General features: G+C 46.1%; 2 protein-coding genes across 3 annotated transcripts in view; one reads left to right on the plus strand and one right to left on the minus strand.

The window, feature by feature from the left end:
• Positions 1–52630: 52630 nt before the first annotated feature.
• On the minus strand, positions 52631–114208 carry ASB4 (ankyrin repeat and SOCS box containing 4). Of its 2 annotated transcripts, XM_082257785.1 has the most exons (6): positions 113798–114208; positions 105793–106092; positions 101214–101704; positions 96050–96164; positions 73715–73739; positions 52631–52822 (listed from the first exon to the last, which is right to left on the minus strand). In XM_082257785.1, exons 1-6 carry the CDS (start codon positions 113985–113987, stop codon positions 52636–52638), a joined length of 1308 nt encoding a protein of 435 aa, XP_082113911.1. In that variant the 5' UTR covers positions 113988–114208; the 3' UTR covers positions 52631–52635. The 2 variants fall into 2 exon arrangements, with proteins under 2 accessions (XP_082113911.1, XP_082113912.1); XM_082257786.1 differs by lacking the exon at positions 73715–73739 and having other exon boundaries at positions 52631–52824; positions 96051–96164.
• A 29786-nt stretch (positions 114209–143994) lies between these two features.
• The window catches only part of LOC309556420 (uncharacterized protein), a 126327-nt gene continuing 126142 nt past the window's right edge, over positions 143995–144179 (plus strand). Inside the window, exon 1 of the mRNA XM_082258886.1 lies at positions 143995–144108. Within this exon, the coding sequence (XP_082115012.1) occupies positions 144035–144108 (74 nt within the window). The 5' untranslated portion in view covers positions 143995–144034. The remainder of the gene's footprint in view (positions 144109–144179) is intronic.

A 144179-nucleotide genomic window follows, 5' to 3' on the forward strand; every position in this document is an offset into this window, starting at 1 on the left:
TGCTAGTCACTACTAACGGGTCTCATATGGAAACCACTACCTTCGATCTAATACCTTCACCCCACTTTCCCATTGTTTTTGGGACTTCCCTGGTTGCACACACATCAACCAACCATAGATTGGAAGGAACAGACCCTGACCTTCCTCTCTTGCTATTGCGAGGGTACGTGTAACCTCCCGTCTTTCGGGAAGATCCTGTCTGTGGTGACAGATGAGATTGCACCACTATGTTATCAGGATCTCTCTGAGGTTTTTCTTGAGAAAAATGCTCAAGCACTACCTCCCCATCGAGACTATGATTGTAGCATTGATCTACTCCCAAATAGCAAATTGCCGTTCGGTCATGTTTATCCTCTTTCACAGGATGAACTTTCCCATCTCAAAGACTATTTGGATGAGAATTTGGAAAAAGGTTTTATTAGACCTTCCACTTCTTCCACAGCAGCAGGACTCTTTTTTGTCCGCAATAAGGACTCAAGTCTCAGGCCTATCATCGACTATAGGCAATTGAATGCTATTACAATAAAAGATCGCTATCCTCTACCGCTTATCCCTGAGCTCATTGAGCAGGTGCGTGGAGCTACCTATTTTTCAAAATTGAACCTGAAAGGAGCATACAATCTCATTCGAATCCGTGATGGACACGAGTGGAAGACTGCATTCAGAACCAGATACGGATTGTTCGAATATCTTGTAATGCCATTCGGGCTATGCAACGCCCCTGCAGTTTTTCAACGATTTATAAACGATATTTTCAGAGACTTACTAGATGTCTGTGTTGTGGTATATCTGGACGATATACTTATATATTCACGATCCCTGTCTGAACACATAAGACATGTAAGACTAGTATTATCGAGATTGCTTGCACACAACCTTTATGTGAAACTGAAAAAATGCTTGTTTCATAAAGAAGAGGTACTGTTTCTAGGCTACATCATATCCAAAACAGGAATCGAGATGGACATGAGTAAGATATCCTGCATTCAGGATTGGCCTACACCAACCACACGCAAGGCGCTACAGCGATTCCTTGGATTTTCGAATTTCTACAGGAAGTTCATTAGAAACTTCTCTGCCATTGTGAGACCCCTCACACAGCTCACTAGCATTAAAAAAACATTCAAATGGTCAGATGAAGCAAATAAAGCTTTTCACCTGTTAAAGACAAGGTTTACTTCTGCTCCCATACTACGCCATCCAGACCCATCCCTCCAATACATTCTGGAAGTAGATGCGTCAAACATGGCAGTAGGAGCAATACTCTCCCAACGACCAACTCACACTTCACCACTTCATCCAGTCGCCTTTTTTTCTAAATCCCTAAGCAGTCCAGAGGTAAATTACCCCGTGGGTGAAAAGGAACTGCTTGCTATAAAATTGGCTCTGGAGAATTGGCGACATCTACTCGAAGGCACCCAATTACCAATACTTATATACACGGACCATAAAAATCTCCAATATCTTCAGACTAACAAAACTCTCTCGCACCGACAGGTACGATGGTCACTATTCTTTGTAAGGTTTAACTTCCTAGTGACCTACACACCTGCAGATAAGAACAAAAAGGCGGATGCACTATCACGACTAACTGAAGAAAACTACTTCGAAATCCCTTCCGTTCCTATAATACCTCACAAACGCATTATTGGAGTTGTCCGTTCCTTGAAGGAAGAGGTTTTGCATGGTATAAGTTTGGATTCACCCCCACCACAACTAAATACTGATGCAGAAGGCTTCCTCTACTACAACGACAAACTTTACATACCACCTACCATACGCACCAAGATCTTGGAATTATTGCATGATGTGCCTATGGCAGGACATATGGGTATGACAAAGACTCTTAATCTGATTACCAGGCAATTCTGGTGGCCTGACATGAAAACATCTATACAAAAATTCGTCTCTTCATGCAATGTCTGTGCCAGGTCCAAAATTGACACTACGAGACCATCCGGTCTACTATGCAGTCTACCAATACCCCAAACTCCATGGGAAGTTGTGTCCTTGGACTTTATAGTGGAATTGCCAACTTCCAAAGGATTTAATACCATCTTAGTGTCAGTGGACCATCTGACAAAAATGGCACATTTCATTGCTATTCGCAGACTACCTTCGTCCAAACAAACGGCAGAACTCCTGATGAAACATGTCTTTAAGTTACATGGTATCCCAAAAACTCTTCTGTCTGACCGTGGATCACAATTTATTTCCAAGTTCTGGCAAGAACTATGTCACATACTACGGATCGAGCGGAAGCTCACTTCTCCTTACCATCCGCAGACCAACGGACAGACTGAAAGAGTCAACCAATGCATCGAGCAATATTTACGTTGTTACACTTCTTACCAACAGGATGATTGGGTGGATCTTCTCCCTCTGGCAGAATTTGCCTACAACAACGCAACCCACAGTACGACCAAGCAGAGTCCGTTCTACTTGAACTATGGGTTTCATCCCTCTATTCTTCCACCACGCATCTTTCCTTCAAATAACCCAGTAGCTTCAGACTATCTTACCCAAATAAAGGACTCTCTGGGTTTGCTTAATACTACCATTGCACACGCTCATAGTCAACAAAAGAAGTACTATGATCTTCGCAGAAGACCTTCTCCTCAGTACGCTATCGGGGACCTCGTTTGGCTCTCAACAAAAAATTTAAGACTGAAAATCCCTAGCAAAAAGCTTGGACCTCTGTTCTTGGGACCTTTCCCAATCAAGAAACTTATTGGAAAAGCTGCAGTACAGCTTACATTGCCAATAGACCTCAAAATACATCCCATTTTCCATGTGTCGCTACTGAAGCCCCATGTTCCTGACCAAGGAATAAGGCCTACTATCCCACCTCCTCCTCCTGTACAAGTTGAAGGTGGAGAAGAATACGAGATAAAAGAGATTCTGGATTCTCGTATCCACAGAGGAAGACTTCAGTACTTGGTTCGATGGAAGAACTATGGGCCCCAAGACGACACCTGGCTAAACACCTCTGACATACATGCCTCTAGATTAATCCGCAATTTTCATGCGAAGTACCCAGACAAACCAGCTCCAGAGGCCTTCAGGAGCCGGCCTTAAGGGGGGGGGGTACTGTAATGTTCTGGTACCTTTGGGTACCCTAATTACTCTTTCATAAGTGTATGCGCCCCACCATTCTCTTTTGGTAAGGTGCGCATACACCTTTAAGACTGATGCTGTCATCACTGAGCGCCGGACTGGATGGCTATTTAGATCGCCGGCTCTCACTCACGTGTTTGTTCAAACTGCTTTGTGCCTTGATGCTAACCTGTCTTGAAGCTCTCATGCTTGCAAGCATACCTCGCTGTCGGAACCACGCTGCGCTGATCCCTGTATCCCGCTACCGGATCATCCGCTCTTGCCGAACCTCTCCTCTGCTACATTGCTATTAGTGATAAGTACCCCACAGGGGAAACCTCTATAACCTTTATACTAAAGCTTACACTATCTAGCTCTGCATACTAAGGACTATTACTACATCTGCATTATCTAAGATTGCTAGCTCTTGAGCCTACTACCACCTGTTCTTGCACTGGGTTGATCTCTCTTGTATGTCCACCTGCTACTCTGTCATCTGCTACCATACATGATTGCTAAACCTATCTGCATCCCATCTGCTACTATCTTACTTTCAAGAACATTTCCTTTCAAGTGTCTGTCATCTACCATCTCTACCCAACCTGTCTCTTCAGCCTATCATCACTGTGTTACTATATACATAAGTCACTCTAGGAAACATCTTATTGAGTGTGTGTATTTACTTGAATTGAGATCCTCCACACATGATGAGTCATTGGGATTTGGGATTGGTGTCTCAGCGTTTCTCTACATGACTACTGAAGTGGAATATTTCTGCAGCTGAAAATCCACATCATACGTAAAACGCAGGAGCGTTACAGGTGTCTGACCCCATCTCTATGGGGGAATCGGATGAGAGCGGACCACCTGTCCGCTCTCATCCGATCCGATCCCCTGGACGGATGGAAAATAGGGTTTCCATCCGTCCGGATTTCACGGACAGGATCGGATGCGGATGGCAGCGGGTGTCAGCGGACATGTCTCCTCTGACATCCGATGATCCATAGACATGCATGGGGTGACCGTTCAGATCCGCCAAAAAAACGGACAGGCGGATCTGATCGGAGCGCTCGTGCGAAAGGACCTTTAGGATCCGCCTGTCCGTTTTTTTGGCGGATCTGAACGGTCCCCCCATGCATGTCTATGGGTCATCGGATGTCAGAGGAGACATGTCCGCCGACATCCGATCCGTCAAATCTGGACGGATGGAAACCCTATTTTCCATCAGTCCAGCGGATCGGATGGGATTGGATGATGGCACACAGAGCAGAGAACAGCTGTCATCCTCCTGCTCAGCTGGGGATCGGCGGATCGATCCCCCGCTGAGATAAACGGAGTCCGGTCGACGGACTCCTAGTGTGAAAGAGTCCTAAAGGTCATTAAACGGGTCCTTTGTTTGAAAAGTTTGGAGGCCCCTGGTGTAAGATCTTCCTCTATTTGAGTTGTGCCTACAAAACAAGAAAAATCTGCCAAATGGGAGGACACAGTTGGTAAAAAAAAGCTTGATACATATTTTTCCCTTAACTTCAAAAATGAAAACAAAAAACTTTAAGACCCCGTTCACACTGGGGCGACTTGTCAGGCGACCTGGTCGCCTGTCAAGTAGCGGTGGGTCGCCTGCCATAGATTAGCACAGGACCCGTTCTAATAGGAGTGACACAAGTCGCTCCGACTTAGAAAAAGGGTCCTGTACTACTTTGTGGCGACCTGGAGCGACTTGCATTGACTTCAATGATATGAAGTCCGTGCATGTCGCTCCGAGGTTGCGGTGCGAGCTGTGCACCGCGACTTCACAGGTCGCCCCGGCAAGTCGGGTCGCCCCTATGTGAACCGGCTCTTAGCTTTAGATTTTCTTTAGGTGAATCCTTTATTAAGAGGCTGACATTACCAGCCTCTTGTAGTTGCCTGGCTGCCATTCTAATTCGTTTTTCTGACGTGGAACAAGTATGTATTTAAGGTTACCAGACTCCTCTAATCTGCTTACGTGTTTCAAGTCATCAAAGCCAATAGATTAATAAAAATAAAATAAAAAGATGATCTGGAGCCCTATTAATGATATGCTTCCATCCCTAAATACAAATACAGTATATACAATTTCCCATACATTGGACCTAGGACTTTAAATGAGGCCAATATGACAGACACAATATGGCATTGTTAGTACACATGATTGCAGGTTTTATTGTTCCATAAATAAATACATGAATACAAAATAAAAATGATGATGAGCTGATTCATGGGATGTACTAAATAAACATGGTGGCAATATAAATGAATTGCTGGTCATAATATTCATATTCATAGTATTTTTTTACAAATATTAGTGCATGATTGTATAACATATTGCATCACAGAACTCAACGGGTTTCGTGGATCTCTATCCGCTTCCTCAGGAGTAGATGCAAGATACACGTCTATAAAATATAAATAGATAGCAAAATATTAATATCTTATAAACAAATAGATGGCTTCCAAAGTATAAAGGATAGCCTTACTACTTAGAAATCAGCTCAGAATGAAACCCAGCAGCTTTGGGGGCAGAAGAGCGTTATGCCCCGTACACACAGGGCCGCTGATAGGGGGGGACCACCAGTAGAGATGTATAGAACTGTTCGCCGGCGAACAGTTCCCGGCGAACTTAGCATGTTCGCGTTCGCCGCTGCCGGCGAACATATGCGATGTTCGGTCCGCCCCCCATAAGACATCATTGAGGCAAACTTTGACCCTGAACTTTACAGTCAGCAGACACATTTCCAGCCAATCAGCGTACCTCCCTCCCACACCCTCCCACCTCCTATAAATAAGCAAGGGCAGCATCCATCTTAGATCATTCTGAAGCAGTGTGTGTAGTGAGAGCAGGGAGAGCTGCTGCTGCTGCTGCTGCTGTTAAGCTAGGGACAGTTAGTCAGTGTTCCTGGTCTTTGTTCTTGGTCCACTACTGCTGTAATATCAGCACCCCAAAAAGCCCTTCTAAGGGCTGGTATTTGTGTTTTTTTTTTTTTTATATATATATATATATATATATACCTAGCGTCCCCAAAAGCCCTTTTAAGGGCTGGTAATTGAGTTGTTTCTTCATATATATATATATCTATATCTATCTAGTGTCCCCAAAAGCCCTTTTAAGGGCTGGTAATTGAGGATTTTTTTATTTATATATATACATATATATATATATATAGTGTCCCCAAAAGCCCTTTCAAGGGCTGGTAAGGTAATAGATTTTTTTCTTTATATATATATATATATATATATATATATATATATATATATATATATCTATTGTACACTGCAGTTGCCTGCCCGCTGTGTGTGAGAGGCCACAGACCTACCACAGACTGTACTGTGTGCACACCACACTCATTTCGGGTGGCACAGGCACAGTACCTGGCATTTTAAAAAATATTTTTATTTTCTCTGTCATAATTGCAGTGAGTGCTGTGTCAGGTCCACAGAGTGCACTGTACCCACTGCAGTGCACTGCCCACCACTGATATATATACGTTGGCACAGCATCTTGTTGCAATAAATTGAAAAAAAAAATATTTTTTATTATTGCAGTTGCCTGGGCTGCCAGTGACTGTCAGGTCCACAGAGTGTACTGTGCCCACTGCAGTGCCACTGTGTGCCCACCCACCACTGATATATAAGGTGGCACAGCAGCTTGCAAAGTAAAAAAAATATATATATTTTTTTAAATTGCAGTTGCCTGGGTGCCAGTGACTGCTGTCAGGTCCACAGAGAGTGTACTGTGCCACTGCCCACCCACCACTGATATATAAGGTGGCACAGCAGCTTGCAAAGTAAAAAATATATATATATATTTTTAAATTGCAGTTGCCTGGGTGCCAGTGACTGCTGTCAGGTCCACAGAGAGTGTACTGTGCCACTGCCCACCCACCACTGATATATAAGGTGGCACAGCAGCTTGCAAAGTAAAAAAATATATATATATTTTTTAAATTGCAGTTGTCTGGGTGCCAGTGACTGCTGTCAGGTCCACAGAGAGTGTACTGTGCCACTGCCCACCCACCACTGATATATAAGGTGGCACAGCAGCTTGCAAAGTAAAAAAAAATATATATATTTTTTAAATTGCAGTTGCCTGGGTGCCAGTGACTGCTGTCAGGTCCACAGAGAGTGTACTGTGCCACTGCCCACCCACCACTGATATATAAGGTGGCACAGCAGCTTGCACTCATAGTACAACAGTAACAACACATTAAAAAAAAAAATGACAGGCAGAGGCAGGCCACCCCGCAAGGGCCGTCGTGGTCGTGGTGCTGTGATTTCCTTAGGCTCTAGAATAATGCCCAGTGTTCAGAGGCCACCACAGCCCCTGAACTCAAAAAATTCTGAGGCCATAGTTGACTGGCTTACACAGGACACCCAATCGTCTACAGCTTCCGCTCGGAACCTTAATGCACCATCCTCCTCCAGCTCAGCTTCGGGCACCTCTCAATTTACCACTCGCCAGCCCGCCGGCACCACCACCAACACTAGCACCACAGCCGCTTCACTTGATCCGTCAGAGGAGTTATTTTCACATCAGTTTGAAGAAATAAGTGATGCGCAACTATTAGTGCCAGAGGATGTAGATAACGGGGATATGTCTCAGTCAGGCAGCATTATACACATGGACGTACATTGTGATGATGATGATGTTGTACCTGCTGCTGCTGCCTTTGCTGAGTTGTCAAGTGAAGCGGCTGATGATGACGATGTGTCTGTGGATGTCACCTGGGTGCCTGCTCGAAGAGCAGAAGAAGAGGGGGAAAGTTCAGATGGGGAGACAGAGAGGAGGAGGAGACGAGTTGGAAGCAGGGGGAGGAGGTCATCGCAAGGAGCTAGTGGCGCAGTCAGACAGCATGTAGATTCGGCACCCGGGGTCAGCCAGACAGCACGCCAATCAACGCAAGCTGTTGCCACCACCAGAATGCCGTCCTTGCAAAGCTCAGCAGTGTGGCATTTTTTTTGTGTGTCTGCCTCTGATATCAGCAATGCCATTTGTAACCTGTGCCAAAAGAAACTGAGTCGTGGGAAGTCCAACACCCACCTAGGTACAACTGCTTTGCGAAGGCACATGATCTCACATCACAAACGCCTATGGGATCAACACATGAGTAAAAGCAGCACACAAACTGAAAGCCACCATCCTCCTCCTGGTCCAGCATCTTCAGCCACGTCAACCACTGCTGTCCTCCATGCCCCCTATCAACAACCCGCCCCTCCGCCTCTCACCTTCAGCAGTTCCTGCTCGTCACCTGCCCACAGTCAGGTGTCTGTGAAGGAAATGTTTGAGCGCAAAAAGCCAATCTCGCAGAGTCACCCCCTTGCCCGGCGTCTGACAGCTGGCTTGTCGGAACTCTTAGCCCGCCAGCTTTTACCATACAAGCTGGTGGAGTCTGAGGCCTTCAAAAAATTTGTCGCTATTGGGACACCGCAGTGGAAGGTACCCGGCCGAAATTATTTTTCACAAAAGGCAATCCCCAACCTGTACTCTATTGTGGAAAAGGAAATCATGTCACGTCTGGCACACAGTGTTGGGGCAAGGGTCCATCTGACCACTGATAGCTGGTCTGCAAAGCACGGTCAGGGCAGGTATATAACGTACACTGCGCATTGGGTAAACCTGCTGGCGGCTGCCAAGCATGGAATGCGTGGCTCTGCTGCAGAGGAGTTGGTGACACCGCCACGACTTGCAGGCAGGCCTGCTGCCACCTCCTCTACTCCTCCTACTCCATCCTCTTTGCTAACCTCCTCGGCTGAGTCCTCTTCTGCTGTTGCGTCTTGCTCCACACCAACTGCACCCCCCCAGCTCCCCAGGGGCTATTCCACATGCCGGATACGACAGTGTCACGCTGTCTTGGGGTTGACTTGCCTGAAAGCAGAGAGTCACACCGGACCAGCACTACTGTCCGCCCTGAATGCACAGGTGGATCAGTGGCTGACCCCGCACCAACTGGAGATCGGCAAAGTGGTGTGTGACAACGGGAGCAATTTGTTGGCGGCATTGAATTTGGGCAAGTTGACACATGTGCCGTGCATGGCACATGTGTTGAATCTGATTGTGCAACGTTTTGTGCAGAAGTACCCAGGCTTACAGGACGTCCTCAAGCAGGCCAGGAAGGTGTGTGGCCATTTCAGGCGTTCCTACACGGCCATGGCGCACTTTGCAGATATTCAGCGGCGAAACAACATGCCAGTGAGGCGCTTGATTTGCGACAGCCCGACACGTTGGAATTCAACACTGCTAATGTTCGACCGCCTGCTCCAACAAGAAAAAGCGGTCAACGAGTATTTGTATGACCGGGGTGCTAGGACAGCCTCTGCGGAGCTGGGTATTTTTTTGCCACGCTACTGGACGCTCATGCGCAATGCCTGTAGGCTCATGCGTCCTTTTGAGGAGGTGACAAACCTAGTGAGTCGCACTGAAGGCACCATCAGCGACATCATCCCATATGTTTTTTTCCTGGAGCGTGCCCTGCGAAGAGTGCTGGATCAGGCCGTAGATGAGCGTGAAGAGGAAGAGGAAGAGTTGTGGTCACCATCACCACCACCAGAAACAGCCTTACCATCGATTGCTGGACCTGCGGCAACACTGGAAGAGGAGTGTGAGGAAGAGGAGTCAGAGGAGGAATGTGGCTTTGAGGAGGAGGAACACCAACCACAGCAGGCATCCCAGGGTGCTCGTTGTCACCTATCTGGTACCCGTGGTGTTGTACGTGGCTGGGGGGAAGAACACACCTTCAATGACATCAGTGAGGACGAGGAATTGGACATGAGTAGCTCGGCATCCAACCTTGTGCAAATGGGGTCTTTCATGCTGTCATGCCTGTTGAGAGACCCTCGTATAAAAAGGCTGAAGGAGAACGACCTGTACTGGGTGGCCACGCTACTAGACCCCCGGTATAAGCAGAAAGTCTGTGACATGTTACCCAATTACCGGCAGTCGCAAAGGATGCAGCAGCTACAAAATAAGTTAAAAACTATGCTCTACACAGCGTATAAGGGTGATGTCACAGCACAACGGGAATCCAACAGGGGAAGAGGTGAAAGTAATCCTCCTCCTACCACCACAACCACGCCGGCAAGGACAGGACGCTTTACAGACGTCTTGTTGATGGAGGACATGCGGAGCTTTTTTAGTCCTATGCATCGCCACAGCCCTTCGGGGTCCACCCTCAGAGAACGACTCGACCGACAGGTAGCAGACTACCTTGCCTTAACTGCAGATATCGACACTCTGAGGAGCGATGAACCCCTTGACTACTGGGTGTGCAGGCTTGACCTGTGGCCTGAGCTATCCCAGTTTGCCATTGAACTTCTGGCCTGCCCCGCTTCAAGTGTGCGTCAGAAAGGACCTTCAGCGCAGCAGGAGGTATTGTCACTGAGAAGAGAAGTCGCCTAGGTCAAAAAAGTCTTGATTACCTCACGTTTATTAAGATGAATGAGGCATGGATCCCGAAGGGACTGACAGTGGGGGATGCATTTGACTAAAAAAGGCCTGGTGATGACTGAGATGCCTTGGCCTAAAAATGGTCCACACGCTGCTGTATATAATCATTCTCTGCATGCCGGATGACTTACGTGACGTCTCCGCCACCAACTACGGTTCAAGCAGCAATGTTTTAGTGCACTTTCTGCCTTAAAACCTCAATTTTTCAGGCCGCTGCTACAGCAGCGGCTGCAACAATACCTACTTTTTCATGCATGTGTACATGCCTAATTTTTTTGGCCTCTGGTGCTACACTGTGGCTGCAAAAAAACAAAAAAAAAGGCACATACATGTGTCAATTCCCCTTCGTGATCGTTACCTTGTCGTGGTGAAGGGGCTTGCGTATCACAATGAAGCGATCACCTCTAGGATTGTGTTGGCACACCCCAGATGATAAGGTCGTTGCTTCATTGTGTACAGACCAAAAGCGATCCGCAGGATAATTTTTCATTAAAAAAAACATTCATTTTCTTTCATTCTTTCTGCGGAGCTGGGTATTTTTTGGCCGCGTTACTGAATGCTCATGAACAATGGCTGTAGGCTCATGCGTCCTTTTGCGGAGATGACAACCCTGGTGGTCAGTCGAACCCAAGGCAACATCATCGACCTCATCCCATATGCGTTTTTTCTGGAGCGTGCCCTGCGAAGAGTACTGGATCAGGCTGTAGATGAGCATGAAGAGGAAGAGTTGTGGTCCTCATCACCACCAGAAGCAGCCTTGTCGTTGTCAATTGCTGGACCTGTGGCAACGCAGAGAGAGAGGAGTCTGAAGAAGAGAAGTCAGAGGAGGAAGGTGGCTTTGAGGAGGTGGAATACCAGCCACAGCAGGCGTCCCAGGGGGCTTGTTCTCACCTTTCGGGGACCCTTGGTGTTGTATGTGGCTGGGTGGAGGAAGAGACCTTCAATGATGTCAGTGAGGACAAGGAACGGGACATGGCTAGCTTGGTATCCAACCTTGTGCAAATTGGGAGTTTGCGGTTGTGCAAATGGACTGACTGACTGTTAAACGGGGAGTTTGGTCTGTCAGAGTTTGGTCTGTCACTGTGAAGCGGGCGACGGGCGTAACCCTTACACTACTTGACCGATAAAACATCATACCTGATCGTATTCACACACTGGATGTTTTAGTGCTGGTTTACACTGCCGCTACCACTAAAGTAGCGTCGCTTCCAGTGCGACTTTGGCGCGACTTAGCGCGACTTTGGCGCGACCTCATCGCGAGGTGACTTTTTATTTGGCCAATCACAATATCATGTTTTGTGACCGTCACCTAATTTCCTTTTCCTGTTTTTTGTTTTACATATTTCCCCATGTGTGCAGTGTTGTCTGTGTCATAGCTCAACTGATAGGCATGTTTGCCTTGGCATATCATATTTCAGCTTGCCAGAAAGAAAAAAAGACAGCTGGGAAGACACTGCATTAGTTTTCTACTAAAAATCATAAGAAAAATGCTGTTTTTTTTGGGTTGTGGACATACTACAGAGCTGAAACTTGACAGGTACACTTTTTACACCCCCCAGACACTAAATACAAAAAATGACATGCCTGCCTAAAAAAATGCCCGATAAATGCCTGCAAGAGAAAAAGACAGCCGCAGAGAAGCCGTATTCCTGAAAATATAAGAAAAATGCTGTTTTTTAGGGGTTCTGGACATGCTACAGAGCTGAAACTTGACAGGTACACTTTTGTGACCCCCCAGACACTAAATACAAAAAATGACATGCCTGCCTAAAAAAATGCCCGATAAATGCCTGCAAGAGAAAAAGACAGCCGCAGAGAAGCCGTATTCCTGAAAATATAAGAAAAATGCTGTTTTTTAGGGGTTCTCGACATGCTACAGAGCTGAAACTTGACAGGTACACTTTTGTGACCCCCCAGACACTAAATACAAAAAATGACATGCCTGCCTAAAAAAATGCCCGATAAATGCCTGCAAGAGAAAAAGACAGCCGCAGAGAAGCCGTATTCCTGAAAATATAAGAAAAATGCTGTTTTTTAGGGGTTCTGGACATGCTACAGAGCTGAAACTTGACAGGTACACTTTTGTGACCCCCCAGACACTAAATACAAAAAATGACATGCCTGCCTAAAAAAATGCCCGCTAAATGCCTGCAAGAGAAAAAGACAGCCGCAGAGAAGCCGTATTCCTGAAAATATAAGAAAAATGCTGTTTTTTAGGGGTTCTGGACATGCTACAGAGCTGAAACTTGACAGGTACACTTTTGTGATCCCCCAGACACTAAATACAAAAAATGACATGCCTGCCTAAAAAAATGCCCGATAAATGCCTGCAAGAGAAAAAGACAGCCGCAGAGAAGCCGTATTCCTGAAAATATAAGAAAAATGCTGTTTATTAGGGGTTCTGGACATGCTACAGAGCTGAAACTTGACAGGTACACTTTTGTGACCCCCCAGACACTAAATACAAAAAATGACATGCCTGCCTAAAAAAATGCCCGATAAATGCCTGCAAGAGAAAAAGACAGCCGCAGAGAAGCCGTATTCCTGAAAATATAAGAAAAATGCTGTTTTTTAGGGGTTCTGGACATGCTACAGAGCTGAAACTTGACAGGTACACTTTTGTGACCCCCCAGACACTAAATACAAAAAATGACATGCCTGCCTAAAAAAATGCCCGATAAATGCCTGCAAGAGAAAAAGCCAGCCGCAGAGAAGCCGTATTCCTGAAAATATAAGAAAAATGCTGTTTTTTAGGGGTTCTGGACATGCTACAGAGCTGAAACTTGACAGGTACACTTTTGTGACCCCCCAGACACTAAATACAAAAAATGACATGCCTGCCTAAAAAAATGCCCGATAAATGCCTGCAAGAGAAAAAGACAGCCGCAGAGAAGCCGTATTCCTGAAAATATAAGAAAAATGCTGTTTTTTAGGGGTTCTCGACATGCTACAGAGCTGAAACTTGACAGGTACACTTTTGTGACCCCCCAGACACTAAATACAAAAAATGACATGCCTGCCTAAAAAAAATGCCCGATAAATGCCTGCAAGAGAAAAAGACAGCCGCAGAGAAGCCGTATTCCTGAAAATATAAGAAAAATGCTGTTTATTAGGGGTTCTGGACATGCTACAGAGCTGAAACTTGACAGGTACACTTTTGTGACCCCCCAGACACTAAATACAAAAAATGACATGCCTGCCTAAAAAAATGCCCGCTAAATGCCTGCAAGAGAAAAAGACAGCCGCAGAGAAGCCGTATTCCTGAAAATATAAGAAAAATGCTGTTTTTTAGGGGTTCTGGACATGCTACAGAGCTGAAACTTGACAGGTACACTTTTGTGACCCCCCAGACACTAAATACAAAAAATGACATGCCTGCCTAAAAAAATGCCCGATAAATGCCTGCAAGAGAAAAAGACAGCCGCAGAGAAGCCGTATTCCTGAAAATATAAGAAAAATGCTGTTTATTAGGGGTTCTGGACATGCTACAGAGCTGAAACTTGACAGGTACACTTTTGTGACCCCCCAGACACTAAATACAAAAAATGACATGCCTGCCTAAAAAAATGCCCGCTAAATGCCTGCAAGAGAAAAAGACAGCCGCAGAGAAGCCGTATTCCTGAAAATATAAGAAAAATGCTGTTTTTTAGGGGTTCTGGACATGCTACAGAGCTGAAACTTGACAGGTACACTTTTGTGACCCCCCAGACACTAAATACAAAAAATGACATGCCTGCCTAAAAAAATGCCCGATAAATGCCTGCAAGAGAAAAAGACAGCCGCAGAGAAGCCGTATTCCTGAAAATATAAGAAAAATGCTGTTTTTTAGGGGTTCTGGACATGCTACAGAGCTGAAACTTGACAGGTACACTTTTGTGACCCCCCAGACACTAAATACAAAAAATGACATGCCTGCCTAAAAAAATGCCCGCTAAATGCCTGCAAGAGAAAAAGACAGCCGCAGAGAAGCCGTATTCCTGAAAATACAAGAAAAATGCTGTTTTTTAGGGGTTCTGGACATGCTACAGAGCTGAAACTTGACAGGTACACTTTTGTGACCCCCCAGACACTAAATACAAAAAATGACATGCCTGCCTAAAAAAATGCCCGATAAATGCCTGCAAGAGAAAAAGCCAGCCGCAGAGAAGCCGTATTCCTGAAAATATAAGAAAAATGCTGTTTTTTAGGGGTTCTGGACATGCTACAGAGCTGAAACTTGACAGGTACACTTTTGTGACCCCCCAGACACTAAATACAAAAAATGACATGCCTGCCTAAAAAAATGCCCGATAAATGCCTGCAAGAGAAAAAGACAGCCGCAGAGAAGCCGTATTCCTGAAAATATAAGAAAAATGCTGTTTTTTAGGGGTTCTGGACATGCTACAGAGCTGAAACTTGACAGGTACACTTTTGTGACCCCCCAGACACTAAATACAAAAAATGACATGCCTGCCTAAAAAAATGCCAGCTAAATGCCTGCAAGAGAAAAAGACAGCCGCAGAGAAGCCGTATTCCTGAAAATATAAGAAAAATGCTGTTTTTTAGGGGTTCTGGACATGCTACAGAGCTTAAACTTGACAGGTACACTTTTGTGACCCCCCAGACACTAAATACAAAAAATGACATGCCTGCCTAAAAAAATGCCCGCTAAATGCCTGCAAGAGAAAAAGCCAGCCGCAGAGAAGCCATATTCCTGAAAATATAAGAAAAATGCTGTTTTTTAGGTGTTCTGGACATGCTACAGAGCTGAAAATTGACAGGTACACTTTTTAGACCCCCCAGACACTAAATACAAAAAATGACATGCCTGCCTAAAAAAATGCCCGCTAAATGCCTGCAAGAGTAAAAGCCAGCCGCAGAGAAGCCATATTCCTGAAAATATAAGAAAAATGCTGTTTTTTAGGGGTTCTGGACATGCTACAGAGCTGAAACTTCACAGGTACACTTTTTAGACCCCCCAGATGCTAAATCCAAAGAAATTTTTTATTTTTATTTTTTTTTAATTTTTCCAATAATTGGCTCTCTATCAAAAAATTATAATTTTTAAGAACTTTTTTTTGCGTGATCCCTCTCCGGCATGCCACAGTCCAGGTGTTAGTCCCCTTGAAACAACTTTTCCATCACTATTGTGGCCAGAAAGAGTCCCTGTGTGTTTTAAAATTCGCCTGCCTATTGAAGTCTATGGCGGTTCGCCCGGTTCGCCGGTTCGCGAACATTTGCCGATGTTCGCGTTCGCCGTTCGCGAACCGCGAATTTTAGGTTCGCGACATCACTAACCACCAGCCCTCTTGTAGGGGGCCCGAGCACACAGGGGGGCCCACACAGAGAGGGGGGATTTGTGATGGACAACAAATAAAGAAATCTTCCTCCAGCACCTGAATCTGATCTGTCCTTCTCCCTGTGATCAGCTTTTATCTGCTTAGAAAGAGACGGTCATCCCTCACTAATCCCCCTCCCTGTGTGGGCCCCCCTCCCAGCACTGGCTCTAATGTTATCTCTGCTCAGGAGTTTTTTTGTAACTTTGTTTCTGTCTCTCTGATCACTGAGCTCCAACTGCACAGCCTGTATATTTTTCTCATCTCATCTTCATTTTTATTTAACCTAGTTTTTTTTTTTTAATTTTGCAGGAATTATGCGAGTTATGTTATATTTGTGTCTGCTAATAGTGATTTTGTTGTAATTTTAGCTAAATATATCTTTAATATTTTCTTGAGGGGGCCCTGCCAGGTAGTCTGTATGGGGCCCCGCAATTTCTAACAGCAGCCCTGCGTACACACGTTCAGATTATCGTACGACAAAACTCGCTTTCGACCTGGTCTCACGATAATCTGGTCGTTAGTACACAGCTTTCGACAGCCGATCACGACAGTTGGTCCAACAAAATCCAAAGGGACAAACAGGAAAACTTCTGTCGTACAACATCTTCTCGAACGATAATCGTTTAGTCAGTACAGTATTCGTACGCTAAAAGTCGATCGACAAATACGATGCATGATCGGAAACAGTAAAATAATCCGCAGGGGGTCAGACGTATATACATCACTTCCGTTACATAGCCATGAAAAATACACTTGGTCAGTGAATCGTACGAAGAAAGTCGGATGGTTTGTACGCAGAGTTGCTTTCGATTTTAGTAACATACAACAATTACGAAACTTTAGTCGTACGATAATCGGAACGTGTGTACGGGGCATAAGGGATGTCCATCCTGGGAGCTGTGGCAGTTTAACCCACAGGGACCAAAGGGACAAATGAAGGGCAGATCAAGTGCTGGTGGATTACAAACCCATAAGTAATGATTTATAGTGGCGCCAACAGCAAAAACCAATCAGTTAAAAAAAAACAAAAAACAGGCAGCTAGCATTGTTCTAAAAGATCTAGTAATGACTGCCTTGGCCTTTTTCTCAAAAAAGCTTTGATGTAATGACAAAATAAACTCTTCAGCCACCTTATCAGGCACACCTGTTCAATTTCTTGGTAACACAAATTGCTAATCAGCAATCAGATAGCAGCCACTCAATGCATTTAGACATCTAGATGTGGTAAAGACAACTTGCTGAAGTTCAAACTGAGCATCAGAATGGAGAAGAAAGGGGATTTAAGTGACTTTGAACGTGGCATGGTTGTTGGTGGCAGATGGGCTGATCTGAGTATTTCAAAAACTGCTGATCTACTGGTATTTTCATGCACAACCATCTCTCGGGTTTACAGAGAATGGTCCGAAAAACAGAAAATATCCAGTGAGCGGAAGAAAATGCCTTGTTGATGTCAGAGGTCAGAGGAGAATGGGCAGACTGGTTCCAGATTATAGAAAGGCAACAGTAACTCAAATAACCTCTCGTTACATCCAAGGTATGCAGAATACCATCTCTGAACACACAATGCATCGAACCTTGAAGCAGATGGGCTGCAGGAGCAGAAGAGCACACTGGGACAAGTCCTGTCAGCTAAGAACAGGAAGCTGAGGCTAAAATTCGCACAGACTTGCCAAAATTGGACAATAGAAGATTGGAAAAATGTTGCCTGATCTGATGAGTCTCAATTTCAGCTGCAACATTCAGATGGTAGGGTCAGAATTTGGTGTAAATAACAAAAGCATGGATGCATCCTGCCTTGTATCAATGGTTCAGGCTGGTGGTGTAATGGTGTGGGGGATGTTTTCTTGGCACACTTTGGGCCCCTTAGTACCAACTGAGCATCACTAGAACACCACGGCCTACCTGAGTATTGTTGCTGACCATGTCCATCCCTTTATGACTGCAGTGTCCCCATCTTCTGATGGCTCCTGCAGCAGGATAATGCACCATGTCACAAAGCTCCAATCATCTCACCACTGGTTTCTTCACCATGACAATGAGGTCACTGTACTCCAATGGCCTCCACACTCACCACATCTCATCCAATAGAGCGCCTTTGCATAGCTCCTTGATTTCGAGGGACTGTTCCAAAGTCCCTCTGTCCCTCTTTCCTCCTCATTTGTCCCTCATTTTGATCTGATCTATATAGTTGTATATACAATGCACTTTTTTTTTTCTTTCAAAAAGTGTTTCCAAGTGCTAAACCTTTCCTCCCATTTCTAAATTGCTGCATTTGTATATTTCAGAAGCCAGTATATAAGAATAGTAGTGATAAAAAATGCACTTGTGGGTTTAACTAATCTTTTTTTTTATTATTATTATTATTTTTTTTTTTTTCTCCTTCAAGGGGGTATGGCAGGGTATGTGTCCTATGCCTACATACTTTTGCTAATAGGTATCCATCTCAAAAAGTTTGGAGGTATGCAGTGGCGGCTGGTGCTCAAAATTTTTGGGGGGGGCGCAAAAAGAAAAATGTAATAGGTATTGCTTCGCAGCAAAAAACGCGGTAAAAAAATTGCATGACTTTGAGGTCACAGGAATTGGCATGGCACAGGTGATGGTACAGGCATGGCACGTGTGATGGTATAGGCATTGCACAGGTGATGGCATAGGCATGGCACAGGTGATGGCATAGGCATGGCACAGGTGATGGTATAGGCATGGCACAGGTGATGGTACAGGCATGGCACAGGTGATGGTATAGGCATGGTACAGGTGATGGTACAGGCATGGCACAGGTTATGGTACAGGCATGGCACAGGTGATGGTACAGGCATGGCACAGGTGATGGTATAGGCATGGCAGAGGTGATGGTACAGGCATGGCACAGGTGATGGTATAGGCATGGTACAGGTGATGGTACAGGCATGGCACAGGTTATGGTACAGGCATGGCACAGGTGATGGTACAGGCATGGCACAGGTGATGGTATAGGCATGGCACAGGTGATGGTATAGGCATGGCACAGGTTATAGTATAGGCATGGTATAGGTATGGCACAGGTGATGGTATAGGCATGGCACAGGTGATGGCATAGGCATGGCACAGGCATGGCACAGGTTATGGCACAGGCATGGCACAGGTGATGGTACAGGCATGGCACAGGTGATGGTATAGGCATGGCACAGGTGATGGCATAGGCATGGCACAGGTGAGGGCACAGGTCGGCTTGGTACAGGTGATGGTATAGGCGGCATGGTACAGGTGATGGTATAGGCGGCATGGCACAGGTGATGGCATAGGCATGGCACAGGTGAGGGCACAGGTCAGCTTGGTACAGGTGATGGTATAGGCGGCATGGTACAGGTGATGGTATAGGCGGCATGGTACAGGTGATGGTATAGGCGGCATGGCACAGGTGATGGCATAGGCATGGCACAGGTGAGGGCACAGGTCAGCTTGGTACAGGTGATGGTATAGGCGGCATGGTACAGGTGATGGTATAGGCGGCATGGTACAGGTGATGGTATAGGCATGGTACAGGTGAGGGCACAGGTCGGCTTCAATCACTTACCTGCTCTCCTCCTGGGCTGCCTGCGAGACGTCCACGGCGCTGCTCCTCTCCTCGAGTCCTCTTCTTCTGACGGCGGCGGGATTCCGGGAACCGTCCACGGCGCTGCTCGTCTCGTCCTCGTCCTCTTTAGTCTTCAGTCTTCAGTCTTCTGTCTTCTGTCTTCCGGTACGGGCGGCGAGAAGGAGATCGGGCAGTGACGGTGCGTGACTGACGCACGCACCGGCACCGCCCCCATTGCGAGTCAGCGATGTCCTGGATGATGATTGGTCCAGGCTGGAGACTGGACCAGGTTACGCCCCCAGAAGGCAGCCAATCGGCGCCTCTTCTGGGTCGTAAACCCCACCCCCCCTAGCCACCATGCCCAGCGCATAGGCCTGCGAACACTATTTATTTTTTTTTTCAAAACTTTATTCGTACTTTTTGTAATTTTTTTTTCTTTTTTTTAGGGAGCGGGGGTGCGGCGCTCTGGCGCCCCCTATGCACGGGCCGCCACTGGAGGTATGCCTTTGGGATGTGGTGGAACGGGAGAGTCACATCATGGATGTGCAGCTGACAAATCTGCAGCAACTGCGTGATGTTATCATGTCACTATGGACCAAAATCTCTGAGGAATGTTTCCAACACTGTTGAATTGTTGAATCTATACCACGAAGAATGAAGGCAGTTCTGAGGGCAAAAGGGTACCAGCAAGGTGTACCTAATAAAGTGGCTGGTGAATGTATAATTTGGTTACATTTATATTTTTTTGACATTTCTAAATGTTTTTTTGTGTCATTTTTCATTATTTGTAATAAGTCTTATTAAGCAAACATTTAATGCAAAGTATAAGGCTCCGTTCACATATAAGAGTTTCGTATTGCGGGCAGAATTGCCCTGATTCTGCTTGAACCAGAGAAGAGAGAGAGGGGGGTGGGTGAGAGGAGATAAGAGAGGGGGGAATGAGAGAGAGAGAGGAGGGATGAGAGAGAGAGGGGGATGAGAGAGGGGGGATGAGAGAGAGAAGGTGGATGAGCGAGAGAGGGGGTGAGAGGGGGTGGGTGGGAGAGAGGGGGGGGTGAGAGAGAGGGGGATGTGATAGAAAGAGAGGGGATGAGAGAGAGAGGGGGATGTAAGAGAGGGGGGGGATGATGGAGAGGGGGGATGAGAGAGAGAGAGGGGTGATGAGAGGGGGGGGATGAGAGAGAGAGAGGGGGGATGAGTGAGAGGGGGGATGAGAGAGGGGGGATGAGAGAGAGAGAGAGGGGGGGGTGAGAGAGAGGGGGATGTTATAGAAAGAGGGGGGATGAGAGAGAGAGGGGGATGTAAGAGAGGGGGGGATGATGGAGAGGGGGGATGAGAGAGAGAGAGGGGTGATGAGAGGGGGGGATGAGTGAGAGAGGGGGGATGAGAGAGATGAGAGAAAGGGGGATAAGATGAGAGAGGGGGATGAGAGAGAGAGAGGGAGGGTTGAGAGGGGGGTGAGAGAAAGAGGGGGGGGGGTGAGAGAGAGAGAGAGAGAGAGAGAGAGAGAGGGGGGATGAGAGAGACGGCTCTAGCAGCCAGTGGCCAATAGAGTCTCAGGTGGAGGTGGGTGACTTTTTTGCTGCCCCCCTGCAAAGTGCCGCCCTAGGCCTGGGCCTTGTTGGCCTAGGCCAAAATACAGCACTGCTGAAAGCTAAGAGACGCTGTATGTCAAAGAGTGGGATAAGGCCAGGGGTCAGCAAGGTGTCCGCACACGGACACTGGTGTCCGTGAGCAGTCCTTGCCGGGTCCGCCACTGACTTTTTCACTGGAGTCTCACTGCAGGCTCTGCAACTCCCTGAAATGTCAGTTACCGACATTCTTTTAGTGAAAAAAAAACAGTCTATAGCTGCTCCGCCTCTCCACTGCCTCCTCAGCCAATGGGAACACAGTGTACACGCCCCCTTCCCCAGCGCGCCTTGTTTAACATCAGAGGAGGAGAGGAGAGGAGTACACAGCCTGCAGCCTCATAAAAGAAGGTGAGCTGGGGCAGATAAACGATATGTATTCCTGCTGAGGAGGGGGAAGGGGAGAGGCTGTGTTTTCTAGCAGGACTCTTCCTGTCTCTGAGGCTGTTAGATGCATTTCCTGTCTGTGTGAGGAGCAGTGCACTGCTTCTAGATAGAAGATATCCTCTAAACGTCTCCCCCAATCTCTGCTACACCTCCCTATTCATTACCTGCCCACCTCCTCCTCTCCTGTATTATCACATCCAATGTCTGTGAGCTGCTGGAGCACCACAAGTACCAGCATGCCAGGAAATTGGGGCAGCAGCAGTGTGTTCAATCAGGCTGATATTTAGATGGAAAGTGCTGGTGTGTGTGTATACTGTGTGTATGTGTATATACTGTGTGTATGTGTATATACTGTGTGTATGTGTATATACTGTGTGTGTATGTGTATATACTGTGTGTATGTGTATATACTGTGTGTGTATGTGTATATACTGTGTGTGTATGTGTATATACTGTGTGTATGTGTATATACTGTGTGTATGTGTATATACTGTGTGTGTATGTGTATATACTGTGTGTGTATGTGTATATACTGTGTGTGTATGTGTATATACTGTGTGTATGTGTATATACTGTGTGTATGTGTATATACTGTGTGTATGTGTATATACTGTGTGTGTATGTGTATATACTGTGTGTGTATGTGTATATACTGTGTGTATGTGTATATACTGTGTGTATGTGTATATACTGTGTGTGTATGTGTATATACTGTGTGTATACTTTGTGTGTATGTGTATATACTGTGTGTATGTGTATATACTGTGTGTATGTGTATATACTGTGTGTATGTGTGTATACTGTGTGTGTATGTGTATATACTGTGTGTATGTGTATATACTGTGTGTGTATGTGTATATACTGTGTGTGTATGTGTATATACTGTGTGTATACTTTGTGTGTATGTGTATATACTGTGTGTATGTGTATATACTGTGTGTGTATGTGTATATACTGTGTGTGTATGTGTATATACTGTGTGTATGTGTATATACTGTGTGTGTATGTGTATATACTGTGTGTATACTTTGTGTGTATGTGTATATACTGTGTGTATGTGTATATACTGTGTGTATGTGTATATACTGTGTGTATGTGTGTATACTGTGTGTGTATGTGTATATACTGTGTGTATGTGTATATACTGTGTGTGTATGTGTATATACTGTGTGTGTATGTGTATATACTGTGTGTATACTTTGTGTGTATGTGTATATACTGTGTGTATGTGTATATACTGTGTGTGTATGTGTATATACTGTGTGTGTATGTGTATATACTGTGTGTATGTGTATATACTGTGTGTGTATGTGTATATACTGTGTGTATACTTTGTGTGTATGTGTATATACTGTGTGTATGTGTATATACTGTGTGTATGTGTGTATACTGTGTGTATGTGTATATACTGTGTGTATGTGTATATACTGTGTGTGTATGTGTATATACTGTGTGTGTATGTGTATATACTGTGTGTGTATGTGTATATACTGTGTGTATGTGTATATACTGTGTGTATGTGTATATACTGTGTGTGTATGTGTATATACTGTGTGTATGTGTATATACTGTGTGTGTATGTGTATATACTGTGTGTGTGTGTATATACTGTGTGTATGTGTATATACTGTGTGTGTATGTGTATATACTGTGTGTGTATGTGTATATACTGTGTGTATGTGTATATACTGTGTGTGTATGTGTATATACTGTGTGTATGTGTATATACTGTGTGTATGTGTATATACTGTGTGTGTATGTGTATATACTGTGTGTATGTGTATATACTGTGTGTATGTGTATATACTGTGTATGTATGTGTATATACTGTGTGTGTATGTGTATATACTGTGTGTGTATGTGTATATACTGTGTGTGTATGTGTATATACTGTGTGTATGTGTATATACTGTGTGTATGTGTATATACTGTGTGTGTATGTGTGTATACTGTGTGTGTATGTGTATATACTGTGTGTATGTGTATATACTGTGTGTATGTGTATATACTGTGTGTATGTGTGTATACTGTGTGTATGTGTATATACTGTGTGTGTATGTGTATATACTGTGTGTATGTGTATATACTGTGTGTGTATGTGTATATACTGTGTGTGTATGTGTATATACTGTGTGTATACTTTGTGTGTATGTGTATATACTGTGTGTATGTGTATATACTGTGTGTGTGTATGTGTATATACTGTGTGTATGTGTATATACTGTGTGTGTTTGTGTGTATGTGTATATACTGTGTGTATGTGTATATACTGTGTGTGTATGTGTATATACTGTGTGTGTATGTGTATATACTGTGTGTGTATGTGTATATACTGTGTGTATACTTTGTGTGTATGTGTATATACTGTGTGTATGTGTATATACTGTGTGTATGTGTATATACTGTGTGTATGTGTATATACTGTGTGTGTATGTGTATATACTGTGTGTATGTGTATATACTGTGTGTATGTGTATATACTGTGTGTGTATGTATGTATGTATATTGTGTGTGTATATACTGTGTGCATGTGTATGTATATTGTGTGTGTGTATGTGTGCGTGTGTATATACAGTGTATGTATGTATACTGTGTGTGTGTGTGTCTGCCAAACTCTAGGGGGATCTATAATGGGATGGGAACCCTGGCCTGCTCTATGTGGGATCCATAATAGGAGGGGGACCCTGGCCTGCTCTAAGGGGGATCTATATGGGGACTGTCACCCTGGCCTACTCTAAGGATGATCTATGAGGGACCTGCCTGCCCTTGCCTGCGCTAAAGGGGGATCTATGGGGGACGGTGGACCTGCCTGCTCTAAAGTGGATGTATACATATGGGGGACCCTCACCCTGGTCTGGCCTGCTCTAAAGGGGATCTATGGGGGACCTGCCTGTGCTAAAGGGGGATCTATGGGGGACCTATCTGCCCTTTCTTGCTATAAAGGGGGATCTATATGGGAGGGGGACCCTCAACATGGCCTGGCTTGCTCTAAAGGGGATATATGGGGGACCTGCCTGCCCTTGACTGGCTCTAAAGGGGAATCTATATGGGGAACCCTCACCCTGGCTTTGCCTGCTCTAAAGAGGGATCTATGAGGGACCTGCCTGCATTAAAGGGGGATCTATGGGGGACCTGCCTGCTTTAAAGGGGGATCTATATGGGGAACCCTCACCCTGGCTTGGCCTGCTCAAAAGAGGTATTTATGGGGGATCTGCCTGCGCTAAAGGGGGATCTATGGGGGACCTGCCCTGGCCAAAAAATATAAAGTAAGAATTTTGAAAATCTTTTAAACCGTTTAGAACAGTATACCACAAGTCTTTATATAAATGTTATTTTAAATGTATTTGTACTTGTAGAACTAGGCCAGAGAGTAGACAGAATGTTTTTTGATGGTTTTAATTTGAAATGTACCTCGGTGTCCTTCACTAAGGTCTGTACTTCGGAAAATGTCCGTCACAGCCTTGGTCCGTGCCTATCCCTGGATAAGGCACCACATGTAATAGAGAGACATGTGAAGAACAAAATACTGCAAACACATTTGGTATAAAATATATAGAAAACAAAATTTGACACGGACCTCTCTGCTGAGTAGTGTGACACTGTTAAGCCTACTCTCTGTATACACAGTACACATATACCACAGTCCTTTTACCCACAAAATATGTAGAAAATGAAATGTGACATATACAAACCCCAGCACACTCATCAAAAAAAAAAATTAACTGTTCCATTACATATGCTTTTCTGTACACCTATCTTAACCACTTAAGGATCGGTAGGTTATACCTCCTTAATGACCAGGCCATTTTTTGCGATTAGGCACTGCGTTACTTTACCTGACAATTGCACGGTCCTGCAATGCTGTACCCTAATACAATTGATGTCCTTTTTTCCCACAAATAGAGCTTTCATTTGGTGGTATTTGATCACCTCTGTGATTTTTATTTTTTGAGCTATAAAGAAAAAAGAGCGACAATTTTGAAAAATAAAAACAATATTTTTTACTTTCTGCTATAAAACATTCCCAAATAAAAAAAATGTATGAATCAAATTTGTTCATCATTTTAGGCCAATTTGTATTCTGCTACATTTTCTTGGGTAAAAGAAATCCCAATAAGCGTATTGTGATTGGTTTGCGCAAAAGTTATCGCGTCTACAAACTAGGGGAAAGATTGATGTCATTTTCATTTTATTTTTTTTACTAGTAATGACGGCGATCAGCGAATTTTAGCGGGACTGCGACATTGCGGCAGACAGATCGGACCCCTAACTGACATTTCTGACACTTTTTGGGGGGACCAGTGACATTACTACAGTAATCAGTGCTAAAAATATGCACTGTTACTGTAATAATGACACTGGCAGGGAAGGGGTTAACACCAGGGGCGATCAAAGGGTTAAAAGTATGCCTAGGGGAGTGTTTTCTAACTGTAAGGTGGATGGACTTATGGAATCAACAAAGGGACCTGTGTTTCTAAATAGGAGGATCACAGGAGCCCTTGTTCATTGCTGACAGAACAGCGGTCTGCTGTGTTTACAATGGCAGACCGCAATTCTGTCTTCCTGAGGAGTGATCGCGGGTGCCTGGCGGCAATCGCGGCCGCCGGCCCCGCAGATCAGCTTCCCGTCTCGCGAATCGCGGCACGCACCCCCATGCTTGCTTCCGAGGAGCGACGTATGGGTACGGCGATTCCCTCAGCCAAGCCACCTTGTCGCAGTATATCTGCAGCAGGCGGTCGGCAAGTGGTTAAAGAAGAGAAAAAACTTCAAGTGATTGTAAACATATATATTTTTTTATAATAAACATGTCATACATACCTGCTCTGTGCAATGGTTTTACACAGAGCAGCCCTGATCCTTCTTTTTTGGGGTCCCCCACTGGCGCTCCTGGCTCCTCCCCCCACCAAGTGCCCCCATAGTAAGTTGGTATGGGGACATTCATGCAGGCTCAATCCCAAGCCACGCTGTGTGTGGCCATTGATGCACCCAGCGCAGCTCAGCCCCACCCCTTGCTCTCTCCTCACAGGAGGGAGAGAGTGGAGGAGCTGCTGCTCTCAGGCACCATGCTGGATCGAGATCGGGCTCAGGTAAGTATAAGGGGGGGGCTTGGACAGAGCTGATCACAGAAGGTTTTTTACCTTAAAGGGATTGTAAAGGCAGAAGGCTTTTTTTTTATCTTAATACATTCTTTGGATTATGAAAAAAATCTTCTGTGTGCATCAGCCCCCCTAATAATTACCTGAGCCCATCTTTATCCAGCGATGTTGCAGGAGTGTCTCAGCTGCCTGGGACCCCTCCTCATTGGCTAAGACAGCAGCCACAGTGCGATTTGCTCCCGCTACAGTCAATCAAAGTCAGTCACCCAATCAGGAGAGAGAGGGGGTGCGGCCGGGTTGTGGCTCTGTGTTTGAATGGACACAGGGGGATGTGACTCGGCTCGGGTGCCCCCACATCAAGCTGCTTGCTGTGAGTGCACTCAACAGGAGGGAGGGGCCAGGAGCACAGAATAGGGACCCAATCTGGGCTGCTCTGTGCAAAGCCAACTGCATAGAGGAGGGAAGTATAACATGTTTGTTAGTTTAAAAAAAAATGAGACTTTACAATCACTTTAATGCAGAGCTTCTACCTTTGAAACCACTTTAGGGGTATATTATGTATTTAGAGTGCATTGGTCAAGAGTATGTAATATAAAGCCCTGCGTACAGAGTGTAACAGTCAGAAACTGTAAGTGCGATGTTGGGAAGAACTGTTCTTTGGGGAGAATTATGAAAGTGTGCCATAACAGATTAGAATGGGAGTGCATATGATACTGCATGTACTAGTAGTTAGTATAGTAATAGCTAGTACCTACCATCAGAGGCGTAACTAGAACCTTCAGGGCCCCGGTGCAAGAAACCATGAAGGGCCCCCTGGACCCCTGGCCGGGGGCCCTTCCCTTCAAGCCTGGGGCTCTTCCCACTGATCCTGGGGCCCTTTACTCTCATTGCGGGGCCCTTTATTACGGTCCGGCAGAGGGACCCTTTCACAAGTTCTGCAGTGGACCCCCTTCCTGCCATCTTGGGGCCTGCACACGGTGGTGGAATGCCAGGGCCTGGTCGCAAGTGTGACCTTTGCGATCCTGGAGGTTCACCCACTGGTGTCAGTAGTTTTTTTTTTGGTATTTTAATTGTATTTTTTATCATGATATTTTACTTTATTTTTTTACAATGTCACTGACTATGACTCTGTCCATTCAGAAAAGGAAGGAGCTGGTAAATTACATATTTACTGATCCCTTCCTGGTTCTCTATTTTGACACATCCCCTGCAGCAGCCCAGGGGAGAGGGGAGGGAGCACAGTGGGGGGGGGGGTACCAGGGGAGCACACAGGGTCCCAGAGACAGCAGAACACAAGTGAACTAGATAGGAGGAGTGGCGGGGGGCAGCATAAAGAGCAACCAATCTCCTCCATTTTCCTCCTGCAGCTACAGGAGGAAAAAGGAGGACAGTGATTTCTCTACATGCTGCCCCCACCGCCCCTCCTATCCAGGTGTACAGGGGAGCCACACAGGCCCCCTGGAGCATGGGGCCCGGTTGCAATTGCAACCCCTGCAACCCCTATAGTTACGCCCCTGCCTACCAGGCACATAGTACCTGATGACACTGCAGCCTTTGAGGATGTCGGAAGACGCTTGCTTGGGTCTCCTGCAGCAGCCTGAAACGTGGCGATGCCAGGCAGCTGGGGATGACGTCAATGGGTAAGCAGGAGGTGGGAAAAAAGGGCACATCTAACGCCCACGGCTCCTTTTCAAAGCGGTCCATTTGCTGTGAGTAGAGCTAGGGTGCGGCATGCCGGATGACCTCATCCGCCAATCGCGATTAACCTGGTCTGTGCATCGATGCAGAATCGTGGACGGGTGAATCGCAATGCATCGATGCTACGATTAAATTCAACACCCCTAGTAAGTTGCGTCATTGTATATACTGTTAATCGGTATTGTTGCCAAAATTTTACTCTGCTTTATGTGTTGCCCGAATAAACAATTGTCCTTTTAGCCTCAGTGTATCAGGGAGCATGGTACTGTCTAGTGGGTCATTAACACCAACAACAGGGGAACCCAAACATCAGCGGCTCATTTGGGTATAAAAAAAAATGGAAATTCTATGGGTTTATTTTAACAAAATTCTGCTTTTTTTTAATCTGTTGCTTGGCTTACTTTGCAGAGATTTGCATGCCAGGTGTGGAGGGCAGGATTCAGCCTTCACAGAGTGTTCTGCATGTGGGAGAAGAGATGGAGACAGACAATGGTGTATACTCAGCATGCGGTGGAGTGTGAAGCGTTAGTGACAGCTCTGCGCGCCGGCCTTTCAGATTATGAATCGCATCACTATAATTACTATCAACCCAGGATAACACATTATCACAGTCCACCTCCCCTGTAATCCAACAGCTGCTTGCCTGAAACTTTCAGCAGAATTACAAAACTTTCCCATGGCAGATTTTATTATTTTTTTTTTTTAAACCTAATTGCCAATGTTTGCTTTATAGAGTCACAGGAAAAAACTTAGATATGATGACTAGACAGCCATTATTTGTTAACTTATCACTAATCAAGACATTTTAGGGCTCGCTCACACATGTGGCAGTAGATCTATTTTCAAAAGGCAGATGAAAGGCAGCTGGGAGGTGATACACTATATTGTCAAAAGTATTGGGACGCCTGCCTTTACACGCACATGAAATTTAATGGCATCCCAGTCTTAGTTTGTAGGGTTTAATATTGAGTTGGCCCACCCTATGCAGCTATTACAGCTTCAAGTCTTCTGGGAAGGCTGTCCACAAGGTTTAGGAGTGTGTCTATGGGAATGTTTGATCATTCTTCCAGAGTGAGGTCAGGCACTAATGTTTAATGAAAAGGTCTGGCTCACATTCTCTGCTCTAATTCATCCCAAAGGTGTTCTATCAGGTTGAGGTCAGGACTCTGTGCAGGCCAGTCAAGTTCCTCCATCCCAAACTCACTCATCCATGTCTTTATGGACCTTGCTTTGTGCACTGGTCCAAATCATTTGGTGGAGGGGGGATTATGGTGTGAGGTTGTTTCTCATGGGTTGGGCTTGGCCCCTTAGTTCCAGTGAAGGGAACTCTTAAGGCAGGGTTTCTCAACCAGGGTTCCTCCTCAGGTTTCTAGGGGTTCCTTGAGCAATGGACAATTTCTGCCTCTCAGATAAGTTCCCAATGTCACCATTGTTCCTTTTAGCTATCTGTAAGGGGGTAATTCTTCCCAATGATGACAAGAGTAAGGAGCATTCTTCCCACTGACTGTTGCACTAATGTGTCATGAGTTGTAGATTTTTATTTTTAGCAGGGGTTCCCAGAGACCAGAAATTTATTTCAAGGGTTCCTCTGTGTTGAAAAGGTTAAGAAAGGCTGCTCTAGCAGGTTTGATTGGGACTAAAATTCTCGGAAGGAAAGAAAGCTGCAGAAGGAAGAAAAGTAAAGAGAAGCCCGGCTGGGGGCAATCTCATGTGGGATCTGAAAGATGACCAGAGACTGAGCTGCTGAGTTGGATAATGGCCTGTTATTATTATTATTATTATGTAGCACCCTCCCAGGTAGGTGCTAGGCAAACTATAAAGGGGGGCCTTGTCTGCTTATCAGATGGGCCTTGATTGTTCAGCTAAGCTGTCATGTGTTCCCAGGTGTGCCTGTTGAGTTTGGGGAGTCTCCCCACTGTGTCCAATGGGGGCTCTCAGACAGTGGAGGAAACCTGACCAATAGCACACTAGGGCTTGTATCTATCCCAGAGGGCAGAATATGCCGCAATGCATCCTGGGATGGGATATAAGTCTGAGGGGAGCACATGACAGGGCGTCTTTGGTGGGAAGCAGAGTCCCAGGAGGAGGGTGACGGCTGTCTCTCCTCCTGTCAGCGTGAGGAAGGTGTCCTGGGCGGTCGGCCTAGAGGACAACAGGTTGAGCTGAGCTGCAGAAAGGGATCCAGTGTGCTGAGGACCAAGTGGAGTGGTTGGGGCAGACGTTTCCAGGAAAGCAGTGTCGTGAGTACTGTAAACTGCCCAGGGGTCTGCCTAGGACAGGGGACAACTCCGGAAGGTCAGAGGGATCCAGGAGCCAGCTAGCCAGTAGAGAGGGCTTAGAAAGGGGGTGCCAGGGTCTAAGCCCTGAAGAGAAGTCTGTAAAGAGGGTGCCAGTGTGGGCCCTGAAGAGTTAAGAGTTGCAGCAGTGCTTACATGCAGCTACATCAGCCAGGAGGGCTAAAGGGAGCAGTACAAAGGACTTTGTGTCACCGGGGAGTTTCAAAGTCAGTTAAGTGTTAGGTGGCAAGAGTATATTTTGCAAAGTGTATATACTAATGTGTCAAGATATTTCTACCTTGTATTGTGTAAAAAATTACATTAGATCATAGTAAAAGATTTGTGCCATCAATATACTCAAAATATTAATAATATGCAATAAACATCAACAGTGAAGTGCCACAAATGATTAAAAAATGCCTAAAGTGTATAGTGCTAAGGTGCTAATAATAATTACTCAATAAATAAATCAATTGTTAAAGTGCAATATAAACCAGCAATAACGTTCCGATGACATAATGTCTATGACGAAACGCGTCAAGTTGCAACGCACGCTGCCTCGCTCTGGGCCCTCACTTGAACCACGCACTGTGTTCCCACTTCCAGGTACGGCGCGAGTTACACGAGCAGACATCGGGAACAGCCGCGAGGCACCCCAGTCTGCAAAGGGCACCAGTTTATTTTATTTAGCGAGTGTATCTTTGTTATTTGCGTGATTTTCTAATAAAAAGAGGATTTTTAACCGTCTGCACTATGAGGAGCCTTTTTTCTTCTTTACCCTGAGTACATACAGAAGCAAATTGTGGACTCCCATTCACCACCAGGGAACCGGAACCACTGTGACTAAGCCTGTACCGATTCCTGCTGGCATATGCCAACTGGAATCCACTTGATCTGGTAAGTGGGACATCTTACCATTTAACATCAAAAGTGAAGCGGAGGGTCACACCACTATTGCATATGTGTATGCACCTGCACTGGCACTTACTATAGTTGCACTAAAGGACTTTTGTTTTGCACTGTTTGCACTGTTCTATACCAGCAAAATTGCACAATGGACTTTATGAACTATATGTGAACATTTTTTGACATTTATTGCTGGATTATATTGCACTTTATTATTGCTGGTTTATATTGCACTTTAACAATTGATTTTTTTTATTGAGTAATTATTATTAGCACCTTAGCAATATACACTTTATGCATTTTTTAATCATTTGTGGCACTTCACTGTTGATTTTTATTGCATATTATTAATATTTTGAGTATATTGATGGCACAAATCTTTTACTGTGATCTAATGTAATTTTTTTACACAATACAAGGTAGAAATATCTTGACACATTGGTATATACACTTTGCATAATATACTCTTGCCACCTAACTATTACAAGTGGTAGGATTCCCTATCCTCCACTATAGGGCTAGCGCAGTTTATCATCCATATACATTCCCAACAATTACCCATTGTTTTGAACTAGCAGCTTACCCGTGCTATATATTTAATACTGTATCCAGATTGGATATTCCAGTGGCGCGAGTGATTTAACAAACTCTTACAGTTAAGTGTTAACAGACAGCAAGTTAGCGTTAACAAGCGCCAACCCGGCGTTGACCGGCATTCAGCCGGCATCAAGTCAGCGTCAAGAGGCATTTTTCTCAGTTCTCCCATTTCTTTGTGAATAGTTGAGCCAGAGGAGTATCCCACTCATTCCCTTCTCCCATCCAAGTTCCTAAATAAATACAAAACCCAAAGATGCTGGATTGTTTCTTGTCTCAGTGCTTACACTTGGAGAACATGCTTAAATGTGCTGTTGTTGCTAGCGGTAACCCTGGCGGACCCACATCCAGCAAAATGGCTGGGAATTCTGCTACATTTGGGGGCTCGTCCGGGATTTCGCCATGGGTTACTGGGTCGGTTGCCCGTGGCAATGGCCAAAGAAAATGTCGTAAATCTCCATTTTTGTGCCCAGAACTTTTGTTCAAATCTCAAGCCAAGTGTGAGGTCAGCTCTGCGGGAGGTTGGGAGAGTGGGATGAAGATTGAAGTGCACATGGAAGGTTGCCCATGGCAACGCAAGTGTTCCAGTCAGTTCTGTAAAATGGTGGAAACTTTCCACCTTGATTATGATATATACTCTGCTATCAGGCATTGGAAAGCAGGGAAGAAGAGTGTTTCACTACATAAAAGCTGAAGCTGCTTAACAGAGAAAGGTCCAGGGAGGAACAAAGAAAATGGCAGCCAGGGGCATGAGGAGCAAGGTGCCAGGGGCCAGGTGTGTGTACATGCTATATGGACTAATGTTGACCGTGCTTATGACAGCAGGACATTCATTCTATACAGCGAGTGCATGGATACTGTGAAGATTGCAGTCGGCCATGCCGTGAGGAGCAGTGGGACTATCTTCGGAGACAGTATAGAGGGCCTTGCTTGCACATGTGTTGGGGAGAGAACTATTGACTGTGCTTATGACAGCGGGATAATTCTCTTGCCTGGCAAGGGGGGACAGCTGGCTCCGGGAGAGGGAGGTGCAGTTGTGGCCCGGGTGCAGGTAAGAAGAGTGGATGCACGTCTAGCGAGGGATGTGGTCCGCTTTGCAGTAACTTCCCTGTGGGCTAGAGGAAGAGAGCATGGCAGAGGAAGAGTTACTGTACCGTGCGGGAAAGCACGATCCACACAGCACTGCCTAGCAGGAGGAGCCACCGCCAAATACGGAGAATGGGTGGGGACGTCGGTCGCACCCAGCCAATCAGGAGTGACAAGGGGAGTCCATTTAACACCCCCCCCCCCTTCGGGTGTGGCTGAGAGGGAGACACGTGCAGGAGAAAGCAATATGGAGTTTACAGGAGAGAAGAAGTGTGTGACCGTAATTTCTTCACCCCCCCCCCCCCCCCCGGCGGGGAACCTGCTAGGCAGACACCCGAGCAGACCCGACAGCCCAGACAGACATTAGTGTGGGACACAAGCATCCGGATGGTGCCTGAAGGAGGACTCGCGCTGTGCACAGGAGGCGGCCTGGAGTACCTAGGAACGGTATGTCCACAGTGTACCAGCATTACAATGAAGGTGCAAGCGTGGGTCCAATGTTGGCAATGTGACTATCTGCTGCTGCGGGCAGACCAAAGTGAAAGCCGGCCCAAGAAGATGTGTGTTTCTTGGGAGTCCGGGTTCACTCAAGAGGTGATCGGATCAGAGTCCAAGTTCCTCCGCTGAGGCGGGAGGGGCATGATACGTGTCATGATGAAGCTGGAGGCCATGCACACTGACAGTGGGCCAGTATTATCAGTAAGGGGGATTCGGTCACTCGTAGGTCTGGGAAGAGGATGTATGCCTGTACAAACGGCCGGGAGGTGGCCAGAGGATGCACCAACCACAATAGCAAAGAGTTCTGCTCCTATCCCTATTTCACAACAAACATGGCCTGCGGCCATGAAAGCCTCACCTACAAGTACTAGTGGTGAGGAAGAAACTGGACTCGTCAATACAGGATCCCCCTCATTCCAGTACAAATACAGGTCTTATTGAAGAGGGGGTTGATGATTAGGGATCCACTGATGAAACAGAGTGGGTCTGGGGTTCGGAGGCTGGGAGTAGCTCCCCAGGCCCTAAAGTTGCCACTGTTCTGGACAAGGAGGCCAAAGAGGCCATTGAAAGAGGAGAGTTAGCACAAAAACTGGGATTTTGGGAAGCCTATACCCAGAGGATTCCAGATCTAACTCCACCTGCAAACTACGCCCGGGCTCGGGACCAAAATGAGGCATATGGCACTCTATTTAGGCCCCTTTCACACTATCCATCCATTTATCTCAGCGGGGGATCGATCCAACGATCCCCCGCTGAGCAGGAGGATGACAGCTGTTTTCCGCACTGTGTGCGGAGACACAGCTATCAGTTCCCCATACATCTCTATGGGGAAATCGGATGGGAACGGACCGTCGGTCCGTTCTCATCTGATCCCATCCGATCCTCTGGACAGATGGAAAATAGGGTTTCCATCCGTCCAGATTTGACGGATCAGATGTCAGCGGACATGTCTCCGCTTATATCCGATGCCCCATAGGGATGCATGGGAGACCGTTCAGATCTGCCAAAAAAAACGGACAGGCGGATCTGAACGGTTCACCTGTGTGAAAGGGGCCTTAAGTGGGTAGAAACCCCTTTTTCATTGCCAGAGAAAGGTAACAGAAAAACCCTTCCCCGGCTATCCAGGATGCAAAGATGGATGCAGCGCAAGGTGGCGCTGGAATACAGATACGACTATCCCTATGCTCCCGGGGAGGTCATGCTTCTCATCGAAAATCAAAGAGACTTTTGGTGTGACGAAGCAATTTGGGACTTTCTCTTCATCCCCAAACCCTTTAGAGATTCACCTGAGGCTGACCTAAAGGAGAGATTTAAGGCCGTCAAGACACTATATGGTATTATGGGCAGTATACAGCCTGACTAACCTTTCCCCTTTCCCTACAGGTGGGCTCACGGTAGAGTTAGATAGTGAGGGAAATACATGTTTGCTTGAAATCCCCACCAAGCGAGTTTGTTTCGTGGGGGGTGCATCCTTTCATGCACCTAAAACAGTTTTTATATTTGTACAGTAAAAGAGATGTGTATATATATATATATTTTTTTTTTTTTACGTAAATTATTTGTACATTTGTTTCTTTCCTTTTCCCCCTTTTCCAGGTTTGTGGGATACTCCTGAATTTTTGGCATGCCCAGAAGTTGTGCAGGGATGACGTGCCTGCACCGGAAGTGATGAGCAGGGCCGGTGCAGGGCATTCTGGGATTTCCGACGTCACTGAAGAGGACACTGAAGAGGCCTTTCCGGCTTCAGCTGCCCACACTTGAGATGGCAGCGCTGGACAAGACATTTTCAAGGTAAGTATTTCTTCTAAAAGGTAAGTGAAACAGGGGACAGTTCAGAGGCTATCGTTGCTCAAATGCACTAGCCCTGACTGTCCCGGGGGTATTTTTATCTAAAAAAAAATTTTCAGGGTGTAACTGCGCTTTAAAAGGACATTGTCACCTTGTCTTGGGATACAATTTGGGTATTTAAGCCCTTTAGATTGGGATCCATTTTATCCTGAGCGCTTCAACGCAGGAACTTCGGACTCCAATGTTTATTAATACACTGACAAGTGGGAGGGGTTTGAGGAGACTGAAGGACCTTTTAGCTTCCAGTGCTGTCCCTTTCAAGGCCGGGGCTACCTATAGGCAAGGTAGGCGCCGACCTAGAGCGCACATCAGTCAGGGGTGGCACCACGCCGGTGATGGGCAGGGGCGTAGTTAAGGGGGGGTACAACCCCCCCAGAGTTTACATCCACAGTCCAGCCAGGCAAGTGTAGCGTTTCAGCTGCGACCAAGAGCATACCTGCCAGTCATCCCACATCATCCCACTGCCGTTGCCAGTCATCCCATCCCACCACTGCTGCCACCCATTTCATCCCACCACCGCTGCCACCCATCCCATATCATTCCACCACCGCTGCCACTCATCCCATCCCACCACTGCTGCCACTCATCCCATATCATCCCACCACCGCTGCCCCTTATCTCATATTATCCCACCACCGCTGCCACTCATCCCATATTATCCCACCACCGCTGCCACTTATTCCATATTATCCCACCACCGCTGCCACTCATCCTATATCATCCCACCATCGCTGCCACTCATCCCATATCATCCCACCACCGCTGCCACTCATCCCATCCCACCACCGCCACTCATCGCATATAATCCCACCACTGCTGCCACTCATCCCATATCATCCCACCACCGCTGCCCCTTATCTCATATTATCCCACCACCGCTGCCACTCATCCCATATCATCCCACCATCGCTGCCACTCATCCCATATCATCCCACCACAGCTGCCACTCATCCCATCCCACCACCGCCACTCATCGCATATAATCTTACCACTGCTGCCACTCATCCCATATCATCCCACCACCGCTGCCCCTTATCTCATATTATCCCACCACCGCTGCCACTCATCCCATATCATCCCACCATCGCTGCCACTCATCCCATATCATCCCACCACTGCTGCCACTCAACCCATCCCACCACCGCCACTCATCGCATATAATCCCACCACCGCTGCCACTCATCCCATATCATCCCACCACTGCTGCGACTCATCCCATTCCACCACCGCTGCCGCTCATCCCATATCATCCCACCACGGCTGCCACTCATCCCATCCCACCACCGCCACTCATCCCATATAATCCCACCACCGCTGCCACTCATCCCATATCATCCCACCACTGCTGCCACTCATCCCATCCCACCACTGCTGCCGCTCATCCCATATCATTCCACCACCACTTCCTCTCATCCCATATCATCCCACAACCGCTGCCACTCATCCCATATTATCCCACCACCGCTGCCACTTATCCCATCCCACCACCGCTGCCACTCATTCCATTCCACCACGCGGCCACTCATCCCATCACCCCTGCCATCCATCCCATCTCACTACAGCTGATTTTCATCCCATCCCACCACCGCTGCCACTCATTCCATATCATCCCACCACCGCTACACTCATCCCATCCCACCTCCGCAGCCACTCATACCATATTATCCCACCACCGCTGCCACTTATTCCATATTATCCCACCACCGCTGCCACTCATCCCATATCATCCCACCATCGCTGCCACTTATTCCATATTATCCCACCACCGCTGCCACTCATCCCATATCATCAGTGTCAAACTCAATTTCATTGCAGACCGCATCAGTATTATGGTTGTCTTCAAAGAGTCGGTTGTATCTGTAAGACTAGATGTCCAGAGGACCCCCCTCCCTTTACCTCAGATGTCAAGAGCTCCCCCACCATCAGAAGTCAAGAGTTCCCCACCCTCCCTGCTGCCGACTGCTAAGACAAGTTGCTGGCAGAAATTAGGGGGGTGCCGCAGCTACAAGAGAGGTTTGAGGGTCCCATGAAATGGCCTGGAGGGTCAGATTTGGCCTTGAGTTTGACACGTGTGCTTTAGTAAATAGACTGCAAAACCATTACACAGAGCAGGTAAGTATAACATGTTTGTTTTTTTTTGTTTTTTGATAAAAACTTTTCCTTTACAATCTCTTTGAATCCCCCTAGTATACCAGTGCTGCGTATATTTAACATGACATGCAACTCTCAATTTAGACTAACAACCAGGAATAGATGAGGCACACATTCGTTACATGTCTGCAGCATATTCAATCACATGTAAAGATCAGTAATCAAGGCTGTTACCACCATCTAGTGGTTGAATGTGGTATTGCAATTTTGTAACTGCTCTGCTGAGAGTACACCTACCACAACGGCGCTGAAATTCTTCAAGGCCAAAACCCCAAAATCAGAGTGAAACATTTAGGGGCCCCAGGTATGCTGAAGTCACATCTTTAAAGGGAAGGGAAATTTTAGTAATTGATGGGCTTAGAGTCAGCCCCCTGACTCTAAGCTGCCTGTAACATCGTTCAGCATGACCAGTTTGATGGTGGGTCAGTGATGGTCTGGGAAGGTATATTTATGGAGGGATGCACAGAGCTCTACAGGCTAGACAATGGCACCCTGACTGCCATTAGGTATTGGAATGAAATCCTTGGACCCATTTTCAGACTCTACGCTGGTGCAGTGGGTCCTGGGTTCCTCCTGGTGCACGACAATGCCCGGCCTCATGTGGTGAGAGTATTTAGCCAGTTCCTGGAGGATGAAGGAGTTGATAGCATTGAATGGCTCCCACGCTCGCCTGACCTAAATCCAATAGAACACTTCCGGGACATTATATTTCGGTCCATCAGACGCCGCCAGGTTGCACCTCAGTCTGTTCAGGAGCTCAGTGATGCCCTGGTCCAGATCGGGGAAGAAGTACCCCAGGATGCCATCCGTCATCTCATTAGGAGCATGCCCCCGATGTTGTCAGGCATGCATACAAGCACGTGGGGGCCATACAAACTACTGAGTACTATTTTGAGTTGCTGCAATGAAATTTCAGTAAAGTGGACTAGCCTGCTCCATCATTTTTTCACTTTGATTTTCGGGGTGTCTGAATTCAGCCCTCTGTGGGTTGATAATTTACATGTCTATCAAATGATGTGGCGTCCTTTTGTTCCTTGCACATTACCCAGTCCATATCAGTATAAATATCCAGCATGATTTTTTCCCCCGCTGAGATCTGATGGGTTTTCAAAGCGTTCCTTTAATTTTTTTGAGCAGTGTAAAGGTACTCTTGCTATGTGAAAAAACTGATAAATAAATAAATTCAAAACCCTGTAGCTGCTGTCCGCAAAGCGCTAAGTCGTAAATTAAATATCAATAATACAGCGCTTAAAGTCCAAAATAGATAACAGTGACTGACAGTAAAAACACACAAAAAAAAGTCCAAAGTCAAAAGTCTTTTCAAAAAAATCATGTAGAGTACTCACAGCTCCAAAATCCTTAGAAAAATTGCTGAAGTGCTTCAAGTAAACATGGTGTGCAGTGTGTCACACTCCCCTCTCATTTCCCCACCCACCAGAGAAAATGGACCCTCAGCTTTTCAGTCTGGGTGTCAGGCACGCATATGTCTGGTGTCAGGAATACCAGGTCTGTTTTGCGTTCCTAATGAGATCTCCAATATGCTGCTCTTTGGGGCAGCCGGAATATCCCCCAGGCTCAATGAAAGAAAAAAGTACTCATTGCGAAGTACTGTAAGAAAGATTTATTTGCAATAAAAAAAATGTATTAAAATCTTTTGCCCCGCTCCTGGCCCCAGTTATGACTAAGGCCTTTGATGCTATTGATGACTCTCACCTCTCTTCTTCACAACTACTCGCAGCCAATATCACTATCCTCCCCAAACCTGGTAAAGACCCTTCCCAGCATAGTAGCTACCGTCCAATCTCTCTCCTTAACATTGACTTAAAGATTTTCACGAAGGTGCTGGACAATTGCCTATCACCACTCCTGCCTAGCCTTATTCATGGTGATCAGGTGGATTTTGTCCCTCGTTGAGAGGCTAGGGGTAACACCACCAAACCCCTAAATCTCATCTCATATATCCGCAAACACCATCCAAAGGCCTGCCTGTTTTCTTTTGAAGCAGAAAAGGCTTTTGACAGAGTGAGTTGGGAGTTTCTACATCTGTCCCTCCAACAAATAGGCCTAGGTCATAATTTTATCAGTAAATTCCTCTCACTTTACTCTTACTATCTGTGTCCGTGTTAGTCAATGGCTCCTCTTCTGATTATTTTTCCATATCCAACAGGACCAGACAGGGTTGCCCTCTGTCTCTGCTTTTCTTTGTCATTGTGTTTGAACACTTAGCGCAGGCCATCAGACAGAATCCCTCCATTACCGGTATACAGATATCGACACTGCGCCACAAACTTTCCCTCTATGCAGGACAGGTGACCTCAACAACTTCACATTTCTATCCCCTCTCTTTTACAAGAATTTCACACTTTTGGATCTTTTAGTAACTTCAAACTAAACATGTCCAGCCTCACCCCCTCCCCCTCCAAAAATTAAAAGTCAGCAGCTACACATACTGCAGCTGCTGACTTTTAATATGAGGACATTTACCTGTCCTGGAGTCCAGCGATGTTGGCACCGCAGCCGATGTCTCCCTGATGTGGGGAAGGGTACCTGTCAAAAACAGGTACCCGTTCCCTCCTCCCCTCTGAAAGGTGCCAAATGTGGCACCGGAGGGCGGGAGGAAGCAAATGAGAGCGGAAGTTCCACTTTTGGGTGGAACTCCGTTTGAAGCTCTAAATATCTCACTCCCACTCCCGACCATGACCCAGCTCCACTCAAATGTCCCCTTCCAGTGGAAATCAAGAGGCATTTCATGTTTGGGTATAATAGTCCCAGCTAATCTCTCCGACCTTTACACACACCCAGGAAAGCCTACACAGGTCGTGAGTACTGAGGATTGCCCCTGGAGGTCTGCCTGATGTTAGAGGGGACCACTCCCGAAGAGGTTCTGGGATCCAGTGTCAGCTGGCAAGCAAAGGGGGTACCTAGGTTGAGGACCCTGAAGTTGCAGAGGGGGTTCATAGTCAGTGGACCCTGAAGAGTCAAGCTAAATGGGGCATCCACAGTTGGACCCTGAGTTGTGCAGAGTGTGCCAGTCAAGATACAGCTTTGCAGTGTTCTACAGTATACAACCTCACACCAGTGTAAGGCCGGAGGGAATTATCTAGTGACTTTCACAGTTCAGCAGTGTCAGTAATTCTACAGTTCCACAGTCGTGGATCTTCTGGACTTTCAGTCGAGGATTCAGCACTTCTATCAAGTTGCAGTGTGTATTCAGGGTTAGTGAGCATTGGCTAGCGCTGGCTGGCATCAAGGAAGAGCCAACGGACATTTTCACGATCAAAGTCCCAATTGTAATTCGTTTGAGCTTAAAGGAGTATCACACTCATTCCCTTCTCCCATCCCCTTTAACTTATAATAAAAACCACAAACAAAGATGCCGGAGTTGTCGCTACTTCAGTTGTCACACCCAGGGACTCAGCTCACATGGGCTGGAGAGGATTCCGGTACTAATGGCAGACCCACATCAGGCCACAGGCCTGGAAACCTTGCTACATATGGAATGGCGGATTCTAACGTCTACGTTACAAACTCCTGACTTATGCTAAGTCACAGGGCAGAATTGGCCTCCCTGATTTTGAATTGTGCCATTCAGCAGCTCTGTTATCCCGTATGCTGGAATGGTTCCCCCGCCTGTTGTCCAAAGTTTCCGTCCAGGTGGAGTAAGATCTATTCCTATTCAATTTGCGAGTGCTACCATGGGGGTTTAGACACCACCTTCAGAAATTGCATGATGCCTCACCCCTGACATTGGCCACCCTTCACACCTGGTATAAAGCTGGTTTCATCAATCATTTGTCTTCAGATCACTCCCCGATAACCCCGTTGTTCGAGAACCTAGACTTACCTCAAGGATTAGGCACTCTCGCGTTAGGCCCATACCAAAGATCGACCTGGCTAATTGCCAATGTTTTTCGCCTATGGGAGGTTCTGACGCTTCCCCGTATAAGGGGATTGCCTATGGGAGATTGGTTAACTGATTCACATCTGTTATCCTTCTGTAAGAGATTGCATTCCTCCAATCTCATCAAATGTCTACTCATGGAGTTCAAAAGACTGTGCTCTCTTGGCAAGATACCTAGACAAATCTACTGTTTCTAGTTATGCTCAAGAGAAAATTTTAAGTTCCTCTCACGATGGTATAGAGACCCATTGACTCTCAATCAGGTCTTCGTCTCTACTCCTGCCACATGCTGGCGTTGTGGTCATGCAAGAGGCTCCTATTTACATATTTGGTGGGACTGCCCATGCATTAAACCATTTTGGTCCACGGTCTTTGCAATCTACAACAGGATCTATGACAAATCTTTGCAACCCTCTCCGAAAATAGCTCTGCTATCCGTATTACCAGGCTTTATCTCATCCCAAAAGAAGAGCCCTTTAAGGTTCTTCTTGTCAGTGGCTACACAAATTATTCCTCAATATTGGAAGTCTTCCAGTCCTCCCCCCTATACCCTATGGATAGTTACTGTTAACGATATTATGAGGATGGAAGAACTATTAGCCTTGGAATCTGACACTTTTGACAAACACAAGACCCTTTGATATATTGGGATCCACTTTTCAGACGCAGTTCACAATTTCATACCCCATCCAGCTGTGGTTCCCACATCCAATCCTTCAGACAGTTGGAGTTGGGGACAAACTTTTACATCATCATCCTTCTTGTGGGGCTTAATTTTTTCTTTTAATTTTACCCCATCGGGCAGCTTGACATTTCACTGATATTTGAGTTTGATCCTTCAGGATCTTTCTTTTCTTTCCTTCTTTGTCTTCTCTACCCTAATCCCTTTCTAGGCTTCCAATCTATGCTATACTTAACTCTTACTCTTCCCTTTTTTTACTCTCCCTCTTATGGATATAAGGTGCCTCAGAACCTTATTCTACTAAGATATCGTTGCCTTGGGCCTCTACACCCTACGTAGTTCACATATGCTGTTATATGCACTATGAGACTTAGTTTTTAAGTTCCGCTTGCTGTATACTCCCACACTTTATACAAAACTAGTATGTGAAAAATTGTTCATGCTCATGTATGTTTATTTGGTTATGTTTTTCTTTATATATGGATTTTTAGCCCTGTTTTATTTTTCTGTCCTTCTGTAGACTTGAGAAAACCAATAAAATCCTATTTGCCTTTAAAAATAACAAACAGCTCTGGACCTCTTCTTTTCGGGTCCCCCACTGGTGCTCCTGGCCCCTCCCTCCTGCTGAGTGCCCTCAAAGCAAGCAGCTTGCTATGGGGGCCATCTAAGCCGAGCCACTGCTCTGTGTGTCCATTCAGGCACGGAGCTCAGGCCCACCCCCTCTCTTGCCTCATTGGCTCACTGACTCCTACTGCTGTGTCTCAGCCAATCAGGATGGAGAGTGCCTGACAGCTGAGGTTCTTATGCAACATCACTAGATCGAGATAGGGCTCAGGTAAGTACTAGGGGGGGCTGAGAGGCTTCTGCACACTTAATATAAATCTATAAAGGTTTTTTTATAGAAATCTTGCCGCCTTAACCTCCGCAACACTTCCAGAATTTTCCCTTCCTAACTAATGACACCACAAAACAACTAATTCACTCCTTGTTTTTTCCCAACTCCCTATCTTTATCCCCCCTTCAGTTTTTATTATGAATGCTGCTGCTAGGATAATACACCTTACTACCCGATTTGTGACTGCTGCTCCTCTCTGCCAATCTCTTTATTGGCTTTCCGTACCCCATCGTATAAAATTCAAAATACTAACCACAACATACAAGGCGTCAAGGTCTTACCTTGCCTTCCTGTTGGCAGCAATCTCTGACATGTGCAGACTGCTGTCTTCTATAAACTCTGTTTGCATCATCACTTGCCTGCTGCCTGGGCATCGCTCAGTGAGGATGTTGCACACCTGACTATATATAATCACCTGTTGGCTTGCAGTCCTTTGCCCTTGTGTTTGTGCTCCAAGGTGCATCACTGCTATCAGTCTTCTGTTCTCCGTATTCCTCCGTGCATGATCTGGCTTGGCTGACGACTTTCCTGGCTCTCGATTTCACATCGGCAGACGACCTGGCATCGGCAGACGACCCGCCTCTAGACTCGACCCCGACTTGGATGACTACCCGTTTCTAGACTCGATCCCGGCTTGGATGACTACCCGCTCTGGACTTGACCCTGGCTGTTTCTGATTTTGCTCCTCACTCTTGCTGTGCGTTTATTGCTGTTGCTCTAATAAACTGCTTTATTTTACTTGCCTCTACGTGTGGTCTGGTTTCCTTGCTCCCTGACACAAGTCATCCACAACATCGCCCCCAGCTACATCACCAACCTCATTTGCAGATATCGCCCAAATTGTCCTCCCTGTTCCTCCCAGGACCTCCTGCTCTCTAGCTCCCTTGCTACCTCCTCCCATGCTCACCTTCATGACTTCTCCAGAGCCTCATGATATCCCCCTGAGGAAGACACGTGATCCCTGTGTCGTCACGCGTAGGGGAGGGGACAGGACGGACGGAGCGTTACACTATTGTCTAGGTGAGGCTGTCAGCTATCGGTGCACGCTGTGGAGACCGGCAGCGCTGTGCAGTCTCTCCCACTATACCACCACAATTTCCACCATTTACTTTATGCTATTGTCCAAGTGCATGTGTTGCACCTACAAATGTGAGTGAGATTAATAAAAGCTGATTGTTTAAGCATTTCATACACTATTGGAAGTCTTTTTGTTTGCATATATACTGCATTGAATGACGCTGCAACTCCTGTGAATGAGAGGAGCCCTGAAGGATATGGATGGATGATCTTTTTGGGATAACAATCTATGCGCTCTTTTTAAGGATTTGAGGTGAGCACCCATTCACAAAGGGGTGCACGGCTGGCTGTCCACTGTGACACTCTGGTCACTTCTCTCTGGGAGCACAGATCACTTTAGGATTACATTTTGGACTTTGTTTATTGGCTTTTTGAACTTTGCACACTGGACTTTTATATCTATATATTTTATATTTTCTCTTTTTTATGAGTATTATATTATATCATATTTATCACTTTATTAGCACTATTGGCACTTTAATATTATGTCACATATAAATATTTTGGGTTTTTAATAATTTAAGCACAAATTAATTAATTTAATAATTTTTTTATTTGCGCAACACTATATATTTATCTCACTTATCCTCTGGAACTCCCTTCCCCAGTATGTCCGGTCACCTCCTACCCCGTCCACCTTTAGGCGATCCCTAAAACTCACTTATTCAGGGAAGCCTACCCCACCTCCACCTCAGAACTGTACCCAAGTCACCTCCATCAAATCATCCCCTGCAGCTATTACCTTTTGTAGCACCTCCCCCTCCCTTTAGATTGTAAGCTTTATGAGTAGGGCCCTCCTATTCCTACTGTATTGAACTGTATTGTAATTTTACTGTCCCCCTTTATGTTGCAAAGCGATGAGTAAACTGTTGGTGCTATATAAATCCTGTAAAATAATAAAAATAAAAATAGAATGCATTAAAACAAACAAAAAAAAAAATCGTCTGCCTTTAGAACCACTTTAAGGATCGAGGTTGACAAATCCTTTAGTCATGAGAACATTGTCACACTGTAACTACGGTGTATAGCAAAACCAGATTTTGCAGCTTTTTCATGCAGGGTTATAGGAGTGTGGATTTCATCATGCCGCTCTGTGGGAATCATGGTTAAACACTGTTCTGGCAGTTTATATAAAGCAATGTTTGCTGAAGGATGTCCCGGTGCTGAAACACTTTGACCAGGTGTTGTAATCTAAACAGCTAACCACACTCCATATGCCAGCTGAAGAGGGTGCGATAACCTGCAAAGAGAGCTGAACAAAGGTTTTCTAAAGTTTTTATCTTCTGACATTGCTGTGGGGCTGTGGAGTTACAGCCGAACCAACATTTTTTTTTTTTTTTTTTGGATAGGTTTGGGTTACTGTTACTTGTGTCCCCCTCTGGAAAAGTTTCTACAAGGGTTAAATGCTCGATAAGTCTAAAGGTAGAGGAAAAGCTGTAATATTTACCATATACCTCGCTATGTCTGGTGGTTGCACTCTGACGTCATCATGTACAATGCAAGAGCTGCAGTCCTGCATTGTATGTCATGACAGTGAGGGCTCGCCCACAACCTGGAGCTTGAGAGAGAAGAGATGAGTGGCGGGGGAGCAAGGAATAAGTATTACCGCTTATTCATTCAGCCCTGGAGTTAAAGTCGTTTTAATCCTCAGACATGAAATATAAACAAAGCATATCCCTCTAAAGCAGCCTTTCTCAACCTTTTCAACACAGAGGAACCCTTGAAATAAATTTCTGGTCTCGGGGAAACCCCTGCTAAATAATAAAAATCTACAACTCATGACACATTAGTGTAACAGTCAGTGGGAAGAATGCTCCTTACTCTTGTCATCATTGGGAAGAATTAACCCCTTACAGATAGCTAAAAGGAACAATGGTGACATTGGGAACTTATCAGAGAGTCAAAACATTGCCCATTGCTCAAGGAACCCCTAGCAACTTCAGGACGAACCCTAGGGTTGAGAAACCCTGCTCTATAGTGGTACTTCTGACAAGTTTTCCTGACACCAAGAGAAAAAAGGTGACAGGGGAGAGATCTCCAGCAGACTGACAGCCTCAGCTCTGTTCCTGGGATCTGTGTGTGTGTGTGTGTGTGTGGGGGGGGGGGGGGTGTCCCTTCCCTCTCCTCCCCTCCCCTCCAATGAAATCTCAGAGCTCTCCTCACTGAGCTCTGCAGAGTGTAACTTCAACTCTCCACCACCTTTTTTCTGACAGCTCAGACAAGCCTATACAGTAAGTTCTGGACTTTGAATTGATGTAGAGAAGATAATGCTGCAGATAAACAGGTACAACTTACGTAGGAGGCTTTTTTTTTTTTTTTTTCATCTCTGTGTATCACCTGAGGCCAGTAACTTCACTGGGTATATTTAAATGTTGACAACCACTTTAAGGCAACTTTCTGAAGTTGAAGTTTATCCTTGGTTAACAAAGCTAACAAGTAAATTAAACATTTGATTTAGATGATCACTGAGATAAAAAAGGATTTCAGAAAAAGTCAACATTTGCATTATATAATTAATCAAGGATTAATACACATGCTGAGGTTTATGCCTTCAAATAGGTGGAGCAAAGGAACTGAGCAGGTGGTCCAGGTAGGTTACAGGAGTTGAGTATGTTCTAGGTAGAGCAAAGGAACTGAGCCAGAGCACGAGTAGAGAGAGTGGCTGAAAAAGAGGCCAGGCGTTGAAGGGGGTATTGGGAGAAAACAGGGAACTTTCCTGTTTTGCAAGGCATTCCTCGTTCTGCCTTTAGAGGTTGCCTTTTCTTTGACTAGAGAATATATAAATAGCTGTCTCTGTGTGTTGTAGGGAAGTAAAAGGTTGTGGGAGCGTAGTGCAGATGCTGAGCTGCAGCCCCCATGGGAGTTACTGGGGCCCTGGGCAGCCAGGTGTATCCACTCTGTACTGAAGGCTAGGCACACATAAACTAACCTGGATTCCAGGTAAAGCACATGATCTGATTAGCAGGCCAGCTGGAGCACCCGTGTCATGCTGGTGTCTAGGTGCAGAAAAGGATCTAGTAGGAGGTCAGGTGGAATAGAGGAGCTAAACCGGAGGCCTGGTGGCGCACAGAATGTAGTGGAACACGTAAGCTGTGAAGGAGAGGCGGTGAAGCACATAAGCTGAGCAAGGGGATTGATAAAGCACAGGAGCTAAGCAGCAGGGCCATCTTACCGAATGGGCATGCTGGGCAGTTGCCCGGGGGCCCCACTTGCCCGGGGGCGGCCCTACCTGCCCAACGACCCAGCCCCAGCCAAGCATTAGTCCCGATTCCCGTGTGCATCTCACCGCCAAAATTAGCAGGTGGCAAGTGCCTGTCGGCCCTGCACTGCTGTCAGGCCACTTGGGCCATGGAGGGGGAGTCTACAACTGCAGGAATGCCTGTCTGTCTCCACGGGAACAGGCACACACAGGACAGTCGAGTCTGACTCCCATCCGTGTGAGTGTTCACTGGACCCAGCTGCCGAACTTGGAAGCTGTCATTAGCCTGGCACTGCTGTACCAATATATATATCCTTATCGATAATTTGCATTTTTATTCTCGCGGGTGATTGTGTAGACAGGGCCCCAGTGCACTGCATTGCCCGGGGCCCTTTAATGCTCTTAAGATGGCACTGCTAAGCAGGAGGCCAGATGGAGCACAGGAGCTGAGCAGGAGACCAGATGGAGCTGAGGAGACAAGGTGGAGCAGAGAAGCTGAGGCCAGGTAGAGTACATGAGCTAGGCAGAGCACAAAAGCAATACAGAAGGCCTGGTGGACAAAAGCATTTAAGCAGGAGGTCACATGGATCGGAGTAGCTGAGCATAAGGTCTTGTGGAGCAAAGGAACTGAAATAGAGACCTGTTTGAGAAAAGAAGTTGATTGGGAGACCTGGTTCAGTAGAGGAGGTGAGAAAAAGACTTTATGGAGTAGAAAAGCTGAGCAGGAGACCTGGTGAAGTAGAGAAAATGAGCAGGGGATAGATAAAGCACAGGAGCAAAACAGGAGGCCGGATAGAACACAGGAGCTGAGCAGGAGGCCAGTTTAAGCTATAAAGGAGACCAGGGGGAGCAGATACATTGAGGCCAGGTAGAGCAGATGAACTAAGCAGGAGAGCAAGTGGAGCACAGAAGCAGATCAGAAGACATGGTGGATAAAAGAAGCTAAGCAGGAGGCCACATGGATCAGAGTAGCTGAACAGAAGGCCCTGTGGAGCAAAGGGAGTGAAAATGGAGAAAAGGAAAGGAGAAAAGGAGCTGAGTAGGAGACCTGGTGCAGTAGAGGAGCTGAGCAAGAGACTTGATGGAGTATAGAAACTGAGCATGGGACCTGATGGAGTACAGGAGCAAAGCAGGAGACCCGATGGAGTAGAGGAGCTGAGCAGGAGGCCAGATGAAGCGCAGAAGCTGAGCAGGAAGCCAACTGGAGCAGAGCATCTTGGTAGGGTTCCACAGCTGCACATGTACCCCAGCTGAAGCCCATTTGGTCACACCATGGCTTACACCATGCACCTTTGAAAAAGTGCTGGATGTTGGTGACATTATAGATTTCCAGAAAGAACTAGACTTATTAATCTGTAGAAGAATAGCTCACTATAGGTCGAAATGCCTGAAGAGATCAATTGGTGTTGTTTCCATCAGAAATTCCTTAGGTAGCTGGCCTTTTCCAGAGGTTCACATGAGATTTTCCAGAGCTAGACTTTTAAGAAAGATACAGTAGGTGTGTCCTGTGTTTTTAGTGTTTAGTCTGCGAACAATAAAACTCTGTGTATTTTGCCAGCACACCTTTTTTTTCTTTGTGTTTTTGCAAGAATCTAAACGACAAACATCAAAATGATTATTTAACCATTTTATTTTTGAAAAAAGTGACATATATAATATATTTCTCTGTTTACACTCTATTTTAGCGCTAAAAATATCTAAAAATATGTACAAATGAAATATACATGAATAAATAGAACTAGTAATACAAATGTCCAGACATCTGCTGAATGTCTGTTATACTCTTTGGCAAGCGCCTTTAGCTTTTCTAAAACGCCATGTCCCAGCATGTGCTGCAGATCAGCACTCATGCTTCGTTCACACATGCTTTGTTCATACAAATATGATGGAGCCCGCGTGCGTTTTCTGCTCGTTCTGCAGCCTATTCATTTCAATGGGCTTTCCTATGCATGAGAAACACAGAAAATAAGTCCTTGACCCTTTTTTAAAATGGCAGCATACCGAACCAAAAATGCATACTTCAGCAGATGCATAGGGGTACCATTAACAATAGTTACATAGTTAGTGAAGTTGAAAAAAGACATCCGTCCATCCAGTTCAACCTATGATGTGCATGTGTGTTTGCTGTTAACCGTACATTGTATACCCCTGTATGTTGTGGTCTTTAAGGTGCCCATCTAATAGTTTTTTGAAATTATCGATGCTCCCTGCTGATACCACTGCTTGTGGAAGAGAATTCCACATCCTTACCGCTCTGCCAGTGAAGAACCCCTTACGTATTTTAAGGTTAAACCGCCTTTCCTCTAGTTTTAGTGAGTGTCCACCTGTTTAATTGTATTTCCTTTCTCTGAAAAGTTTGTTCCTTATGCTAGGGTCGCCAGTACAGTATTTGTACATTGATATCATATCCCCTCTCAATCATCTCTTCTCCAGAGAGAATAGGTTCAGTGCTTGTAGTCTTTCCTCATAGCGGATGTCCTCCATTCCCCTAATTATTTTTGTTGCCCTTCTCTGGACTCTCTCCAGTTCCAGCACATCCTTCCTGAGGACCGGTGCCCAGAACTGGACAGCATACTCCAGATGTGGCCGGACCAGAGTCTTGTAGAGAGGAAGAATAATCTCTTTATTTCTGGAGTGAATCTCCTTTTGTATGCATCCCAGTATTCTGTTGGCTTTGCTTGGCTTTGCTTGCAGCGGCTTGGCATTGCATGCCACTGCCAAGCCTGTTGTCTACTAGTACCCCCAGAGGTTCCCCACCTAGTAAGTAGCTTGCTTTCTGGTTTCTAATAATATCACCACCGTGGATCTGCTAAAGGGCAGTGTGTTTTGGTGCATCCCGGAAAAGGGAGCGGTTTTGCCCGTGTTCCCGAAACACACAAGGTGTGAGCCTAGCCACAGGCACATCTTGGAATTAGACCAAGTTCTCTCCAACACATAGAAAACCTCTTTCGGACAGGCGGACACCGCCAGTGGATCCGCCTGCTCAGCGAGGAATCTGTCCACTGATCCCCGCCGTGCAGGCGAATGACAAGTCCGTGTCTACACCGCTTATGCAGAGCGGACACAGGAACAGTCCGCTCTCCTCTATGGGCAGTCGGATAGAAATGGAACGCCAATCCCTTTCCATCTGACTGTCATCCAATCTGATCCGACAGATGGATAGGGAACAGATCCCCCATCCGTCTGTTTTTAGCAGACAGGATCAAATGTCTGCAGATGTCAATGGACACCTATCTGTTGACATCCACCGCTCTATAGAGGGCAATGGCTGGTCTCATTGTGTCCACCTGAAAAACTGATCGGGCCATCCGTGTGAAAGGGGCCTAATAGTTCTTCCACATGATACTGATGTATGAACACCAGATCTTCCTGGTTGTAAATTCTTGGCCAAAAAATGTGAGAATACTGTAGTCCATCTAGTGTGCACTTTTACGTACATATACACGATTATGCACATACAAAATTCTTTTAATTCCATGGATGCCAGAACTCTTTTATTTCAGTCATGAATAACACATGTACGCGCATACGCGTTTATATATGCTTATGCGCATATATGCATAAAATCTGCAGATCACATTTTTGCATGCAGACTCATCTGCGTGTATGAGCTCATTGATTACTATAGTGCTGTGTTTAGATGTGCAAAAAACGATCTACTTTGCCCATCTAAATGTGGGTTATTTTTTGCCCATTTGAATGAGCCCTAAATGTGTGTGTCACGTTATGGCATACCTTTAATTTTGAATGGGTTGCCAATGTCAACACACCTAATACGGCACCTGTACCTTTTTTCAACAAAACACATTGGCAATGTGGCTGACATCTGTGCATTATGGTGCACAAAAATAAAAGTCTGTTGCAGTGTGTTGGACAAGTGAGTTGGGGTGTCGTTCAAAATTAATGGTGTAGCATGGTTCAAGCGTTAGATCTGGAAGTTGGGACAGTTTAATGAAACATCATTTTCATTTCACATCATGCAAGCCCAAGGTTTTAGAGCAAAGTAAAAGCTGAAGTTAATCTGCTTATATTTTGGTTCTTTATGATTAACAGAGAGATCCCCAGGTAAATTGATATTGCTCTCTGCCTACCAGAGAGCAGGATCCATTGGTAGGGTGTGCTCATGGTGCTCAGGTGAAACTCGGTGTGTCTGAATGTTTCACACTGGTCCAATAGGGAGGAATACAGTGGGAGGAAACCTGAAAAGGGAGGGCACAGGCATTGTTACAGCCCTGGTTATTGGCAGAGGAAAGTGCCTCGTTGCATGCTGGGTGACTGTATAAATGCCAAGGGCAGGTGTGCTCTGGGTCTTCGGCTGGAAAGCGGAGTCCTGAAGGGAGAGTAGGAGTTGGCATGTTGCCTTGGGTAGTCGACCTGAGGGTCTGAAAAATCAGAGAAGCTGAACACAGAAGTCCTGTAGAGAAGACTATAAGAGAGACACCAGGAAGGATCTGATTCTGCATACAATGAGTATAGATCTGTGTCATGGGGCCTGACCTGAGAGGGCCATCCCTTCAACTACAAGAGTCAATGGACGGGTGTCAGTCAAGGGGATGCTAGAGAGTGTCCTGAAGATAATGTAGTTGCATCAAGCCTGCTGCTAGAGAAAGCAAGAAGACTTAATTCTTCCATACAAGTGGCAGTATGGTTAAAGCAGTGTGACTGCTTCCACAAATGATCTGGTGAAGCCAAGTGAGAGTTGTTCTTATTTACTGTGAATAGTTCAAGTTGGAGTATCCTACTATTACCTTCTCCCATCCAAGTTCCACAATAAATACCAAAAACCAAAACCCCTGGACTGTTTATTGAGTAACTAGCAAATGGGAGTAAGGATGAATGTGTGAAATGTCCCTTACTGACTGTCTGCAGGTAACCAGAGGAGGCCCAAGAAGTCATCATACAGCAAGCCCTACAGGGACAGTGCTACACAAATATCAAAAAGCCTTGATGGGCAGAGTCAGTCTGGAGGACTACAGAATGGGCATTCCTAGATGTGCTGTGTTTGCATGCAAACCATCCTACATCCCACCTGTGATGATAAGTCTCCATGATTAAAAAACAATTAAATCCAATAAATAAGGGGGGTGGTCCATGCAGTCAGGATGGGAAAGTAAGAGCTGGATGATGCTGGGAAGTCCTCCAGCCAGTAAATGAGGCAGGCTCTATCTGACTTGTTGCAACTTATAAGAAGCTCACAGTGTGCAGTGAAATCAGGGTAAACAATTTTAGTACAGGAGAGCAGTCGGTACAACTGTAAGGGATGGAAGACAAGGCCCGGAGTTTAGCTTTAGTTGAAGCATCCCTGTGGTTCCAGGAGAATGTATTTCTTGAGTGTGGCGGGCAGCGAAAGTTGCGGGATGACTCGGTGGCATCTCTTCAGTAAAAACATGCGTATCGCACATCTGGCAAGGTGCATGAGAGAGCGCGGAGTGTTACTGCAGGCCACGAAAAGAGCGTCATAGAAAGAGCGATGTCTCTGCAATATAGAAGCGTCAGAGATGTAATAAAACAACACACACCTACAACAAGCAGAGATATATGATCACTGACAGGAAGGATGCACAAACACTGTTAACCACTTGCCGACCACCAGCAGTACATATACTGCGGCAAGTTGGCTCTATCCCGCAAAGCGACTTAACTGTACGTCGTTTCACGGGACCGCTAGTGGGGGCATGCGCCGTTTGGTTGCAGGGGGAGACAATCAGCGGGTATGGCGGCTGCAATTGCTGCCAGGCACCCGCGATTGCTCCCTGTGGAGACAGAACGGTGGTTCTGTCTCCACACGGAGTGATTGCGGGTGCCTGGCAGCAATCGCGGCCACCGGCCCTGCTGATTGGCTCCCCCTGTAGCCAATCGGAGCTGTTCTGCCAGCAAGGCTCAGGAATCTGTTCTACAGGGTGCAAGGTTCAGGAATGCGTTGTACAGGGTGCAAGGTTCAGGAATGCTTTGTACAGGGTGCAAGGTTCAGGAGTGCGTTGTACAGGGTGCAAGGTTCAGGAGTGCGTTGTACAGGGTGCAAGGTTCAGGAGAGCGTTGTACAGGGTGCAAGGTTCAGGAGTGCGTTGTACAGAGTGCAAGGTTCAGGAGTGCGTTGTACAGAGTTCAGCAAGGTTCAGGAATGCTTTCCACAGGGTGCAAGGTTCAGGGGTGCATTTCGTACAGGGTGCAAGGTTCTGGAGTGTGTTTCATACAGGGTGCAAGGTTCAGGAGTGCGTTGTACAGACTGCAAGGTTCAGGAATGCATTGTACAGTGTGCAAGGTTTGGGAATTAGTTAAACTGCAAAGACACCGAATAGTTAAATATAGCACACTTATCTTAAAATCTTGATTAGCAGCACACAGGAGCCGAGGGAAGAACGGCGGCATTGGATGTAACATAAATGAGTGCAGCCTACAGCAGGACATGCAGCAGTGTAACATTTATACAGCACATCTAGTGATTGGTGGGCAATCCGGGGCAGCCACAAAAAGAGTGAGTGGAACTGTCAAGTTGAAGCACTGATGTCGGGGGTGGGCCCCTTTGTCCAGTGCATAGACAAACAGCCACTGGTCAGGGAGTAAGGTGGCAGGGGGGCGGGACCAATTATAACTGCTGTATGTACACCCACAGCGCCGACAGCGGTGTATAATAAAACCGAATTATACACCGCTGTGGATGTACATACAGCAGTTACAATTGGTCCCGCTCCCTGGCCAGCTGCTGTTTGTCTATGCACAAGACAAAGGGGCGGAGCCCTGCCCACCCCCGACATCAGTGCTTCAACTTGCCAGCTCCAATGACTCTCATTGCGGTTCCCCCGGATTGCCCACCAATAACAGGATGTGCTGTATAAATGTTACACTGCTGAGGTATGTAGACCTAAGTTCCTAGCCAACCCCAGGCCTTTTTAAAAAAGCGATAGGAGAACCGGGGATTTTTGGTGGCCCACTTCGGGCTATAGCCCCGGTTAGCCCTTCCTCCCCTCCCGATGCCACTGCATCCACCTAAAGAGAAGTGGTTAAAAAAAAGAAAGCATAAAATACAACTGGGGTAAGGGAAACCTAAAGGGGGGGGGCGGGGATTTGGAAGGGGGGGTACACAAAGGCCGGAGTTGGGCTTTAACTATTAACACTAATGCTGAAGTTTACCCCTCCCGTAGCCTGTACACATATATGCATCCTCTCTGATGTGGGTCTTCTTCCGTAAGGCCCCATATACAGTATGTGTACATGGGTTTTTGCTGGGAATGTGCTGCACAGCTGCCCTGGGTCTCATAGTATTGTTTAGGAACTAGGAGGTCCGGTTACTAATCACCTGATTACTGCGATAACCTCTGATTGGCTATCACAGTGCTTATTTACTGTGAAGCCCGCCCCTGTGTTTTTTCTACTCTGAACGGAGAAAAAGATGCATTGTATTTACAAGACACATTATATACATACAGGGTACATTATGTATAACATCATATACATAAAAGACACATTATATATTCCATTGTATACATACAGGGTACATTATATATAACATTGTATACATACAAGACACATTATATATTCCATTGTATACAGGTGTAGCATCCTCCCAGGTAGGTGCTAGGCAAACACATATATGGCTCTGTCTGCTTATCAGGGGGGCCTGAATTATTAGCTAGTCTGTCACATGTTTCTAGGTGTGTCTGTTGAGTCTGGGAAGTCTCCCCGCTTTATCCAATGTGGGACCTTGTTGGACAGTGGAGGAAACCTGGCCAATAGCACACCAGGGTTTATGTTGGTCTCAGTGGGCGGTGATTGCCGCAATGCACCCTGGGATTGGATATAAATCTGGAGGGAGCATGTGACAGAGGGTCTTTTGGTGGAAGCATCAGTCCCAGCAGGAGCTGACGGCTGTCTCTCCTCCTGTCAGAGAAAGAAGGTGCTCCAGGCGGTCGACCTAGGGACCGGAGGTTGAGCTAGGTTGCAGAAAAGGATCCAGAGTGTTGCTGACCGAGTGGAGCTGCTGGGCGGAGACCTTCAGGAAAAACAGTATTGTGAATACTTAGGATCTGCCCAGGGGTCTGCCTAAGAGAGGGGACCAATCCAGAAGGTCAAGGGGATCCAGGAGCCAGCTAACCTGTATTTGCGATAATAGTCGGGGGCGTGGCCGGAACTCGGATGTGAAAGCAGCGCGGCTCTGGAGCTCTGTCCTATCTGCCCTGATCCTTCCGTGATCCTGCTGGAACCCGACATCCTACTCACCTGATTCCGACGTCTCCTGTCTCCTGATATCCCGGTGCACCCACGGCGATGGTCAAAATAGGTCCTCCCGGTCCAGAGGCACTCGGTATCCGCCCGCCGGACCTCACGCTGCCACGATCCCAAGATGGCGCCGGCCCTGCGCGCGCTGCGGGCCCTTCCTCCCAGGTCGCTCGCTCCTCGGCTGTACGGACGGCATCGGCCTCTGTGGATGGGGAAGCAGTCCCTCCTGGATCGTCTCAGCTGGCGGTGACTGTAAGTGGTGCCCTCTCTCCTCCCCTGGGCTCCCCCGTACCCTCGGAGCCTGCTCTGTCTGTGGATAGGCCCGAACCTACCCTGTCTGCCATAATGGATGCTATCCAGCACTGTCAGACCTCGCTTGCCACACAGATTGAGTCTGTCCAGATGGACATGTCGTTTCTCAAACAGGATGTGCACAACCTTCGCCACAGGGTGGGCAACGCGGAGCAGCGTATTAGTGACATGGAAGATGCCCACCGCCCCATGCAGTCCACTGTGTCAGAGTTACAGAGGGGTCATGTCGCTACTACAGACAAGCTAACGGACATGGAGGACCGCCTCAGGCGCAATAATTTGCGTTTTTTGGGCTTTCCGGAGGGATCGGAGGGTAAAAATCCTGAATCATTCATGGAACATTGGCTTATCGATACTTTTGGGAAGGAAGTTTTCTCCCCCTTGTTTGCCATTGAAAGGGCGCACAGAGTGCCATTGCGCCCCTTGCCGCCCGGGGCCCCACCCCGTCCTCTTCTCATCAAGCTCCTGCACTTCCGTGATAGGGAGGCTGTGCTCCGGGCCTCTAGGGACAAGGGCCGAATCCTGTATAATAACCACGCTGTATCTATCTTCCCGGACTTCTCTGCTGCGACCCAGAAACAGCGGGCCTCCTTCATGGCAGTTAAGAGGAGACTGCGGGATTTACAATTGCCGTATAGTATCCTGTACCCGGCTCGTTTGAGAGTCATCTATCAAGGTAAAGCCCACTTTTTTCAGGATCCTCAGGACGCTGCGCAGTGGGTGGATTCCTTGGGACGCCGCTCCCCTCCCTCCCAGGATCATAGGTCTCCTCGTCGGTGATCGCTGGCCTGTGTCTTGCAACTGCTGCTGGGTTTCCCTTTCTTCCTCCTGGATGTCGTTGGGATACACCTTTATATTCTATGATCCTCCTTGCAACTCTTTTTTGTGATTGTCGGGTGTCCTCCTGAATGGGGGGACCCTCCTTGTTCCTCTGGAAGGGCATTTTTGGGGATGGTTGCTCCCCTTCCCCTTTTTTCCTTTTTTTTGCTACCATTCCTGTCTGCTTCAGGACGAGCAGATCCACGTTTCCCTGAACTACACTGTTTTTTGGTTATGGGATTTCAAGCTCTCAACTGTTGGGGACTGAGGGCCGGGTGGGTTAGGGTGGGATGGGTGTTGGGTTACTATTGTTTTTGTGTTTATCTGGGATTGTGGGGGTCTCTCCCCCCTTTTTTTGATTTGCGTTTACTCCGTCATGTCTTCTTGGACTCTTATCAGGGATTTTTTTTACGCCTAGGTGCTACGATTTTCATTTCTGCCTTGCTGTACTTGATAATATTTTGGTTCTTGTCTGTGCCTTTTCCTCCTATGCATATTGCCTGCCAATGGTTTTGCCTGCCATATTGTGAGGTCTTGGTGCTCGGGGGGGGGCCTCCCCCTTTTTTTGGACCCCCCCGGTCACCAACGCTGATTTTTAACATATCACTATGTCTAATCTCCGTTTAGTCTCTTGGAACGTCAGGGGGCTAAATTCTAAAGTCAAGCGTTCCCTGGTTTTCGAATATTTAAAACGTCATAACCCACACATTGTTTTATTACAGGAAACCCATCTCCAGGGGTCCAGGGTGATGGCCCTAAAGAGGGCGCATGTGGCGTACGCGCTACACTCTACATATTCCTCGTATGCTCGCGGTACTTCGATTCTAATTGCAAAATCAGCCCCTGTCACCATCAAGCATTTGAAGACTGACCCTTCTGGGTGTTTTATTATTCTTGTCTTCGAATTTCTGGGTAAGCCCTATACCCTGGTTAACGTTTATGTCCCTCCGCCGTTTACTAGACAGTTTTTTGACCGTGTGCTGGGTCTGGTCTTGGAAATGGCTGAGGGTCCCCTTATTATGGCGGGTGACTTTAATACGGTCCTCGATGCTGCTCTGGACAGGTCTGGAGCTGTCTCCTCCGCACCAACTCCTTTATGCTCCTACTTGGACAAATTGGATCTCCTGGACGCCTGGAGATGGAAACATGGGGGGATTACTGAGTATTCCTGTTATTCCAGCTCCCATAATACATTATCCCGCATTGATCTCTGCCTGCTCCCTCGGGAACTGCTAAGTCTTCTTTCGGGTGTCAGGTATCTGCCCCGCGCAGTATCGGATCACTCCCCTTTACTGGTGGATCTCGCATTGGGGTCCCCCCCTAATTATAAACTTTGGAGGCTCAGCCCCCTGTGGCTGGCGGACCAGGCAGTGACTGACCAGGGGTCGGCGGAGATGAACTCATATTGGGCACTCAATAAACAAGCTGGATCTGAATTGTTGACCTGGGAGGCCTTTAAGGCGACCATGAGAGGTACCTTTTCGTCTGCCGTGGGCGGTGCCAGGAAGGCTCGCCAGACTAAGTTGGTTGACGCCGAACTGGCGCTGCATGCGGCTGAACGACAATATACTGATGACCCTACTCCCCAGCACCATGCTTCTTGGCGGGCCAGGGCTCGGGACTTGGATCTGGTGGTTGTGGAGCGTACACAGAAGAAACTCCTTTATCAAAATCAGCGCATTTTTGAACTGGGCGATAGGAACAGTCGCCTCTTGGCTTATTTAGCTAGGCCGGAATACCAGCCCTGTGTCATCCCTCGGATTACCAGCCACGCCGGTGTCATTGTGGAACAAACCCCCGATGTTCTGGCCAGTTTTGTTGCTTTTTATTCCTCCTTGTACCAATCTAGAGCTCATTATACCATTGTTGAACTTGATGATTTCTTATATGATATTACTTTGCCTAAGTTGTCGGCCGGCCAATCTAGTTTTCTGGATTCGCCCCTGACTGCGGATGAGATAAACAAGGCCCTAGCCACTTTCGCACACAATAAGACACCTGGCCTGGATGGTTTTCCTATCGAATGGTACTTGCACTATAGGGAATTGCTGGTCCCCCATTTACTGACTGTGTTCAATTGTGCTCTGAAGGAGGGACGTCTGCCACCCTCTATGACAGAAGCTCTCATTGTGCTCATCCCCAAGCCACGTAAAGACCCCCTTCTCTGTGAGTCATACCGCCCGATCTCGCTTAGTAATACTGATGTCAAGATTCTCGCCAAAGTCCTCGCGAGGCGTCTGAATACGGTTGTCACGGACTTGGTGGGTGCGGATCAGTCGGGATTTATTCCTGGCCGTTCTACATCGATCAACCTGCGTAGACTTTTTACTAACCTTCAGACGACTCATGCCTCTGTGGGGTCCAGGGTTGTTGTGACCCTGGACACTCATAAGGCTTTCGACTCCGTGGAATGGCCTTATTTATTGGAAGTGTTGGCGAAATTTGGCTTTGGGCCCGGATTTATAAATTGGGTCCGCCTTCTGTATTATCTACCTCGTGCTCGTCTTCGGGTGAACGGTTTTGTGTCGGACCCCTTTCCCATTTTTCGGGGCACCAGGCAGGGGTGTCCGCTATCTCCGCTGTTGTTTGCCCTGGCCATTGAGCCCTTGGCTGCGCAGATCCGCCTTTGTGAGGGTATTGCGGGCTTTGTGATCAATGGCTTGGAAGAAAAGGTCTCCCTGTACGCGGACGATATGTTGATATATCTGGCGGATCCCTATCAATCCCTCCCTATTCTGTTGAATGTTATCGAACGCTTTGGTCACTTCTCTGGTTTCAGGGGGAATTGGAGTAAGTCCACGCTGTTCCCCCTGGATCCCCAGGCTCTGCCCCCTTCCCTTGCCTCTTGTCCCCTCCAGGTTGTGGATCGGTTTTGATATTTGGGGATTGAGATTCAGCTCCCCTTGTCTCGATTCTTTTCCAACAACCTGGATCCCCTGGTTGCCCGTCTTAGGTCCTCGCTGCGGCTTTGGTCTACGCTTCCCCTCACGGTGCTAGGCCGGATTAATATTTTTAAAATGATTTTTCTCCCCCGTTTTTTGTATGTGCTCAGCCATTCCCCGGTATATGTCCCTAAGCGCCGCTTTCAGGCCATTGACTCGCTCCTGACCTCCTTTATTTGGGGGGGTCGGGCGGCGCGTGTGGCCAGGGATGCTCTGCAGCTGCCGGTTCTCGCGGGCGGGCTGGCTGCGCCTAACTTGCGTCTATACTACTTCGCGTCTCAATTGGCCCATGCTCATTGGTGGTTCCACCCGGAGGATGCTAATGCTGCGGCTTCATTGGAAGCGGCTATTTTCACCTCCTATGAATCACTGCAAAACTTGGTACATCGAAGGTCCGTTATGGGCAGACCGAACACTGCTCTTGTTTCTGTCACCCTGCGGATTTTCGCGGCTGCGGCCTTGGATGGTTCCGACCCTCCAGAGCTGCATTCCCCCAATGCCCCCCTTTGGAGCAATCCGCGGCTGAAGGAGTTCTTTAGTCGGGATGATGGCCTTTTCTGGTCCCGCCTAGGGGTGAAATCTATTTCTCATTTGTATGTCCGGGGAACCTTCAGGTCCTTTGCGGACATGCAATCTACCTTTGGTCTGCCCCCCACGGCTTACTACCGATACTTGCAATTGAGACACACGGCGGCCGCACAGTTTGGCCTCCGTGATGTCTCGCTTGAACCGACCCCCTTGGAAAACCTTCTTTCTGACTCTTCACATGAGAAGCTGGTCTCTACATATTATACTCGACTTTTACATTCTCACTCCAAACGGCTCGCGGTGGTTGAGTCTCAGTGGCGGGAGGATATCCCGGAATTGTCGGATGAGGTGTGGCAAGACGTCCTTCCGGAACAAATACCTGTTGTTATCTCCTCTAGGGATAGGGTTATCCAATTGAAGCTTCTTTACAGGGCGTACTATACCCCAGTACTCCTGCACAAAATGGGTACATTGCCTTCTCCGCTATGCTCCAAGTGTAATGCTGCTGATGGTTCATTTTTTCATATGTTCTGGGAATGTCCACCTGTCCGGGCCTTTTGGTCGGAAGTCACAGCTTTTATTGCAGATATCTCTCAGTTATCCAATATTTGTAGCCCCCTTCGTTGTCTGCTGGGTTATGTGGATGACGAGGACGTCCCTGCTCGTACTAAATTGTTTCTCCGCTTGACATTCTTTTATGCTAGGAAGACTATAGCTACTAGATGGAAGTCTACTGCTCCCCCTGACGTTCCATTATGGATTGCTCTCATTAATCAGGCATTGCCTCTGTATAAAATGACGTATGAGGCCAGAGGCTGCCCCAAGAAGTTCCGGAAAATTTGGTCTTTTTGGGTGGACTCTGACCGGACTACTTCTTCAGTTTCTGACTCTGCATAGACAATGGTCTTACAGCCTCTGGAAGATTTTTTTTTTATTTCGGCTGGGAGGGTTCTATACTAATGGTACGGCTGACAGTTATGTATGTTATTTTTGTCATGGCTTTTGTTGTGAAATGGAGTCTTGTGTGTGTCTCTTTTGGCTCCTCAATTGACATGATTCCGGTTATTTCTCTGTTATGTATTGTTTTGTTTGTTCAATAAAATACCTTTAAAAAAAAAAAACCTGTATTTGCGGCAGTAAAGGGGGGGGGGGGGGGGCAAGTGTTAAAACCCTGAAAGGGGGCGCCAGTGTGGGCCCTGAAGCGTTCGGCAGTGCAGTAAAAGAGTGCAGTTAGCTACCTCAGGAAGGAGTACCTCAGGGAGCTAAAATGGACTTCAATAGTCAAAGGAAAAGTTACAGTGTCAAGTCAGCGTTAACAGGCATTCAGCCAGCGTTAACCAGCATCAAGTCAGCGTTAACAGGCATTTAACCAGAGTTAACCAGCTTCAAGCAGCATTCATCAGAGTCCCCGTTTATTTGTGCATAGCTCAGTTATAGGAGTATCCCACTTATCCCTTCTCCCATCCAAGTTCCTAAAAAAAACCTAAAAAACCCAAAGATATATCGGACTGGTCCTTGTCTCAGTGCTCACACTTGGAGAAACATGCTTAAAAGTATTTGTGTTGCTAGCGGTGACCCAGGGGAACCCACATCCAGCACTGTGGCTGTGAATTGTGCTACACATACAAGACACATTATACAGTGGGTACGGAAAGTATTCAGACCCCCTTAAATTTTTCACTCTTTGTTATATTGCAGCCATTTGCTAAAATCATTCTTCTTCATTCAAGTTCATTCTTCTTCCTCATGAATGTACACATAGCACCCCATACTGACAGAAAAACACAGAATTGTTGACATTGTTGCAGATTTATTAAAAAAGAAAAACTGAAATATCACATGGTCCTAAGTATTCAGACCCTTTGCTCAGTATTTAGTAGAAGCCCCCTTTTGATCTAATACAGCCAGGAGTCTTTTTGGGAAAGATGCAACAAGTCTTTCACACCTGGATTTGGGGATCCTCTGCCATTCCTCCTTGCAGATCCTCTCCAGTTCTGTCAGGGTGGATGGTAAACGTTGGTGGACAGACATTTTTAGGTCTCTCCAGAGATGCTCAATTGGGTTTAAGTCAGGGCTCTGGCTGGGCCATTCAAGAACAGTCACGGAGTTGTTGTGAAGCCACTCCTTCGTTATTTTAGCTGTGTGCTTAGGGTCATTGTCTTGTTGGAAGGTAAACCTTCGGCCCAGTCTGAGGTCCAGAGCACTCTGGAGAAGGTTTTTGTCCAGGATATCCCTGTACTTGGCCGCATTCATCTTTCCCTCGATTGCAACCAGTCATCCTGTCCCTGCAGCTGAAAAACACCCCCACAGAATGATGCTGCCACCACCATGCTTCACTGTTGGGACTGTATTGGACAGGTGATGAGCAGTGCCTGGTTTTCTCCACACATACCGCTTAGAATTAAGGCCAAAAAGTTCTATTTTGGTCTCATCAGACCAGAGAATCTTATTTCTCACCATCTTGGAGTCCTTCAGGTGTTTTTTAGCAAACTCCATGCGGGCTTTCATGTGTCTTACACTGAGGAGAGGCTTCCGTCGGGCCACTCTGCCATAAAGCCCCGACTGGTGAAGGGCTGCAGTGATGGTTGACTTTCTACAACTTTCTCCCATCTCCTGACTGCATCTCAGCAGCTCAGCCACAGTGATCTTTGGGTTCTTCTTTACCTCTCTCACCAAGGCTCTTCTCCCCCGATAGCTCAGTTTGGCCGGACGGCCAGCTCTAGGAAGGGTTCTGGTCGTCCCAAACGTCTTCCATTTGAGGATTATGGAAGCCACTGTGCTCCTAGGAACCTTAAGTGCAGCAGAAATCTTTTTGTAACCTTGGCCAGATCTGTGCCTTGCCACAATTCTGTCTCCTTTGACCTCTTGATTCTCATTTGCTCTGACATGCATTGTGATCTGGAAGGTCTTATATAGACAGGTGTGTGGCTTTCCTAATCAAGTCCAATCAGTATAATCAAAGACAGCTGGACTCAAATGAAGGTGTAGAACCATCTCAAGGATGATCAAAAGAAATGGAAAGCACCTGAGTTAAATATATGAGTGTCACAGCAAAGGGTCTGAATACTTTGGACCATGTGATATTTCAGTTTTTCTTTTTTAATAAATCTGCAACAATGTCAACAATTCTGTGTTTTTCTGTCAGTATGGGGTGCTATGTGTACATTCATGAGGAAGAAGAATGAACCTAAATGATTTTAGCAAATGGCTGCAATATAACAAAGAGTGAAAAATTTAAGGGGGTCTGAATACTTTCCGTACCCACTGTATATAACATTGTATACATACAGGACAACAGAAAATTGTTATCAAATATTTCCGTAATTTTTCTTTCCTGGCCTATCCTCACATCAGCACACAACCTCCTCTGGAGCCCACAGGGCCACCTCATCCTAGCTAAATAAAAGACAGCCCTTCCCCCACTGAAGCGTTCGATAACCTAGCCTGTGACAGGCCACTAGGGAGGGAGTCCTGTGCTGACGTGAGGATAGGTCAGGAAAGGAAAATTTTGGTAATTATTTGATAACAATTTTCCGTTTTCCTGGCCCACCTCATGTCATCACACAACGGGATATACCATAGCTGAATATAGGGTAGGAGAAGACACATGAAAAGAGACATTGACCATCAAAGAAAAAGCTGCTAAAGCCAAAAATAATTGATCTCTCTTGTCCCAAACTTGCTGACCGCACATCTAGGTTTTTAAGGTTGAATGAAGGCCACACAAGAACTTCAAGCTAGCTGTCTTAACTAGATCTTTCAAGCAATTGCATAATTGCCCCAAAGGCTGCCCCCATCTAGTCAAATAAACTTGCAATTGTTTCAGAGCAGAAAGGCCTACTTCCTGCATGCCAATCTAATCACCCTGGAAATCCAATAGTGGGTGACTCTTGAGGACCTGATGGCTAAATGAAAAGATTGTCCACTTTCCTCTTTGACCAAGTACACTGTTAGTAACTTGACCATGTGTAAGGAACTGAAGTCTTCCTGCTGTGCACCTAGTGACTCTTGTGTGAAAACTCGGAGGGACTACTTCCCAGTTTTGCTGGAAACTGGATACCACTTTAAAATTGAACTTTGGAGAAAGACGTTGTATCACCATTTCTGTTAAAAAAAAAAAAAGACAGATACCAAAGGGCTCTTGCAGGAAAGTGTTGCAGTCTTCAACATCCTGTCTGAAGTAGTTGCTGTCAGAAGAACTAGCTTTACCGTTAGGTTAAATGGAAATGAAACCATTGGAGCCAAGGGTGTCTGCACCAGTGCTTTTAGATTCAAGTCTAAAGCCCCGTACACACGTACCGATTGTCGGCCGTAAATATTCGGCCGACGACCGATCGGCCGATTGTAGGCTTGTTAGTATGATGCTGCCGACAGCGCATTTTCGGCCGAACAGAATCTGTCATGCAGGCATTAAAATTTTTGTTGGCCAACACCAGAACGGCCGATTGTTCGCCAGTCAGTACAGATTTCGGCCGACAGACAGCAGATTAGCAAGACTGGGCATGCTCAGAAAAGAAAAAAGACAAGGAAAGTTAACCATCACATGACATCACTTCTGCAGTCGGCTGTTGTTGGCCGACAAAATTTGTGTGCAGTCTTTTGCAGTTTTCAACAGACACGACAGCCCTGGACAAAAGACGGCCGATCGTTTGGCCGACGATCGGTACGTGTGTACGGGGCTTAAGTCCTACAGAGGGAACAAGAAACAAGGATTTCCTTTGAGGTCATATGTGGATTGTCGCCTGCAAGAAGCATCTGGTCACTGGCTTTTCCACCCATCTGCTGTGAAAGAGAAGGTAGAGATCTGTACCTTAAATGGAGTTGTATGCCAGACCAAACTCTAGCGCTGACTGTAAAATGTCCAGGATATTGGCTAGAGCAAACTGAACAAACAAAACAAAACTTCTTTCATATCCTCTCATATGTAGTGTTCATGGTTGATCTTCTGGTCTTCACCAAGGTATGAACAACCTCGGATGAGAATTCCTGCACCTCTAGTCTGGCCTATTCCATAGCCAGGCTATTAAAGTAGTCTCATTGGATTGGGGTGCTATCACAGACCTTGCCAAAAAAGATTTCATTTGACCAGAAACAGGTTTGGTGGTGCTGATGACATCTGGGAGAGCAGTGAAAGCCAAGGCTTTCTCGGTAGGTGGAAAGGACCTCTATGGCACGGACTTGTTTTTCAGAAGCAGCTTTATATTCAAGGACACCAAAGAGAGACAAAGATCAAACGGAGATTTCCATGGCACTGTGAACCTATCTTGTATGATGGAGTCTTTGCGTTGCTATCCTGTTGTAGATCTCAGAAGCTGCGTGTTCAGTGGAGTCTCCCTGAGAACCACTGTTGGAAAGTCTTATTAGGCCAATATTTGTTTGAGGCACTTGTTGAAAAATATTCTGCCTAACCGAACCAATAGTGGATTTTGCTTTCCTGGCAAGAAGACCGTTAACTGGCTGTAAGTGGCCAGTGACAACTTTCTGCTGCAAGATGTAACAGGAAAAGGCATCTGGTGTCTCTTTGGCAAACAATGCAGGCTACTGCTGTCTTGCTGTCAATCAACTTCACTCAGGCTCCCTTGAAGAAGATCCTGAAAGGCTTGCAATGCTAGAAAAGGCTTCCTTACATTCAAGATAATTGGGGAGTCTGCATTCCACCGCGCTTAAATGGCCTTGCACCTGTTTCTTCAGATATTTCATGTTTCACATCTGGAGCTAGACACATAAGCACTTTTTTCATAGTTGGATAGTTGGACTCCATCTATTTTTTTTTTTTTCCGCTTTCCTTTTTTTTTTTTATGATTCCCTGGCTGTCTCTCTATATACATTTTTTGGCAATATTTATACTTACTCCAATGTTAATACATTTACCGTATATACTTGAGTATATGCCGACCCGAATATAAGCCAAGGCCCCTAATTTCACCACAAAAAAGTGAGTATAAGCCTAGGGTGGGAAATGCAGCAGCTACTGGACCTAACTGGACCACCACGAGACACAAAACAGGGGCTGCGGGCATGGTGCTTGAGATGGTTCAGGCATGGTACAGGAGATGGCACAGGTCATGGTACAGGCATGGCACAGGTCATGGTACAGGAGATGGTACAGGCACGGCACAGGTAATGATACAGGCATGGCACAGGTGATGGTACAGGCATGGCACAGGTGATGGTACAGGCATGGCACAGGTCATGGCACAGGAGATGGTACAGGCATGGCACAGGTCATGGTACAGGCATGGCACAGGTCATGGTACAGGAGATGGTATAGGCATGGCACAGGTCATGGTACAGGCATGGCACAGATCATGGTATAGGCATGGCACAGGAGATGGTACAGGCATGGCACAGGTGATGGTACAGGCATTTCACAGGTGATGGTACAGGAGATGGTATAGGCATGGCACAGTAGGTACAGGCATGGCACAGTAGGTACAGGCATGGCACAGGAGATGCAGTGCTGCGGGCATGGTACCATGCCCGCGGCACTGCATGAGGAAATGCAGGGGCTGCGGAGGAGTCTCACTTACCTGTCGGTGAGGCGCCTTAGATTTAAAAATGGCGCCGCCCGGCGCCAACACGTCACCGCGCATGCACCGCTGATGCTCGGGGAAAGCTCATACACGTTCGGCTATTCCCGGGCATGCGGCGCATGCACAGTGACATGTCGGCGCCGCGCGGCACCATGTTTAAAAAGTAAGTGAGCCAGTGACTCGAGTATAAGCCGAGGGGGGCTTTTTCAGCATGGAAAAGAAATGCTGAAAAACTCGGCTTATACTCGAGTATAAACGATACATATTTTTCTTCAGAATTCCTTGGGACTGCCACCCCACCTCTGAATACTAAATGGAGATCCGCTACTTTCCCTAGGCCCTGCTATGTGTGTTTCTGTGGTCACGAGCAGTACTTTCTCAGCTCCCGATGCAGACGCCCCCTGACGACTATCAGTCTATATGACTATATACTAAACCTTGAGCTGATTTGTGAGCATACTAAAAGGTAGGGTTCCCACCCTTTTCGGTGGGCCTATCCCTCCCTTCACCTTCTCTTTTTCCTGCATTTGGGTAAACCATTAGACCTTAATATGAAGTGCAAACAGTGGGAAGCAGAGACCGTTATCCCCAAATAAACAGTTTCAAAGGGAGGGAAAATGAAAGGGAAATGGGAAAACGGGCAAGGAGTCTGACTTTAAGGGTACCTTGGTTGAGTAGTGATGACAGATATTTTAAAAAGAATACATAATTTATTTAATATAACACATCATAATTAAAAAACTGGACAAATCATCCAACAACAATTCATTGACACCAACAACAATAAATACTTGTTCATTGAGACAAAAATGCCGAAATTCAAAGTTGGGTGTATATTCCTCAACATGCTTCGCAGTGACGATCCGCTTCTTCAGGAGGATATAAATATACGCACTCTCTAAAAGTGATGACAGCATATACAGTAAATAAGTATTGCCAAAGAATGTAAATATATAACTGTAACAATTTATACAGATAGTATACCACCAACTTACAAAAGAATTGAATACAGGGGACAAAACCGCAAAACATGTTGAGGAATATATGCCCAACTTTAAATTTCAGCATTTTGTCTCAATGAGCAAGTATTTATTGTTGTTGGTGTCAATGAATTGTTGTTGGACGATTTGTCCAGTTTTTTAACTATGATGTGTTATATTAATTAATGTATCCTTTTTAAAATATCTGTCATCACTACTCAACCAAGGTACCCTTAAAGTCCGAATCCTTTCCCCCCATTTTCCCATTTCCCTTTCGTTTCCCCTCCCTTTGAGACTGTTTATATAGGGACAAACGGTCTCTGCTTCCCATTTTTACAGTTCATGCTATTTCGGATGTCGGTACCAATTATCTCTTTCATTCTACCGCATTGCTGTCATTAGACCTTAACATGGTCTATATACTTTTTATAGATTTGCATCTGCTCCTGAGGAAGTGGAATATACTCCACGAAATGCGTCAAGCCATATGGATGCAATCCCTTTAGTAGAATCATGCATTTCCAACATTTGATCTTTTACAATAAAGGTTGTCTATTATAAATATATGCTACATACTGTATGTGGAACTGAAACTTTCTAACATGAAAAGCTCCTAATTCTCTTTTTATTATTTTAGTGTGTTATGATCTAGTTGAATTATGATGAACGTCTGTTACTTGAATGGATTTGTGTAATCATGGACACACATTTGCTGATGAGACTCGAACATTAATGTGTTTTTAACATCACTGTTTATTATTGTATTACGTTAAATCATGTAAACATATGTACTAACATTGTACCTATGTATATCTACCAAACACTGACTGTAGAGGATGCACCTTATTTAAAGTCCCAACTTCATCTCCTGTTTCTTTAGATTGTGGACTCCCCAGCCCAGGAGATTGGGATCTGCCATCAGAATCATCCTATCTCCTGGGCTGAGAGGCACGCCCCAAAAGAAGCATAGTGGCGATGCCCAAAAACTAAAGTTCTTGCTGAATTTGTATAAACACAAAGATTTTCTGATCCATAGACAGCCCAGCTCAGACTAAAGAAGGCAAATTGAAATGACCTCATGTGCCACCTGGCCCAAGGTACCACCACTGCCAACAAGATCTTTAAAAGATTCCTGGGGCTGTGCCAATTCTGTAAAAGGCAGACATCTAAACGGGAAGTGACATCCGGCCACCACAAATCCCACATGCCTCTGGTGCTCAGAATTGATTGGTACATAGAAGTATGAGTCGGCAGGTTGATTTGCACTAACTGGTCCTCCAGCTGAACTATCCCTGTGACTGTCTGCACGGACTTCATCTTGAACCTCTTGGAATGTACAAATTCGATACCTTCAAACTGAAACAGGCCAGAAGGCTCCTGCCTTAGGAACTAGAAAAACTGGGGAGAAAAGATGAGGGGAGATGATTCTATGTTTCTGGTATTACTGGCATTATGGCCTTGTAGCAGTATACAGTAAATCCTTAAATGTAATCTTGCAAAAATTTTATCTTCTGAGATCTGTTGATCATGAATGTAATGGATTCAGTGGTCAACTTTAGAATTCTCCATTGTACTCCCACCTGTCTTCTGGACCCACTGGTCTTTTAGGATTGTCGTCTAAACCCTCCAGAAGGAGTCTACAATCATAAAAACTTCACTCAGGCCTCCTGGCCCCAACTGAAAGACACTATTTGGGCGCACCTTCAAAAGACTTTCAAGCCACCTTAGCAACTTGCTCAGGACTTGATTTCATGTAAGTAGTAACTTTGAGGCACCTCCACTGTGATCTGTTAAATCTGCAGCCTGTCCTTGAAGATTTGGCCTCCTGCACCCTTCTGAAGTTCAATAGGCTTGAGTGAAAGATGGTTACCTCCAGTGGTGGGATTCAGCCGGTTCTCACCGGTTCCACCGAACCTGTTACTAACATTTTACAAGTTCGTGGAACCGGTGGAAGCCGAGAGCAGCGGCAGAGACGGCTCTTTAAATAGGCAGTTGCTAATTAAAGAGCCGTCTCTGGGGGTGGACAGCAAAGCTTCCTGCTCACCTCTGCGCTGGCTGCTCCTTGTCTTGAGTCGCCCCCCCCTTCCTGCTCCACTAAGCAGCACAGTCTCCTCTCCTCCCCAGCCAGAGTCCCGACCTCACTCCCCCTCTCCCTCCCCCCCAGTCGGCTCCCGCGCAATTCAAGTGAATGAACCGAAGCACACAGCCAGGTGCACTAAGAGAGCCGGAGGACACAGCAGGGATGTCTGCAAGGCTAGCCCCCCTCCTCCACCCTGTCATACACAGTAACACAGGTCGCCCTCGGAGCTGATTGCCCATCCATGCTGCTGCTGGAAGAAGCCCAGGTCGGTGACTGTGGATGAGTGTCCTGCAGCTTTGTAAAGGTGAGTGAGATGACCCCATCCCCCACACACATCCCATACCCCACACTATCTCCCCTGGGGACAGGGACCCCTTCTCCCCTGGAGACAGGGCCCCCGTCTCCCCTGGAGTCAGGGACCCCTTCTCCCCTGGAGTCAGGGACCCCTTCTCCCTTGGAGGCAGTGACCCCTTCTCCCCTGGAGTCAGGGACCCCTTCTCCCCTGGAGACAGTGACCCCTTCTCCCCTAGAGTCAGGGACCCCTTCTCCCCTGGAGTCAGGGACCCCTTCTCCCCTAGAGTCAGGGACCCCTTCTCCCCTGGAGTCAGGGACCCCTTCTCCCCTAGAGTCAGGGACCCCTTCTCCCCTGGAGACAGTGACCCCTTCTCCCCTGGAGTCAGGGACCCCTTCTCCCCTAGAGTCAGGGACCCCTTCTCCCCTAGAGTCAGGGACCCCTTCTCCCCTGGAGACAGTGACCCCTTCTCCCCTGGAGTCAGGGACCCCTTCTCCCCTGGAGTCAGGGACCCCTTCTCCCCTTGGAGTCAGGGACCCCTTCTCCCCTGGAGTCAGGGACCCCTTTTCCCCTGGAGACAGGGACCCCTTCTCCCCTGGAGACAGGGACCCCTTCTCCCCTTGGAGGCAGGGACCCCTTCTCCCCTGGAGGCAGGGACCCCTTCTCCCCTGGAGGCAGGGACCCCTTTTCCCCTAGAGTCAGGGACCCCTTCTCCCCTTGGAGGCAGGGACCCCTTCTCCCCTGGAGTCAGGGACCCCTTCTCCCCTTGGAGACAGTGACCCCTTCTCCCCTGGAGACAGTGACCCCTTCTCCCCTGGAGACAGTGACCCCTTCTCCCCTGGAGTCAGGGACCCCTTCTCCCCTGGAGACAGTGACCCCTTCTCCCCTGGAGTCAGGGACCCCTTCTCCCCTGGAGACAGGGACCCCTTCACCCCTGGAGTCAGGGACCCCTTCTCCCCTTGGAGTCAGGGACCCCTTCTCCCCTTGGAGTCAGGGACCCCTTCTCCCCTTGGAGGCAGAGACCCCTTCTCCCCTGGAGTCAGGGACCCCTTCTCCCCTGGAGACAGGGACCCCTTCTCCCCTAGAGTCAGGGACCCCTTCTCCCCTGGAGACAGGGACCCCTTCTCCCCCTGGAGACAGGGACCCCTTCTCCCCCTGGAGACAGGGACCCCTTCTCTCCCTGGAGACCTGGAGACAGGGCGCTGGACAGGGACCCCTTCTCGCCTTAAGGCTTCTCCGTGGCCATCTCCCACCAGGAGCTCCTTCCCTACAGGGGGTTCTGGGGGACCTACTGCTGCCCAACGGGGATGATGAGACCCCTGAGGTGAAACTCACACAAATCAATTTTTTTTATAATTTTAGGCCAATTTGTTTTCTGTTAAATCTTTTTGGTTAAAAAAAAATCGCAATAAGCGTATTTTGATTGGTTTGCGCAAAATTATCATGTCTACTAACTACGGGAAAGATTTATGTCTTTTTTTTTTTCTTTACTAGTAATGGCGGCGATCTGCGATTTTTTTTTTTTAGCGGGACTGCGACATTTTCGGCGAACAGATCGGACCCCTTTACTGAAAGTCGGAACTGGTTACTAAAATTTTTGAATCCCACCACTGGTTACCTCCTCTTACTAGTCTGTGGCCACAGTCCAGACTTTTCCTCCTGTCATTTATCTAATGGCGTTGTTCAGCGTTTGACCAAACAATAACCTCCCATTATAGGAAATGTTGAAGGCTTGTCTGGAAGCCACAACGCTCTCATGGCTGTGAATGAGTGTGCCAGCTCTGGTACTAGGTCTATCAAAGCCTCCACCAAAAGTCAGCTGCCAGGTTCAACTCCTTCAGAAACTGCCAAATCTTGCAATTTCCAGTCTTGAATTCAATGCCATTTCTAAACCATTTATATATCGAAGTTAAAGCTGTTGCTGGTTGACAGGCAAAACCTGTCACTGTATAGATTCTCTACAAGCCTGATGGCCAGATCACCACAATTTCTGAGTTCCAGATTTGTTTCTGCATGAGTGTTTTTCATGCATTCCAATGCGTTTTGCCAGATGTGTTCCATACAGAAACAATGTAACATTCTACTTTGTTGCCTGCACTAGAATGCACTGGTGTGAACTAGGTCAGTGGAATCCAAATTAAACACTGTCCATGCGTTCTTGATGCAGAATAAAAACGTACTTGACTGCATCTGGTATGAACAAGTCCACTTTCCCTTCCATAGGATCTTCAACAATTTCCCAATTTTTCTTTGGGATTATTAAAGTATTCTCTAAAGGCAACTGAGTTATAAAAAGGCAAAGACACTTGATACACCAGACGCTAGAGGGCAACATCCACCCCTGGAAGTGCAATGCATAAAAATGCATCAGCCATCTTATTTGGATAAGGCTAATGGCACTTTTCCACTGCAAGTACCGGCTCGGCTCTACTCGGCCCTGCTTGGCCCGGTTTGCTTTTCCACTGCGGTACCGCATGGTATAGGGTCGGAACGGTTCGGTACGGTACGGTATAGGTTTGCTTTTCCACTAAAGTAGTACTAAAGTTAAGTGGGTGGGATAACAACGGGGTGGGTGTGATTCTCTGACCAATCAGTGGCTAGTAGTGACTGCATGCAAAGGATTGTGGGATATGGTGCCAGTTTGGTACCTGTTGGAACCACAATCGAGTAGGTACTGTTTTTTCAGAGCCGTACCGTACCGTACCGTTCGGTTCCATGCAGTGGAAAAGCAAACCTATACCGTACTGTACCGAACCGTTCCGACCCTATACCATGCGGTACCGCAGTGGAAAAGCACAAAAGCGGGCCGAACCGGTACGGTTCCATGCAGTGGAAAAGCGCCATTAGAGAACCTGTTACTGTAAAGTGGTCTTCTGATGAGGTTTCTGCCATCCTTCATCAACGAGCTCTTTACGCTCTGTCATTATGGGAGAAGAAGGCCCTTGGAAATATCTCAAACAAGCAACACAAAGAAAGGCGCACCGACCTAGCACATTATCCTCAATATAGGCTTTATTGTTAAAACATAGAAATGGCTACTCACAAGCAAAGGTATAAATCAATCACATCGGACTCAAAATCTTGAGTATCGAGAGTAGTCCATGCGAATGTCCCTTGTCCTATTAGGATGATGGCTGATGCGTTTCAAGGCATACGCCTCTTCTTCAGAGCCACTGTGTCATGATCTACTCTCAGGTTTAAATAATGGTACAAAGCCCATGTCCCATCCATGTGGTCACATGGATGGGACATGGGCTTTGTACCATTATGTACCATGATCTTGGTTAAGGTCAATGTCGGGGTCAAATGTCAGGGTCAAAGCTTGGAGAAAAAGGTCAGTGTATTCTAAGTAGAAATAAAAAATAAATAAATATAAATTAAGCATTTTAAAAATAATATCAGTGTCAGTTAGTGTTAGTATGTTTTAGATAGGATAAAAATTATATATAACATTGTATACATACAAGACACAGTATATATTCCATTGTATACATACAAGACACATTATTTATAACATCGTATACATACAAGACATATTATATATTACATTGTATACATACAGGGTACAATATATATAACATTGTATACATACAAGACACATTATATATAACATTGTATACATACAAGACACATTATATATAACATTGTATACATACAAGATACATTATATACATTGTATCCTTTTCTCCATGCTAGAGGAGAAAAATGTAAACAGAAACAAATGTGTGTAAAAAAAAAAAAAGAAATAAATAGGTAGGGTTTGATCTTGGTTAGGGTCAATGTCGGGGTCAAAGGTCAGGGTCAAGGCTTGAAGAAAAAGGTCAGTGTATTCTAAGTAGAAATAAAAATAAATAAATTAAGCATTTTAAAAATAATATCAGTGTCAGTTAGTGTTAGTATGTTTTAGAAAGGATAAAAAGAAGCAAAAAAAAAAAAAAAAAAAAAAAAAGCACCATTGTTTCTGTGCCTTACTAGGGACACAAACAACAAATAACATACACATACAGTATGTGGTATCGCTGCGATCATCGCACCATCATTTTTGGTGCGGTGGGATTTAACTGCTTGCCTACTGGGCACTTTTACCCCCTTCCTGCCCAGGCCAATTTTCAGCTGTTGCACTTTGAATGACAATTGCGTGGTCATGCAACACTGTACCCATATGAACTTTTATATTTTTTTCCACAAACATATAGCTTTCTTTTGGTGGTATTTAATCACCACTGGGGTTTTTATTTTTTGCTAAACAAACAAAAAAAGACAGAAAATTCAGAAAAAAATGGGATTTTGACTTACCGTAAAATCCATTTCTCTGATGTTCACATCAGGAGTAGGACGCTAGGCAGAAAAAAAAAATCGGACTATGCCTATGGGCAGTCCCAGGGGGTATACTCCCTATCTCTGCTATAGGTACTCAGTTTTGTTACAAGCAGTGTCAGAAGAATTACAACTCCACAGAGGGGTGGGTGCTGTGTCTGTTAATGAACATCAGAGAAATGGATTTTACCGTAAGTCAAAAATCCCATTTTCTCTTTCAGTCATTGAAGGACACAGCTCCTGATTCTCTTAACTATTGAGACATCCCAAAGCAGTGTTAAACATGACAATCTAACAAAGAGCTGAGGGGGCACACCCTGAACATGCATTTCTAAAGCTGGTGCAGCTATGAACCAAGCAACATGCATATTTACAGAGAATAGCGCACACATGCAAAAGAAATGGCTATCAAATATAAAGGCAATCAATAAATAAAAATGGGGATTTAGTCCCACCATATGGCCATATCGTGCTCAAGCCCACCACTACAATCAAAGTACCCCATTGTCAGTGGGTCCTACACTATCCATAAAAAGAAGGATGAATTCAGCCTCTCTAAACCATTGGAGATACTTACTCCTTACCGGGAGAGATGTGCAACTGCACTATAAGGGACTCCTCCAATATCTTCTTGCTAGTGATAGCTAGTGCTATCAGTGTCCACTAGCAAGCAGAGTTCCGGCCACAAAAAAAAAATTTTCAATGAACATACCCCCGGGACAGTCAGGGCTAGTGCATTCCACAATGGCTAGTCTCTAATCTGTCCCGGTTCGTACTTACCTTTTAGAAGAAATACTTACTTTTAAAATTTCTTCTCCAGCGCTGCCATCTCAGGTGTGGGCAGCTTGAAGCCAGCGCGATCCTCTTCCGCGTCCTCTTCGGTCCCACGATGCACTGCGCCGGCCCCGCCGTCACTTCCGGGTTTGCAGCGTCATCCCTGCACAGCTTCTGGGCATGCCCAGAAGCTGTCTAGCAAGGTATGACGCACCTGCAGCGGAGGCGCACTGATTCCTGGGAGCGATGACGTTCAGCTCCCAGGAATCATTGCAAAGCGGAAGTGACGGCGCGGGCCGTGTGGCCGAGGGAGGAAGTGGAAGAGAGGTGAGTATTTTCTTTCTGCAATTACAAGGTAAGTAAAAAAAAAAAAAAAAAATACTAACTACCCATTTCTTTTTCAGGTGAGCGAGAGCAAGCGGATGGCCCAAAATCGACTATTTTGTGGCCGGAACTCCGCTTTAAGAAGATCAGGAGCTGTGTCTGTCAATGAACGAAAGAGAAAAAAACATTTTTTCATAGTTTGTTATAACCAGACTTGTATAAAGTACTCGAAATTTCTACTTGAGTAAAAGTACAAGTGCTCGATCAAAAAATTACTTGAGTAGAAGTGGAAGTGCTCGCAGAAAAAGTTACTTAAGTAGAAGTACTAAAGTATTCAACATTTTTTTTACTTAAGTATTGCAAGTAGTTTTTTCAAAAAATTTGCTACTTAAGTACTAAAAGTAAAAAGTACCAGTAGTTTTGAAAAAAAAATTCTACTCAAGTACTGAAAGTAGAAGTGCAAGTACTGTGTTATGTAGTTATTAAACAAAGAAGTCAAAAGTTTGAACATCGTATTGTTTTTTATTATTTCAAATGATTTATTCAAATGATTAACCTGTGTTTGTTAGTAGTTTCTTGATGCACTTTAAGCGCTGTAGCACCATTTATTTGTTTGTTTCATAGTTTCTTTTTATTGGAAAGATTTGGTATAGCAGCTTTTATTATACACAGCCTTTATTTTCGTATGCGCTGATTTACAAATGACATTATACACATTTTTTTGAGCTTTATGCAACCTGCCTACTGTTCTGGCAGTGGTAATTTTTTTTAAAGTAACGAGTAACTATGCAGCACAAAAAAAAAAATATCGGAGTAGAAGTATCGAAATCATTGAAAAAATGTAGTGAAGTAAAAGTAGAAGTAGGAGAAAAAAATTCTACTCTAGGAAAGTACAGATACCGCATTTCGGTACTTAAGTACAGTACTTAAGTAGTTCTACTTCGTTACTATACATCTCTGGTTATAACATTTTACAAACAGGTAATTTTTCTCCTTCACTGATGTCCGCTGATGAGGCTGCACTGAAGGGCACTTATAGGTGGCACTGATGGGCACTAAAATGTGGCACTGATGATGCAGTTCTGGTGAGCACTGATGAGGCTGCACTGATAGGCGGCTTGGATAGGCGGCACTGATAGGTGGCACTGTTGGGCACTGTTGGGACTGCATAATCAGTGTCCTTTAAGTGTCCCTTTAACACAAGCCGGTTATCAGCTCTCTTATTCTCTCCTCACACTGACAGCAGGAGGAGAGAAAAAGAGAGCCGATAACCGGCTTGTGTTTACTTCTGTGGTTAGCTGTCATTGGACACAGCTGATCAAGTGGTAAAGGGCCACTGTGATTGGCACTTTACCCCGATCTGTGATCAGCTGAAGGACTCAGCGATCACAGAGCGCGCTGTCTGTGCGCCGCAGCAGGCGTACGGGCAGTGCGATCATGGTAGGATGTCCAAGCCCATGCTGTAACCGTCTTTCGACTACAGCATAGGCAGAAAGGAGTTATAGAAAAAAAAAAAGGGTCAGGACTTCTTTCCCTGCGTTTCTCATGGGTAGGTAAGCCCACTACAATGAATGGGCTGCCCTATCTGCAACGTGCAAACGCATATGCACAGATCTTATATGAGCCTCATATCACAATCCCGTTCTTACATCAGCATCCTCAGTCCCCCCTTCACATCACAGTTACTCCCCTTCACATAAAAAAACCACCCCTCACATTACTGTCCTCAGCCCCCCATTACGGTCCCCAGCCCCCTTCACATTACTTTCCTCAGCCCCCCATTGCTGTACTTAGCACCCCCTCACATTACTGTCCTCAGCCCCCCATTACGGTCCCCAGCCCCCTTCACATTACTTTCCTCAGCCCCCCATTGCTGTACTTAGCACCCCCTCACATTACTGTCCTCAGCCCCCCATTACTGTAACCAGCCCCCCTCACATTACTATCCTCAGCCCCCCCAATGTCCTTAGTCCCCCCTATTCTCAGTCCCCCCCATTACTGTCTTCAGTCTTCTCATGAATGTAATCAGTGGCTCTTTTACTGTCTTCAGCCCCCCCCCCTCTCACATTACTATCCTCTGCCCCCCCACGATCCTCACCCCCCATTATTGTCCCCAGCCCCCCAATCACATTACTGTCCTCAGCGACCTCATTAATGTCCTCAGCCCCCCGTTATTGTTGTTAGTCCCATGCATTCTGTCCTCAGCCTCCCCCATTACTGTCCTCAGCCTCCCCCATTACTGTCCTCAGCCTCCCCCATTACTGTCCTTAGCCTTCCCAATTACTGTTCTCAGCCCCCCTCCATTACTGTCCTCAACCCCAAAATTACTGTCATCAGCCCCCTTCACATCACCCCCCCCCCCTCCTGTCCTATCTTACACAGACAGGGCAGAGGGCAGAAAGCACAGCATGTCTGGACTGAGGGTGGGAGATACAAGCTGGTGATTGGTTGCTATAGATGCCCTGCCTCCTAGCAACCAATCACCTGCTTTTTAACTTGACAGCCCCCCTCCCCCCTCCAGAGCTGTCCTGCCTCCCACTATTGGCTCTGTGGGAATTACAGCAGTAGCAGTGATGGCTGTTAGGCAGAATGTCTCCTAAATGGTGGGGCCGCAGTGGTCTGGATAGGATATTGACGGGATCCGGACCGCGGACCCCATTTAGAGATACCTGACCTAGATAATGCTGGATGTTCTCCAGCAAGGAAATAAGGTGGGCTCTATCTGAGTTTCTGCAGCTTCTAATGCACATTGTGAGAAACTCACAGTGTGCAGTGAAGTCAGACTAAGCAACTTCAGTCCAGAATTGAGCCTGTACAACTGTGCAAGACTGAAGGGAAGGCTGGAGATCAAGTTAAATATTTTATTACATATACAGGATGAGTAGAGTTACTTTTATGTTTTCCTGGAAGTAATAATCATATTAATAGTGATTGTACATTCTAGCTATGGGAGAGTCACTGGGTCACCTTGGATATATATATAGGAGACTATATATTTGGATGTATGATATGGGATGGGTACTGTGGGATGCAGATCAGCAGCAATGGTCTTTAATTAATAAGGACTGGTAACATGTGCAGTATTATTTTTCATGTTTATCCCCGGGTATCGTGTATGAATAAATCATAAGTCTCTAGTAGTGTTGAGCGAACACGGACTGTATTATTCGTGTTCGTACCGAATAATTGGATTTTTTGTACCCGAACACGGACACGGACACTTTACTGTATGTTCGGGTAAAAATCCGTGTTCGGTCGTTTTATTTCCGGGTTTTGCATGCTTTGGCGCTCTTTTCATGGCGGGCTTTCAACAGCCAATCAACAATCGTTTAACTGGTGTGCCTTAAGCCATCCCAGCCATGCCTGCAAATGTCTCAGTAGCTGTGATTGGCCGTCTGAAGCATGTGACCAAGTCTTTATAAGTTCGAGGCAGCCGCAGCGGCGTCATTATGCTGCTTAGATTCAGGGACAGAGCACACATCAACGTGCTGGCTGCTGATTAGGGAAAGATAGGCAGGAAAAAACCATTTGTGTCCGGATAGAATTGAGGGACAGGTCGGAGTGTTTAGGCAGGGCGAGTTGTAGGCATTTTAGGGATAGAGTCTGCTGAATTATAGGGTCAGTGTCTTCTACAAACTACAATCGATATTGCTGTGTGGGGGGTGGGGTCTGCACTCAATCCTGATCTACGATCTCTTCTCAATCCTGTTAGGGACAGAGTCTGCTGAATTTTAGGGAAACTGTGTTCTACAAACTACAATCGATATTGCTGTGTGGTGTGGGATTGGAGATAGGCAGGTGTCAGTGATCCACATCCATTTTTCTGTGTGTGAGCTGCAGTGAACACAATCTTTTTGGGCTGCAGTGAACACAATCTTTTTGGGCTGCAGTGAACACAATCTTTTTGGGCTGCAGTGAACACAATCTTTTTGGGCTGCAGTGAACACAATCTTTTTGGGCTGCAGTGAACACAATCTTTTTGGGGTGCAGTGAACAAAATCTTTTTGGGGTGCAGTGAACACAATCCTTTTTGGTGTGCAGTGAACACAATCTTTGTGGGGTGCAGTGAACAAAATCCTTTGTGGGGTGCAGTGAACACAATCTTTTTGGGGTGCAGTGAACAAAATCCTTTTTGGGGTGCAGTGAACAACATCCTTTTTGGGGTGCAGTGAACACAATCTTTTTGGGGTGCAGTGAACAAAATCCTTTGTGGGGTGCAGTGAACACAATCTTTTTGGGGTGGAGTGAACAACATCCTTTTTGGGGTGCAGTGAACAAAATCCTTTTTGGGGTGCAGTGAACAAAATCATTTTTGGGGTGCAGTGAACACAATCTTTTTGGGGTGCAGTGAACACAATCTTTGTGGGGTGCAGTGAACACAATCTTTTTGGGGTGGAGTGAACAACATCCTTTTTGGGGTGCAGTGAACAACATCCTTTTTGGGGTGCAGTGAACACAATCTTTTTGGGGTGCAGTGAACACAATCTTTGTGGGGTACAGTGAACAGAATCTTTGTGGGGTGCAGTGAACACAATCTTTGGGGGGTACAGTGAACACAATCTTTGTGAGGTGCAGTGAACACAATCTTTGTGGGGTGCAGTGAACACAATCATTGTGGGGTGCAGTGAACTCAATCTTTGTGGGGTACAGTGAACACAATCTCATACTTCTGAAGGTTTGAGGGTGCTGCCTGTTCCATACTCCCCCTACTCCTCATCTAGCCTTTTAGGGGTACAAACAATAGTAATTGGGGCCTAGTGTGGTTGTGTACGTGTGATATACATACACTTTTTTGGGATCATATTTTCTATTCCGCTATTTAATCAAAAACCTTTGGGGATCAGTTAAATTGGGGGATAGTCTGTGTTGGTACGTGTGAGAGAGATCCACCTTTCCAAGTTGTTGGGGTTCATCTCATACTTCTGAAGGTTTGAGGGTGCTGCCTGTTCCATACTCCCCCTACTCCTAGCCTTTTAGGGGTACAAACAATAGTAATTGGGGCCTAGTGTGGTTGTGTACGTGTGATATACATACACTTTTTTGGGATCATATTTTCTATTCCGCTATTTAATCAAAAACCTTTGGGGATCAGTTAAATTGGGGGATAGTCTGTGTTGGTACGTGTGAGAGAGATCCACCTTTCCAAGTTGTTGGGGTTCATCTCATACTTCTGAAGGTTTGAGGGTGCTGCCTGTTCCATACTCCCCCTACTCCTAGCCTTTTAGGGGTACAAACAATAGTAATTGGGGCCTAGTGTGGTTGTGTACGTGTGATATACATACACTTTTTTGGGATCATATTTTCTATTCCGCTATTTAATCAAAAACCTTTGGGGATCAGTTAAATTGGGGGATAGTCTGTGTTGGTACGTGTGAGAGAGATCCACCTTTCCAAGTTGTTGGGGTTCATCTCATACTTCTGAAGGTTTGAGGGTGCTGCCTGTTCCATACTCCCCCTACTCCTAGCCTTTTAGGGGTACAAACAATAGTAATTGGGGCCTAGTGTGGTTGTGTACGTGTGATATACATACACTTTTTTGGGATCATATTTTCTATTCCGCTATTTAATCAAAAACCTTTGGGGATCAGTTAAATTGGGGGATAGTCTGTGTTGGTACGTGTGAGAGAGATCCACCTTTCCAAGTTGTTGGGGTTCATCTCATACTTCTGAAGGTTTGAGGGTGCTGCCTGTTCCATACTCCCCCTACTCCTAGCCTTTTAGGGGTACAAACAATAGTAATTGGGGCCTAGTGTGGTTGTGTACGTGTGATATACATACACTTTTTTGGGATCATATTTTCTATTCCGCTATTTAATCAAAAACCTTTGGGGATCAGTTAAATTGGGGGATAGTCTGTGTTGGTACGTGTGAGAGAGATCCACCTTTCCAAGTTGTTGGGGTTCATCTCATACTTCTGAAGGTTTGAGGGTGCTGCCTGTTCCATACTCCCCCTACTCCTAGCCTTTTAGGGGTACAAACAATAGTAATTGGGGCCTAGTGTGGTTGTGTACGTGTGATATACATACACTTTTTTGGGATCATATTTTCTATTCCGCTATTTAATCAAAAACCTTTGGGGATCAGTTAAATTGGGGGATAGTCTGTGTTGGTACGTGTGAGAGAGATCCACCTTTCCAAGTTGTTGGAGTTCATCTCATACTTCTGAAGGTTTGAGGGTGCTGCCTGTTCCATACTCCCCCTACTCCTAGCCTTTTAGGGGTACAAACAATAGTAATTGGGGCCTAGTGTGGTTGTGTACGTGTGATATACATACACTTTTTTGGGATCATATTTTCTATTCCGCTATTTAATCAAAAACCTTTGGGGATCAGTTAAATTGGGGGATAGTCTGTGTTGGTACGTGTGAGAGAGATCCACCTTTCCAAGTTGTTGGGGTTCATCTCATACTTCTGAAGGTTTGAGGGTGCTGCCTGTTCCATACTCCCCCTACTCCTAGCCTTTTAGGGGTACAAACAATAGTAATTGGGGCCTAGTGTGGTTGTGTACGTGTGATATACATACACTTTTTTGGGATCATATTTTCTATTCCGCTATTTAATCAAAAACCTTTGGGGATCAGTTAAATTGGGGGATAGTCTGTGTTGGTACGTGTGAGAGAGATCCACCTTTCCAAGTTGTTGGGGTTCATCTCATACTTCTGAAGGTTTGAGGGTGCTGCCTGTTCCATACTCCCCCTACTCCTAGCCTTTTAGGGGTACAAACAATAGTAATTGGGGCCTAGTGTGGTTGTGTACGTGTGATATACATACACTTTTTTGGGATCATATTTTCTATTCCGCTATTTAATCAAAAACCTTTGGGGATCAGTTAAATTGGGGGATAGTCTGTGTTGGTACGTGTGAGAGAGATCCACCTTTCCAAGTTGTTGGGGTTCATCTCATACTTCTGAAGGTTTGAGGGTGCTGCCTGTTCCATACTCCCCCTACTCCTAGCCTTTTAGGGGTACAAACAATAGTAATTGGGGCCTAGTGTGGTTGTGTACGTGTGATATACATACACTTTTTTGGGATCATATTTTCTATTCCGCTATTTAATCAAAAACCTTTGGGGATCAGTTAAATTGGGGGATAGTCTGTGTTGGTACGTGTGAGAGAGATCCACCTTTCCAAGTTGTTGGGGTTCATCTCATACTTCTGAAGGTTTGAGGGTGCTGCCTGTTCCATACTCCCCCTACTCCTAGCCTTTTAGGGGTACAAACAATAGTAATTGGGGCCTAGTGTGGTTGTGTACGTGTGATATACATACACTTTTTTGGGATCATATTTTCTATTCCGCTATTTAATCAAAAACCTTTGGGGATCAGTTAAATTGGGGGATAGTCTGTGTTGGTACGTGTGAGAGAGATCCACCTTTCCAAGTTGTTGGGGTTCATCTCATACTTCTGAAGGTTTGAGGGTGCTGCCTGTTCCATACTCCCCCTACTCCTAGCCTTTTAGGGGTACAAACAATAGTAATTGGGGCCTAGTGTGGTTGTGTACGTGTGATATACATACACTTTTTTGGGATCATATTTTCTATTCCGCTATTTAATCAAAAACCTTTGGGGATCAGTTAAATTGGGGGATAGTCTGTGTTGGTACGTGTGAGAGAGATCCACCTTTCCAAGTTGTTGGGGTTCATCTCATACTTCTGAAGGTTTGAGGGTGCTGCCTGTTCCATACTCCCCCTACTCCTAGCCTTTTAGGGGTACAAACAATAGTAATTGGGGCCTAGTGTGGTTGTGTACGTGTGATATACATACACTTTTTTGGGATCATATTTTCTATTCCGCTATTTAATCAAAAACCTTTGGGGATCAGTTAAATTGGGGGATAGTCTGTGTTGGTACGTGTGAGAGAGATCCACCTTTCCAAGTTGTTGGGGTTCATCTCATACTTCTGAAGGTTTGAGGGTGCTGCCTGTTCCATACTCCCCCTACTCCTAGCCTTTTAGGGGTACAAACAATAGTAATTGGGGCCTAGTGTGGTTGTGTACGTGTGATATACATACACTTTTTTGGGATCATATTTTCTATTCCGCTATTTAATCAAAAACCTTTGGGGATCAGTTAAATTGGGGGATAGTCTGTGTTGGTACGTGTGAGAGAGATCCACCTTTCCAAGTTGTTGGAGTTCATCTCATACTTCTGAAGGTTTGAGGGTGCTGCCTGTTCCATACTCCCCCTACTCCTAGCCTTTTAGGGGTACAAACAATAGTAATTGGGGCCTAGTGTGGTTGTGTACGTGTGATATACATACACTTTTTTGGGATCATATTTTCTATTCCGCTATTTAATCAAAAACCTTTGGGGATCAGTTAAATTGGGGGATAGTCTGTGTTGGTACGTGTGAGAGAGATCCACCTTTCCAAGTTGTTGGGGTTCATCTCATACTTCTGAAGGTTTGAGGGTGCTGCCTGTTCCATACTCCCCCTACTCCTAGCCTTTTAGGGGTACAAACAATAGTAATTGGGGCCTAGTGTGGTTGTGTACGTGTGATATACATACACTTTTTTGGGATCATATTTTCTATTCCGCTATTTAATCAAAAACCTTTGGGGATCAGTTAAATTGGGGGATAGTCTGTGTTGGTACGTGTGAGAGAGATCCACCTTTCCAAGTTGTTGGGGTTCATCTCATACTTCTGAAGGTTTGAGGGTGCTGCCTGTTCCATACTCCCCCTACTCCTAGCCTTTTAGGGGTACAAACAATAGTAATTGGGGCCTAGTGTGGTTGTGTACGTGTGATATACATACACTTTTTTGGGATCATATTTTCTATTCCGCTATTTAATCAAAAACCTTTGGGGATCAGTTAAATTGGGGGATAGTCTGTGTTGGTACGTGTGAGAGAGATCCACCTTTCCAAGTTGTTGGGGTTCATCTCATACTTCTGAAGGTTTGAGGGTGCTGCCTGTTCCATACTCCCCCTACTCCTAGCCTTTTAGGGGTACAAACAATAGTAATTGGGGCCTAGTGTGGTTGTGTACGTGTGATATACATACACTTTTTTGGGATCATATTTTCTATTCCGCTATTTAATCAAAAACCTTTGGGGATCAGTTAAATTGGGGGATAGTCTGTGTTGGTACGTGTGAGAGAGATCCACCTTTCCAAGTTGTTGGGGTTCATCTCATACTTCTGAAGGTTTGAGGGTGCTGCCTGTTCCATACTCCCCCTACTCCTAGCCTTTTAGGGGTACAAACAATAGTAATTGGGGCCTAGTGTGGTTGTGTACGTGTGATATACATACACTTTTTTGGGATCATATTTTCTATTCCGCTATTTAATCAAAAACCTTTGGGGATCAGTTAAATTGGGGGATAGTCTGTGTTGGTACGTGTGAGAGAGATCCACCTTTCCAAGTTGTTGGGGTTCATCTCATACTTCTGAAGGTTTGAGGGTGCTGCCTGTTCCATACTCCCCCTACTCCTAGCCTTTTAGGGGTACAAACAATAGTAATTGGGGCCTAGTGTGGTTGTGTACGTGTGATATACATACACTTTTTTGGGATCATATTTTCTATTCCGCTATTTAATCAAAAACCTTTGGGGATCAGTTAAATTGGGGGATAGTCTGTGTTGGTACGTGTGAGAGAGATCCACCTTTCCAAGTTGTTGGGGTTCATCTCATACTTCTGAAGGTTTGAGGGTGCTGCCTGTTCCATACTCCCCCTACTCCTAGCCTTTTAGGGGTACAAACAATAGTAATTGGGGCCTAGTGTGGTTGTGTACGTGTGATATACATACACTTTTTTGGGATCATATTTTCTATTCCGCTATTTAATCAAAAACCTTTGGGGATCAGTTAAATTGGGGGATAGTCTGTGTTGGTACGTGTGAGAGAGATCCACCTTTCCAAGTTGTTGGGGTTCATCTCATACTTCTGAAGGTTTGAGGGTGCTGCCTGTTCCATACTCCCCCTACTCCTAGCCTTTTAGGGGTACAAACAATAGTAATTGGGGCCTAGTGTGGTTGTGTACGTGTGATATACATACACTTTTTTGGGATCATATTTTCTATTCCGCTATTTAATCAAAAACCTTTGGGGATCAGTTAAATTGGGGGATAGTCTGTGTTGGTACGTGTGAGAGAGATCCACCTTTCCAAGTTGTTGGGGTTCATCTCATACTTCTGAAGGTTTGAGGGTGCTGCCTGTTCCATACTCCCCCTACTCCTAGCCTTTTAGGGGTACAAACAATAGTAATTGGGGCCTAGTGTGGTTGTGTACGTGTGATATACATACACTTTTTTGGGATCATATTTTCTATTCCGCTATTTAATCAAAAACCTTTGGGGATCAGTTAAATTGGGGGATAGTCTGTGTTGGTACGTGTGAGAGAGATCCACCTTTCCAAGTTGTTGGGGTTCATCTCATACTTCTGAAGGTTTGAGGGTGCTGCCTGTTCCATACTCCCCCTACTCCTCATCTAGCCTTTTAGGGGTACAAACAATAGTAATTGGGGCCTAGTGTGGTTGTGTACGTGTGATATACATACACTTTTTTGGGATCATATTTTCTATTCCGCTATTTAATCAAAAACCTTTGGGGATCAGTTAAATTGGGGGATAGTCTGTGTTGGTACGTGTGAGAGAGATCCACCTTTCCAAGTTGTTGGGGTTCATCTCATACTTCTGAAGGTTTGAGGGTGCTGCCTGTTCCATACTCCCCCTACTCCTCATCTAGCCTTTTAGGGGTACAAACAATAGTAATTGGGGCCTAGTGTGGTTGTGTACGTGCGAGATACATACACTTTTTTTGATCATATTTCCTATTCCGCTATTCAATAAAAACCTTTGAGGATCAATTGAATTGCGGGATAGTCTGTGTCGGTACGTGTGAGAGAGATCCACCTTTCCAAGTTGTTGGGGTTCATCTCATACTTCTGAAGGTTTGAGGGTGCTGCCTGTTCCATACTCCCCCTACTCCTCATCTAGCCTTTTAGGGGTACAAACAATAGTAATTGGGGCCTAGTGTGGTTGTGTACGTGTGATATACATACACTTTTTTTGGATCATATTTTCTATTCCGCTATTCAATAAAAACCTTTCTAGGGCAAGATCTTAAATTACAGAAATATGAGGAGACCGTCAAATAAGGGCCGTGGCCTGGGTCGTGGTGCTGCTGGTAGAGCTCCTGTTGCAAGGAGAGGACATGGTCGATCTGTGCCAGCTACACGCACAAGTGAAACACCTTCCTCAAGTGTGAGTAGGCGACAGAACCTGCATCAGTATTTGGTAGGGCATCAAACGCCCCTAGAAGTGATGAGGCCAGAACAAGTTGAGGCGATAGTAGATTGGTTTGCTGCTGACAGTGCCTCCAGTTCCTTCACATTGTCTCCCACCCAGTCTACTGCAGAAAGGTCAGAGTTGGCACCTGCAGCCAATGTCCAACCGTCTTTCACCTCACCCCCTTGCAAATCAGGCCAGCAGTCTGAGCCCCAAGCCATACAGCAGTCTCTTATTCTTTTTGAGGACTCTGTCAGCAGGGTTTCCCAGGGCCATCCACCTAGCCCTGCCCCAGAAGTGGAAGAGATTGAGTGCAGCGATGCCCAACCACTTATTTCTCAAGATGAGTACATGCAAGGATCATCGCAGCACGTCTCCGATGATGACGAAACGCAGGTGCCAACTGCTGCGGCGTTCAGCATTGTGGAGACCGACAAGGAGGGCAGGGGTGAAGACTGGGTGGAAGATGATGTGGAGGACGATGAGGTCCTCGACCCCACATGGAATGAACGTCATGCAGGTGACCTGAGTAGTTTGGAGGAAGAGGCGGTGGTCGCACAGAGCCACCAGCACAGCAGAAGAGGGAGCAGGGTGCAGAAGCGGAGCGGCCGTGCCCTAGACACTACGCCCGCTACTGCCCAACGCAGCAAGGGAACGAGCGCACCAAAGTCAGCTCAAAGGAGTTCTCTAGCGTGGAAGTTCTTTAGAAAATGTGCTGATGACAGGACACGAGTGGTTTGCACCCTGTGCAATCAGAGCTTGAAGCGAGGCATGAACCTTCTCAACCTGAGCACAACCTGCATGATCAGGCATCTAAGTGCAAAGCACGAGCTGCAGTGGAGTACACACCTTCAAAACCAAGAAACGTCTCTGGCTCATCCTGCTTCCTCTTCTGCTGCAGTCTCGGCCGCTCCAGCCACATCTGTAGTGATACCGGCACCTGCCACCCCGCAAACAGACGATCTGTCAGCAACACCACCACCTGGGTCACCAACAACCATCTCCACAATGTCCCGTGGAAGCGTTCAGCTTTCCATCTCCCAAACACTTGAGAGGAAGAGGAAGTACCCCCCTACCCACCCGCGATCCCTGGCCCTGAATGCCAGCATTTCAAAATTATTGGCCTTTGAAATGCTGTCATTCCGTCTGGTGGAGACGCACAGTTTTAAAAACCTTATGTCGGTGGCTGTCCCACAGTACGTCGTGCCCAGCCGCCACTACTTTTCCAGGCAAGCCATCCCTTCCCTGCACAACCAAGTAGGGGAAAATATCAGGTGTGCACTGCGCAACGCCATCTGTGCCAAGGTCCACCTAACTACGGATACGTGGACCAGTAAGCACGGTCAGGGGCGTTATATCTCCCTAACGGCACACTGGGTAAATGCAGTGGCGGATGGGCCTGAGGCGGATAGCAATTTGGCGCATGTCCTTCCACCACCGAGGATTGCAGGGCGCTTCAGTTTGCCTCCTGTTCGTAACTCCTCCTACTCCGCTTCCTCATCCTCTACCGCCTCCTCACCCGGACAGCGTAACACCTTCACCACCAACTTCAGCACGGCCAGGGGTAAACGACAGCAGGCAGTTTTACAACTTGCCTGTTTGGGGGACAAACCACACACCGCGCAGGAGTTGTGGAGGAGCATGGAACAGCAGACAAATGAGTGGTTGCTGCCAGCGAGCCTCAAGCCCGGCCTGGTGGTGTGTGATAACGGGCGAAATCTCATAGCAGCTCTGGGCCTAGCCGGTTTGACGCACATCCCTTGCCTGGCGCATGTGCTGAATTTGGTGGTGCAGAGGTTCCTTAAAAACTACCCCGATATGTCAGAGCTGCTGCAGAAAGTGCGGGCCGTTTGTGCGCACTTTCGGCGTTCTCACCCTGCTGCTGCTCGCCTGGCAGCGCTGCAGCGTAACTTCGGCCTTCCCGCTCACCGCCTCATATGTGACGTGCCCACAAGGTGGAACTCCACCTTGCACATGCTGGAAAGACTGTGCGAGCAGCAGCAGGCCATAGTGGAGTTTCAGCTGCAGCACGCACGCGTGAGTCGCTCTGCGGAACAGCACCACTTCACCACCAATAACTGGGCCTCCATGCGAGACCTGTGTGCCTTGTTGCGCTGTTTTGAGTACTCCACCAACATGGCCAGTGGCAATGACGCCGTTCTCAGCTTAACTATCCCACTTCTATGCCTCCTTGAAAAAACAATTCGGGCGATGATGGAAGAGGATGTGGCACAGGATGAGGAGGAGGAGGAGGATGAAGAGGTAACATTTCCAAGGCTTTCAGGGCAGTCATTCGCAAGGGGCTCCGAGGGTGGGTTCCTGCACACGCAAACGCCAGGGACGCAATTGTCCAGCAGGGGCACAGTTCTGGAGGATGAGGAGGATGAGGAGGAGGAGGAGCTGGAGGAGGAGATGGAACCATGTTCACAGCAGGGTGGCACCCAGGCCAGCTCATGGCCATCACTGGTGCGTGGCTGGGGGGATACAGAGGACACGGACGATACACCTCCCACAGAGGACAGCCTTTCGTCGCCTCTGGGCAGCCTGGCACACATGAGCGATTACATGCTGCAGTGTCTCCACAACGACCGCCGAGTTGCCCACATTCTAACTTGTGCTGATTACTGGGTGGCCACGCTGCTGGATCCCCGTTACAAGGACAACGTACCGTCCTTAATTCACTCACTGGAGCGCGATCGCAAGATGCGCGAGTACAAGCGCACGCTGGTAGACGCCATGCTGCTGGCATTCCCATCTGACAGCGGGGCCACAGTGGAAGCACAAGGCAGAGGAGGAGGAGGTCGCCAACGCAACCAGGGCACCGCCAGCACCTCAGAAGGCAGGGTTAGCATGGCCGAAATGTGGAAAAGCTTTGTCAGCACGCCACAACAAACAGCAGCACCAGCAGCTCAGATGGAACGTCTTAGCAGGAGGCAGCATTTTACCAACATGGTGGAGCAGTATGTGTGCACACGCCTACATGTAGTGAATGACGGGTCTGCCCCCTTCAACTTCTGGGTCTCCAAATTGGGCACATGGCCTGAGCTTGCCCTTTACGCCTTGGAGGTGCTGGCGTGCCCTGCAGCCAGTGTATTATCTGAACGGGTATTTAGCACGGCTGGGGGCGTTATAACAGACAAGCGCAGCCGCCTGTCCAGAGACAATGTGGACAAGCTCACGTTCATTAAAATGAACCAGGCATGGATCCCACGGGACTTTTCCGTACCTTATGCAGAATAGCAATGGATACCGACCTTACCCACCCATTGTTCCATTTTTGCTCTTTCTCACTCTTTTGGGGTGTACCCTCATTTAAAATTTTTGAAAAGAAGCAGTGTTGGCTACCTCGTCCTCCTCCTCAGGGCCAGATTAATGTAGGGGCTATTGGAGCTGCAGCTCCAGGCCCCTACCTTTTATATAGGCCCCGGGTTGGCCATATTCACTGTTACCGCTCTTCTGTCACTTGTAAACACAGAAGTCTGGCTTCTATGCTCGCTTCCCCAGGCAGCACCCTCAGAACCTCCCCACACAGCGTGAAGGCCGGACAAGGAGGGACAGTTGGCGATGCATGGATGTGTTTATGGGCTTCAGAGACAGCATCCCATGTTGAATTAGGCATGCATGGCTGCACCCTTCCTCCTCTGGGTGCATGGCAAGGCACGGCCCTTAAGGCCCTTCAAAATCCTCAGCACCAAGCCCATGATGCTGTTAATCCGGCCCTGGTCCTCCTCCACCGCCGCTTCCACCTACACCGCCCATAGGTGTGCGCAGCCTATTGCATTAAGGTGTGCACCCCAAAGTTGAAATACACATGCATGTGTTTGCCAGCAGGGAGAGTAATGTATCGGGGCCATGTACCTGTAGGCAAGGAGAAATAGAGCAGAGCAGGTCCCAGGGAGATCTTTCCCATCTCCTCACTGGCAATGCTATGTGCCCTAGGTGATTAGGGTGTGCCCAGGCACACCCAGCACACCCTGTGCGCACGCCTATGTCACCGCCACATCCACCACCACCTCAACCTCCCTCCTACTCCATATGGGCCTCGTCCTTCAGAGATGAAGAAGAACATTGTTTTATTTTTCTGTTTTTTTTTTGTTGTTTTAAGTTATTTCCCTATCCACATTTGTTTGCAGAGCACTTGCCATGCTCTTAATTACGTTTTGCTGCCATTTGCAGCACTCTAGCCCTTTCCTTTGGTGTTTTAGAGCCATTTTAGTGCCTTAAAGTTCGGGTCCCCATTGACTTCAATGGGGTTCGGTGTCCGGGAAAAGTTCGGTAAAAGTCCGGGACACGGACCCGGACTTTTTTTTAAAGTTCGGCCGAACCCGTCGAACACGGACATCTAGGTGTTCGCTCAACCCTAGTCTCTAGACATCAGATTCTATGATCCTGGGATTTCCTCTAAGATGGTTAAAGGATTGGTGCTTCTTCACATGTCGCTACAAGTCAGATGAATACATTCCTGACATGTCACATTTCTCCGCAACTGTGTCATTTAAAAAAATAATTCTCCACCTTTTATCATTGACCCTGAATTCCCCCCGATAAAAAAAAAAAAAAAACAACATTCTAGTGAGCTCGTATATCAATAAAGCACATAAAGGGCAATAGTAATTTCAAACGCATAAATATATAAATAATGCTTATAATCAGGTAATTCGATCAAACATTACCAAAGCTTTGTACACTGTGTAAGATCAATACATGAAATAAAACTTCAACCTTTGTGTAACGGTGCGTATATAAATAAAACTCTTAGTGCCGGCTTACACATATGCGATGTGAGAAATCACGTGATTCGGAGCGCACTGGTCTGCAAATCACATGCTATGTCTGTGCGATGCAAATTCAGTCATACAGATTGCATGGCTGAATTTGCATTGCATTCGAATCAAAGTCGTGCAAGACCCTTTTTTGGTCCGCACCAAAATCAGATCGCATGGATGTTCACATCTATGTGATCCGATTCCTGTCCGAACTGACAGTTCGCACTGCAATATGCAAACTAATCTGGGGGTGTCGGTAACTTTGTATTGACACTCCCAGCAGTTCGCATATGGCAGTGTGAACTGCCTGCGAGTCGGGTGCAATGCGGAAACCCGCAGTGGATTCGCAGGTATCCCGCATTGCACCAATGTGAACCGGCACTTACTGTTCATTTAGACATGCAAAAATATCTGAGCGCCCATTAATACACCTAATGCATTTTTGATGCATTTGCCCCAAGTTAACAAACGCTTGCCAGATGCCCCCTCTGTGTTGGTTTTTTATTATTTTATGGATTTTTGTATTATCTCTGCTAGTAATGCTTTCTAAACACATGTCAAATGCACTGTAATCACAAGCAATGTTTATGACGTTATATAAAAGTGAGGTTGCACTGTGCATAAACAGAGGAGAAGTTGTGTATGGAAGTTGTCTTCTCTTTGTGTGCTCCGAGCCGGGATCTCTACTATCGGGGAGATCGGTAGATGTATAGGGGGGTCTGATGGGGAGGAGGAGGAGAAGATTTCTGCACACAGGAGAGGAGAGGAGAGAAGAGGAGAAGAGAGGAGGTCCTTGGCTCAGCACTTGGTTTGTCAATGGATGTCTGAATTTCTGAAATAGATTTTTGCTGTCCGGGTGACAAGCAGAGAAGAAGCCAGAAAAGGGACATGTTATCGGAATGTTGGCTTTGCAAGCTCAGGGAGGAAACAGCAGGGAGCAAAAAACTGTGTGTTTTGAAGTTGGACTACTTGCCGGATATTTGCAAAGGAGATTCAACCAGTCTGTTAACTTCTCTTGAGTCACAAGGCCATGGCTGGGTTTAAGCCAAAAGCGCAAAAGGTCAATCTTTCTGGTAATCAGGCAATCTTTGGTGGAGGATATCACACATGGTGGTGGAGGAATTTACCGTCACGTTGAGGATTTATTTTGAATATTGTGTTGGAAATTATTTTCTTTATTCATATCTATTTTTGCACTGGTGTTGAATTATTGGTGTGAATGAACTTCATTTCGGGACTGTCAGGGTCCGGACTGGCGGCCGATGAAGACACTAGGGGTGGATCCTCTGTGTCAGTGAGGGAATGGCATGGACCGTACCAGGGGACCGGTTCTAAGTTGCTACTGGTTTTCACCAGAGCCCGCCGCAAGGCGGGATGGACTTGCTGCGGCGGTAGCAACCAGGTTGTGTCCTCCGGTAGCGGCTCAACCTCACGGATAGCTGATACAGGCGTGGTACAGTAGGACAAGGCAAAGGCAAGGTCAGACGTAGCAGAAGGTCAGGGCAGGCGGCAAAGATTCGAAGTCAGGGGCAACGGCAGAAGGTCAGATACACAGGCAGGGAAAATACACAAAACGCTTTCTCAGGGCACTAAGGCAACAAGATCCGGCAAGGACAGGAAGGGGGAGTGGGTTTATATAAGAAACAGGAAACAGGTCACAGGAAACAGGAAACAGGTCACAGGAAACAGGAAGGGAGGTTTGGACCAGGCACCAATTACTGGTGCACAGGCCCCTTAAATCTCAAACAACCGGCGCGCGCGCGCCCTATGGTGCAGGGGCGCACGCGCTGGGAACCACGTGAGCGGGGAGCGGAGGAGGGAGCCGGAGCGGGCACAGGTGAGTGGATCTGGAACGAACGCTGCGAGTGCTCCGGTCCAGAAGCAGGGACCGGAGCGCTCAGCGTTACAGGGACTTTTATAATATTACAAATTTCCTTTTGTTTTGATGTTTTCTATACTGGCCAATGGTAAAGCGTAACTTCACTTTTGTTGAGAAAAAAACATTCGCCTCTGGGTGATCTCTGTACATTACAAGGATTTTACCAAACTTTGTTGTTGTTATCTTTTGTTATTCTAAAGAAATCATTGTTTGTTCCTCTGTGCTGAGTGGGTCAAATTGGAGTGGTTTCATAATTATCTATCAGCTATGGCAGCTGCATGGATATACTGTAAAAAACATATACAGTATCTCACAAAAGTGAGTACACCCCTCACATTTTTGTATTATATCTTTTCATGTGACAACACTGAAGAAATTACACTTTGCTACAATATAAAGTAGTGAGTGTATAGCTTGTATAACAGTGTAAATTTGCTGTCCCCTCAAAATAACTCAACACACAGCCATTCAGGTCTAATCCGCTGGCAACAAAAGTGAGTACACCCCTAAGTGAAAATGTCTAAATTAGCCATTTTCCCTCCCCGGTGTCATGTGACTCATTAGTGTTTCAAGGTTTCATGTGTGAATGGGGAGCAGGTGTGTTAAATTTGGTGTTACCGCTCTCACTCTCTCATACTGGTCACTGGAAGTTCAACATGGCACCTCATGGCAAAGAACTCTCTGAGGATCTGAAAAAAAGAATTGTTGCTCTCAGTGGCGGCTGGTTCTCAAAATTTTTGGGGGGGCACAAACAGAAAAATGTAATAGGCTTTGCGGCAAAAAATGCAGTAAAAAAATTGCGTGACTTTGAGGTCACAAAAGTGTGAAAGGGGCCTTCAGTAATCAAGGTATAGTGTGCCCCTTCAATGCAGAGTGACCATCGTGCCCCCTTCAATGCAGAGTGACCATCGTGCCCCCTTCAATGCACAGTGACCACCGTGCCCCCTTTCAATGCAGAGTGACCACCGTGCCCCCTTTCAATGCAGAGTGACCATCGTGCCCCCTTCACTGTAGAGTGACCAACGTGCCCCCTTTAAATGCAGAGTGACCAGTGTGCCCCTTTCAATGCAGAGTGACCAGCATGCCCCCTTCAATGCAGAGTGACCAGCGTGCCATGCCCCCTTTCAATGCAGAGTGACCAGCATGCCGTGCCCCCTTTCAATGCAGAGTGACCAGCATGTCCCCTTTCAATGCAGAGTGACCAACGTGCCGTGCCCCCTTTCAATGCAGATAGACCAGTGCACTTACCTGCAGTGGCGGCTTCTCCTCATTCCCATGCGTCTCCTCGAAACCTCCCGCCGCTTCCTCAGCCAATGGCATGGGTTTGCCTTTCGGCCAATCGGGAAGCGGGTCTTGGACCCGCTTCCCGATTGGCCAGGAGGAGGATCCGTGTGACAATAGCAAATTTTCATTCGCTATTGTCACACAAATGGGTGGGCTAGGGCGCAGTGCTCTGCACCCAGGGTCCACCCTTTTCTGAAGCCTATTAGAGCCTCTGGCTCTAATCAGGTGATTCAGAAAAAAAAACCCCATTGAACTCCATGCGTCCGGCACCCCACTTGTAGATTAGGGGGCTGGACGCATGGATAGGGGTGGCGGCGCCCCTGTGCCCCTAACGCACCAGCCGCCACTGGTTGCACTACATAAAGAGGGCCTAGGTATAAGAAGATTGCACACTGCATCAAATTGGTCTGCATGGCTGTCGTTCCAGAAGGAAGCCTCTACTAAAGATGATGCAAAAGAAAGCCCGCAAACAGTTTGCTGAAGACAAGCAGACTAAGGACATGGATTACTGGAGCCATGTCCTGTGGTCTGATGAGACCAAGATAAACTTATTTGGTTCAGATGGTGTCAAGCGTGTGTGGCAGCAACCAGGTGAGGAGTACAAAGACAAGTGTGTCTTGCCTACAGTCAAGCATGGTGGTGGGAGTGTCATGGTCTGGGGCTGCATGAGTCCTTCCGGCACTAGGGAGCTACAGTTCATTGAGGGAACCATGAATGCCAACATGTACTGTGACATACTGAAGCAGAGTATGATCCCCTCCCTTCGGAGACTGAGCTGAAGAGCAGTATTCCAACATGATAATGACCCCAAACACATCTCCAAGATGACCACTGCCTTGTTAAAGATGCTGAGGGTAAAGGTGATGGACTGGCCAAGCATGCCTCCAGACCTAATCCTTATTGAGCATCTGTGGGGCATCTTCAAATGGAAGGTGAAGGAGCGCAAGGCCTCTAACATTCACCAGCTCTGTGATGTCGTCATGGAGGAGTGGAAGAGGACTCCATTGGCAACCTGTGAACCTCTGGTGAACTCCATGCCCAAGAGGGTTAAGGCAGTGTTGGGAAATAATGGTGGCCACACAAAATATTGACACTTTGGGCCTAAATTGGACATTTTCACTTAGGGGTGTACTCATTTTTGTTGCCAGCGGTTAAGACATTAATGGCTGTGTGTTGAGTTATTTTGAGGGGATGGCAAATTTGCACTGTTATACAAGCTGTACACTCACTACTTTACATTGTAGCAAAGTGTCATTTCTTCAGTGTTGTTACATGGAAAGATATAATAAAACATTTACAAAAATGTGAAGGGTTTACTCACTTTTGAGAGTGTATATATATATATATATAATATACACATATATATATATATATATATATATATATATATATATATAAATACATTTTTTAAGATTTCCTTCCTTTCTTACCTCTAGGGCATCTTCAGGAATTGCTTTTATCCATTTGTATGAGGCTGTGATGTGTTCATAGGCATTGGCCATCACTTCTACCGCTTTTGGGTACGAATGACATTCTTCCAAGACCTGGATATCAACCATTGGATTTATACAATAATATATACAAAATATTTAAAAAAAATAACAAAAAACAGCCAATTAGGTATCAGTAAAAAAATCAATATAATCGCTACAGTAAATCAGATTTTGGCAGGTTTATTTTAGCTGCATGGCAACAAGAGAATCAGCTCTGTTGACCCTACTTCTCCTGTAGGCAACCATCAGAAATGTTGTGGGCCCCCTACACAGTTTTCCATCAGCATTCCCCAGGGTTCATCCATTGGCCATCCCACCGAGGATGCTGTGGTGCCACCTCCTATGTTATTTGAATAACATGGGAATCCGGAGGTCTGGACCACAGTCCTGCCTCTGCTCCGCCCCATGTCTTATCTGAGTGACTGCAGGCTCTGTAATCTGTAGGTCACGAGGAGCCTGAGCTAAGTTCTCCCCCTTGTTACTTAAAACACAGCTGGGATGGCCAGGGCCTGGGTCAGCGGACCCCTCAGGGGACAGCCAGGGCCTGGGCAGGGGCTCCTCAGGACGACCGTGCACTTTGGGACACCCAGCCCTCTACTTGTGTATGGGCTGTCCCTCACTGATGGTGGCCCTGGTCACAAGCGTGCACTTCGTTCTGCACTTCTGTGAACCAGTTTCAGTCTAAAGTCCGCTGCTGGCTGACGCCACTGAGCTCTGGAGAGATCCTGACTTTAAAGCCACCCTCTCCACAGCTCTCCTCTCCATGAATGCTGGAGGGGCAGAACAGAGAGTTGGTGACTGACAGTCACCACTCCCTGCTAACTGAAGACCAAGAACTGAGCAATCAGTAGTCTTTGATAGCTTAGTTCTTGGTCTTAGAGGCAGCGGGGGACAGATGCAGCATCATACTAATGCTGCATCCATCTAGGTGAGTATGTATGTTTGTTTTTTTGCATTCCCAAACTTCTCTTTTAAAACCAAGCTTCAGCCATAATTTTTATTTAATTTTTTGTGGTAAAGATTCAGCGCTGAATTTTGAGAAACAATATGTAGACCAGCAGCTAACACTTCAAGTGCACTCAAAAACACCTTTAAAACAATGTGTAAACAATAGTGCAGCGCAGTCATAAAACTCTCTGATAGATAACCAACAGAGACAAAATCAACATAAGGATGCACAATGATATTAATATTAATATTGTGAGAGGCAGTCCATAGTTTGAAGATATGCAAGAAAGGAAGGATAGTCCACTTGTGGTTTGGTGAAAAAATACACAGTTAAATGTGACTTCCGTGCTTGCAGCTTCCCTCCACCAAGCAATCTCTGCCTCTCACCTTAATAACGTGACCCTACAGGGTCAAAACACATATATCTCTCAATTGAATCAGGGAACACAGCTCCAAGGTCTCATACATCAGATGCCGCACAAGCAACCCTTTACCGCGGTATAATGTCAAGGATAAGCACCATTCCAGGATGCATCCCCCAAGCCATGAAATAAAAGAAAAGGGGATCTAGTGCTCTCTGTATGTAATGTCACATTTATTAGCTTATAAGCAAAGGAATTGCAGTTACATGATATCCGACACATTAAAAGCGAGTAACAGTATGCAGAGCCTGCAGCGTGCTGGGACCGTGCTGTATTACTTCCTGGTTGTGGCCATGAATCAGATGGACCAATCCCCGTACGCGTTACGTCCGAGATGGGCATGGACTTCCTCAGCGGGGATGACGACGTGTCTCTGTTCCGGCTCTATATAATGATAAGCTCCTCCCCCAACCTGGAAGTAATACAGCACGGTCCCAGCACGCTGCAGGCTCTACATACTGTTACTCGCTTTTAATGTGTCTAAAATCATGTAAGTGCGATTCCTTGCTTATGAGCTAATAAATGTGACATTACATACAGAGAGCACTAGATCCCCTTTTCTTTTATTTCATGGCTTGGGGGATGCATCCTGGAATGGTGCTTATCCTTGACATTATACTGTGGTAAAGGATTGCTTCTGCGGCATCCAGGGGCAGACTGGCAACTTTTGGCCCAGGGGGCAAGTACTAACCAGAGGCCCATGGTGCAGTGACTCGGCCCCCCTCCCCCTCTCCCTCTTCCCGGCCTCCTCCTGACCCCCATTCCAGGTTGAAGCCCTGCTCCAGGTATTCTCTACCCGCTGGCCGAATCCGGGTTCCCAACTAGGCCAGCATGGGGCAGTTGGAGGGAGCTGGGACAGCTCGGTTGGGGCTGGCTGGGGGGGGGGGGGGGAGAGTCTCCAGTGGGGCATGGAACTGGCCTCTGCTCAGACACAGTTTACACCATCCATGCTGGGGGGGCTGCACTCTATCCTTGTCTTCATCCCGCACTCAGTGGGTCAGTGGCACAGACTTTTTACTTCTCTTCACCAGGAATCCTTTAGGCATGTCTGTGGCAGAAGCAGGGCAGCCTATTTATAGGACAACAGAGTGGCCAAGGGGGCAATTGCCCCCCTGCCCCCTGGCCCAGTCCTCCCCTGGCGGCATCTGATGTATGAGACCTTGGAGCTGTGTTCCCTGATTCAATTGAGAGATATATGTGTTTTGACCCTGTAGGGTCCTGTTATTAAAGTGAGAGGCAGAGATTGCTTGGTGGAGGGAAGCTGCAAGCACGGAAATCACATTTAACTGTGTATTTTTTCACCAAACCACAAGTGGACTATCTTTCCTTTCTTGCATATCTTCAAACTATGGACTGCCTCTCGCAATATTAATATTAATATCATTGTGCATCCTTATGTTGATTTTGTCTCTGTGGGTTATCTATCAGAGAGTTTTATGACTGCGCTGTACTATTGTTTACACATAATTTTTATTTAGTTTTGGATAGGATTGAAAGATATGTACCAAGATGAACTTTAGAGATGCCCAACACCAAATGTAATCATTAAAACAATATATTTTATCAAATAGGTATAATAAAAATTATCATTAAAAACATGTTGTGATGTGAATAGGTCATTTACAGTTTTATCCTCTAAGCATATACAGTACATATACATTGATTACCAAATATAATGTTGGTTAGTTGGTTAGTAGTAATTGAGGATACATGGTTAAAGGAAAAAATTGTAAATTGCCCAGTTGCACTTTTTTATTTTTAGAAATATTTTAAAAATATATAGTTTTATTGATTATATTTAGTGTTGGTGTTCTGTCCAACCTATTCATCCAAGTCTTCTACCCTGGTCTTTAAACAAAAATGTTCTCCAATTCACAGATTATAAGCACGGCGCCTCTTGAGGATGGAATCATCTGAAGTTCCTTCGGATCAACATGATCCACTCTAAGTGAACTCTAAGTGGTTATAAATGCTTTGCCCCCCCCCCCCTCCCATAGAGGAGTGACTTGATGTCTTCAAGCATTATTTGCAGTATGAAACATCAACAATAATCCCAGATTTATTTTACTTTTTAATTTATGCATACAGTATATGTTTGTATGCTTTTATTTTCTTTTTTTGTGTCCTCCAGGTCCAAAGGAGGCAGGGATTGTTCTGTCCCACCTATCTGTATTTGTTTTGTGTATTGAGCATCTAGTCCATCTAGTTCAACCAACAAAGGAAAACAAAGAAAATCAACACACTGAAATAGAAAATATATATGAATCTATAAAACATCTATACAATACCCACAGTTGATCCAGAGGAGGCAAAAAAAAAAAAAAGAAAACCCAATAAAGCATTATCCAAATGTCTTGATCGGCGGAAAAAATTCCTTCCTGATCCTGCAGGAGGCAACTTTACCTATAAATATTAGTATCCAGTTATATTTTATGCATTTAGGAAAGAATCCTGTCTTTCCTAATACAATCAGTTTTAGACAGCTTGTGTCCCTCCCTTTCCTACCCCCAAGTGCTTCTCCCACAAGCGTCAGAGCAGCGTAGGGAAGCAATAAACTCTCCAGCTGGGAAGCTGTCAAATCCAATTCTACACGGTGGAGGCAATCCTTGCCCCTCAGCATTTCCCTTGAATAAGTGAGGCCGCAGGGTGGGAAATGCCTCTGCTGCTTATGATTCACTGTCAGCTTTGACAGTGCTCAGGCAATTTTTGGCTCTTGCCCTTCTGAGTTTAGTGCGCTGATCCCCACTGGCCCTTCTTTCCAGTCCATCAAAGGCACTTGTGGTTGACATCATGTGTGATGGACCAAAGAGGAGGGGCGGCGGGGATCAATACATCACAACAAGTAGATCTGCCACAGCAGCTTCCCTGCGCCACTCTATATGAGGAAACCGCTTCTGTTCCCTCCTAATCCCACTTTCATTTTCCCTCCTGACCTCCAGTACTGTGCTCTCCTGACCTCCCTGTTGTGTGCCCTCCAGACCTCCCTGTATCATGCCCTCCTGAACCTCCAGTAACGTGGCCTTTTGTCCCGTCCCCCCCCACGGGTACTGTGCCCAACTAACCTCCCTGGTACCATGCCCTCCTGCCTCCCCAATACCCTGCCCTCCTTACCGTCCAAGTACCGTTCTCTCCTTCCCCCCCTTTCCCCAGTATCATGTCCTCCTGACCTCCCAGAACTATGCCCTCCTGACCCCCCAGTACCAAGCCCTTCAAATCCCTCCTGTAGTATGCCCTCCTGACCTCCCTGTACCGTGCCCTCCAAACCCTCCAGCCCTTCTGATCCCCAGTATTGTGTCCTTATGACCCCCCCACCATCATGCCCTCCTGACCCCCCCCCCCAGTATTGTGCCCTTTCGACCCCCATACTGTGCTTTCCTACCCCCCCTCCCCCGGCACACTACCTTGCTGATGCCCTGCCCTTTGCCTTGCCTTACTGATCCTTGTACACTGCTCTTCATACTACTGACCTCTGTAAAATGCTCTACCAACTACTAACCTCTTTACACTGCCCTACATACTATTGACTTCTGTTACATGGTCCTACCTACTACTGACCCCTGGACACCGGTCTACATACTACTGACAATGGCTAGAACTTAGACCAGACAGCCAGGTTAGCACAGAGGCCAGCCAGGCCTGAAACCTGTCCAGAATTTTAGCCTGCAGTTCCAGTGGTTCTGCCTTCATAATGAATATTAAAAATAATTAGAATTTTAGGCAAAAAAATTACCTTATGAAACTGTGGTGGGTATATTCTGGCGGCCCCATGGTTCAGCAGAAGCTGGTAGCAGATCTCTGGCTGGCCAGCTGCCCGCACAGACGTCACTTTTAGCACATACTGCTGAGGCGCGCATCCATTGCAGTCCATGGCATTGGCCTGTGCTCCGGCCTCCAGCATCATATGCATTAAAATATGGTCGCAGTTCCATGCTGCTTTATGTAGCGGTGTTTTTAAATCGATATCTCTGGTATTGACCTCGGCATCATAATCCAGTAGCATCCTGCAGATCAAGTGATGTTTGTCGCTGTATTTCTGCTCTTTGATGTTCAGAGCCCAGTAAGCGGCAGTGGCCAGAGGGGTCTCTAGGTTGGAGTTGGGACTGTCCACCATGGCACCATGGTTGACATAGAAAGCTATCAATTCCGGAATTCCGAATCGGGCTGCAGTGTGTAGTGGTGTTTCTTCAGCATGGTCATTACTTTCCAAGTTTACATTGGCTCCTGAGGACAACAAAAAGGTTTTTTGTATATAGCTTATTTTTTTAATGGGGGTAAAGCAGTTGGTAGAGCCTAATCATCCACAGGGCAACCTAGGCAGGTTGGGATCTGGTGGATGTCCATGGAGGGCAGTTTTTAATTTTTTATGCTTCTGCCGTAAAAGAGTTGGGATAGTGCAATTGGTCGGAGCTGTGCACCCTCATGTTACTTTTTGAGGATGCACTTGTAGGCAGTTGATTTTTTTTTTTTTTTTTGAGCCCATGCCAGTAGAAACAATGCAGATGGGGCAGCTTCTCGTGCCCACTGCAATGCAGGGGTGGAGGGGGGGATATGCCACCTTGCCTAGGAGCCCATTCTGCCTTTGTTTCCTGCAAACGGTAACACAGTTGTGCTACAGCTCTTCATGTCCCTAGTCTGCACTGTTACAGGAATCCTCAACAATATAATGTCCTCATAGACTGGCAGACAAATTCAGTAAAATACTTCCAAAATTTGAAGTGGTCTTGACAGACTGCTTTGCACATTTTCAGGCATGTACAGTAGATGCATAGCAGTTTTTCTTGCCATGTTTGCCTAGTTTGGCTAGGTAATCAGTCTACAGTTGTGCTCAAAAGTTTGCATATCCTGGCAGATTGTGAAATTTTGGCATTGATATTAAAAAATTTTAAGCGAGAATTTTACTACTGTCGTTGTGTACAATGGGGGGGGGGGGGGGGACATACAATGAAGGGCATTATCACCATTACAAATTGTTGTGCTCAAAAGTAAAAAAGGGGAGGTAAAAAGCCCCCAAAAAATATATTAATATTAATAATATAAATGTAAGTGTACAATCCTTTTAAAAGACAATCAAATAAAGTGATTACAACACATAAACATCATGCAAACCCTGTGAAATAATCAAATATGTAGTATCCTAAAAAGACACTCCTGTGATCCAGGGAAATACAACCAACACAAAAAATATTTGAAAAGTGCTAAAAAACAAACAAAAAAAAATTATATTTGTACATACTTGCAGTAAAAATATATGCAGTAAAAAAGCCCAAAGTATATATACCAAAGTCCTTAATTTGTAGATCAACCTTCAGTGGGAATCACACACATAAACATCTTCATCAAAAAGTGACAAGTGTTGTGCTCAAAAGTTTGCATACCCTGGCAAAAAATGTGAAATTTTGGCATTGATATTGAAAATATCATCAATCTTGCCAAAAAAATGTCTTTTATTTAAGGATTTTAATCATATAAAGCCATTTATTATCACATAGTTGTTTGGAAATCACCCAAATGGCCCTGATCAAAAGTTTCTATCCCTTGGAATGTTTGGCCTTGGTACAGACAAACAAGGAAACTCACGCAGGTTCAAACAGCAAATAAAGCTTAATTTCCCACATCTGTGGCTTTTTAAATTGCAATTAATGTCTGTGTATAAATAGTCAATGAGCTTGTTAGCTCTCACGTGGATGCACTGAGCAGGCTAGACACTGGCCCATGGGGAGCAGAAAATAACTGACCTGATTAACAAAGTAATGGAACTTTATAAAGATAGAAAAGGATATAAACAGCTATCCAAAGCCTTGAATATGCCAGTCAGTACTGTTAAGTCACTTATTAGGAAATGGAAAATTTGGGGATCTCTTGATACCAAGCCAAGAAAGATTGCAGCCACACCTGCCAGAAGAATTGTTCAGAATACAAAGAAAACCCCACAGGTAATCTCAGGAGAAATACAAGCTACTCTGGAAAAAGACAGCGTGGTTGTTTTTAAGGAGCACAATGCGACGCTACTTAAACAAAAATGAGCTGTATGTTTGAGTTGCCACAAAGAAGCCTTTACTGTGCCAATGCCACAAAAAAGTCTGGGTGAGGCATGTCAAGGTGTTGTTAGGCATATTGTAACCGGGCTTTTTTGTGGCATTGGAGGAAAGGCTTCTTTCTGGCAACTCGAACATACAGCCTATTTTTGTTCAAGTAGCTTCGTATTGTGCTCCTTAAAAACAACCACACTGTCTTTTTCCAGAGTAGCCTGTATTTCTCCTAAGGTTACCTGTGGGGTTTTCTTTGTATCCTGAACAATTCGTCTGGCAGTTGTGGCTGCAATTTTTCTTGGTGTTCCTGACCTTGGCATGGTATCAAAAGATCCCCGAACTTACCATTTATTAATAAGTGATTGAACATTACTGACTGGCATATTCAAGGGTTTGGATATCTTTTTATTTAGTTTTCCATTTTTATAAAGTTCCATTACCTTACCAAATGTGATTTTAATGCCATATTATATGGCCAATGTAATGTGGACACCCCAACAAATTATTGAGTTTAGGTGCACAAATCCAGCTCCTTAAAGCGGAGTTCCGGGCACAGAAATGATTTTTTACTGAACATACCCCCGGGACAGTCAGGGCTAGCACATTCCACAATGGCTAGCCTCTGATCTGTCCCGGTTCGCACTTACCTTTTAGAAGAAATACTTACTTATAAAATTTCTTCCACAGCGTTTCCATCTCTGTTGTGGGCAGCTGAAGCCGGCGCGGTCCTCTTCTCTGTCTTCTTCCGCGTCTTCTTGTCCCAGAATGCACTGCACCGGCCCCTCTCGTCACTTCCGGCGCGGCGCCGCATTCCTAAACAGCTTCTGGGCATGCCCAGAAGCTGTTTAGCTGGGGAATGCGGCGTCGCCCGGAAATGACGAGCGGGGCCGGTGCCGTCGCATTGATTCCTGGGAGCTATGACGTTTAGCTCCCAGGAATCATCGCGAGGCAGGAAGTGACGGGGTGAGCCGCGGCTCCGAGGGAGGAAGCAGTCAGAGGTGAGTATTTACGATCTTCAATAAAAAGGTGAGTAAACAAAAAAAATAAAAATAACTATCCAATTCCTTTTCAGGTGAGGTCTACCTAGCGAAGGGGCACAAAAAAAAAAATTGTTTTTGTGCCCGGAACTCCGCTTTAAAGACATGGTTTGATGAGTTTGTTGTGGAAGAACTTGAGTGTCCTGCACAGAGCTCTGACCTCAACCCAACTGGACACCTTTGGGATGAATTGGAAAACCAACTGTTAGCCAGGTCTTCAACCAACATTAGTACCTGACCTTCCAAATATTCTTCTGGGAATGGGCACAAATTTCCAAAATCTACCATTCCAAAATCTCATGGAACTCCTTCCCAGAAGAATGGAGGCTAGTGGAGATAATAGCATGTATCCCTTTTATTGGTCATGGTTTTGGAATGGGATGCCCAACAATCTAATATAGGTGTGATGGCCAGATATCTACACCTTTGGCTATATAGTATACATGGGCATCCGCAGGTAGGGGCAAGGGGGGGCAAATGCCCCCCCCCCCTGGAATCTCAACTTCCCCCTTTAAAGTGATTGTTAAGCCACTTTTTACCATCCTGTCTGGTCTTTTTAATAATCCTGTTTGCCCCAGAGTCTGTGTTTTAAAAAAATAAGCCATTCTTTACCAGTTTTCAGAGGGCTGAGGCCGCTCACGTGACCCGTTGTCTCTCTCCTCTCTCCATCTGACAGCTGCCTGCAGTGGAGAGGACAGAGGAGGACAGGAGAACTATGGATGACGGAGGCATGTAAACTGACCACAGTGTCAGGGCTTAGTCGCCACTTACCATGGTATACCGTGGTCAGTTTACAGAGAGGAGGACATAGCCAGGCAGGATCCGCCAGGTATTTTAGGTGGTAGAAGGGGCAAAATTACACAGCACAAGCACTGTGTTGTATAACATGCTTTAAGGGAACAGGATATTTTTTTTTTTTTTTTTTTAGGTTAACAAATGCTTTAAAAATAAATGCTCCTGTTTGCTCTTTAAAAATAAATACTCAAAATAAGTATACGGAATAAGCCCCTCCCCTTCATGACATTGTTGAAAAAGGGGCAGAGCATTGGTGACCTTAAAATGTTGCCCCCCCCTGAAAAAAGTTCTGCGGACGCCCATGATAGTATATGTCCTCTTTCATAATTTCCATCCCACCACTGAAGAACTTCGTAGAGTAGTTGATGTGCACTTTGCAAATTTTTGTTGCCCTTTGTGTTGCCTAAGCATTTGCAGTCATTAGTTTAGGAAATTCAGACTCTCTTACCAGCCCACACCAGCTCTTTGGCGCACCTCACCGACTCCTTGGTCCTGCAGTAATGTAGAGGAGCATGTCCACTCATAGAGAAGGAATTCAGTTTTGCTCCGTGGCTGATCAGGACTTTGACACATTCTAGGTTAGCAACCTCACAGGCCACGTGTAATGGCGTCTTCCCGTTGGGTTTACTGTTGATAGAAGCGTTGTGTTCCAGCAGAACCAACAGACTCTCCAAGTGCCCCAGCATCACTGTGATGTGCAGACCTGTCGCCCATGAGGATGCCAGTTTAAAACTGGGCAGCCAATAACCTAGTGATATCAAAGTTACACCATGTGACTGGGGATCACAGCAATAGAGCAGGCATGAAAAATTAAAGAAATCTATTTTAGTACTTTAGAACAATGGGTAGTGTTTATGTGTATATGTTTTTCTACACCCAGTAACCAAAATAATATTATTAAAATATAATATTTCAATAAAATTTGTTATCTTTTTTTTTTAAAACAGGTAATAAATAAATAATAGCATGCATATGAATATTTAAATGCAGAACAGCACCAACACGGTGTGAACCTGGGCTAACAGGAAGAGGGCTGAATGATACTGATCATCATTTAATCCAGAACAGCCACGCAATAAAACATGACAGAGGTTCTAACACACCTGCTGGCTGCAAGTTGTAAATACGAAATGATCATATGCAATATTTCATACTTATCTGGTTAAAAAAATATAAAATGTATACATTTTAAAAATGTTATGTTTTTTTTTTTCTTTTTGAAAATCAGAAAAGTAATTTTAAAACCCAAAACATTCCCTTTAGTCTACTCTACAAAATTGCTTGTATAGAATTCATAATGGTTTATAATCTGAAAACAAGAACAGTATGTACATTAAGGCCCATTTAGACCTAAACATTGAAGAAATGCATGGTAGAAACACAATACCAGGTACCATGGTGCATTGGTGTGCCATTTATTAAAAAATAAATAAAGGGTAACTCCACTTTTGTTGGAAAAAAAATCATTAAATAAAAAAAATAATACAATATATACACTTGCTATTCGAGTCATATTGTAATTGAATGTTATTCAAAATGACCTTCCTTTTCAGTCTGCAGTGTTGTAATTTTCTATAAAATGCAATATGGCAACCTTAAGGCGTTCTGTACACAGATGGTATACAGAATGCCTGCCAGAAATATAATCTCCTATGTGATTGACTTACCGATTCTGCACTAAGTCAGGTTTTGGGCATCCCCTGCAACATTGGTGAAATACACCCAAAGGGATGTCTAAATGGATGCAGTCCCTGGCACTTTCCTCATTAGAATCCTGCAAGTGCAGCAGTTGATTGATAATTATAAAATCACTCCCATTAGATATACTCTGCACATAGACACAGACCAACAAATAGCTATTTCTTCAGAATAACGAATGTAGGAATCTGCAACAAAGTTTGTTAAAATCCCTGCAATGTACAGAGATCACCCAGAGGGGAATGCTTTTTTTTTCCCACCAAAAGTGGGGGAAAAAAAGCTAAATTAAAAAAATTAAAAATAATTACACCTCAGTGTGCTAAACCAATGCACCAGGCTTACAGAACATTATGATGAACAGTAACACACTGCTGTGTGTTGTAGTGCATTGCCTCGACAAAAAAGTGTCCGTCTGATTCCAGGAACGTTGTGGTTCATTGGCTGCCCATCTAAATGAACATATGCAGGTTAAAGCGCCTGCATTTATGAAACATATCAGACTGGATAGGTTTGAACGGGCCCTCAAAAGGCATGCCAAACTTTTTGGTAATGTGAAAATATAAATGGATAATTCTCCAAGAATAAATGAATGCATGTACATGAATAATGTAAATACAACATTAGTATATTAATACAATCAGCGCTGCAAAACCCTACCACTATTAAAGTAAATATTGTGAAATTTGTATTTAGGCTGGATTCACACCTAAGGCTCCGTTCACATGTCAGCGTATGGATCGCGGGCAGAACCGCAAGCCCCCCAAACGCTGAGCGATGTTGCCGCGATTTCCACCTGCCGAATCACGGTAACATCGCGCAAAAGCGCAAAAAAAATTGCGGGACGCATTACGCCCAAAAAAGTACAAGAGCTTCTTTGGAGCGTATTGCGTCCCGCGATTTGTTTTGCGCGATGTTACCGCGATTCGGTAGGCGGAAATCGCCGCAACATCGCTCAGCGTTTGGGGGGCTATTGCAAATCAACGGGCAACGCACAGGCGTCCCGCGATTTGCAATAATCTCCGGATCGCGGGCGGAACCGAGCCGGTTCTGCCCGTGATCCATACGCTTACATGTGAACGGAGCCTAAGCGTATAGTTTTCAGGCGTTTTTTGGGTGGTTTTTTTAGCGTTTTTTGGGGCGTTTTTTGGGGCGTTTTTAGGGCGTTTTATGAGCGTTTTTTGGAGCGTTTTTAGCAGGCGTTTGGGTCTGGGTGGTGTTAAAAGGGGTGGAGACCACCTGTGTATTTGAAAAACACAGATGAACTGCTGATAACCAAGTTTTAATGCATTCCTATGGAACCAGAACAGCTCTTGATCAGCCCAAAAAGAAGCTTCTGTACTTTTTTGAGCTACAGGTGTTTTGCTTCAGGGGACAAAACGCTCAGATGTGAACAGGGCCTAAGAGAGGCATGGACTCCAGAGAGAGAAATATCATTTTGCCCCTGTACAAATCATTAGGAAGACCTCATCTGGAATATGCAGTTCAGTTTTGGGCACCAGTTCATAAAAAGGATATCGGGGAACTGGAGAAAGTGCAGAGAAGGGCAACCAAGCTAATAAGAGGCATGGAGGAGCTCAGCTATGAGGAAAGATTAGAGGAACTGAATTTATTCTCTCCTGAGAAGAGGAGATTAGGGGTGATATGATCACCATGTATAAAGACATAAGGGGTTCATATAGTAAATTTGGTGTTGATTTTTTCACTTTAAGGTCATCACAGAGGATAAGGGGACACTCTTTACGTCTGGAGGAAAAGAGATTTTTTCTTCAAATACAGAAAGGTTTCTGCACAGTAAGAGCTGCGAAAATGTGGAATAGACTCCCTCCAGAGGTGGTTCTCACTGGATTGCTTTAACCTCCCTGGCGGTCTGATTATGTCAGAATTTTTGTGATAAAAGCAGTACATTGTTTTGCATGGAAATCTGTTTTATATTTTAGGCCTGTAATTCTTAGGAATAACTCGCTTAAATCTGTCCAAACAAGAGTCTAGTAGACATCCCGGGTATGATAAAGTTTGAAACACGAAATCATAAATTATAATGTAATAATAATAAAATTTCATCAAATTCTTCATTGTTTTCGAAGTGGAGATATTTCATTATGAGAATCTGTACTCGGGGGGCTGCCTGATCTGTACCGAAGTCAATAGAGCACCAAGTCCGCACATCGCTGAGTTCAGTCGCAGAATCGTCGCTGTTGTCACTTTTAGTACCTGATGACGAATTTTCCCAAGAATCGCTATAACTCAGTTCTTCAAATAATTCCGATACACCGTCGCTGTATTCCAGTTCGTCCAAAAGCTTTTTTGAGCTAAAAGAACGCTTTTTGGACGCCATGGACGTTATCAATTTTCCAGGCACAAAGTACCGCAAAAAGTACAAGCAGGGCACTGGAAAAGCCTCTAGGTGAAATGGCATGATACAAAGTTGTAATTCTAACAGATTACACTGTATCATGTCATTTTTTTTTTTTTTTTTTTTTTTTATCTCCCGCCGGTTCCACCCCCCCTGCGACGTGGCACTCACAGGGAAGGGAACCGGATGAAGGTGCCGGCATCGGCCGAGCAAACAGCGAGAGGATAGCAGGAGGATGGCTGCAGGAAGGCTGGGGAAGACGGCGGGGGATCGCAGGGAAGGTGAGTATCATTCTGGGGTAATCCCGAGTGGGGCTCGGGGTTACCGCTTTTGGCACTGAAAATGAACCCCGAGCCGCACTCGGGAATACCGCCAGGGGTGTTAAAAAAGGCCTGGATTCTTCCCTAAACATACATAATATAACTGGATACTAACATTTATAGGTAAAGTTTATCGAGGGAATATCTGATTGCTTCTCGGGGGATCAAGAAGGAATTTTGTCCTCTGCTGGAGCAAATTGGATCATGCTTTTCTGGGGTTTTTCGCCTTCCATGGATTAACTGTGGGTATAAGATTGTGTATATAGGATTGCATGATTTTTTTTTTTTTTTAATTGGTCGAAGTAGATGGACTTGTATCTTTTTTTACCCTAAAGCCTCGTACACACGCACCGATTGTTGGCCGTAAATTTTCGGCCAACGTCCGATCGGCCGATTTTCGGCTTGTTAGTATGATGCTTCCGACAACCGACTCCGACTTTTCGGCCGAACAAAATCTGGTGTGCATGCTATAAAATTTTTGTTGGCCGACAGCAGAACGGCCGATTGTTCCTCAGTCAGTACAGATTTCGGCAGACAAAAATGTGATGATCAAGACTGGGCATGCTCAGAGAAGAAAAAACACACGAAAAGTAGACCAGAACATGACATCACTTCTGAAGTTGGTTGTTGTTGGCCGACAAAATTCATGTGCAGTCTAGAGTACATTTCAACCAACACAACAACACTGGACAAAAGACGGCCGATCGGTCGGCCAACAATCGGTGCGTGTGTACGAGGCTTAACTATGAAATCAAATCAACCAATGTCCTGTGTTGCAAGCTGTGACACCTTTAGGCGTATTCACCTCACCCCAAATCTCTAAGGATTATTCTATAAAGTGCAGCACAATACTATATACAACATTGTATGCATATACAGTATAAAAATTAGCATCATTATATTATTCAATTTGTGTGTGTCGTGTGTTCATGTGACTGTTGATTATTTTTTCAGTGTTAGCAGCTGATGCAATAGCTGGCAAAGTTTCATGGAGCCGTACAATTAAACAATGGGCTGCATTATATAGTACACTGTGTAAGTGCCTAGTCATCTTACCATAATAAATCTCTGACAATTAGCCTTGGCATGCCACTAGTACAACTCTACCCATGGCAAAGGCATTGCCAATCTGTCATTGCCCAGAATGCAACAGTGGTCTTATATGACCCGAACCTATTCAGCAGCAGTTTACAGACTATATTAAATCCTTCCCATCCCAGTGCAGCTAATACTATGTATAGACCACAGATCAACTAGTAAATATGCTTCTAAAATATAAGAGAAAACCCAAGTAAAAAAGGGGACAGCCTAAATATGCAGATCAAATAATGTCATGCTGGCCATTGAAGCAAGCATTCCAGCGCTGTTCTCTAGGCTGGGCCTTTTTAAAACTGAACTCCAGGCAGATATAAAAACAAAATGAACACAGAATTTGTAAAAAAAAAAAATTGCATGTATTCTACATACAGCTACTATACTGTAAGTACCTGAAGCAAGGTCCATAAAGACAGTTTGGGGTGGAGGAACTTGACTGGCCTGCACAGTCCTGACCTCAACCTGATAGAACACCTTTGGGATGAATTAAAATGGAGACTGCGAGCCAGACCTTCTCATCCACATCAGTGCCTGACCTCATGAATGCGCTTCTATAAACATTCCCATAGACACACTCCTAAACCTTGTGGACAGCCTTCCCAGAAGAGTTGAATCCGTTATAGCTGCAAAGGGTGGGCCAGCTGATTATTGAACCCTACAGATTAGCTGTTATAGTTATTAAAGTTCATGTGCGTGTAAAGGCAGGTGTCCCAAAACTTTTGACAATATAGTGTATATGTGCGGGAAGGGAAAATACTGATTGGAGGAGGGAGCAGAGTGAGCACAATTGATTACTTTGTGTTGCTTCCCCTTCATTGTCCAGACAGCAGGCTGTGTGGGTGGAGCAGTGGTACCACTGTATTCCTTAAAGTGTAAGTCCACCCTAAATCTAAAATCCCTGTATCAGTATACATACCTTTTTTGAAGCTGATCCGAATCCGGTATCCAGCAGTGGAAGCTCTGCAGAGGACACGGCCAACAACAGCTGTGAAATGAATGGGAAGTGACGTCACCCATAGACTTACTATGGGGATTCCGTTGTCGGCTGTGTCCTGTGCACCCGCCTACACAGCGAAGCCACGGTTGACAGCTCAGCGTGGGATCGGGTCGGATCAGCTTCAAAAAAAGTAAGTATACTGATTTTTTCTTTACAGGGCTAGATAGGTTAGTGTTAGATCATGGATGTCTGTAGATGCAGGGATTTTAGTGTTAGGGTGGACTTATCCTTTAACTATAAGGTTGAATTCACATCTGAGCGTCGAGTTTTTTGGGTGTTTTTTCAGGCATTTGTATGGGCATTTTTGTACAGCATGATTAAAGCATTTCTGAGCTTTGGCATTTTTTTATTGGCCAATAATAGAGAAAAATATCATCTGTTTTATCATTGGTTGTTATGTTTTTCAGCTTTTCATCCACTTTTACTTATAATTTATTTATTATTATTTATTAACTTTTTTTTTGTAAGGCATTAAGCGTTAAAGGTTTTGGTTAGGGGTTCATTTATTTACTGATTTTGTTAGGTTAGGGTTAGGATTAGGGGTTAATATTTGGTGTCGGGGTTAGGGATTATTATTAGGGTTTGGGGTTGGGGTTAGGTTTTTGTTATTTATTTATTTTTATTATTATTTTATTTATTATTATTATTATTTATTTATGTATTTTTTATTACAGTATTTATTTAATAATTATTATTACTTTCTCATTCTCATACGTTTTTCATTTGAGCAGAAAAATGCTCAGAAACGCACAACAAAACACACTAAAACACTCAGAAACGTGCAAATCAAGCATTTCCATGCATTTCTATGGAACAAAAAATGCTTCAAAAACTCACCAATCTGCCTGATCTGAGCTACAAAAAAAGCTCCAGAACTTTTTTTGAGCTTTAGGCGTTTGGCTGCAGGCAACTTGGAGAAGAGATGCTGAATCCTCTCCATACAGAATAATTGATTTTTTTTCCTCCAGCGTTTTAGAGCTTTGAGCTTCAAGTTACAAAATGCTGAAGTGTGAATGGGGCCTAGCAGAGAATGTGGTGTCACACTCCTGGCTGTGTTGTTTGGTAGAGGTAAACAAAGTTGCCAGACAGAATTGCAAATACTGGAAGATAAGGCGGTACTATTAGTGCTCCTCAGTACCGCCTAGCAGTGCCCATCAGTGCCACCTATCAGTGTCCATCAGTGATGCCTGTCAGTGCCCATCAATGCTACCTGTCATTGCCCATCAGTGCCACCTATCAGTTCAGCCCCATCAGTGCCTCCTCATCAGTGCCCACCAGTGCAGCCTATCAGTGCTCATCAATGCCCATCACTGCAGCCTATCAGTGCAGCCTCTTCAGAGCACATCAGTAAAGGAAAAAAATTACCTGTTTTATTTTTCAAAATTTTCGGTATTTATTTGTTTTTTTAGCAAAAATTAAAAAACCCAGTGGTGATTTAATTCCACCTAAAGAAAGCTCTATTTGTGTGAAGGAAATAATAAAAATTTAGTTTGGGTGCAGTGTTGCATGACCGCACAATTGTCATTCAAGTTGTGACAGCACTGAAAGCTGAAAATTGGCCTGGGCAGGAAGAGGGTAAAAGTACCCAGTAGGCAAGTAGTTAAAGAGACACCTTGCTTATGCAGTATATTTGCAATGGGCACCCCTGACCCTCCCAAGCATTTCCAGATATGGAACCTGCAACCCTGTGACAGGCCTTGCAGCCATTCACTATGCTCCAACTCTGGCACATGACCTAGGGTGTGATGTTACCGCCCCCCAGGGTCACAAAAAGCACTGATTTTAGTACAATCTGTAGCATAATAAAGAAAAGGGGTGAGAACAGGCAAGGTAAGCGTAACGGGGTCAGGGTGACCTCTAAGAGGAGATGCAGTCACTTTGCCCCGCAGGGCCAAGTTGGCGGTGTCTTTTTATGAGCCCTTGGGATTGAATCCAAGACCTTGGGATTGAACTTGGTGCTGCAAGATAACATTACTGTGTCAGTTTATACCTGCTTTGTAAGAAGCCAAAATTAGTTTCTCATCCTCCACTTCAAAGACCGTGTCCACATCTGTGTTGCCATCATTGAGCATATTTTCCACAGCGACGTAGTCATTAGATTGCAGAGCCTTCAGGAAACTTTCTTTCAGTCTCTTGTTGGAGAGGTAGCAAGGGTACATCTTCCCGCCATCTGGATCCATATCTTCTTCCTGCCGATGTATACTATCACAGCCAGAAATTAATGCACAGGCATGACGTCCGCTCTGTGTTGAACGCTAAGACACTGACAAGACTGACTTTGGGTAATTCTATCGTCTAGCCATGGCTACACCATCTATTTATACATAGCCTGCCTGCAAACTTGGAGGAACTAATTATAGATGACACTGAACTGTCAACAATATCAATAAAGGGCTTTTCAGCCGACCAGCAAAAAATATTGGATCTATTATCAGAAGGTTCTGCAAATAAATGTCAACTGGGCTGGAATGAATTCTGAGGATAGAACGTGGAACGTAACTCAGATAGGAAGCACAAAATGATGAGCTGCCTGTACAGGGCTGGCTGCAATCACAGTCCATCTAAGTGACATATTTTATTATAGAGAATAAATAAATAAATAAATAAAAAAGCTTATTGTAGAGATGATGTAAGGCTCCGTTCACATGTAGGCGTTTTTGGGGAGTTTTTCTGCTCTAGGATCAGCTCTCAAAACGCCCAACAAGACAAATCCTATTCATTTCAATGGCCCCTGTTCACGTCTGAGCGTTTTGACGCTGTGAGCAAAACGCCCAACGCTCAAAAAAGTACATGAGCTTCTTTTTGGGCAGATTACAGTTGTTTTTCAATCTAAAAACGCCTGCACAAAAAACGCCTGTAAAAACGCCTGTAAAACGCGGTAAAAAATGGCTGTAAAATCGCTGTAAAAACGCGTGAAAACGCTACGTTTAGGTGTGAATGTAGCCTAAAATTTCTAGAAATCTTGAAGAAATTTTGGGAAACAAGTTTTTTACCTGTTTTTTTTTTCAGAAAAGATGTAAAAAAAAAATCAGTGTGGAGTATTTTTTTACAGTTTGAAAGTATTACGTTTGAAATAAAAGTACAGCCTTTTCAGTAAATAAATTAAACTTGCCTTTTAACATTTTATTTTTTATTACAAATGAAATAATAAGGAATGTATATTTTAAAGCAGAGTTCCACAAAAAAGTGGAACTTCTGCTTTAAGTGGTTCCGACCCCCTGACATGCCACATATGGCATGTAATTTTTTTGGGGGGGGGGGGAGGGGGCAGGTACCTAGTTTTGACAGGTACCCACTCCCACTTTAAGTGGTTCCGACCCCCTGACATGCCACATATGGCATGTCATTTTTTTGGGGGGGGGGGGAGGGGGCAGGTACCTAGTTTTGACAGGTACCCACTCCCACTTCTGCTCGGTCCGCCTAGTACCTGTCAAAACTAGGTACCTGCCCCTTCCCCCCCCCACCCCACAAAAAAATGACATGCCAAATGTGGCATGTCAGGGGTCTGGACCACTTAAAGCGGAAGTTCCACTTTTTTGTGGAACACCGCTTTAACATATATATTCCTTATTATTTCATTTGTAATAAAAAATACAATTTTAAAAAGCAAGTTTAATTTAATTTCTCCTCTCCCCCTCCCTCCCTGCAATCTTTTGGGACACGTCACAGGTGCCAGAAGATTGCCTGGCCAGTCACGACTCGAGCATGCGCAGTGCACACCTGGCTGTGAAGCCGCAAGCTGTCACAGCCGGGTGCCCACACTGGAGATGTCGGTGCCGTGGGGAAAAGACGGAGAGAACCGAGGCTGCCCCCTGCCGCATCGCTGGGTCGTGGGACAGGTCAGTGTGTGTTTATTAAAAGTCACCAGCTTCACTTTTTGTAGCTGCTGACTTTTAATAAACACAAAAGCCAGTGGAACTCCGCTTTAAGAACATTTCAACTATACATGAGAACAGGTAACACCTTCCCCCTTTTCCCTCATAATAATGTAAAAGCTTCCTGCCAATATGCATTCTCAGTTATTGACAATGCTGATCCAGAAGCATATATTGTTCTAGGAAAAGAGCTTGATGAATGTTCTCCTGATTTTTCAGGTGTCATTTTATCTACAAATTAAGGGATTGTGTATGTTTGGGAGGTCGTTGTTTGTAACACTTCCTTACTTGAAGAAGCTGCTGGTGAAGAAACACTTTGTGATGATCCAGAAGCAGCAGAAAGAGTTTCTGGAATGAGAACTCTGAAGGGAAAAGCTCCTATCACTATCATTTTGGTCCTCATCATTCCAAGTATTAATTATGTCTTTAGGGCACCTCTGGCATGCCAGGTTGTGTTTTGTCATCCTTGTAGCATTTGGAAAAGAATATTTCTTCTCACAATATTGGCAAATTTCAGCTTTGCTTTCAGGAGAAATTGCACTGTGGAAAACTCTTGATGTTGGTCTCACCATTTTCCTGAGAGGAGGAAAAGGAAAACAACTTACTGACCAGACTATAGGGAAATATTATGCTGTGATGTTGGAGAACATTAATAGGAATCATTGAATGATGAAAAAAGATAAACTAATTTGTGAAACAAATTTACCCTCTTATCTGTCAATTAAGGCCTGAGAGGACACAAACTATGTATCATCTACTCTCTGCCAAAAAGCACCCAACTGCAGGAGGTATGAGATGGAGCCCACAAGCAAATTAAACTGAAGTATTTCCCCTGCAGTGCCCCCTAGTGGCAGAAGTGCATATTTCTCTTGTTTGCGAACTGCAATGAGAAGTACAGTGTGACTTGAATTGTATTCCAGGATTTGCTTGTCTTCAGCTGAGACAACTTTCCATAATTAAAGACTTTACATAAAGTCTCAGAAATCTTTCATTAAAGTCTTCATGTTATATAGTTTGAATACAATGTCATCGATATATTATTTTTTACTATTTTAAAAGAACATATTCTACGCTTTTTTTTTCTAATTTTTCCGGAAAAAAAACAAACAGTTTTTTCCCCAATATTTCCATTTTTTCCAGGCCTTTCTTTTTTTCTATGTATCACAAATATGAAAAAATACAATCTTCAAAATTTTTTTGGGGGATTTTACATTTTGTAATGTTGATATAAATGTAACAACACGGAGAAAATATAAGCTTTAACACTCAACCTTTAAGAATAAAAGTTGTAACCAACATTCATGATATTTAAGGATACCGTAGGTGTCTAAGAATAAGTTTTGGTTTTCATTTCTAACACCGTTTGCCAATAACGGAAACGTTTTGGACATTTCCACAGCTTGTGCAGAAGATCCGCTGGGGCACCCTGACATGTTGGGCAGTTTGGTGAATCTCTATGCTGCCAATGGAATACAGCCAATTGGGTGTACATAAGGCCCTATGGAGAATAAATTACTGCGTCAAGCTTTGGTGACAGTGACCAAAGAGTTGGTTTTAAATTGCATGTTAAGGGCATGCCGCAATTGCAGGTATTGATAGAATTTCTGCTTAGATATTTGAAATTCCATTTGTAGAGCTTGAAAGGTTTTAGGTGTGCCATTAGTATATAATTAAGGGAGATCTTTTAGCCCCATTTGAGACCAGGCAACAAAACCTTCAATTCACCTAATTCCTGCAATGGAACAAGTGGTAAATCAGAATATATGACTTATAACCAGAGTGATGCCCAATCTGTTTTATTTCAGTCTATACCTTATGTAATAACTTTATGGTCAGGGATTCACTTAAATGACCCATGATGCCTGCCTCCATCTGAGAGATGGGGATCATTTAAATTAGGAGCCCCTATCCCACAATTGAGCAGCTAAAAAATAAAGTTTGACATTAGGAACTGCTAACGCTCCCCTGTCCTTAGGTAACTGTAATAACCAGAGTTTAATATGGAGGGGGGTGGTCCTCCCAAATGAACTCCCTAAAAAAATATCCACCCTTCTGAACCTAGTCATATACGGGAATTTGTGTAAAAGGTATAGGATTTGGGGCACCAAAGTAGTTTTTTATTAAACTGACCCTCCCTATCATCGGGAGTGGTAATTTCTACTCTTGTTTTTTTAGATAAAAGGGGAACCATATTCAGTTGAGCATAATTTTCTATACAAGGGCTGACTAAAATTAAAAACATAAAATCTATATTATGTATGAATATACTGTAAATATATATATATATATATATATATATATATATATATATATATACATATACATATATTGTGACAGGAAGTCAGGTAAATCTGTGGATGTAGTCACAGACAGGAGATACATTTCCACCTGTTTAGAAAATTCACCAATTACTATAGGGTTTCAGCTGCAAAGGTAGCCAGAACTGTCTAAGGACGTTGAACAGACTTCAGCTGTTCAGAATGAGGAAATGAAGGCCTCTATAATTGGTCCAGAGGAAGTCGATTGATTGCTGCCTCCTGACGCTGTGTGAAACTGGGGAGAGGAGGACAGTCAGATGTGTACCTCCCGACGCCATGTGGGCAGGGGAGAAGGAATGCCCCCTGAAAGCTGTGTGAGCATGGGGAAGACCTCCTGAAGTGATGGGCGCTGAGGAGGGTAAAAAAGTGTGAAGACTTCTCAAGGTGAGAAAATAAATGAACTGTTTGCTATGTGAAGAGCCAAGCAAAGGAATGGTTGCTATGTGAAGAGACAAACAAAGGGACAGGTTCAATGGACATTTGGTGTGTGAATAGAGATAAAACATGGACTATTGAGAGTCTGCTGTATGATCAGCCAAGTCTGCCCAACAGTAGGTTGGAGGCAGACTTCCTTAGGTAGGTTCCTGTGTGTGAGAAGGTAGCCGCCCACAGTGGCAAGGATTTATTTTGTGTTTTATTTTTATTTTGCTGTTTTGAGGCTTGCACTTGTGTGAAGTAAACTGCAAGAATAAACCAAACTGTTGTTTGCAACCACTTCTCGGCTATCTCCCTGTGTAAACGCACCCCCCAAAGGGGTCATCCACGCCCGCCACCGAGCCAATCAACCCCACAATATATATATAGTACATACAGTATAAATTCTTTAAAGATTCAAGCGATCCTAGCAATATATATTTATTAATATCTGTCTAGACTTCAACCCCTAAAGGGTAACTCAACTTTCGTGGAGAAAAAAAAAGCAACTAAAGAAGTCATATTGTGATTGAATGTTATCATAAATTACCTTTCCTTTTCAATCTGCACCTGCTGTAATTTTCTCAAAATACAATGCAATATGGCTACCTGGAGGTGTTCTGTACACAGAATGTGTACAGAACATCTGCCAGAAACATAATTTTCTGCTTGTGTGATTCGCTCACCAATTTTTCTAGAAATCTGCACTGAGATACAAGTCAGATTTCAAAGGGATGCAGGCCCAGCAGATTTCATCATTAGTTCTCTGCAGGTGCCACAGCTGATTAATATTTATAAAACCACTCCCATTAGATTCATTTTCCCACAGAGGCACAGAGAATCACAGAGGGATTTCTTTAGAATAACAAAAGGTATGAATCTGCAACAAAGGTTGGTATAATCCTTGCAATGTACTGTACATAGATCACCCAGAGGGGAATGTTTTTTTCTCAACAAAATTGGAGTTACGCTTTCAGCAGGAAGACAGAGGAATTGCACTGAAATACAGAATGTATATTTTAAATGCAGTAATGTAAATGAAGGACAGCATGCAGGAAGAAAGCCACATCAAATATAATATGAACATTACAATAATAAAATGCACTTGGCTAAATTATTCTCTGGGTTTCCTTACAGGATAAAATAATGAATGCATACATCATTAAAAGAAAAAAACATGCGTAGCCGGGTCACACGGCTGGTATTGTTTATATTGTTATTGTTATTAAAGTTCTACAAGATAGTGACTTCGGCATTATGGGAGATGTAGTCCGGGAGGAGTCAGGATCATAGACTGCTGAGACAGAGAGACCCTTTTCCCAGGGAGAAACAGGACGCGCGGAGCTTGCTGGGAGTGGTTATATAAAGGGAGGCGGGACTTTGCTTCGCTCTCTTGCCTCGAGGACAGCGTACTGGACAGAAGGGGAAGAGCTGCTGCGGATCACAGGAACTTAGGCCGAGGCCTAGTGGCGGACACCGGAGTGAAGCCAGCGGTGTGAGTGTGCGGAGGAGTCTCGGTGGCATGACCGAGCGGAAGGTTGCAGTATCTACATCTCTATTAAATACAGACCTAGATTGATTCCAGTGAAGGGCCAATAGACTGTGTACTTTATAAAGGCCATATCGACATTTAGTTGAACCACTGGACACTGCAGATACAAATATAGTGCGAGGTGGGTGAACTAGGCCTTAAGCCCTAAATCCAGTCCTAGGCTGTTAACCTGTCGTGACGCATAGGAGTTACTACTTTTGTTTCTTTGTGGATTACAAATACTGATTGCCTTGGGGAATATAATTCATCATCCCTTCCTTTGTTGGATTACAAATACTTTCCTCGGATTGTTGGGAATTAATTGCCGGTGAAGACAAGTGAGGCCTCGCTCTTCAGGAGACTCTTGCAATTCATCCTAAAGGGGGTTCCCGTTAGTACATAGAGTGCACTCTGCTAGTTGTTCTAATATCATTATATTGTCTATTTCGCATTTAAGTCAATGAGTGTAGTCATTCTTATCTGCGGTACTCGAACTACATATGATTAGTTAAAGTATTGTTGATTGTTGCTGAACACAATCCTCTGGCATACATACACATTTATTTGTGTATGTATGTGTGGCCTGTGTTCTGGATCCTGAGTGCTGAACTAAAAGGCCTAAATATTTGGTGGGAATTCGGGATCCATCTTCCTTGCAACAACTGTGTTATTACTTATTTTGTTTGCATATTGTGATTTTACTTCAAAAGCCAAAAGAGCAGTAAATTGTTTATTCACTGCAATACTTGTGGTCTCAGTTGTTCACAATGACCGAACTAATAGTGTCAGATGGGTTGGAGCAGGCTCAGGGTGTAAGAAGTGAAGAGGACACCCATGCAACAAGCCCCCCCCCCAAGGGGGCAGGGCTACACACGAAAATCAAAGAAAACTATATGTGCAATACAATTAATCTAAACGAATAAATAAAATAATTTTCTGCTCAATTCAATCAGAAGTGTTGCTTCCCGTCTAAAAACTGTGCACACCTGATAAAATACCGTATACCACCGTATATTTTGTGTTCAGCAAACAATCATGGGGTCAAAAGAATTGATAAAAAGGATATCTGAATGGTGTCATCTCACACACCCAACAATTATAATATAAAATAATAGACCCCATACCTAAGAGCAATGTGAACTAATGAACCACAGTCAGATATGTAGTTATGCATTTAATAAAAAATCAATAAGTTCTTAAATGTAGCTAGTTTTGCTAGCAGAATTTGTCTTGGTGTCAACCTCTTATAATCCCCTGTACAGCAGCAAGGTGAGCCAATCAGGTTTGCTACATATGCACATGCTCTGACAAAGAGCAAGGGGGATGAGCTCATTAGTCTTCTGCTCCTCATTTATTATCCAGTCACAGGTTACGGGTTGGGAGGTGGCCAGATTATTTTGCTTAACTGCAGTAAACTGAAGTAAGTTCACCAATTTGGTTCTGCTCTGCATCCTTTTGCAGGTAAAACAACTCTATTACATATAATACAATATAAACAACTATTCATTTAGATGTTTGCACAGAGTTTAGTTTTAGGACGGTTTACATAGAACCTGTCTTTTTTTACCTTCGTATTTAAAAAATGCATTGAAGACTATGTAGCACCCTCTAATGTGTGCTACTGGTAGTGGCAGTGCAGGAAACACATGCTGACTCTAGGTTAGACCTGAGTCATTAAAGTGGGTCAGGGTTACTAGAGGCCAGGGCTGCATGACTCATCCTGGGAGTTCTCTGGTGCCTCCCCCTGTTTCTAGGACACTGGGGAATGTTCTACAATTAGTGGGTGGAAGCTAGGAGGGGCTGCCATGAATATTTATCGACCCTTAGCCAATCGCCAGGAATGGGCCTGGTAGAGAACTGGAAAAACGCATAAATAGACAAAGCCAGCAGAGGAGTTTGGGTGAAAGATGGAGGAGCAGTGCTAAGGAAGGCTGTCTGTGACCCCTAAGGGACCCCTTACAGGGGGAGGGGCCTCGGGATGGGAGCCTAGAAGGGTCCCACCACAGGAGGCAGTTGGAGGGATTCATGTCAGAGAGGAAGCAGGGAGGAACAAGCAGAGACAGTGAGTAGATCAGCACCGTGCAGGGACAAGACAAGGAGAGAAACTGCCAGCTGTAGCAGGTCTTTCTTGAAGACCACGGTGTGCCAAGTCTTCATCAAAACTTGCCCTAGAAAATCTTCATGTGTGTGTGCCAGTCAGACAAGACTGGTGCAGAGAGTCAGTCAGGAGGACTGGAAGGAAGAGCAGCCAGGTGTGGCTGGTGGCAGCCAGGTGGGCTAGCATTCTGCAGGCAAGTGGAAGTGGGAACAGTGGCCACAGGGAAGCAGAAGGAGAGATGTCATGCTGTTCACTTCAATTGTGCTACTTCACACAAAGAGACTGCAAGTTCCTGCCTATAATGGGCCTTTGCTAAACTAAAAATTAAACTGTTAGTTACCTCAAGAGCGAGTCAGCAGTGTTGCAGAGTGCGATCACTGGGTGCAGCGGAGTCTAGTCAGATCAGACATTGTGGAGTAAACAGGAACTGGCTTCTTTATTGGAACATAACACAGAAATCAAAGATATCACCTTCTCATTGTAATAAGAACAACAGACAGGAAGAGATAACCAACAAGTTCAGTACAGTGTACAGGATATTACAACACATCATAGAAATGCATAGCATATCACTGAGCATTAGCGACATCTAGTGTCCTATTTGTGAACTGCAGTTAATCTATAAAAGGCTAAGCTTTAAAGTTGTTGTATCTCCAACACCCCTTCTCAACAGCTAAGGCTTAGTCTATTAAACCCCTCTTCTTCGTAAGCCTTGAGTGTCTTTCAGCGGTCAGAGGCTTTGTAAGGATATCTGCTGTCATATCCTCGGTTGGGCAATAAAGTAACTCAAGAAGACCTTGCTCTTGAAGATCCCTAAGAAAGTGGAACTTCACATCAATGTGCTTGGTTCTTGAATTAACTCCTTCCATGTGCGCAAGTGCGAGGCATCCTTGATTGTCCTCATAGATTTCTGTTGGTCCCAACTGTGGTTGACCCAAATCTGTTAATAGCTGTCTCAGTCATATAACTTATTGGCTTGCCTGCGCTGCAGCAACGTATTCTGCTTCAGTAGACGACAGTGAAACAGAGAGTTGCTTTTTACTAGTCCAACTGATGGCACCTCCTGACAGAAAAAATAAGTAGCCACTGGTAGATTTCCTGTCGCTGATGTCTCCTGCCCAGTCAGCATCCACATATCCTGTCAAGGTGCTTTCATCGCTTGCTGGTAACTTTAACTTGTAGTGCGAAGTCCCTTTAAGATAGCGAATGATTCGCTTTACAGCATTCCAGTCCTTTTGACTTGGCATTGAAACCTTTCTGCATAGGATTCCAACAGTTGCTGCAATGTCCGGCCTTGTAGAAGTGGTAAGATACAGCAATTTCCTTATTGCCTTCCTGTATTGAGTATTAGTAGGTAATGGGTTATCTTGGCAATTCATCTCCTTTAGGTAGTTGGTTTCCATAGGAGACTTTACTGGTTTGGCGTCTTCCATTCCAAATGTTTCAATTATTTCTTGTATTTTGTGTCTTTGGTTCAGAAGAAAGCTGCCATCTTCCTCTCTCTCGATCTGGATGCCGAGGTAATTCTTTATGTTGCCAAGATCTTTGGTGTTGAAGTTCTGATTTAGTTTTTCTAGGATTTATGCTTCATCCCCTTCTTGCTCAAAGCAAATCAGGATATCATCCACATAAATAAGCATATAGACCCATCTGTCTGACAATTTCTTTGTGTATAAGCAGGGGTCTGCTTTACTCCTCAGAAAGTTTTGATGTGTAAGCACTTCATTTATTTTTATATTCCACGCTCTGGCTGCTTGCTTTAGACCATATATACTCCTGCGAAGTTTGCATACTAGGTCTGGCCTTTGTTCATCTTTGAACCCTGGCAGCTGTTCCATGTAAATTTCTTCTATTAGCTCGCCATGTAGAAACGCGGTTTTCACATCAAAATGTTTCACTTGCATTTTCCTTGTGACGGCTACTATCAGTAAAGTCCTTATTGTAGTGTGCTTTAGTACTGGTGCAAATGTCTCGTCATAGTCCTCTCCGTATTTTTGAGAATAGCCCTTGACTACTAGCCTTGCTTTGTATCGCTCAATTGTGCCATCTGCATTGTATTTCACTTTAAAAGTCCATTTACAGCCTATGGCTTTCCTTCCGGGTGGTAGCTCTGTAAGTGTCCATGTTTTAGTGTCATGCATGGACTTTATCTCTTCATCAGCAGCCTTTATCCATTTACTTGCTTCTTGTTCTGAAAGCTGAGATATTTCTTCCCAGGTTGCATGGTTTAGGAGATATTTTTTAAATCAAGAGAAAACTTTATTAGAAAGTTCAAACAGATACAAAACAAAACAACAGAGTCCAGAGCACACCCCGCACACCCCGCCATGCCCACAAGCATTTATGGACAACATACAGCATTAGCATAGCCACAACTCAAGTAATGCAACCTACCCATCACAAAAATAGTGGAACAGGCGTTTAGCTGCCCACACCACTCCACCCCCCCACAATGAGCACAAATGCGGAGGTTCGAATGGAAACAGAATTCAGCATGACCGGCCCTCCAAAACTCAGACCACCCCAGCTATAAGATTATTAAGGACCAGGTCCACCGGGGCCAGGCCCGGGATAGCCAACCACGGGGCCCATAGTGCTTCAAATTTTCCAGGGTTACCCCTATGTTGGTATATATATTTTTCTAAACGTAGTGTGTCACCCATTGCGGCAATCCACTCTTTAACCAGAGGTGCCCTCGGGGAAATCCAGTGCCGCAAAATCAGCTTTCTCGCCTGAAACAGCGCCCGGCCAATGGCCTGCAGAGCCAGCGGCGGGGCCTGGACACCACTCAGGATGCCCAGCAAGCACACTTTGGGATCCTCCGGCACCCGAACCCCGAAGGCCCCCGATATTGTCTCAAGCACCTCCCTCCAATACATGTGAAGCTTGGGGCACCGCCACAGGAGATGTACCAAGTCCCCATGATCTCTTATGCACCTACCACACAGAGGAGAATCCCTCCTACCCATCCTATGTAGCCTGACCGGAGTGTAATGAGTTCTGTAAACAATATACAGTTGTGACAGTCGCTGAGCCACGTTAAGGGAGCTAAGCTGTATAGCCTGCAGGGCCTCCTCCCACTGCTCATCCTCAAAAACTCCCACGTCCCTCTCCCAATGGGGAACCATGCGGAGCGGATGACGATCCATAAAGGACCCCATCAACAGGGAATAACAGTGTGAGATAAATCCCTTAAATTCACTGACCGTAGTCATAAAGTGAAATATCGGTGCAGGTGACTGAACCCATATATCCTCCCCCACCTGGGCCCTGACAGCATGAGATAACTGGAAGTAATAGAACTGCATGGACCGAGGCAGATGAAAAGCCTCCCTCAGTGCATCAAAAGAACGGAGCACCCCATCGCGGAACACATGTTTCAAATGGGAAACGCCAAACCCCAGCCATTTAGCGCCGTACGGCAACGCAGCCAGCTCTGGGTATCTGGCATTCGCCCAAATAGGGCTAAAGGCCGTATAACCCACCACCTGCTGTAGCTGGCGAGCCTTCTTCCAGATTTTTTGCATGAGGACATACGTCGGAAACCGTTTGCTAGATTTTCCCAGTCTGAGCGATTCTAAATGAGACGCCAACTCCCCCCGGCCCACTGTATGGGTCAAAAGACCCGCCACGGACCCCTCCTCCCCCTCACTCATGGCCCGGGCAATATGTTGGAGTTGCGAAGCTAAATAGTACAGCCAGGGATTGGGCACCGCCAGACCCCCCAACTCCTTGGGACGCTGAAGGTGTTCCAACTTGATTCTGGGGTTCTTAGAGAGCCACAGGAGAGATCGAAAAATGGTATTGACAATTCTAAACACTCGCAGAGGGACAACCACCGGCGAATTGTGAAGAGCATACAGTAGCTGGGGCATAAGTATCATTTTTATAAGATTGGCCCGGCCCGCCAAAGACATGCGCAGCCTGGACCACACCTTGACTTTATCCCTGAACCGAGCGAGAAGGGGGGCTATATTAAGGCGAGCATAATCTAACGGCTGTGGAGTCACCCTCAGCCCCAAATAGCGGAATTCAGAGGACAGCGGGATCCCAGCCACCCTGACCGCCTGCGAGCCCTGGGCATCATCTAATAACATCAAGGAGGACTTGGTCCAATTAATGAGTAGGCCGGAGTAGGAGCCAAAAGTCGTAATGACTGTCATAGCCTCCGCCAGGGAGCCCGACGTATCGCCCAGCAGCAGCATGGTGTCATCGGCGTACAACATCATTTTTTCCTCCACAGTGCCATAGCGGAAACCCACTATTGACCGATTAGATCTAACAAGAGCAGCGAGGGGCTCTATGGCCAGGGCAAAAATTAAAGCCGACAAGGGGCACCCTTGACGTGTACCCCTGAAAAGGGAGAAGGGGCGAGATACCCTGCCCCCCTCCCTAATAGCGGCCATCGGGTCATGGTAGAGGAGCTGCACCCAGGAAATAAAATTCTCGCCAAACCCAAACCGGGACATGACTGCCCACAGGTAATCCCATTCTACACTATCAAACGCTTTTTGTGCGTCGAGGGAAAGCAGAGCCCTACTACCCCCATTATCCGCCTGGGACTGCAAATTCAGAAACAAGCGACGGAGATTAATGGATGTCGACTTTTGCGGCATAAACCCCGACTGATCGGAGTGGACAATAGACGCAACCAACTGATTAAGCCGTAACGCCAAGGCCTTTGCCAAAATTTTAATATCACTCTGTAAAAGCGAAATAGGGCGGTAGGACCCAGGGTCCAGACCATCCTTCCCCGGCTTCAACAAAAGGATAATATTAGCCTTGGTCATGGAAAGAGGCAACCGCATGTTCCGTTTAGCCTCCGCAAAGACCTCCAGGAGATGGGGTAACGTCTCATCTGCATATTCCTTATACACCTCCATCGGTATCCCATCCTCCCCCGGCGCCTTGGAATTGGGAAAAGACGCCGACGCACACTGCAGTTCCTCCAGGGTAAGAGGAGCCCCGAGTAAGGCCCTCTCCGGGTCCGACAAGGAAGGCAGGGGGATAGCTCCCACATACTCCAAAAGCTCCGCGGCCGAGTGCCCCGAACGGGATCTATACAGGGATTCATAATATTCCAGCAGCACATCCATGACCTGATCAGGGGCATTAACTACCCTACCCTCACTGTTTTTAAGAGCTCCTATTGGCGGCGTCATTTGATGAGAGCGGGCAATCCTGGCCAGAAGGCGACCGGTGGATTCCCCCTCCTCATAGTATGCCTGCCTTTGAAAAAATCTCCGCCGCTCAGCCCCAGAAGTATTGATACGGAGAAGAGCCTCCTGGGCCGCCAGCCATCCCTCCCTGTTGGCCTCCGAGGGGTCCGCCACATAGCGGGCCTCCAGCTGAGTCACCAGTCCCTCCGCCAACGTCCCCTGAGCAGCCGTGTTTTGCTTGATGGCCCGAACCTCTCGGATGAACAAGCCCCGTAGATAGGCCTTAAAGGCTTCCCACTGAATGCCCCGCTCCCCTACAGCGTCATGCACCACCCAAAACTCACGCATAGCCGCCCTGAGACGGTCATGTGAAGGAAACAGGTGCAACCAAAAAGCATTTAACTTCCATGGAGCCCTTTGCAACGTGGCACTGGGGCGCACCACAAGGCACACCACCAGTGGAGAGTGGTCCGAGACGCCCCGAGGAGCGTAGCGGACATCCTCGACAAATCTGATGGCGGGGGAAGAGCAGAGGCATAGGTCAATGCGCGATAAGGAGGTATGAGTCTTCGAGAAACATGAAAAGACTCTGGCTCCTGGATTACGGAGCCGCCAGAGGTCAATCCAACCCAGCTCACCAGCAAATTTTGCCAGAGCCGAGCGCCCCATCCCTCCACTCCCCACCGCCGCAGAGTGCCGATCCATCTGAGCATCAAACACACAGTTAAAGTCACCCACAATATATACCGGGACTTCCGGGCGGTTCACCAAATATACCACCAGCTTTCTCAGAACCTCGCAGTGGAACGGTGGCGGTATATAGACAAAGGCCAAAACACAGTGCACAGTATACAGTCTACAATGAATAAATACGAATCACCCCTCACTGTCAATCAGGCTGTGAAGCTCCTGAAAGTCAAGGGACCGATGGACCAACACACTCACCCCTCGGGAGTATGAGGTGTGGGTAGAATGGTATTCCCAGCCCGCCCAGACACAATGCAGCCAGGATCGTGAGTCCACATCCAAGTGTGTCTCCTGTAAGCAGCAAATGGCTGGAAAATGCCCGCGCAGGACCGTGGAAACCATAGACCTCTTAAGAGGGTCCCTCAACCCCCGGACATTCCAGGAGACAATAGGAACCGCAGTCATGGTGGGTGGCAGTACATCAATATAGCAGGATACATATCAGGGCAGGCCCCGAGGGGCCACAGCATCCAAAACAAGGGGCAGCGGCAGAGGCACTCCCGGCCGCTGCAGTACAGCGGGATGTGCAAGCCGGCTCCAGACTCCAAAACAGGAAGGCCAACATGACCCTCCAACTGGTAGAAAAAAAAACAAGATAACAGTACTCCGGGCCGTGAGGACCCCGACCCAGTACACACGCTTCCAGGAACTGGGTTCACAGTCACCAGAGCAGTAGTCAGTGTCCCCGAAGAGACCTCCACATCTTCCTCCCCACCCTCGTCCAGAACAACAGGTCCCAGCAGTACCAAGAAAAAAGCAGACCTTCCGCTGCTGTGCAGATATAAAAGAAAAAACAGGGGAAGAGGAAAAAAAAAAGCATAAAGGGGGGGGGAGGGGGAACGGGGGAAGGGACAAGAACAATCAGGCAGTGGAACCAAAGTTCTGCGGTATGGACAGATCCTTGAAGCTCCAAAAACAGACCATAGGAAGAATCACGCATCCCAACAGATCTCCAGGATAAAAGTACTATAAGGAATTAGGGGGTCACCGCCCCACAAAACAACAGGAACCAGGGTGTCATGGTCTTACCTTCTTGCTGTTCTCCTTCGTTTGACATGTGCTGGCGGCCATCTTGGTTTCTGGGTTTCTTGTAGCCTCCCACCCTGCGGCTCCTCCTTCCCACTGGGAGGAGCTGGATACCTAGCTCATATATATAGGAGGTCTGTGGCTTCAGTTCCCTGCTTGGTCCTCCTGTGTTCACATGCTTCTAAGACTGCTGCTACTTCTGGTTCCTGTTCCTGGCTTCGTCTGACTACCCTGCTGGTTCCTGATCCTGGCTTCGTCTGACTACCCTGCTGGTTCCTGATCCTGGCTTCGTCTGACTACCCTGCTGGTTCCTTACCCCTGGCTTCGCAAAGACTCTGCATCGGTTTCGCCATCCGTTTGGACTTTTGCTTTATAGCTTGTTTTTCAATAAAGCTTTCTTATTTTCACTTATCTGTTGTTGTACGTCTGGTTCATGGTTCCGTGACATTAGGACCAAGCCATGAATTCTGACGGTACAGGGCCATCCTCGCTACCCACGCTGGTTGCCAGACTTGATCAGCAGGATCACCTGTTGGGTCGGTTTGCCGTGGTGTTGCAAACCCTGCTTGAACGCACGGTACCCCAGGCCACGAATTCTGACGGTGCAGGGCCATCCTCACTACCCATGCTGGTTGCCAGACTTGATCAGCAGGATCACCTGTTGGGTCAGTTCGCCGTGGCGTTGCAAACCCTGCTTGAACGCACGGTTCATTTCGCTCCCGTTGCCGATGGGTCGGTTGTCGCTCCTGGGTCCGCTCCTACTGCCGCTCCGGTTGTTGCGCCAGAGTCTACCCCGACACCTGTTGTTGCGCCTGCGGTGTTTCGGGGTATGTCCGGTTCTGCCCCCCTTCCACAGCGCTTTGGGGGAGAGCCAACTCAGTGCCGAGGTTTCCTTAACCAGGTGGGCATTTATTTCGAGTTGCTGCCACATGCCTTTCCTACTGAGAGATCAAAGGTGGGCTTCTTAATCTCGCTGCTCTCGGACAAGGCCTTGGCCTGGGCCAGCCCTTTATGGGAGAACAACAATCCGGTGGTTGCCGAGTTTTCCGGTTTTGTTGCTTCTCTTCGGAAGGTATTCGATGTGCCGGCTCGTGCTGCCTCTGCTGCGAAGCTCCTTATGTCCATCAGACAGGGTTCACGATCCGTAGCTGAATACGCCATTGAGTTTCGTACCCTGGCAGCAGAGGTGGGCTGGAATAATGAGGCTCTGGTCGCTGCTTTCTCTCATGGTCTCTCGGATGCCTTGAAGGATGAGGTTGCAGCTAAGGACCTACCAGTGGAGCTCGAGTCTCTTATTTCTTTCCTGATTTTGATTGACACCAGACTCAGGGAGAGACCTTCCTTTAAGGAGAGTCTGCGGAGGCCTCCTAACAGATTGGCGTCTACCTTTGTTGTCCCACCCGCACCTCCCTCTCCTCCCACGCCTCCTGGGGATGACTTGTCTGGGGGTGAACCCATGCAGCTGGGGTTTGCTCGCCTGTCCGAGGGGGAGAGGGTACTCCGGAGACGCGAGGGGAGATGCATGTACTGTGGTCTCGGTGGGCATTTTCGGTTGGCATGTCCGAACCGTCCAGGGAAACGCTCGCACCTGAGATCCTGTCGGGGGCAGATCTTGGGTGGAGTCTCCTCGTCCCCGGTTTCCCGTGTTGACAAACCACTGATCACTGTTGTCCTTTCCTGGGTCGGGGGCTCGGTGACGACCCAGGCGTTGGTGGACTCTGGTGCTGGTGGTTTGTTCATTGATAGTGTGTTCGCTGCCGCCAATTCCATTCCTCTGCAGGCCCGAGGTTCTCCTCTGGCTCTTGAGGCGATAGACGGCAGACCCCTTCTGCCGCCACACGTGACTCATGAGACCCTTCCAGTGGGGTTAGCCATTGGTGCCGTCCACAGAGAGTCGGTCTGCTTCCAGGTTATTTCGTCTCCACTCTACTCGGTGGTCTTGGGGTACCCCTGGCTCCAGAAGCATAATCCGATTTTTGATTGGAGATCGGCCGAGATCCTCTCGTGGTCACCGCAGTGTGGGGCTAGTTGCATCCATGGGCCTGTCAAGTTGCTGTGTACTTCCTCTGACTCTCTGTTGCCCCCTGAATACGAGGAGTACCGGGATGTATTCGATAAGGTGCGCGCGGTTGCCCTACCTCCGCACCGCCCATACGATTGTGCCATCGAGTTACAATCTGGTGCCGTTCCTCCTCGTGGCAAAGTCTATCCACTGTCGGTAGCGGAGAATGAGGCCATGGAGGAGTACGTGAGGGAGGCGCTTTCACGTGGACACATTCGCAAATCCTCGTCCCCGGCAGGGGCTGGATTTTTCTTTGTGAAAAAGAAGGGCGGTGAGTTGAGGCCTTGCATCGATTACAGGGGTCTCAATCGCATCACGATCAAGAACGCTTACCCGATACCCTTGATTTCCGAGCTGTTCGATCGCCTTAAAGGGGCCACGGTCTTTACCAAACTCGACCTGAGGGCGGCATATAACCTCGTAAGGATCAAGGCGGGCGATGAGTGGAAGACCGCGTTTAACACCAGGACCGGTCATTATGAATCCTTGGTTATGCCCTTTGGGCTGTGCAATGCGCCCGCAGTCTTTCAGGAATTCATCAACGATGTTTTCCGTGACCTGTTGCAGCAGTGTGTGGTGGTCTACCTGGATGACATCTTGGTATATTCTGAGTCCATGGAGACCCACATTCTGGATGTCAAACGAGTGTTGCAACGGTTACGAGAGAACAAGCTGTTCGGTAAGCTTGAGAAATGCGAATTTCACCGATCCCAGGTAACCTTCTTAGGTTACATCATTTCCGCTGAGGGGTTCTCCATGGATCCTGAGAAGGTTTCGGCTGTCTTACAGTGGCCCCAGCCCAGTGGTCTTCGCTCCCTGCAGCGCTTTTTGGGCTTCGCCAATTATTATCGGAAGTTCATCAGGGACTTTTCCATGCTAGCCAAGCCTCTCACGGATCTGACCAGGAAGGGCAGTAATTCCCAGGTCTGGCCGCCCGAGGCCATCCGAGCTTTTGAGGCTCTAAAGTCCGCCTTTGTGTCGGCTCCGATTCTGTCGCATCCCAACCCTGGGTTGCCCTTTGTCCTCGAGGTGGACGCGTCTGAGACGGGAGTAGGCGCCCTTCTGTCTCAGCGTAGAACACCAGAGGGTCCTCTGCTTCCTTGTGGGTTTTACTCCCGGAAACTGTCTTCCGCGGAGTGCAACTACCAGATTGGTGACAGGGAGTTATTGGCCATCGTGCAGGCTCTTAAAGAATGGAGGCACTTGCTCGAGGGTTCGGTGGTTCCGGTCCTCATCCTGACGGACCACAAGAATCTGACCTACCTCTCTGAGGCCAAGAGATTGACACCACGTCAGGCCAGATGGGCTCTGTTCTTGTCACGTTTTAATTACGTGGTCTCCTACCTACCCGGTTCCAAGAACATCAGGGCTGATGCCTTATCACGGCAGTACTCCGACCTGTCCAGGGAGGAGTCGATTCCGACTTCGGTCATACATCCGAATCAGATCCTGGCTGCCATTCGCACCAGCCTGACCTCTCCCCTGGGTGAGCAGATTTTGGCGGCTCAATCTGGTGCTCCCTCTGGGAGACCCAACGGCAGATGTTTTGTGCCTGAGGAGTTGCGCACTCGGTTGTTGCGAACCTACCATAACTCCAAGACCGCGGGGCATCCTGGAAAGAATCAGCTGTCCTGGGCTGTTTCACGTCTGTTCTGGTGGCCTTCCCTACGTTCCGACATCGCCGCATATGTAGCGGCATGCTCCGTTTGTGCCCAGAGTAAGTCCCCTCGGCACCTTCCGTTGGGTCTTCTGCAACCCTTAGCCACCGGAGAGCGCCCATGGTCACACCTGGGGATGGATTTCATTGTGGACCTCCCTGCATCCCGAGGCCATACGGTCATTCTCATGATTGTGGATCGGTTTTCCAAAATGTGTCACTGTGTTCCTCTCAAGAGGTTACCCTCTGCACAGGAGTTGGCCACGATTTTTGCCAGGGAGGTCTTCCGGTTGCACGGTTTGCCCAAGGAGATTGTGTCGGATCGGGGGAGTCAGTTTGTGTCCAGGTTCTGGCGCGCCTTTTGCTCCCAGTTGGGGATTCATCTCTCCTTCTCCTCGGCCTACCACCCTCAGTCCAATGGGGCCGCAGAACGTTCCAATCAGGCCTTGGAGCAATTCCTTCGTTGCTATGTCTCCGATCACCAAGACAATTGGGTTGACCTCCTGCCTTGGGCTGAGTTTGCCAGGAACACGGCGGTGAACTCTTCCTCTGGGACGTCTCCCTTCATGGCCAACTATGGGTTCCAACCTGCCGTGTTACCGGAGGTATTCTCTCCCCAGGATATTCCGGCTGTGGAGGATCACCTTTCCGTCCTACGTGCTTCTTGGGTACAGATCCAGAAGTCCCTTGAGGTCTCTGCGCAGCGCCAGAGACTCCAGGCTGATCGCAGACGAGCGCCTGCTCCTTCCTACCAGGCCGGAGACCGTGTATGGTTGTCCACCCGCAACCTCAACCTTCGAGTGCCCACTCCCAAGCTGGCGCCTCGCTTTGTTGGTCCCTTCCGAGTGCTTCGCAGAGTAAACCCGGTAGCCTATGCCCTTGCGCTTCCTCCTGGCATGCGGATCTCCAACGTGTTTCATGTCTCCCTGTTGAAGCCTCTGGTGTGTAATCGTTTCACTTCCTCGGTTCCTCGGCCTCGTCCGGTCCGAGTGGGCAATCGTGAGGAGTATGAGGTGAGCAATATCCTGGACTCACGCCTGGTCCGCGGTCGGGTGCAGTTTTTGGTTCATTGGCGTGGTTATGGTCCAGAGGAGCGTTCCTGGGTTCCCTCCGCAGATGTCCATGCTCCTGCCTTGCTCCGAGCCTTCCACGCACGCTTCCCTCAGAAACCGTTCTTTACTCCGCGGAGGAGGGGCCCTTGAGGGGGAGGTACTGTCATGGTCTTACCTTCTTGCTGTTCTCCTTCGTTTGACATGTGCTGGCGGCCATCTTGGTTTCTGGGTTTCTTGTAGCCTCCCACCCTGCGGCTCCTCCTTCCCACTGGGAGGAGCTGGATACCTAGCTCATATATATAGGAGGTCTGTGGCTTCAGTTCCCTGCTTGGTCCTCCTGTGTTCACATGCTTCTAAGACTGCTGCTACTTCTGGTTCCTGTTCCTGGCTTCGTCTGACTACCCTGCTGGTTCCTGATCCTGGCTTCGTCTGACTACCCTGCTGGTTCCTGATCCTGGCTTCGTCTGACTACCCTGCTGGTTCCTTACCCCTGGCTTCGCAAAGACTCTGCATCGGTTTCGCCATCCGTTTGGACTTTTGCTTTATAGCTTGTTTTTCAATAAAGCTTTCTTATTTTCACTTATCTGTTGTTGTACGTCTGGTTCATGGTTCCGTGACACAGGGCGCAGGCCCCAAGCTCAATCCGCACCATCATTCGGAGGTGGTTGACGTGGGCGTAGAAGGTGCTCATTGCGGTCGATCCAGGACGATGCCTCGGACGGATCCTCAAAAAAGTGGTGTTGACCTCCAGCAATGACACGAAGTTTCGCCGGGTACAGCATGGCGTACGAGGCCTTTAGTTTCTGCAATCGTTGCTTGACAGCGAAGAATTTCGCCCTGCTCCTCTGCACCTCTGCGGAAAAGTCCGGATAAAACGAGACACGCACCCCGTTATATTGAACATCTCGCCGCTCCCGTGCCAGCCTCAGGATAGTCTCCTTGTCACGGTAGTTAAGCAGGCGGGCCAGCATGGTTCTCGGCGGGCGTCCCGGTTGCAGGGGTCGGGGGGGAACTCTATGGGCTCGTTCCACCGCATACAGAGCGGAAAAGGCGTCCCCGCCAAAAATATCTTTCAGCCAGGATTCCACAAACTCCATGGGGTCTCTACCTTCCACCTTCTCCGGGAGACCAACAATTCTAACATTGTTTCGCCGGAGCCGGTTCTCCACATCCTCAGCCCTCTGCTCCAGGGCTCTGGCCAGACCTGCCGTCTGTCTGGACTCCCTGGACAGGGGGGGAAGCTGATCCTCCATGTCGCTGACTCTCCCCTCCACGGCAGTGGTGCGCTCTCTCACCTTCTGGAGGTCCTGCCGAAGAAGGGACACCGCTTCAGTCAGGCCCCCAAACTGCTTTTTAAGATGGTCCACCGAGGCATTGCAGCGGTTTATGGCCCGCAGTATGTCCGCAAGTGTGGGCTGCACATCCTCATCCCCAGCACCCTCCTCAATGCCATCCGGGAGCTCATCTGCAGAGGCCTCAGCTCCAGGCTCAATCCCTGCAGGGATGGGCGGCCCAGGGTCAGCCGAGCTGGCAGCAGCACACAAGTCCTTCTCCTTCTCCTTCCCCTTCCCTGCAGGGCCAGGGGATTTTTGGGCATAGAAGCGCATGTCGCGCTGTGGCTCCTTCGGCGGGTGCTTCGGGTGCTTGGGCGGCTTGCTTGAGGAGGAGGCTGGCCTCTCAGAGCCCTTGGAAGGACGCTGCGGGAGGCCGGGAACGGCGCCATCTTGGGTTCCAGGCATCTTCGTGTCCCCGCGTGTCTGACGGCGGAGCATCACCCGGACACAATGAAAGGAGAGTCCCGGCGTGCGCCCTGATGTGTGAGGATGCGGCGGTGACCCGGTAAGCGACTGTGGAGACCGGGGAAAGGATCAATATGCAGGATACTAGCGGGAGCTCGGTGAGATGCGTCCTCTCACATGCCGCTCCAGGCCACGCCCCCGGTTTAGGAGATATTTACAGTGCATGCAGCCACTCGCGCGAGCGGCGCATGCGCTCTGGAGGTCCGGGGGGACCTTCAATTAGTTTGCCGGGAGCTTGCCGGAAAATCACTCCCGCGCGCATGCGCGGGAGTGACGTCATCGCGGCTCCGGCCAATCAGCGCGCCGGAGCCGTCTCTTCCGGCCAATCACCGCGCCGGAGCCGCCGAACCCGGAAGAGACGGCGAGGGATCATGGCAGCGCCCGCAGCGATGTCCGGGGGTCCGTGTCAGGGCTTCGTTCTAAGGTAAGTTACACATAATGGGCTAGTATGCGATGCATACTAGCTCATTATGCCTTTGTCTTGCAGGTTTTTTTTTATTTTTTAGGGTTTACAACCGCTTTAAGGATTCTGTAACCTTTGACATTGTCACTGTATCCAACAAAGACACCTTCAAATGCTCTGTTTTGGAGTTTGGTGTGTTTTTCTTCAGGTATGTAGATAAATGCTTTGCATCCAAAAACTCTTAGGTGTTTTACATTTGGTTTCTCATTGTGCCAAAATTCATATGGAGTTTTCTCTATTGTTCTGGAAAGAAGTCTGTTCTGCAAATATATAGCTGTCATAGCTGCTTCACCCCAGTATTTTTGTGGTTGTCCAGAGTCTGTCAGCATACATCTGATCATTTCAGTCAGAGTTCTGTTCTTTCTTTCAGCTACTCCATTTTGTTCTGTGTACATGGGACTGTCTTTTGATGTTCTATTCCATTCTGTTTTAAGTACTCTTGTATCTTATATCCTGTGAATTCACCTCCATTGTCACTCCGAAGTATGAGAGGCTTCCTCTGAAACTTGTTACTGGTCTTTATTATATAGTCTTGTAATTTGTCAAAAACTTCACTCTTGTGTTGCATTAGGTAGGTGACTGTGTATCTTGAATAGTCGTCTATGAAAGTCACTATGTACCTTTTGCCTCCAGGTGTGGTTGGGTTTAGGGGACCACACACGTTACTGTGAACTAAGTCAAGTGGTCTTGAAGCTCTCTTCTGACTGACTTTGGGAAGTGTTGCTCTTGTAGCTTTGGATTTAATGCAACATTCACACTTAGCAGTAACTTGACAAGGGGATATTGTTAGATCCCTTGTCAGATTTCTCCTCTGTAGTTCCTGTATGCATTCTGGGTGTCTGTGACCTAGACGTCTGTGCCATATATGTATACAGTCATTGTGCTTGTGTGTACATAGTCTCACCTCTTCCTTCACTGTGTCGAGGTGATATAGGTGATCATCCAGTGAACAAGGAAAAATAAAATGGTATCACTATCCCTGCAGACTCTATTTGTGCCCCAGAGTAACCGCTACAGGTGGGCGTGAACCAAATGGTGGGATTTTAAGGGTGAGGCTTGTAAGGGTATATATTTAAGATAAATAATTCAAAAACAAGATAAAATCACAAATTTTATTACAAATTCAATAAAAACAATCACATACAGTGATACATCTTGATATCGCAAAGATACTTAATGTACACAGAACCATTGAAGGGTGCTAGGGGTCACTTGTGTGACACAAGTGACCCCTAGCACCCTTCAATGGTTCTGTGTACATTAAGTATCTTTGCGATATCAAGATGTATCACTGTATGTGATTGTTTTTATTGAATTTGTAATAAAATTTGTGATTTTATCTTGTTTTTGAATTATTTATCTTAAATATATACCCTTACAAGCCTCACCCTTAAAATCCCACCATTTGGTTCACGCCCACCTGTAGCGGTTACTCTGGGGCACAAATAGAGTCCGCAGGGATAGTGATACCATTTTATTTTTCCTTGTTCAATGTATCAATAGGGATGTGGTGTTGGCTTGCTGGGTACATTGGCCAGTTTAGGCATGGCACTTCCTTTTTCGTGTATATAGGTGATCATCCAGCTTGGCACTTGCTACTGTCTGGTTGCCGTTAAGGATTGAACACTTGTCACCTTGGAATGTTACAGTGAGTCCTCTGGCTTTCAGACGCTTCACAGATAAGAGTCCTCCTTCTAGATTAGGAACATAAAGCACATCTTTCACTGGTATGGCTAGATTGTGTCCTGCATCATCAGGGCAAAGAAGGGTTCCATGCCCATATCCTTCTGCATGTATTTTGCTTCCATCTGCAAGATAAATAGTTTCTTTGTTGTTCAGATCAAGTTCTGTGAAAAAACTTCTATCACTCGTCATGTGACTGGTTGCCCCCGAATCGATGCACCAGCCTTGACATTTATGGTTGCCTGTCGCTTTAAATGTGGCATTCCAGTTTCCTTCCCATGGATCATTGATTATGGCTTTGACCTTTTGTTTAGCATAAGAGGAACGCTGTCTTCTTTGCTCTGCTTTCCATATAGTACAGTCTTTATGTGTCCCTGTTTGTGACATCTGAAACACACTCTGGTCTCTTTCCTGTGTAACCTTGCGTCTGTAGCTTTAAGAGCGGTTCTGGTGTCGGTTTCTGTGGAGTCATGCACTAATTCCTTTCTTCTCTGATACTCATCTATGAGCCTGGTTTTTACAAATGTTAGCGTCAGATCTGTCTCAGGTCGTGTCTCCAGTGCATTGATCAGTGCAGTATATGTATCGGGCAAACTGCATAACAACATGGCTGCAGCATGGCTGTCTGTTATATTCTCCCCGATTGATCTGAGTTGTGCAAACACTTCCAGCATTGCATTTATATGCGCCTGCATATCCTGTTCTCTGCTAAGTCTCATTTTGTAAAGTTTCCGCAGTAGAAACAGCTTGCTGTTTAAACTGGATCTTTCATGCAGTCTATTCAGAACATCCCACATGCCTTTCGCTGTGTCCTCATGGCGTATATGTATGAGCTGATCATCCTCCACTAGTAAGCTTATGGTGGCCCGTGCCTGTCTGTTTTTCTTGTCTCAGTCCTGAATATTGTCCTGTGGCCTCTCTGTTGTGGTAACCTGCCACAAGTCATCTCTAGATAATAGCATTTCCACTTTAAACTTCCATAGCTGATAATTGTCATTGTTCAGCTTGGCCACTGAGAGTTTAAGTTCTGAGTTTCCAGACATTTTCCCCTCCTTTATATATAAACAGTCTTACTTGTCTATTGGAGATGTCACTGGAAAGCTTCCTTATGTCGATCTTTAGCCGGATCCTGGGCCCAATAACCTTTTGCAGAGTGCGATCACTGGGTGCAGCGGAGTCCATTCAGATCAGACATTGTGGAGTAAACAGGAACTGACTTCTTTATTGGAACATAACACAGAAATCAAAGATATCACCTTCTCATTGTAATAAGAACAAAAGACAGGAAGAGATAACCAACAAGTTCAGTACAGTGTACAGGATATTACAACACATCATAGAAATGCATAGCATATCACTGAGCATTAGCGACATCTAGTGTCCTATTTGTGAACTGCAGTTAATCTATAATAGGCTAAGCTTTAAAGTTGTTGTATCTCCAACAAGCAGGAGCTGTGCATAGGAACCAAGTGTGTGCAGGTGGACGGAAGAAGACCTTTGTAAATAGGGAGGACGTTTTCCCCTTTTTTCTTTGTTCTGGAAATTCTCAAGTTGGGCATCCCATAATTCCCTACCACATGCAAGTTATCAACCCCTAATAAAACAACATAATAACAAGCCAAAGACTGTTTTCTGTGTTTGAGTGCATGAAGGAAATGCTGTGTGCCTGGCCAAGTAGCAGTGGGGAACCCTAACTCAGAAACTCCTACAAGGAGTGTGCTACAACTATACATTCCCTAAGACTGAATATTTAGATCCTTAGATAAACACACTTGTAATCAGTTTTTATTATTGTTGCATTCGTTTTATTCTTTTATGATACTGTAACCTGGTCATTTATCCAGACAAAACATTCACACCCTGCAGATATATAACCTGGCATTTATACACAGTAACCTGATCCAACATGTTGAATGAATTATTTTATTATGATAAGACTTGCACACACAGTTCATGCTGCAATGCTATCACTCCCAGTACACAAACAGGACTGAAAGCTTATAAACATCCTGCTCTCATGCCTTCTGCTTGAATTATTATACATACTGATGTACCTAGCTGGACTACAGAAACATGGAGAAGGAGACATTGTCCCCCTTACAGTCAGTTTTACCTTCCCTTGCTGCATGCACTATCCCCTCGAGTCAGTAGGGGGAGAGCTATAGCCAGGAAAACCTATAGCCTTCTATGCAGAATGCTGAGGATTATGGGAATTGAAGTCCAGGACATCAACCATAGAATGGGACTTATGGACCTTTACACTAGAGTTCCCAGAGGACACTGAAGAGGAGGAGGGGGAGTGGTGGAATGTCTTTTAACAGACTACACTAGAGGCTTCTTTCTCTTGGCAGCACAGGAGTCCATGTGAGCATATCAACCTGCGTGCACACATTTCTGCTGGAGACTAGATCGGCGAGGACCAGAGTTTGAGGCCTGAAAATAGTAACACAGAGGCAGCACTGCATGGACTGCGGTGATCCGCCCAACCTTGCCCTTGCTGCAGAGAGACTGGGGTGTTCTCTTATTCTCCCCTCCTTCAATTCTGATTACCAAAGCCATCCACACAGAGATCAGGGGCTTCCTTTCCTACAGTGGGAGTCTACTGTTGAATCACAGGGACTAGTGAGAGGGCTAACTGCCCACTGATAGCAGAGACTGAGTTAATGGAAGCAGGACAGTTGCTAAATAGCACCCACACTGCATGCAGGTTCACCAAAACTGTTGTTAAGTGCACCAGCTCTGCTTATGGGCCCTAACTATAGCCAGCAGAAGAATATACTGTAGTAAAGGACTGTTTACTATAAAGCCATTCCACAAGCTCCCTAGCCATTATTCATATAAGGAGTACTCCCATCCAGTTAGCCTAGGCCTAGTATAGTCACCATTAATGCACTCTGGCAGTACAGCCTCCTGAATGCAGCACATTTAGCCACATTACTATCTATTGCTTCACTCAAGGTGATCTTGCTACTGTTTATGCTGATCCTGCTCCTATAACATCAATGGAGGGCAATTTACTAAGGCTGAAGCAAACAGAATCTGAAGCAGCTGTGCATGGCAACCAACTCAGGATTGATAAATTTTCATATAAACAGTGAGAAAAATAATTATTTGATCCCCTGCGGCTTTTGTAAGTTTGCCCCTTAACAAGAAATGAAGTGTTTATAATTTTAACATAGGTTTATTTTAAACGATAGAGACAGAATATCAACCAAAAATTGAGAAAAATCACATGATACAAATGCTATAAATTAAGTTGCAGTTCAGTGAGTAAAATAAGTATTTGATCCCCAGGCAAAGCATGACTTAATACTTGGTGGAGAAATCCTTTTTGGCAAGCACAGAGGTAAGACGTTTCTTGTAGTTGGTGACCAGGTTTGAACAGGGCCATTTTACCAAATGGGCACACTGGGCAGTTGCCCGGGGGCCCCACTTGCCCAGGGGGCCCCACCTGACCAGCGACTCGGCCCCAATTCCCCAATTCCCGTGTGCATCCCGGCGCCAAAATAAGCAGGTGGCAAGCGCCTGTCGGTCCTGCGCTGCTGTCAGGCCACTTGGGCCGTGGAGGGGGAGCCCACAACTGCAGGAATGCCTGTCCGTCTCCACGGGAACAGGCACACACAGCACAGTCGAGTCTGACTCACGTCCGTGTGTGTGTTCACCGGATCCGAAGCTGTCATTAGCCTGGCACTGCTGTACCAATAAATATCGCCTTATCGATAATTTGCATATTTATTCCCGTGGGTGATTGCGTAGGCAGGGCCCCAGTGCACTGCATTGCCCGGGGCCCTTTAATGCTCTTAAGATGGCACTGGGTTTGCACACATCTCAGGAGGGATTTTGGTCCACTGTCTTTTACAGATCTTCTCTAAACCCTTAAGGTTTCTTGGTTGTCGCTTAGCAACTCGAAATTTCAGCTCCCCCCATACATTTTCTATAGGATTACAGTCTGGGGACTGACTAGGCCACTCCATAATATCATCGACTGGCCCCCACGCTCCCCGGACCTAAATCCAATAGAACACCTCTGCGACATTATGTTTCGGTCCATCCAACGCCACCAGGTTGCACCTCAGTCTGTTCAGGAGCTCAGTGATGTTCTGGTCCAGATCTGGGAAGAAATAACCCAGGACAACATCTGTCATCTCAATAGGAGCATGCCCCGATGTTGTCAGTCATGCATACAAGCAGTGCTTTAAGTGGCCCAAAAGAGGTGCCGGTACTCTATTATAGCCTATAAATTGTGTCGCCCCCCTCCCCACCCCACATCAGGGTCCCCACAGAGCACCCCCCCCCTGGGCTGGGCTGGGACTCTGGAGCAGGGGGACTCACTGGTGGTGACTGGTCTGGCTCTGGAGTGGGAAATATTCTTGGGGGGGGGGGGGCAATTGAGGGGGCAGATGTCCAAAATTAGTGTACTGGTGCGCTAAGGCGCACGGAGAGGTGGCGGTATGCTCAAGAGCCATATTTGGAAGTGGCGGTACTGAGTACCAGTGCATACCGGCTCACTTAAAGCACTGCATACAAGCACATTGGGGGGCATACAAACTACTGAGTACCATTTTGAGTTGCCTGCTGCATAATTTTTTCACTTTGATTTTCGGGATGTTTTTGAATTCAGCCCTCTGTAGGGTGATAGTTTTCATTTCCATCAAATGAAGTGCCATCTTTTCCTTCCTAACACATTAGGAATTATATCAGTATGATATCAGTCCATATCAGTATAGATATCCAGCATGAGATTTTTCCCCCTTGAGATGTGATGGGTTTTCAAAGTGTTCCTTAAATTTTTTTGAGCAATGTATTTTGATCTAAATGTATGAAGAAAAATGACTTATTTGCAAAAATGTTTAACAGAATCTAAGAAAAACGCTTTTTTTCACATTTGTCTGTCTTTTTTAATTTGTTTTGCAAAAAATGAAAAACCCAGTGGTGATCAAATACCACCGAAAAGAAAGCTCTGTCTGTCTGTCTTGCTGACCGCCGCAAGTAGATATACTGCGGCAGTCAGCCCCTCACAGGCAAAGTGACGTATATATACGTCACTAGCCTGTGAGGGTCTAGGGAGCAAGCGTGGTCACGGACCCCCCTGCGCGTGTGACCGGCAGAACCGATGTCCGCCGGTCACTCGGCGATCGTCGGGGGAGAGGGAGAAAGGCAGGCGGCTGATGTAAACAAGCTGCCTGTCATTCTCCCCTGTGTAGGAATAGTGATCATACGGTTCTACTATGTAGGACCGTTGATCACTGTTCCTACACCTCAAGCCACAGCCAATCACAGTTAGAATCACGCCCCTAGGGACACACATAACCCCTCCCTCTCAAAAAAAGTTAACCCCTTCACTGCCAGTGTAATTTTACAGTAACATTGCATATGTATAGCACTGATTACTGTAGTAATGTCACTGGTAACCCCAAAAGTGTCAAAAATGTCAGTCAAGGGTCCAATCTGTCCGCCCCAATGTCGCAGTACCGCAAAAAAAATCGCAGATCGCCGCCATTACGCGTTAAAAAAAAACCCAACAAAAATGACAAAAATCTTTCCCTTTGTTAGTAAACACGATAACTTTTGCGCAAACCAATCAAAATGATTTTTTTTACCAAACATATGTAGCATAAAACAAATTGGCCTAAAATTTTAAAAATTTAGATTTTTACATTTTTTGGGGGGAATTTCATATAAAAAAATGTGAAAAATATTGTTATTTTTGCAAAATTGACGCTTTTTTTTTTTGTTTATAGCGCATGATCAAAAAATCGCACAGGTGATCAAATACCACCAAAAGAAAGCTCTGTTTTTGCTAAAAAAAGGATGCCAAATTAGTTTAGGTACAGCGTCGCACGACCGCGCAATTGTCCGTTAAAGTCACGCAGTGCCGAATCGCAAAATACCCCCTGGTCAGGAAGGGGGTAAAATCTTCCGGGGCTTAAGTGGTTAAAAAATGAAAAAAAAAAATGGAATTTGGGTACAGTGTTGCATGACGGCGTAATTGTCTATCAGAATGCAACAGCGCTGAAAGCTGGAAATTGTTCTGAGCAGAAAGGGGGTAAAAGCATCCGGTATCGAAGTGGTTAAAAACACACTAAACTGCAGCACATGTGGGAAAGAATCAGATTTCTATTTTAAATGCCGGAAAGTTCTGAAGGGAAATAGATGAGTGTAAAAAGACCCAAACTTTATTGCGTCCCTTAACAATATGTTATATCCACTACTACACCATGCAATGCAAACAAGGCCTGCAGCACAGAGAATGGTGGATTAAGTTCCTGGGTTAAAGGATCCGCCCTCTCCAGCTCGCTCAGCTCTTCCTCTGTAGGGTGCAGCACACAACAACACTGCAGGCATGGGGAAACTGCTGAAAATCACACTCTTTGGGATTTTCCTGGCTTTTCTAGGAGAAAGAATAGTGCATTTCACGTAAGTTCCCTTATTACTATTACAGCTAAAGATTAGGAGTTGGCGGCTGGGGCGGAAAAGTTTGGAAATGT

This window comes from Pelophylax lessonae, assembly GCF_965119305.1.
Source record: "Pelophylax lessonae genome assembly, chromosome: 5".
Taxonomy (NCBI): domain Eukaryota; kingdom Metazoa; phylum Chordata; class Amphibia; order Anura; family Ranidae; genus Pelophylax; species Pelophylax lessonae.

Coding starts and splice junctions, on each gene's coding strand:
- ASB4 (XM_082257785.1), bottom strand. CDS start 113,987: ATGGATCCAGATGGCGGGAAGATGTACCCTTGCTACCTCTCCAACAAG. Junction 106,093..113,797: donor TTTGGCTTCTTACAAAGCAG/GTATAAACTGAC, acceptor TGATATCACTAG/GTTATTGGCTGCCCAGTTTT. Junction 96,165..101,213: donor ACCCACCACAGTTTCATAAG/GTAATTTTTTTG, acceptor GTTGATATCCAG/GTCTTGGAAGAATGTCATTC.